A 144,179-nucleotide genomic window follows, 5' to 3' on the forward strand; every position below is an offset into this window, starting at 1 on the left:
CGGCCCAATAGTCAAAGGGGAATGACCTGTGTGGGAGAACATCGATATGGGAGGAAAAGTAGTTTGTAACCATAGTTGACAACTGCTGTCTCCTGTCACTTTCCATCGATGCAGTATTACCAGTTGTGTGAGCGGTATTTGAAAAATCAGTCCACAACATTGTCATGAAACCCCTGTCTCCAACGCCACTTCTGCTGTGAGCACCACGAACACCTCTGCCAAGCTGCCCCCGGCCCGTACGGCTCGTGTGAGAACCATCACCGCTGCTGTGTGCTGGGAATGCCTCAAGCAACCGATTTACCAGAGTTGCTTGTTTAATAGCCAATATTAGGTCAAGGTTCTCCTGTGGCATGATGTTTTGTAATTTGCCTTTATAACGTGGATCCAGGATGCTGGCCAACCAGTAGTCGTCATCGTTCATCATTTTGGCAATGCGTGGGTCCCTTTTTAGGATCTGCAAGGCATAATCTGACATGTGGGCCAATGTTACCTGTGTCACTGATGCACTGCGAGTGCTGGGTGGAGGAGCACTTTCTGGCAAATCCACATCCCTCCAGTCACGCACAAACCCTGTACCAGACCTTGCCACGCCAACATTTTCACTTGCCCCACGAGATGCATCCTCCTCCCCTAAGTAATCATCCCCATCATCCTCCTTCTCCTCCTCTTCTTCCTCCACCTCGTCCAGGAGAGGTCCCTGAGCAGACAATGGCTGAATGTCATCAAGGATTCCCTCCTCCTCTTCCTCCTCATCAACATTGGCTGCAGACGCCTGCTCCTTAAGGTGCGTCAAAGTTTGCATGAGCAGACGCATAAGTGGGATGCTCATGCTTAGGATGGCGTCGACTGCGCTTACCAGCCGTGTGCATTCCTCAAAACACTGAAGGACTTTACAGAGGTCTTTCAGCTTCGACCACTGCACACCTGTCAACTCCATGTCTGCTCTCAAAGTGCCTGGCCGTGTATCCTCCCACAAATGCATTATGGCCTGCCTCTGCTCGCACAGCCGCTCCACCATGTGCAGGGTGGAGTTCCACCTTGTTGCAATGTCGATAATGAGGCGGTGGTTGGGAAAGGTGGAGCAATCGCTGCAGCTTCTGCATACGAACGGAGTGTACAGGCGACCGGCGGATGTGCGCGCACAGTCTTCGCACCTTCTGGAGCAGGGCTGTTAACTCCGGATAATTTTTGAGGAAGCACTGCACCACCAGGTTCAAGGTGTGAGCCAAGCAAGGTATATGGCTGAGTTTTGAAAGGGATATGGCTGCCACAAAATTACGGCCGTTATCACTAACTACCTTGCCTGCCTCAAGATGTACACTGCCCAGCCATGACTCAGTTTGTCGCTTCAAGTACTCGGCCAGCACCTCGGCGGTGTGTCTGTTGCCCAAACACATCATCTGCAACACAGCCTGCTGACGCTTTCCACTAGCTGCTCGATAGGGGGACACATCGTGTGCAACAGTGGCAGCTGCAGATGGAGTGCTCGTACGACTGCGCTCTGTGGACGAGCTTTCGCTTCTGGAGGAGGAGGAGGAGGAGGGTCGAACGCCTACAGCCAACTGTTTCCTATACCGTGGGCTAGGCAGCACTGTCCCACCACCGCTGTCCCCTGTGGACCCTGCATCCACCACATTAACCCAGTGCGCAGTGATGGACACGTAACGGCCCTGGCCATGCCGACTGGACCATGCATTAGTTGTGAGGTGCACCTTTCCGCTCACTGACTGCTTGAGTGCATGGACAATGCGGTCTTTCACATGATGGTGGAGGGCTGGGATGGCTTTGCGAAAGAAGAAGTGGTGACTGGGTAGGTCATAGCGTGGTACTGCATAGGCCATGAGTTCGCGGAAAGCTGTGCTTTCCACCAACCGAAAGGGCATCATCTCAAACGAGATTAGTTTGGCAATGTGGGCGTTCAAACCCAGTGTACGCGGATGAGAGACTGAGTACTTTCTTGACCTACTTATAGTGTCTGAGAGGGTGAGCTGGACTTGAGAGCTGCATACGGTGGAAGTAGCGGTGGACAGGGCGGACTGAGAGAGGGTTGATGATGGTGATGGAGTTGGTGTTCTTTCTGATGGCCTAGAATCAGTCTTTCGTTGATATAACAGTGGGATTCCCTGACTGCTGTGGCCTTGCAACGACACCTCAACATTTGCTGCTGTGCTAACCGGTGGGCTTACAGTGGGGGAAACAATGTAGCGTTGCTGACTACCTTTGTTGTGATCAGTTGCACATGTGGCACTTGAGGTTTGGTGTTGTGTCCACGCTTGCAAGTGCATGCTGGTTAAATGTCTAAGCATGCAACTGGTATTCAAATTTTTCAGATTTTTCCCTCGGCTAAAGGTCTTTGCGCACTTCTTACAGATAACCTTGGCCTGATCATGAGGATTTTGGTCAAAAAAGTGCCACACTGCACTCTTCCTACTTTGGCAGACATTTTGCGGTCTAGCACGCTGTGATCTTTTGACCCTCTGGACAAGCTGTCCAGCAACTCTTTTGATGTTTGGAACCTGTCTTTGGAGTTCTCCGGGCCTGCCAGATAACAGCTGTTGCGATGTCGATGTCTGCTGTGGATGCTCCTCATCTGAGCTATTGGAAGCAGCACCCTCTTCCCCCAATGGATGCCAATCTGGGTCAACAACTGGGTCATCCATCACCTCCTCTTCTATGTCATGTGCACCTTCCTCTGTGTCACCGTGTATGGTGGTATAGTGTGCGGGAAGAGGCACCTGAGTCTCATCAGGGTCAGAATCTGGCTCTGTACACTGCGAGGACAATGTAGTGCTCTGAGTGAATGTACCAGCAGAATCATCCATCAGCGGCTGTGCATCAGTGCACTCCATGTCAGATTCATCTTGGCCTGGGTAATTCACCATTTGATTTGATAATCCAGGCATGGTATGTGAAAACAGCTCCATGGAGTAATCAGTAGTATGGCCTGCATCATCCTTCAATCTTGGTTGGGGTGAAGGACACAAGGAAAGGTGTGGTTCATGAACATGAGCCTCCAATGACGACTCAGTGCTTTTACTTTTTACAACTTAAGAAGAGGAGGTGATAGAGCTGGAGGCTGAGTCAGCAATGTAAGATAAAACTTTTTCCTGATGCTCTGGCTTTAAAAGCGGTTTGCCAACTCCTAGAAAACTAAGCGTTCGAGGCCTTATGTAGCCAGATGATGACGCAGGCTCAACACCTCCTGCATTCGGTCCTATTTTGCTCTTGCCACTACCATCAGATCCACCACCAACACCATCATTACCAGCTGCCAAACCCCGCCCAATTCCACGGCCTCTTCCACCAGCCTTCCTCATTTTTGGTAGAAATGTAGACAAAATCCAACAAACTATATAGTAATGTAAAACAAGGTACAAGGTGTCTATAGGACAGGGGAGATTTTGAACTTCTGCAGACACTTGTGGACACTGGACACTTTTGGATTGTGTGAGGCCCACTGATATCTGAGCGCTATGTGACAGGCTCGATGGCACAGCTGTGACAAAAGTGACGAGAGGATAAGGGAGATTTTGAATTTCTGCAGACACTTGTGGACACTGGACACTTTTGGATTGTGTGAGGCCCACTGATATCTGAGCGCTATGTGACAGGCTCGATGGCACAGCTGTGACAAAAGTGACTAGAGGATAAGGGAGATTTTGAATTTCTGCACACACTTGTGGACACTGGACACTTTTGGATTGTGTGAGGCCCACTGATATCTGAGCGCTATGTGACAGGCTCGATGGCACAGCTGTGACCTAAGTGACTAGAGGATAAGGGAGATTTTGAATTTCTGCACACACTTGTGGACATTGGACACTTTTGGATTGTGTGAGGCCAACTGATATCTGAGAGCTATGTCACAGGCTCGATGGCACAGCTGTGACAAAAGTGACGAGAGGATAAGGGAGATTTTGAATTTCTGCACACACTTGTGGACACTGGACACTTTTGGATTGTGTGAGGCCCAATGAATATCTGAGCGCTATGTGACAGGCTCGATGGCACAGCTGTGACCAAAGTGACTAGAGGATAAGGGAGATTTTGAATTTCTGCAGACACTTGTGGTCACTGGACACTTTTGGATTGTGTGAGGCCCACTGATATCTGAGCGCTATGTGACAGGCTCGATGGCACAGCTGTGACCAAAGTGACTAGAGGATAAGGGAGATTTTGAATTTCTGCACACACTTGTGGACACTGGACACTTTTGGATTGTGTGAGGCCCACAGATATCTGAGCGCTATGTCACAGGCTCGATGGCACAGCTGTGACCAAAGTGACTAGAGGATAAGGGAGATTTTGAATTTCTGCACACACTTGTGGACACTGGACACTTTTGGATTGTGTGAGGCCCAATGAATATCTGAGCGCTATGTGACAGGCTCAATGGCACAGCTGTGACCAAAGTGACTAGAGGATAAGGGAGATTTTGAATTTCTGCACACACTTGTGGACACTGGACACTTTTGGATTGTGTGAGGCCCAATGAATATCTGAGCGCTATGTGACAGGCTCAATGGCACAGCTGTGACCAAAGTGACTAGAGGATAAGGGAGATTTTGAATTTCTGCACACACTTGTGGACACTGGACACTTTTGGATTGTGTGAGGCCCAATGAATATCTGAGCGCTATGTGACAGGCTCAATGGCACAGCTGTGACCAAAGTGACTAGAGGATAAGGGAGATTTTGAATTTCTGCACACACTTGTGGACACTGGACACTTTTGGATTGTGTGAGGCCCAATGAATATCTGAGCGCTATGTGACAGGCTCGATGGCACAGCTGTGACCAAAGTGACTAGAGGATAAAGGAGATTTTGAATTTCTGCACACACTTGTGGACACTGGACACTTTTGGATTGTGTGAGGCCCACTGATATCTGAGCGCTGTGTCACAGGCTCGATGGCACAGCTGTGACAAAAGTGACGAGAGGATAAGGGAGATTTTGAATTTCTGCACACACTTGTGGACACTGGACACTTTTGGATTGTGTGAGGCCCACTGATATCTGAGCGCTATGTGACAGGCTCGATGGCACAGCTGTGACAAAAGTGACGAGAGGATAAGGGAGATTTTGAATTTCTGCACACACTTGTGGAAACTGGACACTTTTGGATTGTGTGAGGCCCAATGAATATCTGAGCACTATGTGACAGGCTCGATGGCACAGCTGTGACCAAAGTGACTAGAGGATAAGGGAGATTTTGAATTTCTGCACACACTTGTGGACACTGGACACTTTTGGATTGTGTGAGGCCCAATGAATATCTGAGCGCTATGTGACAGGCTCGATGGCACAGCTGTGACCAAAGTGACTAGAGGATAAAGGAGATTTTGAATTTCTGCACACACTTGTGGACACTGGACACTTTTGGATTGTGTGAGGCCCACTGATATCTGAGCGCTATGTCACAGGCTCGATGGCACAGCTGTGACAAAAGTGACGAGAGGATAAGGGAGATTTTGAATTTCTGCACAAACTTGTGGACACTGGACACTTCTGGATTGTGTGAGGCCCAATGAATATCTGAGCGCTATGTGACAGGCTCGATGGCACAGCTGTGACCAAAGTGACTAGAGGATAAGGGAGATTTTGAATTTCTGCACACACTTGTGGACACTGGACACTTTTGGATTGTGTGAGGCCCACTGATATCTGAGCGCTATGTCACAGGCTCGATGGCACAGCTGTGACAAAAGTGACGAGAGGATAAGGGAGATTTTGAATTTCTGCACACACTTGTGGACACTGGACACTTTTGGATTGTGTGAGGCCCACTGATATCTGAGCGCTATGTGACAGGCTCGATGGCACAGCTGTGACAAAAGTGACGAGAGGATAAGGGAGATTTTGAATTTCTGCACACACTTGTGGACACTGGACACTTTTGGATTGTGTGAGGCCCAATGAATATCTGAGCGCTATGTGACTGGCTTGATGGCACAGCTGTGACAAAAGTGACTAGAGGATAAGGGAGATTTTGAATTTCTGCACACACTTGTGGACACTGGACACTTTTGGATTGTGTGAGGCCCACTGATATCTGAGCGCTATGTCACAGGCTCGATGGCACAGCTGTGACAAAAGTGACGAGAGGATAAGGGAGATTTTGAATTTCTGCACACACTTGTGGACACTGGACACTTTTGGATTGTGTGAGGCCCAATGAATATCTGAGCGCTATGTGACAGGCTCGATGGCACAGCTGTGACCAAAGTGACTAGAGGATAAAGGAGATTTTGAATTTCTGCACACACTTGTGGACACTAGACACTTTTGGATTGTGTGAGGCCCACTGATATCTGAGCGCTATGTCACAGGTTTGATGGCACAGCTGTGACAAAAGTGACTAGAGGATAAGGGAGATTGGATTGCTTTTAAAAAAGCAGTTTGCAGCGCAGTGGGTAAACAGCAATGCCAGCCTGTCAGGAAGCCTTAAAAGGCAGCCCAACAACCAACACCACTGATACACCACAATATAGCCTCCCCTTGCACTGCACACACAGTGACTTGTTAGTTGTACAGGCCAAATCGCTAGCAGCAGAAGCAGTTTTTTTTTCCTTCTCAGCAGGACAAAAAAAAAAATTGGGATTGCTTTTAAAAAAGCAGTTTGCGGAGCAGTGGGTAAACAGCAATGCAGGAATGTCAGGAAGCCTTAGAAGGCAGCCCAACAACCAACACCACTGATACACCACTATATAGCCTCCCCTTGCACTGCACACACAGTGACTGGTGTGTTGTACAGGCCAAATCGCTAGCAGCAGAAGCAGTTTTTTTTTCTTCTCAGCAGGACAAAAAAAAAAAATTGGGATTGCTTTTAAAAAAGCAGTTTGCGGAGCAGTGGGTAAACAGCAATGCAGGAATCTCAGGAAGCCTTAGAAGGCAGCCCAACAACCAACACCACTGATACACCACTATATAGCCTCCCCTTGCACTGCACACACAGTGATTGGTGTGTTGTACAGGCCAAATCGCTAGCAGCAGAAGCAGTTTTTTTTTCTTCTCAGCAGGACAAGAAAAAAAATTGGGATTGCTTTTAAAAAAGCAGTTTGCAGAGCAGTGGGTAAACAGCAATGCAGGAATGTCAGGAAGCCTTAGAAGGCAGCCCAACAACCAACACCACTGATACACCACTATATAGCCTCCCCTTGCACTGCACACACAGTGACTGGTGTGTTGTGCAGGCCAAATCGCTAGCAGCAGAAGCAGTTTTTTTTTCTTCTTCCCTGCCTAACGCTCTCCCTACAGAATCAGCAGCAACCTCTCCCTATACTGAGATCGGCAGAAGTAAGATGGCGGTCGGTGTGCACGCCCTTTTATACCCCCTGTGACGCCCACCAAAGCAAGCCAATCACTTGCATGCCCTTCTGAAAGATGGTGGTGACCCCTGCCTATGTCATCACGTTGCCCACAGTGTCCATGGATCCTGATTGGCTGAAAAAGAGCGCAAAACAAACTTTTGAAACGTGACTTTGGCGCGTAAGTCGCCGACCTCGTGGTCGACCTCATCCTAGTTTTGGGTTTTGTTTCATGAAACCCGACTTTACCAAAAGTCGGCAACTTTTGAAATTTTTCGACCCGTTTCGCTCTACTCTAATAATAAATCATTATTTTTTGCTTCATTTTTTATTTTTATTTTTTAAGGGGTTCACTAAAGGGGTTAACTAATGGGACAGTTTTATAGGGCAGGTCGTAACGGACACGGCGATACCTAATATGTGTACTTTTATTGTTTTTTTTATTTCCAAAAAATGAATTTATTGGGGAATATTTTTTTTTTTTCTAATTTATTTGGCGATTTTTTAAAAATTATTTTAACACTTTTTTTTTCTTTTACTTTATTACATAGTCCCAGGTGGGACATCACTGTCGTGTGACAGATCGCTGATCTGTCACATCACAGATCACTGTGACAGATCAGCAATCTGTCACAGGCAGTGTGCAGGTTTCCTCCTTGCCTGCGCTTTGCAGGCAGTGAGGAAGTCAGCTCCCTACAGGCCCCCAAGGCCCCCGTCACCATCTTGGATTCGGGGGCCTGTAGGGAAAGAGACTCCCGCAGCAGTGCTGCACATTGCGCTGCCGTGGGGGGCTCAGGGAAGCACGGAGGGAGCCCCCTCCCTGCCGATGCTTCCCTTTAACCCCCGGTACACCGCGATCATGTTTGATCACTGTGTGCAAGGGGTTAACGTGTCGGGGGCGGTCCGTGACCACCCCTGACACATTGTGCCGGGTGTCAGCTATGATAATTAGCTGACACCCGGCCATGATTAGCGGCGCTCACCATGTGGGCGCCGCTGATCGCGGTAGACGTACTATCCCGTCCATGGGCATAGGGGCCCGGGTCCCATGGACGGTATAGTACGTCTCATGTCAGAAAGGGGTTAAAAACTACAAAAAATATTCTAGAAGTTGATTTCCCATGACTGGCACAATGGATCTCTAAAAAAAGATATCATTATTGGGGGTTAGGCTCCTCTCCTGCCGTACCACTATCTACATATGTACCAACCTGCTGACAGGCTCCCTATACGGCTGTGTGACCTGGCCATTATGGGTCTCCCACAACCTACAATAGTGGGGTCAGATATGTATGGAATCCCCCCAGCTCTCTCTGCCCATCACTCACACGCCCAGGAGGTGATGGGTTCCCCCTTCATGTGATGATTGGGGGATTCCTCCATCACTTACATCACACTCATCCGTCTATGGAGACGCCGCACGTTCTCACATTCTCAGTCCCCATATAACGAGTATTAATCCCAGTTACAGACGTCTCATCGTTCTCTCCTTATATTGCTCTGTTATATATTTAGGATAGAAAGTTCAGTAAAAACAGGAACAATTCTCATGTTTCCTGATGTTTGTAGTTGGACGCTGTTCACATGCTGCACAATAAAGCGTCATCTTCATTCTGTGGATCAGCGCGATTACAGCAACAGCAAATGTAGAGATTCTGAATTGTGATTATTACTTTTATACCATAAATTCAATGAGCGTAACGTAGGAGAAGCTGTTTCTCATCAGCTCGCTCCGCTGTCCGGCCACATTCAGAGTTTCTCCTCCGGTGCAGATGTTCCTATAGTCTGTAATCATTATGTCAGCGCTGGTTTATACCTGACTGGTTTATACAATGATCTGTACAGAAAGAATCTATTCCCAGAGGAAGAAGAGAAGACAGAAATCATCACTGAGCGCTCTGCTAATTCTCTGCACCTTCCTCTACACAACATTGTAATACAGCGACATCATGGGGGATGAGGAGGAGGTTTTTGTACGGCTCTGTATCACTGTGTGAGAGGGAAGCTCTGATACTGCTGACAGTAATAATCTGCTGCATCGTCCTCTGTGGCTCCTCGGATTGTAAGAGTGAAAGCAGTTCCAGATCCAGATCCAGTGAACCGGTCTGGGACTCCTGTATATCGGGTGGTTGCATCATAGATAAGAAGCTTTGGTCGTTCTCCTGACTTCTGTTGGTACCAGGCTAACCAGCTACTTATACCAGCACTGGCCGTACATGAGATGGTGACTGTATCTCCGGGGGACACAGAGACATAATCTGGAGTCTGGGTCATCACAATCTCTCCACAGGATCCTGAGGATTAGAAGAGACAGATTCATTACTGATAAATGTCGGGATCTTCCTAGGAATCCTGATCTGATGAGGGATCCACTGTAGAGATTTCTCTACACACAATCATGGAAGGATCCGAATCTCTCACCCTGAATAGAGATGAAGATCACAGCCAGCAGATAACTGCGAGACACCATCCTGATGTGTCTGGAGCGTCAGAGAGAAACTATAAGATGAGACAATCTGTACAATGAGATCTTTATAGAGAGTGACGGGGGACACAGGAGACCCCAGAGACTGTGTATGGAAATACTGGGGACATGTAAATTCTGTGGTTATAATGTGACGGTTACTGGTGTGTAATAGAGACCGGAGCTCGGCGGCGTCTCCTCCTAGAGGAGAATTAATGTCACTTGTATTATGTGTAAAGACTCATTTCTTGTACATTGTGGTCTCAGGTTATTATCGTTATTCTTCGCTTTGCATATAAACATTACAGAAATTTTTTCTCCATTTTAGCCTTTTTCGTAAGTTATATTTTTGCTTCTATTTAAAGAAAACTTAAAATATATTCCTAGAGTGATAACGGAGGGATTATCAGTCGCTATTTATAGGATTTTCTATATAACGACTACTAGCACTCCGCAGCCATCAGGGTCGCGGTATTGTGGGGAGTCATAACCTGCAACCTCGTAATGGATTTCTTTACAAGTCAGAAATTTAAATTGTCTCCTGTGATGTAACTGTATGAGGGGCTTCACTTCTCTGGGAAATGCTGTGTTTTTTAATCGCACTATTTTGGGGTAATTATAACTTATTAATCAGTTTTAATCCCTTAATGACCAAGTCAACTTTTACAATTCTGACCACTGTCACTTTATGAAGTTATAGCTCTGGAACGCTTCAACGGATCCCACTGATTCTGAGAATTATTTTTGTGACGTATAGTACTTCATATAAGGGGTTAAGGGCTGATCACTGGAAATGTTGTTGGTGCTTTGAAGAAAAAAGTATAAAAAAAAGCAGAAAACTTCTGTACTCAGACAGAAAATGTATTATTCATAAGAAAGTTAGAGGCAAAAAAACAAAATACATAAAGGGACTCTGGTGGATAAACATATACTTCCGCAACATTTCGGCATAAATATGCCTTTTTCAAGCAAAATCTGTAAAGCGAGGGGTCTCCGGGGAGCAGGACACCATGTTTGCTCGTGCATTACTACTTCATGTTAGTGGTAAAATTTCTTTGATATGACTTGCGTTTATTTATGAAAAAAAAATGGAAATTTGACAATAATTTTGAAAATTTTGCAATTTTCCAAATTTGAATTTTTGTACCCTTAAATCAGAGAGTGGTGTCACACAAAATAGCTAATAAATAACATTTCCCACATGTCATCTTTACATCAGCACAATTTTGGAAACATGATTTTTTTTTGTTAGAACGTTATAAGGGTTAAAAGTTGACCAGTGATTTCTCATTTTCCCAACAAAATTTACAAAACCATTTCTTTAAAGACCACCTCACATTTGAAGTGAGTTTGGGGGAGTCAATATAACAGAAAATACCCCAAAGTTACACCATTCTGAAAACTTCACCCCTCAAGGTGCGCAAAACCACATTCAAGAAGTTTATTAACCCTTCAGGTGCTTCACGAGAACTAAAGCAATGTGGCAAGAAAAAAATGAACATTTTACTTTTTTCACAAAAAAATTTAATTTGGAACCAAATTTTTTATTTTCTCAAGAGTATCGGAAGAAAATGGACCACAAAGTTTATTGTGCAATTTCTCCTGAGTATGTCAATACTCCATATGTGGGGAAAAGCCACTGTTTGGGTGCATGGAAGGGCTCAGAAGGGAGGGAGCACCGTTTGATTGTTTGAGCACAAAATTTGCTTAAATCAATGGGTGCGCCGTGTCGCTTTTGGAGACCCTCTAACGTACTTAAACAGTGGAACTTCCCAATTCTAAGTCCAACCTTAACCCCAACACACCCCTATCCATAATCCCATCCCTAACCATAACCTTAACCACAACCCTAACCCTAGACCAATCCTAACCCTAGCTCTAGCCCCAACCCAAACCTTAAAGGAAATAAATATTTTTTTTTTTGTTATACTGTATTATTTTTACCTAACTAAGCGAATGATAAAGGGGGGTTTGATTTACTATTTTTTTATTTTGATCACTGCGATAGAGTCTATCACAGTGATCAAAATTTACCAATAGGAAAAATTTCCTATGGTTGCAGAGTGCCGGCCGGCAGATCTTGGCGGGCACACTGTTAATGCGCCCGCCATTTTCTTCCTGGAAGAAGATGCCACAAGCCTGGGGGACTTCACTGGAGGATACAGGAGGGTACAGGAGGGTACAGGGACAAAGGAGGTACCTGGGAGGAGGAATGGGGAACCCCAAGTCTTAATTAAATTGGAAATCAGACTTTTTTTGCGGTCGCTGTTATTCCCCCAGTAGCCAGTAGCTGAGACCCCGGAGAATTTCCGACTCTGGGGGCGCTATACACTTATTTCTCAGTGCCATTAAACAGCGTTCAATTGAACAGAAAATAGATTTTCTGGATATATAGACTAAATACCCTCAAACCGAATGGATTAAACGAAATCTCTGAAGTTTTTCTTTAAAACGCAATTAAATCAATATTTTTCGTTTACAACAATTTTTTTTTAACATACTCCAATATTGTGTTTTAAAAGTTTTTTTTATCATATTTTTACTTTTACTGTAATTTTTCAGGTGCGACATTTTTATTTTACATAATGTACTTTCTTTTTACATTTTTATTAACAAAATGTTGTGTATTGATTTCATTGTGTGTATTTGTCAAGATGTGTGATCAGTCTTCATTGTTGTCAAATCCTTCTTAAAAGTGTCAACATTGCGGTTGAGAATATCAATTGCTCCATTTCTTTTTTTCCTGCTGAATGCGGGAAGCGATCTTGGTCTCTCATGTGAATGCTGAATCAGTTCTCTGCGGGTCCTGTTCCTTCACCAAGCGCTATTTGTTATTTCCGATGTCCGAGGAAATAAATGAATTGACAGACACATACATTTCTTATAAAAAGATTAATTCATTTATTTACAAAGAATTTTATAAATATATTTACCATTTGTATTTTATTCATGTTTTATATACATATCTTCAATCCCCCTTTTTTTCCTTTCCTCCTCCAAGACATCTTCTTGTCTGGTGTGATGGTATGGGCGTTGGACTGTGGCTCCTTCTCCTTGCTTTTTCTGCGGCGTGAGTTCGCTTTTCATATTTTTACCATTTTTTTCCTTTTTTCTGCTTTTTAATATCTTTTTCTGTGAAATAAATAAAGGAACAATTGATTTTATCAACTAAAGATAAATCATTATGATATTCTCACGATATTTGATCTGTTTGAACTTTGACTTTTGCGCTGTATCACATGTTACCATTGGCGCCAATTTTCAAACTGTGGATGTATAAAACTAGCGACAGCTCTATCTACTCATATATGTCATCCCCTGAGGAAGAAGTGTTATGGACTTCGAAACGCGTTGGGAAATAAAAGGTTAATCTATCTACGTAACCTGGATTTGATATTCTGTCTAGCAGCGCACATAAGTCCAAGAATTTTATTCTATAAAGGAATCTGTCAGCACATTTTACATATGGACGTAGTGGTGCGGCTCTACAGGCTCTCTTACCCCAATAACAATGAAACTTTTATGCAGAGATCCGATGTGCCAGTCAGGAGAGATCTAGTGCAGAGGCCATATGCAAATCAGGGGGGAAGAGCATTGGGAGCGTTAATGCACTCAGAATTCTTTTTCCACGCCCCAATTAACTTCCTCCCTGATTTGCATATTGCTTCCATGCTTGAATTCCCATGACTAGAGGAAAAACACCGTATGCATTACTTCAGAAGGTGCACAAGTAGGTCACCTAGTGGACACCGCGTCACTGATGACTGCACGCTGACACCCCTACCCACATTGGTATAAGTGCAATAATATATGATCCATGCCCAGTGCCACATGCACAGCTACTTCCATTTAAAATCACCAAGCTTTTACGTCAAATCATCACTCTGGACGTGATCATCATTTTACTTGCAGTAGCTACTGATGAAGGCCGTTTAAGGCTGAAATGTCTAATATTTTGGCTGCATTAAAAACTACAAAAAATATTCTAGAAGTTGATTTTCCATGACTGGCACAATGGATCTCTAAAAAAAGATATCATTATTGGGGGTTAGACTCCTCTCCTGCTGTACCACTATCTACATATGTACCAACCTGCTGACAGGCTCCCTACACGGCCGTGTGGCCTGGCCATTATGAGCCTCCCATAACCTACAATAGTGGGGTCACATATGTATGGAATCCCCCCAGCTCTCTCTGCCCATCACTCACACGCCCAGGAGGTGATGGGTTCCCCTTCATGTGATGATTGGGGGATTCCTCCATCACTTACATCACACTCATCCGTCTATGGAGACGCCGCACGTTCTCACATTCTCAGTCCCCATATAGAGAGTATTAATCCCAGTTACAGACGTCTCATCGTTCTCTCCTTATATTGCTCAGTTATATATTTAGGATAGAAAGTTCAGTAAAAACAGGAACAATTCTCATGTTTCCTGATGTTTGTAGTTGGACGCTGTTCACATGCTGCACAATAAAGCGTCATCTTCATTCTGTGGATCAGCGCGATTACAGCAACAGCAAATGTAGAGATTCTGATTTGTGATTATTACTTTTATACCATAAATTCACTGAGCGTAAAGTAGGAGAAGCTGTTTCTCATCAGCTCGCTCCGCTGTCCGGCCACATTCAGAGTTTCTCCTCCGGTGCAGATGTTCCTATAGTCTGTAATCATTATGTCAGCGCTGGTTTATACCTGACTGGTTTATACAATGATCTGTACAGAAAGAATCTATTCCCAGAGGAGGAAGAGAAGAAAGAGATCATCACTGAGCGCTCTGCTAATTCTCTGCACCTTCCTCTACACAACATTGTAATACAGCGACATCATGGGGGATGAGGAGGAGGTTTTTGTACGGCTCTGTATCACTGTGTGAGAGGGAAGCTATAACGCTGCTGACAGTAATAATCTGCTGCATCGTCCTCTGTGGCTCCTCGGATTGTAAGAGTGAAAGCAGTTCCAGATCCAGATCCAGAGAACCGGTCTGGGACTCCTGTATATCGGGTGGTTGCTCTATAGATAAGAAGCTTTGGTCGTTCTCCTGATTTCTGTTGGTACCAGTTTAAATAGTTGCTTATACCAGCACTGGCCGTACATGAGATGGTGACTGTATCTCCGGGGGACACAGAGACATAATCTGGAGTCTGGGTCATCACAATCTCTCCACAGGATCCTGAGGATTAGAAGAGACAGATTCATTACTGATAAATGTCAGGATCTTCCTAGAAATCCTGATCTGATGATGGATCCACTGTAGAGATTTCTCTACACACAATCATGGAAGGATCCGAATCTCTCACCCTGAATAGAGATGAAGATCACAGCCAGCAGATAACTGCGAGACACCATCCTGATGTGTCTGGAGCGTCAGAGAGAAACTATAAGATGAGACAATCTGTACAATGAGATCTATATAGAGAGTGACGGGGGACACAGGAGACCCCAGAGACTGTGTATGGAAATACTGGGGACATGTAAATTCTGTGGTTATAATGTGACGGTTACCGGTGTGTAATAGAGACCGGAGCTCGGCGGCGTCTCCTCCTAGAGGAGAATTAATGTCACTTGTATTATGTGTAAAGACTCATTTCTTGTACATTGCGGTCTCAGGTTATTATCGTTATTCTTCACTTTGCATATAAACATTACAGAAATTTTTCCTCCATTTTAGCCTTTTTTGTAAGTTATATTTTTGCTTGCATTTAAAGAAAACTTAAAATATATTCCTAGAATGATAACGGAGGGATTATCAGTCGCTGTTTACAGGATTTTCTATATAACGACTACTAGCACTCCGCAGCCATCAGGGTCGCGGTATTGTGGGGCGTCATGACCTGCAACCTCGTAAATGTTTTCCTTACAAGTCAGAAATTTAAATTTTCTCCTGTGATGTAACTGTATGAGGGGCTTCACTTCTCTGGGAAATGCTGTGTTTTTTAATCGCACTATTTTGGGGTAATTATATCTTATTAATCAGTTTTAACCACTTAATGACCAAGTCAACTTTTACAATTCTGATCACTGTCACTTTATGAAGTTATAACTCTGGAAGGCTTCAACGGATCCCACTGATTCTCAGAATTTTTTTTGTGACATATAGTACTTCATATAAGAGGTTAAGTGCTGCTCACTGGAAATTTTGTTGGTGTTTGAAGAAAAAAGTATAAAAAAATAGCAGAAAACTTCTGTACTCAGACAGAAAATGTATTATTCATAAGAAAGTTAGAGGCAAAAATCCAAAATACATAAAGGGACCTTGTGGATACAGATATACTTCCGCAACATTTCGGCATAAATATGCCTTTTTCAAGCAAAATCTGTAAAGCAAGGGGTCTCCAGGGAGCAGGACACCGTGTTTGCTTGTGCCTTATTACTTCATGTTAGTGGTAAAATTTATTCGATATGACTTGCGTTTATTTATGAAAAAATGGAAATTTGACAATAATTTTGAAAATTTTGCAATTTTCAAACTTAATTTTTGTACCCTCAAATCAGAGAGTGGTGTCACACAAAATAATTAATAAATAAATTTCCCACATGTCATCTTTACATCAGCACAATTTTTTAAACATGATTTTTTTTTTGTTAGAACGTTATAAATGTTAAATTTGACCAGCGATTTCTCATTTTTCCAACAAAATTTACAAAATCATTTCTTTAAGGACCACCTCACATTTGAAGTGAGTTTGTGGGGGTCAATATAACAGAAAATACCCCAAAGTTACACCATTCTGAAAACTTCACCCCTCAAGGTGCGCAAAACCACATTCAAGAAGTTTATTAACCCTTCAGGTGCTTCACGAGAACTAAAGCAATGTGGCAAGAAAAAAATGAACATTTTACTTTTTTCACAAAGAAATTTACTTTGGAACCAATTTTTTATTTTCTCAAGGGTATCAGGAGAAAATGGACCACAAAGTTTGTTGTGCAATTTCTCCTGAGTATGTCAATACCCCATATGTGGGGAAAAGCCACTGTTTGGGTGCATGGCAGGGCTCAGAAGGGAGGGAGCACCGTTTGATTGTTTGAACACAAAATTTGCTGAAATCAATGGGTGCGCCATGTCGCTTTTGGAGACCCTCTAACGTACTTAAACAGTGGAACTCCCCAATTCTAAGTCAAACCTTAACCCCAACACACCCCTATCCATAATCTCATCCCTAACCATAACCTTAACCACAACCCTAACCCTAGACCAATCCTAACCCTAGCTCTAGCCCCAACTCAAACCTTAAAGGAAATAAATACATTTTTTTGTTATATTATTTTTACCTAACTAAGGGGATGATAAAGGGGGGTTTGATTTACTATTTTTTTATTTTGATCACTGTGATAGAGTCTATCACAGTGATCAAAATTTACCAATAGGAAAAATTTCTTATGGTTGCAGAGTGCCGGCCGGCAGATCTCGGCCACTTTCTTCCTGGAAGAAGGTGCCACAGGCCTGGGGGACTTCACTGGAGGATACAGGAGGGTACAGGTACAATGGAGGTACCTGGGGGGAGGAATGGGGAAACCCAAGTCTTAATTAAATGGGAAATCAGACTTTTTTTTGCGGTCGCCGTTATTCCCCCGGTAGCCGGTAGCTGAGACCCCAGAGAATTTCTGACTCTGGGGGCGCTATACACTTATTTCTCAGTGCCATTAAACAGCGGTGCTGAGAAATAAGTACCCTTAACTGCCACTGTTAAAAGGCGTATCCGTGGTCTTTAAGGGGTTAAAGAGAACCTGTCATCTGACCAAACCTTGGGCCACATGTATCAGCCGCTGGCTGTATTATCCCAGGAATGTATGTTTGTCTCTAATTGCTGCAGCATTTCAGAGAAAAACATGCTTTTATTTGCCACGCTACTGACTAGTCCCACAGGCGGGTCCCCGGTGGCTTCTCCCCGCCCATTGACAGTGATTGGCTAGCCTTTACCTTTACACGAACACAAGCAGAGGCTACCCAGTCACTGTCAGCGTGTGGGGAGAAGCCGCTGAGGACCCGCCTGTCTGACTAGTCACCCGTGGGCAGCTCGGTACCTGCCAGCTACTACAGTAATAGCATGTTTTTCTATGAATCACTGCATTATTTTGGAGACAAACATAGATGTTTGTGATTATAGCCGGTGGCTGATAATTGCTGCCCACGGTTTGGTTCCCTTTAAAGTCACGACAAACACAGGAAGCATCAATGGTAAGAAACAAAAACTGTTAAAAAGTGGCCAGAGAAAGAAAATTGGGCTGCCCAAGGAGAATAACAAATAACTAAATACATTTGGGACACGTGATAAATATGTGTAATACATATGTTATTATATGCATAACTAACAAATACATATATAGAGAAATCATTTATACAACATTCCAAGTCAGTAATCTTGTCAAGTAAAACTTCCAGGATGTCCCTGGAAGACTTAAAGGGGTTGCCCCGTCTAAAACAACAAGTCTGCAGTCATTAGGTCCCGGAAGTATTTTGCTGTGTTCCGGGACATAGTGTACTGGCGCATGCACAGTAATGATTTTTGGCTTTGCCCACAGTTGGGCAAAGCTTACTGGGTGTGTGCGACGCTAGATTGCTTTGTGCACGTGCAAACTATGGAGTTGAACTTCTCTAATACCGGAAAAGATCACAGATGGAGGCCACGGATGGGGTGGAGAAAGAAGAAGAAACACCGCCCATCGGACCGGACACAGGCCATTTACATAGGCCTCCAACTTCCTGTGACAGATTCCCTTTAAATATAAATATATTTTTAAATATTTTTCTTTAAGGGAATGAGTCACATACATTTTTTTTAAATGACCATTAATACAACATACAAGGGACAAATACGTGACATCATGACCAGACCACATATTGCCACCACATAGTGACTGAATACTACAATACTGATCATTAATAAAAAAAACACACAATACTAAGCTACATTATACACAGAAGCTCTGTATTTACTGTCAGTGTACAGGTAATACAGGGATCACCAGTGACATTATACACAGGAGCTCTGTATATAGTGTCAGTGTACAGGTAATATAGTGATCACTGGTGACATTATACATAGGAGCTCTTTACAGAATATAGCGTCAGTGTACAGGTAACACACTGACTCACCAGTGACGTCTCTAGCTGAAGCCCTTCATCTTTTCTTTTTCATGCAGCGCAGACTGCCATAACTTTTTCAGCCAGGACTCGTCTCTGCATAAAATAACACATAGTTACCTAGAGCACGGCATCCAGAGCACATTCCCCACTTTTCCCCTTTCTTCTACACTACACATCTGAATACAGATATGCACCCACCATTAATACATAATTGGTTATTATGCAACCCACCTTTCCAAATATAAATTATAATCTGCCACTGAGCCCCTTCTAGCTATACATAGCCACTTTCCCCACCTAATATATAAGTTAATTAGCACCTGTACTCTTTCCCCATTTCATTATCAGTCACTGCATACTCAATGACCCCCACTATGTACCTCCCGCTTCCCCGACTTATTATATTTACATGCCCCTTCCGCCCCAATTCATTGTCATGTCTTCTCTCTCCCATTCTCCATTCATTATAAACAGCTCTACCCCCTCATTCAATATATCATTTACTCCCCCACCCACAACATTTATTATTTGCTCTCTCTCCAGAACTTCATTTGCTCTCCCCACCCCCACCTTCAGTTCAATTGCTGTCCACCGTCCCTTACTCTCAATTCATCATTTGCAGTCTCCCATCCCCTCCCCCGACTTCACTTCATTGTGTGCAGTCCCCTTCCCCCCACTTCATGTGCAGTCCTCTTCCCCCACTATTTCATATGCATTCCCCTTCACCCCACTTCATCATTTGCAGTCCACCTTACCCCCCCTCTTCATCATTTGCAGTCCCCCTACCCCCACACTCCATCATGTGCAGTCCCTTTACCCCCTGCTTCATGTGCAGTCCCCTTTAACCCCCCACTTCATCATGTGCAGTCCGCTTTACTCCATGTTATCATGTGCAGTCCCCTTTACCTTATGTCATCATGTGCAGCTCCTTTTAATGCCCCTCCCCACATCATCATGTGCAGTCCCCCTTACTCCTTCCCAATCATCATGGGCAGTCCTCCTTTAACCCCCTCACCACATCATCATGTGCAGTCCCCTTTACTCCTTCCCCATGTCATTATGTGCAATTCCTCCTCCACCCATTTAATTCATTTTGTACAGAAAACAAAAACATTTTGTATACTAATCCCACAGTCGCTCACGAGCAGCACAGCTCTGCCTCCAGCGTCCTGTACATGTCGAATGGCGCGTACGCAATGACGTCATCGCGTATGCGCCATCACCTGACAGGAAGACACAAATAAAATGGCAGTGAACAGTAGCACATTAGTGGGTCCCCGGGCCTGCGGGCCCCTCTATGTACTGCTGCTCACCGAGCCCCATACAGCAGTAAGGGCATTAATGACCTGATGGCGGCCCTGGTCAGGAGCACAGAAGAGTTAAAAGGAACAGGTGTGTGCCGTGTGCTAGGAGCTGGCCAGATAACTGAGGAAAGGTGCAACTGTCCCTGTGATTCCTGTCAGAGAAACAAGAGGGGATTATAGGGAGAAAAATGGGAAGCGCAAGCTTCTAAGTGTAGTAGTTAATTATCCAAGGTATATACTAAGTGTGAATACACTCACCTATTTGGTGTCTTGAGATATTGCATGTAGATCCAATCCCTGGATCACTCCATTCCTCTTTCCATTCAGTTTGCTGCAAAGATCTGGGAACTAGTGAGAGCACTGGACAGCGCTTTCATAGGTAGTAACACTTGGTGAATGTTTTTCCCAGCAATATGCGCTCCTGAAGGATGATGATGGAACTTGATATTTAGATTCAAAGATGATTTTTATTTTTAATTTAAAATAGAATACAACCGGTTTCGACTGCTAAGAGTCTTCCTCAGGTATAATGTCAAGACATGTTCTTGACATTATACCTGAGGAAGACTCTTAGCAGTCGAAACCGGTTGTATTCTATTTTGAATTAAAAATAAAAATCATCTTTCAATCTAAATATCAAGTTCCATCATCATCCTTCAGGAGCGCATATTGCTGGGAAAAACATTCACCAAGTATTCCTGTCAGAGAAGTAGAATCACGTTGGGGTGATGACTACGGTTTGATGCAGAGTTAGATTCCACCCAAAGCATCTGCTGTGACGTGAATGACCTTCTGCTAGCCTGTGAGGTGAAAACTGCACTCCTGGTGAAAAGCCCAGCAACTACTCCATAGTCTCCCAGCTAAACGGCCGTTCAAATGATTAGACAGCCACTTCTGTGTTCAGTTAACAGCCTGTAAGTCCTGAGCTCTGGCCCTACGCCAGGGATCCCGGTGGGAGCGTGCACTCAGACTTTAGAGAGTTTGGCCCCAAACCTAAGTTCACAAATAGAGACATTGTTTGCTAAGAGGGCTGTGTGAACCTTACCTAGATACGCCCCTCAGTGGGTGAGCTTGAGTATAGACAGGATAACAGATTTGGAGTTTTAGGGAATTGTTAAGTTTGTGAATCTCTGCGCTGCACCGCTGCAGGGGCCTCCTCTTGCACTCATCTAATTACACCCTTGTTCTGGGTAACTCCCGGTTACTGCATTAGGCAGAACCACAGGTCAGGCAAATTATAGTGTACCCGATATAACATACTGGGCCTATCGGTTGTGCAGCACAGGGGTCCTAGCTGATATGGTCCAGGTGTGTGTGTGATAGTCAACTGTGTTTCTTTCTTGCTATATCTGGGGTAACAAAGTTTTTTTTGTTAGTAAAAACTAGTTCCTTAACAAACTGCCTGGTTGTGTTCTTTGTCCTCAGTCCGCTGTATTCTGGGAGAGACCACCAGCAGTCTACACGTGAACGATATTCCCAACACTGACTCTAGAGAGTCCTCACAGCACACAAAGCTCGCACTGTGAGAAATGACTACAAAAAGTGCGCTGGAATAATATAAGGTTTTAAAAACTACAGGAAAGTACAATAACCAAATTTATGAGGTAAAGGTGGCTCATCTTAATAGGATGAATTTTTTGTAGTCTAAGATTAAAGGTCTGAAGATCTATTCACTTGGCTAACTGGGCTGTAAAGGAATGAAGATGCTCTAAACCCATAACCTCCGTGAAACTTGCACTTTATCAGTACATTCCCCAGACCATATCAACATTGTGGTGGGTTATTGTGCACTATGGCCGGGATCACACACAGCGAGATATGGCCGAGTCTCGCAGGTTAAAACCAAGTTCTGGCGCCGACACTCTGGAGCGGAGCGTGCAGCCGCACAGCAATACATGGAGCTGCACGCTCTGCTCCGGAGTGCCGGTGCCAGAGCTTGGTTTTAACCTGCGAGACTCGGCCATATCTCACTTTGTGTGATCCTGGCCTAATCCTTACATACTTACCCCTACGCGAGTCATACCCTGTCAGTTGTCCATGCTACCTTTAGGTTACCATCTAGGTGTACATTGAGTTTCTTTTGTCTTTAACTATGTACTTGTCTATATATAGTACGAGTCCACATGGCTGATTCCACCAACGAAACTCACTATCTGAAAACAGGCTCCAGCGACCATGCTGTTCTACACATGCTACAGCTGACAACCTAGAAGCATTATCTCTGATAACAGGGGTTAGGATCAGGGTTAAGCCTTTGCCCTTCTGTCACCATTTCCACGAGTTGAAAAACTGAACTCAGCTACTGCTCAACTGCTGCTAAAGACTGAAAAACCAAACAAGCCTTACATAATCTTCAAGGACTCTGGTTGAAAATTTGGAACCACACAAGTCCTTTTATTCCAACAGCCAAGCTCCTTCCTCTTCCTGTTTCTCAAAAAAAATATTCCAGAAACTCACATCTGCTAAAGACTGGGAACACCACCTGCTTCTCCTGGAACCACTGAATGGTGTCAGGACTGGTGACATTCATACTTAGCGGCTCTATGACAACTACAGCTGACAGAGTTCTGGAGGATGGACAGGATCTACCATGGCCACAAGGAGCGGTAACAATTATACTCAGCGGCTCTATTATGACTATGTCAGATATAGCGCCTAGAGAAGTTCCCTGAGGATCTACCATACAGAATCTCCCATATGATAAACACAGGGTGTGCCACCTGCTTCTCCTGGCACTGCTGAATGGTGTTACCAGTGGTGAAGTCTCAGCGGCTGTAAAATTACATCTATCCTTATAGTCTTGATCGGAGGTTCCTGCCTTCTGTTAAGAGGCCAGAGATGCTGCATACTGCGGTGGAGAAAAGAGGCACAGAGGACTGGATGGTGGGTAGCGGGCATTAGTCAACCAGCAAAGGTGAAAATGAAAGGTGAGTGTTAGATTTATTTTTACATTTTGCCAGGCCATTATAATTAGTGAAAACTGTGGTGTGTTGCCCATCAATTTGCTAAGTTCACCCAGAGCAAGTTACAAACAAATCTGTATTCTCCAGAATCCTTTTTTGTAAAATTCATTTACACTTGAATATACTCGCCTATCTCTATTGATATCATCAGTGAAATACGGCAAAAAAAAAACGGTGTTAGGTTTTTTTTGTGTTACGTTCATTATGCTCTGAGGTCAGAAGAGACCAAAGAAGATAAGAAATATTACATTCACAGAGAATAACTTTGCTGCACATTGAATCTGCTTAATTTTTAGATTCAAATCTTTCCAGATTTACTTACACACGTGGTCAACATTTTTTAGTACCCCAGATTCTTCCGGGGGCGTGTGACTACTTCCTTGCCCTGACGCGCGTTTTGCCCAGCTTCTTCTCGGGGCGAAAGAAGCTGGGTGAAACGCCCGTTGGGGCAAGGATATAGTAAGTCTCCTGACAGCGGCACCTCATTTTTTCACCTAGACGCAAAGGTAAAAGTGTCTATATGACACATTATGGTCCCTCAAAATAATTGTACATAATTTGTGATTGATATTTGAATTTATTGGTGGAACAATATTGCTATCTTGTGGCCGATTAGCAAAGTGTTGATATGTAGGAATTTCTCTATGAGACATATAACATAGCACTAAGCACTAGATATATAGGAATTTCTCTCTCATATTATGAGAAATATAACATAGCACTAAGCACTTTATTTGTCAATTTTTGAGATGCATGATTATAGCTCATTACACTTTGAGATTTTCAACCGGCCACTTTGCAATGTAAATGTACATTTTTGAGACACATATATAATATGGGATGTAAAAATGCCTTTTGCTGAGTTGCCTTGATAGTAGATTTTTTACCTTTTTGTGATACTTGAATTTATTTGCTGAGTTGATTGCTGGTAGATTTTTTTTACTTTTTTTGATACTTGAGTTTATTTGTGTAGTAATATTCCCATCTTGTGGCTGAATAACAAAGTGTTGATATATAGAAATTTCTCTCTCATATGAGACATATAATATAGCACTATGCACCTTTTTGTCTTTTTGAGATGAATGATTATTATAGCACATTTGCAATCTGAGGTTTTCCACTAGCCACTTTGCAATATAAATGTATATCAAACTGAATTATTGTGATTTAAATTGTCATTAGAGAACTCCTAGAAAACTTCTATTTTTCAGTACCTTTTCCTGCAAAAAATCTTTTAGTAAAAAGTTGTTTTAACAGAATAATAAATAAACTCATTATTTTATGAATTTGTTTTTGTGTCACTTCAAAATTATTTTTTTGTTTCTCAGTTAATGAGATTTTTACAAAAAAATAGGTGGTAAAATTGTTATGAGTAGTAAGTGCAGCCTGTGAGTTATAGGCATTTGCTATGTAAAGAACCTTGTGTCATGCAGGGCGCAGAGTATTCACCATGTGGCAGATCTTAAATAGGGCTGAAGCCTGTAAGTCTGAGGCAAAGCGGATGAGCGGGATCCCCTATATCTTGAGGTCCTACAGTAGTGAAGCTGCGGTACCGCCAAGGGCGCTACTACCCCGGAAAGTACATGAGGATGCAGAAAGTAAGCAAGGGAAAGTGCAGGAGGAATGCTGTGTGGACTGTAATGTAACGGATGTGGCGTATCCAGGGGGGGCAGCCAGGGCAGTTGCCCCGGGCGCAGGCAGCAGGGGGGCGCAGTCGGGCCGCCCGGCCGCCTAATGCAGCGGTCGGCAGTGTCTCTCCCCTGGCGGCTGCGTTCTGCCGCTACCAGTCCTGGGAGTCGGCGGTTCTCTGTGTCAGCTGTCAAGCTGACAGCCGACGCAGAGAAGGAGGCCGCGCCGACTCCCAGGCAGCAATTGTACTGGCGTCTATACAGACGCCAGTACAATTCGTCAGCAGCGTGATCAGGTCATGTGATCACGCTGCTGACTTCACTCCTGGTGCCCAGAGCGAACGCTGGTGGTAAGTGTGCTCCACTGTGGAGCTGAAGAACCACCGAAGATGGGAGATGGGGGGTTTAATGAGTGGGGGTTAATGTGGGGATGGGAGTTAATGAGTGGGGGGTTAATGAGTAGAGATGGGGGTTAATGTGTGGGGGTTAATGAGTGGAGATGGGATTAATGTGGGGATGGGGGTTAATGAGTGGAGATGGTGGTTAATGTGTGGAGATGGGGGTTAATGTGTGGGGGTTAATGAGTGGAGATGGGATTAATGTGGGGATGGGGGTTAATGAGTGGAGATGGGGGTTAATGAGTGGGGATGGGGGTTAATGAGTGGGGGGTTAATGTGTGGAGATGGGATTATTGTGGGGATGGGATTAATGTGGAGATGGGATTAATGTGGGCATGGGGGTTAATGAGTGGAGATGGGGGTTAATGAGTGTGGGGGTTAATGAGTGGAGATGGGGGTTAATGAGTGGAAATGGGGGTTAATGAGTGGGGATGGGGGTTAATGAGTGTGGATGGGGGTTAGTGTGTGGGGGGATTTGGAGTGGGGGGGTACATAATGTGTGGGGAGATTTGGAGTGGGGGTACATAATGTGTGGGGGGATTTGGGAGTAGGGACGAGGGGTTATTGAGTGGGGATGGGGGTACTTAATGTGTGTGGGGGATTGGGGATGGGGGGATTTGGAGTGGGGGTACATAATGTGTGGGAGGATTTGGAGTGGGGGTACATAAAGTGTGGGGGGATTTGGGAGTAGGGACGAGGGGTTATTGAGTGGGATGGGGGGTACTTAATGTGTGTGGGGGATTGGGGATGGGGGGATTTGGAGTGGGGATGGTATTTAATGTGTGTGGGGAGATTTGAGGACACAAAATGAAGAGTATGTATGAGGAAACAGTATGGGGGATGGGTGCAGACAGTAAGGGGTGCGAATGGGTGAATGTATGTCATGTGGACACAGTATGGGGAGTCAGGGATATGTGTGAGCAGACAGTATAGAGAGTGAAGGGGTAAATATATGAGGAGACAGTATGGTGAACAGAGGGATGTGAGAGGAGACAGTATGAGGAGGGAGGGGAATAGTGTGAGGCCACAGTATATTGCAGATATTTTTATTTGGGAGCATTATAATGACACTTCGTGTGGGGATTTGCTGCAGAAGACCGGAGAAGATGGAAGTCTGCAGAGACGGCTGTGGATGAGAAAACTCATCATGGGGTCTGGACAAGAAGAAGGAAAGGAGAACGACTCCAGAGACGACGTCATCTATAAGGTACCTGGATGTAAATGTTATTTGTGATACTGACTAATTCTCATGTTTTTATTTGTTAGGAACATTAAAGGGGTTGTCCAGGTTTGTACGGAGTCTGCAGTCATTCTATGTGACTGCAGACTTCGGAATTCTCACAGTGCTCACTGAACGCTGTCAGGATTCTCTCGTGCCGGTAATTTACATACATACGGTCACATGCTGACTAGACGTGTATAGCCTCACTCAATGAAAGTGAACGGAGCGAGGCCGGGCACGTCTAGTCGGAATGTGGCCAGAAGTATATAAATCACATACTTGTGCTGACATGACTGTACATCGGCAAGGGAGAATCCTAAATGTGTGCAGTGCATTCATTGTGAGAATTCAGAAGATGCAATGTCAGGATTCAGCTCAGCAGGTTCCAGTACTCATCACATGGACACTTCACTCATATGCGATTTTCATAGTTATGGTCTTGTGACAACGAGCTTCTCTTCCTGCTTTCAGTTTTTTACTGAACATTGAGAGCATTAGGGAGAGCAGCTCGTTGGTACGTGACAAACTGTGCAAGTCGCATATGTACTTGGGGGGGGGGGGGGCGCCAAACCGAATTCTTGCCCCGGGTGCCAGAAAGCCTAGATACGCCTCTGTGTCCGGGACCATTGAAGAAGAAAGTGAAATCGTTGATTTGGCATCAGAACTGGTATCTGTGTCCGATATTTCAATCCTGAACACTGGAGCCAAGAGTGCAGGAGCTGGGTCGCACCGCAGTGGAATCCCTGACCGTGGACCAGCACCCCGAACAGGTACGCTGGTAGAAGCTGATGGTTTTTCCTGTGGGAGGAGGTCAGGACACCAGTGCCCCGGGGCTGTCCTGACCCCCTCTTACAACAGCAAGCAGAGATCTTGATAACCGGGAGAATTGGATACAGAAAATATAAAGGAAAATTATAGAACATTTTAACACACAAAATTACAACCTGTAAATGTTGGAACAAACACAATATACTGTATGTTATATATATATATATATATATTAAAAAAAAAAGGAAAAAAAGTAGGCAGAAAAATCCTCAGATGGCAACGTTTCAACGGTGACCCGTCTTTGTCAAGCTTGACAAAGACGAGTCACCGTTGAAACGTTGCCATCTGAGGATCAGAAAAGTATCCACTGTTTTCACATTTAATTTGGAGTGCTGCCTATTTTTTTTCCTTTTGTTAATTTGGCTGTTTGGACACTGCTGAATAGGTTTTGCACCTACTATATTATTTTGGTAGTGCTGCCTTTTTTTCTTGATTTATATATATATATATATATATATATATATAAATATATAAAACAAAGGGCAGGAATGTAAGGTATTCCCCTTCTTCTTTCTTCTTCCTTCTGTACAGATTCCTCCATGAAATGAATCCTGGTAACAATTTGAAGCTTTTATTAGATGTGCACAATAATGGATAAGACCAGCAGGAGTTGTGTTTCTCCATTACCGGGTGTGTGTGGTCTGTACTAGAGATGGATGAACCTTTCAAAGTTCTGTTCGGATCGGCGATCATCACGATGTTCACCGAACATATTTGACGAACAGTTTGACAACATATTTGAACCTCATGGAATTCAATGGACGGCAAAACCAAAAGCATAGACAACACATTCAGGTGGGCCAAAAGCTGCCATAACAGCTCAAATTAGGGGCAGAGGCCAGGAAAAGTGGCATCAATTGACCCATCAATTGTGCTATAAATAAATAACTAAAAAAAGTGACTTGTGGTTATTTTTGATGACCAGCCAGGCAAACCTAACAGCGTGTACACACATAGTGACAGTTCAGCTCTGAGCGCTGTCACAGACAGTTGAGCGGCACGGGAACAGGTGCAGGGACCCATACCATCAGTCCCAGCACCCAGATCGCTGTGATCGGTCAGTCAATGTGATTGACCAATCACAGCATGATCACACAGGAGATGCTGATATATCAGCACCTTAGGCCCGATCAGTGCAGCAGTTCAGCGCTGCCAGAGGCCGAAGCTTCTGCTCTAACTGCTAGGAGAGAAGTCAGTGCTGCCTGTGGCTGTTAACCCCCTAAATGCTTTGATTGAGCGTGATCGCAACATTCAAGAGGCAGGCATGACCCAGGGTTGTCACCAAGCTACGGAAAGCTTCTAAGTCCATGCTCAGAGCTTGGTGTCAGAAGCTTTCAGTATGGCTATAATGCACTGCAATTATACTGCAATCACTGCAAAGTAAAAAAAGTGAAAGTCCAATATAGGATCTAAGTAAAAAAGTTAAAAAAGTTTTAAAAAATATTAAAAAATAATAACAATAATAATAACATATTACACTAGTAAACACAAACTTTTATGTAAAAAAAAATTTAAATTAGCAAAAAAGGTACATCTATTTGATATTGCTGCGTTCGGAACAACCCAGTCTATAAAAGTGTTTCACTAGTTACCCCCTTCTGTAAACACTGTAAAAAAAAAAGTAGCACACTATGCTTTATCATCATACCTCTGGAAAAAAGTGGAATAAAACTCAATCAAAAAGACAAGTCTAAATAAAAATGGTATCGCTGAAAATTGTAGGACAAATTTTGTTGTTGTTTTTACCCATTTCCTCTTCTGAAAATATAAAATCTGGGGCTAAAATTACATTTTTATGGTAAAAATCCAATTCTTTTTTCTTCACTGCCCAATGGTATAAAATTCTGTCACTCGCCAGTGGTGTCAATATGATCACTACACCCCTAGATGAATTCATTGAGAGGTCTTGCTTGTAAAATGGAGTCACATATGGGGGATTCTGCTGTTCTGGCACCTCAGGGGCTCTCCCAGTGGGTCATTGCACCTGCAATCCATAACAGTAAAGTCTGCACTATGGAGCTCTGCTAATGTGACATGACACCTTCAAACCATTCCAGAAAAATGTAATCTCCAATTTTTCCTTCTGAGCTTTGCTCTGTGCCTCAAAAGTAGTTTTCCCCCACACATGGGGGTTCAAGGTGCTCTCTACACATCTAGATAAGTTCCTTGAGGGGTCTACAGTAGTTTCCAAAATGGGGTCAATTGTGGGGGGGTTTCCATTGTTTAGGCACCTCAGGGGCCCTACAAACACTACATGATGTCCACTCTCGATTCCTGCCAATTTTGTGCTCAAAAATTCAAACTGTGCTCTTTCCTTTTCGAGCCCTGCCATGCGCCCAAACAGTCGTTTTCATCCACATATTGGATATTGCCGTACTCAGGAAAAATTGAAGAATAAATATTGGTGTCCAATTTCTACTGATAAGAGTTGAGCGAAACGGGTTGGCCAAATTCAGAATCCCCCAACTTTTGCTAAAGTCGGGTTTCGCCGATCAAAACCCGACCATAGCGTGAGGTCGGCCATGGGGTCGCCGACTTGAGCACCAAAGTCGCGTTTCCCACAATCCTTCCAGTGCCTATTCTCAGCCAATCATAAAGGACGCACACTGTGGGCAACGCGATTATGTCAGCAGCGTCCCCCACCATGTTAGAGAAGGGCATGCAAGTGATTGGCTGGCTTTGTGTGGTGTCACAGTGCCTATAAAAGGCCGTGACCGCCGACCACCATCTTACTTCAGCCGATCTTAGCATACGGAGAGGTTGCTGCTGATCGTTCTCAATAGGGAGAATGTTTAGGCAGGGAAAAAGTATAAAAAATTGCTTGTGCTGATAGCGAATGTCACTGCAAAACACAACTGTATAGTGTGCAGTGAGAGGAGAGGATATATTTGGGTGCAGCAGCTCTGTTGGTTATTAGGCTGCCTTATAAGGCTCCCTGATAGCTGCATTGCTGTTTTCACACTGCTGTGCAGACTGCTTTTTTTAAAAAAAAAAACAAAAAACAAAAAACAAATCTGAACTGAGAAAAGTAAGTTAATGTGTATGCACAATGTAAGTGCATATTAACACATGACCATTAACCAGAGAAAACAAAAAGCAAAAAACACAAATATCCTGAACTAAAAGTAAAAAATATACTGCAAATAATGCATAAAGGTAATAATAATAAGGGTATTTAGTAAACATAATTTTGATCAAAATAATGTACAAGCCATCCCGCCACGTCACGGCAACCCTTGTGGGACAGTCCCTACTCTAGTATTTAAAACCTCATCACTTGCCAAGTGGCGTGAATGTGAATAAGGGTCGAGCGGCTGAACCACTTGTAACAGCTTAGGCCAGACTGGATGGCTGGATGGTTTTAAATACTAGAGTAGGGACTGTCCCACAAGGGTTGCCGTGACGTGGCGGGATGGCTTGTACATTATTTTGATCAAAATTATGTTTATTAAATACCCTTATTATTATTATCACCTTTATGCATTATTTGCAGTATATTTTTTACTTTTAGTTCAGGAGATTTGTGTTTTTTGCTTTTTGTTTTCTTTGCTTTTTATAAAAGCAAAATCCTTTTATTCCTTTTTTTCTGCACAGTAGATAGTGAGCGTAAAATTTTTCACACACCGTCTAGAGGTGTACGATCCTCACACACTACCTTGTACCGGCTGGTATCATGGACAAATACATGCTATATGTGTGTGACTCCGTAAAAAAATACACGGAGATTAACATTTTTCCATACATACACCGCATAGAGGTGTCCGATTCTCAAACAGTATCGGATATCTGGTGTTTTTATTACGGTCACATCTCCACAGAGTCAACGTGTGTGTGTGACACTCCATAAATACATATATTGACCTTTCCATTTCTCCATACACCGTATTGACTGCTGTCCGATTCTCAAACAGTATCGGATATCTGGTGTTCTTATTACGGTCGGTGCACATCTACACAGAGTCAGCGTGTGTGTGTGACACTGCGTAAAGACATACAGAGATTGACATTTTCACCAACAACGTATACAGCTATACACTTCTGATACAGTACCGTATATCTGCTTGTTGGATTACGGTCAAATACATGCTGGGTGAGCGTCTGTGACTCCCAAAATATATACGGAGATTTCACTTTTTACATACACCTTACACAGCTGTACGCTCCTCATACAGTACCATTTCTCTGCTGGTATTTTTTGGTACATTTTCCCAAACATGAGGAAGTCTGGTGGAAGAGGTCGCGGACGTGGGTGGGGGGACACAGGATACTGATGGTGGTGGTGGTGCATTGGCTGGTTCTGGCAAAAGCACAATAGCAGCTAAGGCAGGAAGTGATGAGCCTGCATCATCATCTGGCACACGAAGGCCATTAAGGTTCCCTTTTCTGGGAAGAGGTAAACCACTTTTAAAGCCGGAGCATCAGGAACAGGTTTTGTCTTACATTGCTGAAACAGCCTCCAGCTCTTTTGCCTCCTCTTCTGAAGTTACAAAAACTGCAAGCACAGAGTCGTCAGTGCAGGCTTCTGGTCAGGAACCACCCCTCTCCTTGTCTCCTTCACCCCCACTAAAAATGAAGGATGCGGCAGCCCACACTTCAGATTACTCCATGGAGCTCTATTCACAGGCCATGCCTGTGTTATCAAGTGAAATTCTGAATTCCCCAGTTCAAGATGAATCAGAGATGGAGTGCACTGATGCACAGCCACTGCTAGATGATTCTGCTGGTACATTCACCCACAGCACTACATTCCTCTCGCACTCTATAGAGCCAGAATGCGACACTGATGAAACTCAGGTGCCCCTTCCCACATACTATACCACCTTACACGGTGACACAGAGGAAGGTGCAGATGAAAGTGCCGGTTCCCTGAGCAGGTGGGGGGGTCCTACTCATGGGTGACGCAGTGGCACAGGGCCCCTCATAGTACACAAAAGTGTCTCTGCCGGTGGGATGGCCCACTCGCCATCAGACAAACCGCCGTACTATGAGGGGCCCTGTGCCAGTGCCGTCGCCCACGAGTGGGCCCCCCATGCTTGCTCAGGGCCATAGCACTTGCAATGCTTACCTCTCCCTGCTCCACCGCCGTGACGTCTTCTGCCTTTCCTGACAGTGACATTCAGGTTACAGAGCGTGATGACATCACGTCTGTATGCACTCTACCGAAACAGTACAAGTGCAGAGAACTTTAAAATGGCAATGCATTTTTATATACATACACCGCATAGAGGTGTCCGATTCTCAAACAGTATCGGATATCTGGTGTTTTTATTACGGTCACATCTCCACAGAGTCAACGTGTGTGTGTGACACTCCATAAATACATATATTGACCTTTCCATTTCTCCATACACCGTATTGACTGCTGTCCGATTCTCAAACAGTATCGGATATCTGGTGTTCTTATTACGGTCGGTGCACATCTACACAGAGTCAGCGTGTGTGTGTGACACTGCGTAAAGACATACAGAGATTGACATTTTCACCAACAACGTATACAGCTATACACTTCTGATACAGTACCGTATATCTGCTTGTTGGATTACGGTCAAATACATGCTGGGTGAGCGTCTGTGACTCCCAAAATATATACGGAGATTTCACTTTTTACATACACCTTACACAGCTGTACGCTCCTCATACAGTACCATTTCTCTGCTGGTATTTTTTGGTACATTTTCCCAAACATGAGGAAGTCTGGTGGAAGAGGTCGCGGACGTGGGTGGGGGGACACAGGATACTGATGGTGGTGGTGGTGCATTGGCTGGTTCTGGCAAAAGCACAATAGCAGCTAAGGCAGGAAGTGATGAGCCTGCATCATCATCTGGCACACGAAGGCCATTAAGGTTCCCTTTTCTGGGAAGAGGTAAACCACTTTTAAAGCCGGAGCATCAGGAACAGGTTTTGTCTTACATTGCTGAAACAGCCTCCAGCTCTTTTGCCTCCTCTTCTGAAGTTACAAAAACTGCAAGCACAGAGTCGTCAGTGCAGGCTTCTGGTCAGGAACCACCCCTCTCCTTGTCTCCTTCACCCCCACTAAAAATGAAGGATGCGGCAGCCCACACTTCAGATTACTCCATGGAGCTCTATTCACAGGCCATGCCTGTGTTATCAAGTGAAATTCTGAATTCCCCAGTTCAAGATGAATCAGAGATGGAGTGCACTGATGCACAGCCACTGCTAGATGATTCTGCTGGTACATTCACCCACAGCACTACATTCCTCTCGCACTCTATAGAGCCAGAATGTGACACTGATGAAATTCAGGTGCCCCTTCCCACATACTATACCACCTTACACGGTGACACAGAGGAAGGTGCAGATGAAAGTGCCGGTTCCCTGAGCAGGTGGGGGGGTCCTACTCATGGGTGACGCAGTGGCACAGGGCCCCTCATAGTACACAAAAGTGTCTCTGCCGGTGGGATGGCCCACTCGCCATCAGACAAACCGCCGTACTATGAGGGGCCCTGCGCCAGTGCCGTCGCCCACGAGTGGGCCCCCCATGCTTGCTCAGGGCCATAGCACTTGCAATGCTTACCTCTCCCTGCTCCACCGCCGTGACGTCTTCTGCCTTTCCTGACAGTGACATTCAGGTTACAGAGCGTGATGACATCACGTCTGTATGCACTCTACCGAAACAGTACAAGTGCAGAGAACTTTAAAATGGCAATGCTGAGGAGTCCAGAGTAGAGCAGTGCCCAGCGAGGAGAGGTATTTCATTTTTTAAAATGTTGGGAGCATTTTTTGGGGAGCAATATACACTGGAGAATGATATATGGGGCCCATCATACACTGGAGCATCATCCATTTGGCCCATCATATACTGGAGCATTCCAAATGGGGGACATCAGACACTGGAGCAGCATTTATGGGGCCCATTATACACTCGGGCATTAGAAATGGGGCACATTATATATGGACCTTATGGAGCATTATTTGGGCCCATAAGACAGTGGAGCATCATCCATGGGGACCAACATATTCAGTAGCATTATATGGAGCTCATCATATACTGTATGGAACATTATATGGGACCAATTATTCTGTATGGAGAAATATATGGGGCTCATTATTCTGTATGGTGCACTAGGTGGTGGCCATAATACTGTATGGAGTAATATACTGTCCGTTTTTTGAGCTATTGTAGAGTTTAAAATAGATATCAGTCATGTCATGTAAGCAGTGAAGTATTTTTCATTGTACTATACCTATATTTCTGTGCCGTATCGGAGCATCATCAGTTGTGGTATGTGTTAAAAGGGCGCACTGACACTCTTTGGCCCAGGGCACACGAAAACTTGGCACCAGCCCTACCCCCCCCCCCCACAACTTTAGCCAAATAACCCCCCAGTTTTCAATGCGTAGACTATTATTATAAAGTAAATTAAGTTTGCCAAGCTTAAGTAATAAGAATTGATTTCGTTGGCATTGAAATGGGCACTGTAGGTGTGTTTACTGTCCTCCACTCCCTGACGACTTTGCTTCCCCATTGACTTGCATTGGGTTTCATGTTTCAGTCGGACCCCGACTTTTCCCTAAAGTCGGCCAATTTCGTTCGACCCGACTTTTTAGAAAGTCAGGTTTTATGAAACCCGACTCGACCCGAAAAAAGTCGCTCATCTCTACTACTGATGCCTTTGTTAAATAAAAAATGGGTCTTCAGTAAAATTTTTGTGGCAAAAAGTTAAACATTTATTTTTTCCTTCCAGATTGCTTTGGTTCCTGGGAAGCACATGAAGGGTAAATGAACTTTTTGAATGTGGTTATTAGCACTTTGAGGGGTGCAGTTTTTAGAATGCTGTCGCTTTTTGATGCTTTCTGTCATATAAAGTCAAAGTCACTTCAAATGTGAAGTTTTTGTAAATTTTGTTGGAAAAATTAGAAAATCGCTTTTAACACTTATAATTTCCTAACAAAGAAAAAATATGTTTCAAAATTTGTGCTGCTGTAAAGTAGACATGTGAAAAATGTTAATTATTAACTATTTAGGGCGACATATCTCTATGATTTAATGGCAAAAAAATTAAGTTTAAAAATTGTGAAATTTTCAATATTTTTGCCAAATTTACTGTTTTTTCACAAGTCATATCAAAGAAATTTTACATCTACCTTATAGTTCAATATGAAGCACAGAAAAACTTATCTGATATGGGTATACCTTGATGTTTTTGCAAAAAATGTATCAACCAAATACCCTGTTTTGCTATCATCTTTTTGCTAGCACTTGCTGTTTACTGTTACTTTTTACACCACAGTATTTTTTCACGTTTTACTGTGTTTCTCTGTGTTTCAGTCTTTTGGTGGTGTGAACACTGTCCTACAGACTCGTTCACTGTGTGCATGGTCCATGTGTTTATATTCATTTGGTTTCTTGCTTTTGCAAGATTTGGGAGGTCTCCACCCCTCCCTTGTGGGCCATGCACATATAAGCCTTCTTCCACAGCGTGTCCACATCGGACATTACCTTTCTGAATCCTGCTCATATAGGTACTATACAAATGGTCAGGTTTTTAAATACATCGGTTAAGGACTGCTTTGATATGGGTATACCTTGACGTTTGGTAGAGCGGCTTAGCATACATTTTTTGCAAAAAACGTAGCAAACAAATACCCTGTTTTGCTATCATCTTTTTACTAGCACTTGCTGTTTACTGTTACTTTTTTTTACAGCAGAGTATTTTTATACGTTTGTTATACTGTTTTTCTGTGTTTCAGTCTTTTGGTGGTGTGAACACTGTCCTACAGACTTGTTCACTGTGTGCATGGCCCATGTGTATATATTCTTGAAGTACAATATGTAGTGAAAAACTACATCGGAATCAATGGGATTTATTGAAGTGATTTAGGGTTATTACTTATTACCTCATAAAATGACAGTGGACAGATTTTAAAAATGAGGCCTGTCAATACCCTACAAAGTGTCTCGGTCTTCAAGGGTTTAAAAAAATGACATAAAAGATGAACGCAGCTTTGGGCCTCATTCAAACGTCCGTGTCATGTACATGTCCTGTCCACAGATACAGCATGTACTTGTTATAGACTATGGCGCAGCTTCCATTACTGTGTTTTGTAGAAGATTGGTCCACAAAGAATCAAGGCGTCTTTGAACCGAGTCATAGATTAAAGTTACCCGTACAGGTCTATAGGTCCATGAGAATCACTGGTAGCACACGGAAGGCACAAGAGTGTAATCCATGTGTCATCCATGAGTAAAGCACCACTCCAGAGGGATTCTTACTTTACCAGTGGAGTGGTGCCACTAATCTGATTTCCTCATCCTTTGTCTTGTACTGATCAGCCGTCATCTTCATCTATTCTCAGTGTCGCTCCGATTTGTCTCCAGCAGTTTGTGAACTGCCGGTTCGCTCCAGTGTTTGCTGTGTGAGCCGGAAGTCACGACTCATTATAAGTCTATAAGAGCCTCATTCTGGTGATAGGTGAAGGCGGCAGCGAGTAAGGAGAATTCTAGGTCAGGGACCTCAGATTAGCTGCACCACTCCAGCGCTGAAAGAAAAACCCGCTGGAGTGGTGCTTCTGAAACCATATGACAAGAATCACCAAAAACCTGCATAATGAACAGTGTTTCTGCTACCAACACACAGCATTATTAGTTCAAGAAAAAAAGCAGAAAAATAGCAATGTCTGAACATACCCTTAACATACTTTTAAATTGACTCAAGGTGGGACGGGGCTCAATTTACATAATCTGCCTTGGGCACCAAAATACATTGTCTTTGCGCTGTGTGGATATGGCATGGGGAATACTCCTTTAAGGGTGAGTACATTTGTGGTGGATTTGATGTGGATTTGAGGTGCAGATTCCACTCCACATATTCCCAGCAGTTTATAGCACAGTACTTGTGGGGGGGGTCATTTCATGTCAGGATGAAAAGACAATGACCCCAATTCATGAAGGTATTTTCTCCAGTTTTCTGCCACAAAGCACCTTAAAATGTCAGGAAAGGTCTATATCTTTGTACCGTATTAGCCAGTAGATAGAAAATATTTAGATTTGAGAGTCAATTCTAAATATTTTTCTTAAAATGTCAGAATTTTTTACTCAACTTGTAGGTCACACAAGAATTGTGAAAATGTTGGCATTTTTAAGTTGGGGCGAGATGGGATGTGACTAAGCCGGCCCATCTAATTTATCAAAATTTATGTCACTTTTGTAAAGTAAATATCACCAGAAATATATTCCAGCCCATAATTGGAGTAACATTTCTGACGGAGGAGCTCGGCACTTGTAAGAGACTCCTAAATCACTAAATTAGGTGGGAGCATGAAAGGTCAGTTCTGTACAGGGCACCATCCAGGCAACGACCGGCCCTCGTCCTGACTCCTCCTGATGACATACAGAATTTGGTGAATACAAGAACAGACATGGTGAACTCAACGTGTTCAATCTATTAATTGTTAAGGAATTTAAACTGCCCCAAAGATGTCAGACACCAGCTTAACCTCCTCCCCCTATACAGAGCACATGCACGCTCAGCTACATCTAATGTGCATGTGTGTGGTGGGATAACGTGTTTATTCCTCAGCTCGCTCTGCTGTCCGGCTACATTCAGAGTTTCTCCTCCGGTGCAGATGTTCCTATAGTCTGTAATCATTATGTCAGCGCTGGTTTATACCTGACTGGTTTATACAATGATCTGTACAGAAAGAATCTATTCCCAGAGGAAGAAGAGAAGACAGAGATCATCACTGAGTGCTCTGCTAATTCTCTGCACCTTCATCTACACAACATTGTAATACAGCGACATCATGGGGGATGAGGAGGAGGTTTTTGTACGGCTCTGTATCACTGTGTGAGAGGAGCGCTATAACCCTGCTGACAGGAATAATCTGCTGCATCGTCCTCTGTCGCTCCTCGGATTGTAAGAGTGAGATCAGTTCCAGTTCCAGATCCAGTGAATCTGTCTGGGATTCCAGATTGTCTTGTATTTGCCAAATAGATGAGAAGTTTTGGAGGCTGCCCGGATTTCTGTTGGTACCAGTGTAAATAGTCTTTGGAGTTGCCGCTATAGTAGAGACTTTGACTGGATTTACATGAGACGGTGACTGTGTCTCCCGGTGACACCGACAGATAATCCGGAGTCTGAGTCATCACAATCTCCACAGGAAACTGGGAGCAGAAGAGAAGAGATAATGGTGACAATCATTGATATAATGACTGTGCTCCTTCTCCTCTTACTACATGTATACAGCCATGTCCTGTATACTCTCATCTATCCCACATAGTATAACCCTCACCGGACGTTACCTTGTATGTACAGGTACAGCACACAGAGCAGAGATCTCAGGGAAACCATCGTCATTGTTCTGGACGCTCACAGACACAGATCATTGGTCTCATGTCTTATTTATATCACAAGAAATCTACAGGGAAATCGTCTGAGATTATGTCACAGGAAACAGGCAAATCACCGTATTACACGAGATTACCTCATCTGCTGCTTTCATGGGCTAAGTGGCAAATTTTAAAAGAGTATGACATTACATTCTTCTGTGTAGATTTTATAGGAAATAATCCAGGTCACTTAATAGGAAAAATTGTAAGTGTAGAAGTTTCCTGATCTGTGTGTTTTGCTCGGTGTTGGATCAGCACCAGCTCCATGGATAATGCTAAAGGAAGATCAGAATTACCGAAAGTGCAGATTTATTAAAAGTAATCGTGAATTATGACATTTACAGTGAAAGAGTGATGAAACCCTTTGTGATGACAATCAGCGATGTCCGGGGGGAATTCTCATACATGAATCCTCCTTAATGTCTCTATCACACGGCACAATTGTGCTCAGTATTTGTAGCCAAAACCAGAACTGAGCCCAAACCACAGAAGAGGCGCAGATCTTTTTGGGATCATTTCCTTTTCTTTTTACAAATCCTGACACATAATCCGGAGACTGTGAATGTGACCTTATTCCGGATACACACACACAACGCTGCAGTATTCTTCATGGCGACTTCATTGGCTTTGACAACTTTTTAAGGCCATCATGTCTTTAAAGTTTCGAGTGAAATTTGCCCGTTCTCCGGTCACTGATGTCTGATCTTTGGCTTCTCCTTTGATGGAAATAATCATCAATGCGCAGTTTGCTCTGGTTATGGCATTTATTTCTCATATTTTTTTCTCATTTTCTCAAACTTCTCCCAAGAACTTGAGAAAAACAAAAATAGATCTTTAAAATGTTCCAGGACCACAATAAAAGGAAAAGACAGCAAAAATGTTTGTGAAAAATGTGTTGAAAACCTTTGAACTTCCCGGCCTTCTATACAGTAATTTAAATATAGTCTCCGGCAAATTTATTGAGGAAAATGCACTAAAATCAATTGATGACTTGCGCCACATTTATTATGTTTTTAGACCATTTCTGAAAAGGGGTTTGGCCTCATAGAAAATGGGCGCAGTTTGCCAAAAAGGTGCCGAGCTACACAAAGCTCTGAAGAATGTACCCAGATTTACAGTAAATGTAGACTGGACGGTCCTAAAAAACAACAGATGTGTCAAACGTAGATCTGGGGCATTTTAAGACATTTGCATTGTCCAAGAATTACAGAATAGAGACGATTGGGTGTTTTTACTTTCAGCTTCGTCAGGTTCAGGGACTTTTTTTCTGATTAACTAAAAGCCTCAATAAAGTCACTTGTGACAAGAAGGCGCACCAACACTGACCAACAGCGAATTCAGACTTATTCTCTGTAAAGACTATTGCGCTTTCTTGCTTTATCTTGATGTGAATTTGTATAAAAAATTGTTTAAATTTGTCAGAACCTGAAAATGTCATAAAAAATCACTGACATTAGATCATTATTAATCTCATGTCCTTTGCCTCTATCTCCACTTTCTCTGTATAACTTCTACATCCAGGATTAGAATCTATGAAGCTTTTTATCCCCGATGATGATTTAGTTTTGCACTTAACCCTTCCCACCGCGGCCAATTTTCACTTTTGCATTTTTGTTTTCCCTCCGCTTCTTTCTAGAACCATAATGCTTGGATTTTCTTTCCTCATAAACATGTTAAGGCTTGTGTTTCTGTAACATGTTGTTGATTTGAGTGACACCATTCATTTTACCATACAATGTCCTGGAAAATATAAAAATATTTCCAAGTGTTGTGAAATTGCAACAAAACAAAAAAGCTAAAAGCCATTGTGTCATAATTTTTTGTTTTTATGTGGTTCATTGTGTTGTAAAAGGACTGAATGTATATTACTGGGTGGTTTGTGGTGGTGGTAAAACGGGCCAGGTCATTTCTTCAGGAAGCCAGCGGCGGCAGAAGAAGTGCGATTGTGTGGGCCCAGTGTCGGCGGTCAGGCAAACCGAATGCACAAGGCTGGGTGTAAGTGGTGAGTCAGAGTAGAGTCCATTTTCTTTTCCGGTGGCAATTATCCTAACGCCGTGGGCCACCGGATTCGAGTCTGCACAGACTGGGAACTCAGACCGGCCGAAATCTCAATCTGTGCAAGCGCCACCTCCGGTGGCCATTTCCATGAAGCCCATGGCTCCCTCTGCCTCACCGCTGACCAGGGCCAGCAGCATCGCTGGATCACCCACTTCTCCCACCCAGAGCCTACAGCATTGTCTCACTTCTGCAGCAGTCATCTCCCTGAGTTAGGAACCATGCTTCCTGTGACCCCCCTCCAAGGCAACTGCCATCAGCCCCCCAGGCAAGATGCCTGGAATAAGAACTATAAGATGGATCTCTATCTTGTATGAAAAATTTTTTTATCGTCCCCAAAATTTGGAGTACGTCTTATGGTCCGGTGGGTCTTATATACCAAAAAATACGGTGTTCTGTATTTTTTGCTTGTGTCACCATTTTCTGACACCTGTAACTTTGTCATTTTTCTGTTGATTGAGGCATTGGGAGCTTCTTTGTTGTGGGGCAGCTCTCATTATTTTTGATATTCAGTGGTAATTGGAAGGTTTTGATCACTTTTTACTGCATTTTCTTAGAGAGATGTGATGATCGAATAACAGCAATTTTTGCTTTTCTATAAATAAACAATTGTATAATTTAATTGATCAAACTTTGACGGATGCATTCCATATAGTACAGTCTTTCTTAAATGTCCTTTTTTCTTACATCTGAAACATTCTCTTGTCTCTTTATTATAGGGTCTTTTTGATTCTACAGCTTTAAGAGCATTTACATTATCTTTTTCAGTTGAAGAATCATGTGTTTGTTTTTTCCTTCTTTGATATTCATCTATGAGTCTGGTCTTCACAAATTCTAATATTATATCTGTTTCAGGTCTTGTCTCTAGTGTATTTATTAAAGCAGTATATGAATCCGGTAAACTACACAATAATATTGCTGCAACGTGGCTTTCCTTAATATCTTCTCCAATTGATCTCAGCTGTGATATCACTTCCATAATAGAGAATATGTGCTTTTGCATGTCATTGTCTGCACTTAGTCTCATACTATAAAGTTTTCTTAACAGAAATAACTTGTGATTTAAGCTGGGCCTTTCATGTAGCTTTTTCAGTGCCTCCTACACTCCCTTTGTTGTATCCTCATTCCTTATGTGGATTAATTAAGCATCATCCACTAATAGGCTGATAGCAGCTCTTGCTTGCCTATTCTTTCTATCCCATGTCGGATTATTTTCATCAGGTCTATATCTATAGCAATTACTTCCCATAAACCATCTTTAAGGTGTGTGCACACGTTGTGGATTCTGCTGTGGATTTTTCCGTGCAGATTTATCTAAATTCGCAGGTAAATCTGCATGTTAAAAGACCTGTGGTTTATCTGTGGATTAGCCAGTGGCTTTTCCCTGCGGTTTGACACCTGTCATGGAGCAGGTGCCAAACCGCTGGGGAATCTGCACAAAGAAGTGACATGCTGCGGATTTAAAACTGCAGCAAATTCGCGGGGAGAATTCCGCACCGTGGGCACTGTGTTTTTCATTTTACATTGACTTAAATGGTACTGTACTTTCTGATGCGGATCCGCAGGGCCAAATCCGCTGCGGATCTGCAGCAGAATCCGCAATGTGTGCCCATACCCTTAGACAATAACATCTCTACTTTGATCTTCCATAACTGATAGTTCTCATTATTCAGCTTAGCTACTATGAGTTTTAGCTCTGTGCTACTCATTATGTTTAATTTGTCTTACTTGTTTGTAGAGAATTGTACTGAGGAATTCTTCTGCATTCACCAGGGTCTTTGCTGAGAGTTCTGGTGTCCTGGGTGTCTGAGGTCCTTGGTAAGTCACTGAGATACTCTGTGTCTGGGATTCTCTGTGCCTGGGCACCTAACCTGTTGCACAGCTTGTTGTATAGCTCCTTGAATACTCACAGTTGCAGTAGATAACTTCACAGAGAAGATTACATAGGATAACAAGCTTTTACTTTTCAGAGCATGAGGTAAAGGAAAAATGCACAGTCTTACAATGCTGCATCATCAGGAAGAAGTAGGAAAACAAAACTGAAACCAACAAAAGAGACCTTTTCTCTTTCAATTCATTAAGCAAGGAAACTTTACACAACATTGCCATCTATTGTCAGATCAGCATAAAGTCCTCCTTTACACAAACGAAGAAGTAGTCCACAACTGTTGCATATACCAACACAATATATGTCTGGGCGCTGTAACTTTAAATGATGGTTACACTATGTGGGCCGTTATCCTACACTGAACTATTCCAGTACATTAAACTCCATTGTACAGATGCTGTGGCCATTTTGAAAAAGCTCAAAGTATAAGACCAGCACCATCTTTTTGAAGATTTTTACCATCTTTCCACATTGCATAGGAGTCGTGGTCATTTTGAAGTAGTCCAAAGTATAAGACCAGCACCATTTTCTTAAAGATTTTGTTTGAATGACATTTACTGTGTGAGCGTCGCTGTTGTCTTTTTAATGCCCATAGTATGGAGAGAACACCTTTTTCTTGGAGACCATTATGACTTTATCTTTCCCATATACTGATGATGTGATCAAATGGCGACGTGCGCTGTATTGGCTGCATACAATAGACCATGCTGATAGGTTAGTAAACATACATATGACATGGATGTGGACCTCTGACCCTGCACTGATAAATGCACATTGGCTCAGCATTATAGACGCTCCAATGATGATGTCGGCCTGATGTCAGATGGGAAGGTTAGAAATAGCTTGTTTGGCCATTTTGTTTTGCATTTGCTTTGATCTCCTGATGAAGCCTGTGAGGGTGAAACATGGTGAAGAGACTCTTTCTCTATTTTAATAGCTGCTTGTTCTTTGGTCATTAGACGGTACATAATAGGATGCAATCCCTGATGGCAGATAATGGACGGCCGTCAGCTATGTGGTTACTGATATGGAGATCTATCCACATGTAGATTACACTTGTATGACACAACCAGAGCAGCAATCTCACCGCGGGGGACATTATACAGTGATAGGACCAATAAGAAGCAGAGGGTAATTGTAATCTGCACCTAACACGTGAATCCACCAGTAACAACTAAACAACAATTTTTATAGTTGTTTGGTAAAAATAGGATTTCCGGCCTTTGGCTTTTGGATGCAAAGTATCAGTCCATCCCTACTGATACCATTGAGTAATTGTGGTGTCACCTATAACATTAAGGCTGCAGTCACAGTGTTCTGCCCATTCTGGGCAGCTAGATATTTTTAGTGCTGTTACAGCTATGCCATTAGGTGTCATAAGTTGCCCTTCTCTTTTATTCATGTGTTTGGAATTTTCTGTTCCCCAAATGGTTAATTGTTCTGAACCGCCCCTTCTTTCTACCCTGGTCAACAACATGTAACTATTCTCCAGGTCTCCTGAGTAGCTCACACCTGCTCAGCTCAGCTCTTTGCAAGGCATTGCTTATTACAAGCGGATGTCGGTAAGGATAATGCAATTATTAGTTATGCATCTCTGTTAGCAGCCATAATGCAGCCCCCCATGATGTTTGCATTGCATGCTCAGCTCCTGTGATGTTATTTCACTGCATGTTTGTTATAAGCATTCTCTAATTATGCATCCTCCCTTCAGTGAGTGTAAAGCTGACAGCCATTTGTATGTTAGTTATTTTTCTCCTGCTGCTGTGTATGTTATATTGCTCAGCTCTTATGTAATGCATGATAACAGCATCCTGTATCATTGCTACTGTTGTGATAATACGTTGCATTGCTATTACCTGCCAGTATTCATATATTGTATACTGTCTTTCAGTACTGGCATGCTGTATTATCTGTCTCTTGTAGTTTTTGCCTGAATCGTCCACATTTTGTACAACAATCTACTGAATCATTCATAATTGTGTTCTACTATACCATCTGTTATCATCTCCCATCGTTGTCCATATCATCCTAATAAATAATAGACTTAAGCACCCATGCAGTCTTGTTTCTGGGAGTGGATGAAAGGTTAAGCTGTATGCTAGAATCCACACAGCATCATACATGGAGGAAGACAGAACACACAGCCTTGTGAAATGTCCGAGTGACATCTGATTGTTTCCCCTGATGACACAAGGACACAGAGAGACTAATGGATCTGTTCACACATCTGTGATGTCCATGAGCCTCAGATCTGGTCCTGATCTTAGAGTCGGTCATAGAAGTCAGTGGGGATCTGTGAGATGCGGATACAAATCGGAGGCTTTACTTTTATTTCCGCGTCTCACAGATCTGTTCCTAGAGATTGATGTGAACATGTGACCTCCTGGGGACTTGTTATAGGCTTGTGAATACGCACATTTCTCCAATGAGAAAATATTGAAAGTAACGAGATAACACCTGAGGAAACATCGGCCGTTTCTCCCTCAGATGGACGTTTGGATGTAGCTTAGGGGATCGTTCAGACGTCAGCTTCTCACACACGCGTTTTCTCCTTGTTTTCTCATTTAGCCATGGATCAAACTCACCAATGCAAGTCTATAGGGTCCTTGATAAAATCAGGCAGCACTCGGATGCCATCCATGTATTGTCTATTTTTCATTGACAGTTTGATAGGAGAAGCTCATGAGACTTCCATCTTTTCTTCTTCCAAGAAAAACTGATGACAATCGGTACGTTCTTTGTATATGAGAAACATTACTGATGTCTGAATGATCCCTATTACTAATGAGCCATCTCCCCTTGGACGGTCGGTGTGTGAGAGGTCGTTCATTAGTATGTTGTGCTCCTATGCTGCCTCCATCTTATATCACTGAGGACTGCGGCATCCTTCCAAACATTAGTAACATGACCGGGTATTGGGACATAGGGATGATTTATTTCTATGTGATATTCTTTATGAGGGGAGGAGAAAATATGAGTCCTCTTCATTTGTCCCCCTTATTAGTCTTTCTCATTTGTCCCCCTTATTAGTCTTCTTATTTGTCCCCCTTATTAGTCTTTCTTATTTGTCCTCCTTTCTTTTTCTCCTTTCTTGTCTTCTTTATTTGTCCTCCTTCCTTTTGGGCTTCCCTTTAATGACCGTCCCTAACAGTTATAAATGATGTGATCACTTTTCTCTGTGGTCGTTATGATTATGACAATACTAAATTTTCCATTTTTATAAAATGTGTTTTTGTGTCGCTGCTTTCAATCACCCGGAACATTTTTCTCCCTCAGACCCCGGAGCTGTATGCTCCTCGCTGTTGGGAAGACTTGCAGTTTTATTAGCGCTATGTTGGGAGACATGAATAAGCAGTGACTGTGAAGGGAGAAGCGCACAATAGGGCAGAACCCTAATATAGGAGACAGTAGACACAATAGGTTAGCTCACCTTGGGAGGTTCTGTGAAGACGCGACCACTAAAGGCTCAGATAGCCGGCTCCTGTGTCCAGAGGGAAAACTAGCAAAACAATATAAAAACATGTTTAAAAATTGTCTGCGCTGTTGGAAAGAAGTCTCCTATTGCGATATTCATTAAATGGTTCTTTATTGTCCACTACGCATTTCAATGTCGCGCTGGCATCTTTATCAAGTAAGAACATTGTCCTGTTTGGTAATGTCGGGATACATGCAATGTTCCAATCGCTTTTTGATTTTGATTTTTCCAGGGCGAATAAATAAAACATTAATTCTAACATTGTTATTAGAGAGTTTTCTACATTCTTCATTTTGTGTGATAAATAATGTCTTCTGTATGATTCTTTATTTTGGTTTTTTTACGCTTTGCTAAATATATTTCTAAAGAAAATATTTAGATTTTGTTTTTAAATTCTATCCTTGTAAGGACTTGAACGTATTTCTGTATTGGAGTGTTACATCTTATATAGTGCTGACATATACCGCAGCGCGGTACAGAGATAGTCCCCGTCCTCTATGGAGCTCACCATCGTCTCCTTTATTCCTCCTCTATGTGTCGTCCTATACACAGGGTTTATGTGGAGCTCAGCGCTGTGTCACTTCTCTATAAATCCCATTTTCAGGGCTCATCCTGTCTGGTCGTCAGATATTTCTCATTCTCTGCAGTTTTATTCTGTAAATCGAATGTCAGTTGTAGGAAATCAGTGATTAATATCCAGTAATGCTGCAAAGACCGAGATAAAGGAGGGGGAATCGGATTCTCGCCATCCTGGAGCGCCTCCTGGTGGTCACTAAACTCCTCGCGCGGTAAATGTTTCCTCTATGGAAGCAGAAATCTTATACAATATTAGGATTTGTCCACTTCTTATAAATTTATTTTAATTTTCTCTATTCTGTTTCATTATGATACTGTTTATTAACAAAGGAAGCAAAAGTGCTGAATCATCACCATAAGTTTGTGTATGCAGCTCCTGTGCAGAATAATGTGGCTCCATATTATCAGAACACAAATCATCCTGTACAATTTAATCCTGTGATCAGGTATTACTCTGTTATTATCCTACAGATATTAAATGGTGGGAGAGGGAAGAACTCAGGACAGCCAGAACATACACTTAGGGTGTAATAATGGACTGTAACCAGGGAAACATATAGATCTGCAGAGGAGCTGTAACCATGGAAACACACCGGGGAAATTGATGCCACTTTAGTGGTGCGTGACTATAATTTTTTAAAATGTGAAGACTCCAAGTTGGGTCTCCATCTGGCGGGTTGCCTGTAGTGGAAGGGGCCTGTTACTGATTAATGTTTAAGCTAGAAATACTGGGCCAGGTCCTGTCCCATCCATCCATGCTGCACAGTTATACTATTTGTACTCTAGGTCAATTGATGCCACTTTTCCTGGTGTCCGCCGCTAATTTAAGCTTCTTTGGTAGCTTTTGGCCCACCCTGAAGGTTTTGTCTATACGGTTGGTTTTTCCTCCCATTGAACTGTTCGGCAAAGCATTCAGCAAACATCTGGAAGTTCATCGATTCTAACTGAACCTTATAAGGTTCTAAGTGAGGTTAAGTATTAGATTTGGCGGATCTTATGGATGCACCTTTTTTTGTGGTGGCTGGAAGCAGATATTTTTCTTTTAGGAGGGGGGGCAATATCCATGGCCCCTTCCTAGGCAATTAATATCAACTGGTACCTGTCTGCCCAACCTTTTCTGGCTATTAATTTATGGGTGCCTTACATCATTATTTTGTGGGATCCCCCGTTTTAATGACCAGCAAAGGCTAAGTATACAGCTGTGAGCTCATATTAATAGCCTGGGAAGCTCCATGGGTATTATCCCCTTCCTTGGCTGTAAACCTCTTCCTCCAGCTGTCCACGTTCCCTCAGCTGATTACTAAAATTTATTTAGATCACACAAATTTTTAAGACATTAATTTATTCATTACTAAAATACATCTACAGTAAGCTACACAAACAAAGCACTGATTATGTCATTCACATATTTTTATCTATCTATCTACAGTATTATTGATCAATCTACCTATATGTGGTGCACTTGAGGGTTCAGTCGCCACAGAGTTACTGCACCTCCTCCTGAGGTGTAGTATGTCACCCCCCAGGTAAGGTGGTAACACCTGACCAGACTCCAGCACCTACATACAGCACAGACACCTTAGAAAAGCAGAGCACCCTTTATGGCAACTGCTTTGGTTCATGAAGGGTGCTGGGAGGTGGGCGGAGCTTAGATTACACTAGAAGGGAAAGCTGACTGGAAGTTAAGTCAGTTCCCCACAGGGGGAAGCAGAGAGAGGACCTCTCTGCAGCCAGAATCCCCATAGAAGGGGAGAAAGACAGTTCCCCCACTGGGGGAAGGAGGGAAAGGTCGTAGATGCAGCAGCCTCCTGTGAGCTGGAGCTGCTGGCAAGGAAAGAGGAAGAAACAAAGGTCAGTTGTTCAGAAGGAAGATAGATAAGAACAGAACGTGAGGAGGAGAGAGACTGGGGACTAGAGCTAGAGCACAGCCCTTCTCTAAGTTTAATGCGCCAAGGCCAGGCGCTGGTATCTGAGGCTGTGTGTGATACTAATGATCCTACAGCAGAAACCAGAGGAATAGAAGTTATGACCACTCTATTCCCACCTAAGACTCGAAGACACAGCAGCAACATGTGTTAGCCGGGACATGATGGTATGGAGTCCCCGAAGCAGGCTACAGCTGCCCGTCATATGAGTGGAGTTATAAGTAACAGCAAGAAAGAGTAACTTGAGTGTAATTCATAACTACAAGTACTTCAGATTATCGCTAGAAAGGAGACGTTCAGAAAAGGCACATTTGGAAAGGAGTGCTGGAAGGGTGTACTCCATCTGCCTGGGAGTTAGCTGAGCCCCTGACCTGGAGGACATGGCACTGACGCGGGCACCTGTCTGTGTCAGAAATGTGAGTAAAGTATTGGAACTGCATTCAGCTGTGTCTTTGCCTTCTTCCTGCACCAACTTACTTAGCACTGCTACATCTGTGTGCCCAACACTATGCCATCTACCTCAACATCCACTACCGCTGCCCTGGGACTACAGCTCTGCCTGTGGAAACCTACTACATCTTTGCTGCACCACACCATCTGTCCCAGATGATCTGCACTGCAGCGCTGGTCCCCCTTCTGACCAGATGCCACAGGTGACGTCACGAACTACCTACTCATAAACTTTATTCAATTCCACTTATTTTACATGGATTCCCAGGGCCACGGACCGGGTCACTGCCACCGCAACACTTCCCCTTTAAGACACCGGCCTGGTACCGAGTGAAATCCCCACACTTGCCCTGGTGGTGATCCATATACATTATCCAACTAAGCTTCTTGGTGAGTTTTTGATGCTGTAGATCAGTGTTCCCCAACTCTAGTTCTCAAGAGCCACCAACAGGTCATGTTTTCAGGATTTCCTTAGTATGGCCCAGGTGATAATTGCAGTACCTACACAGGCAATAATTCCATCACCTGGATAATACTAATAAAATTCTGAAAGCATGACCTTTTGGTGGCTCTTGAGGACTGGAGTTGGGGAACACTGCTGTAGGTTATCTGCACCAAATACTCATTGCAGGAACTTAGCCTTAGGCCACATTCACATCCAAGTGTTGTCCCATTTATTTTTCCCCATGGCCAGCACTTATGCAAATTGTCTCTTCAGAGAGGAAAAGGACTAGACCTCTGGCGCCACCAACTGGAGGCAGAGATTCTAAAAGTCAATATAGACTAATAAGCCTATGATATATGATCGTTGCTTCCAGTAAGTGGTGCTAGAGTTCTAGTCATCTTCGAAAAGACAATTTGCATATTTAATTTCTCAGAGGAGCATGCATGGCTTATAAGTCTCCTCACTCTGATATGCCAGGCTTGGCTTGTCACTCTCCAATAATGAGAAATGTAACCCCTGAGATCCCTGTCCTATAGACTAGAATGGATGTAGTCAGTTTTTTTGTCAGGTACAGTTGTCTCTTGTGCACGCTGATAAAGTTTACAAACAAAAAAAATCTGATTCTACTTCATATGGTTTTGGCATAAAAAAATGCAGTAAATCAGTGGGTACGGAAAGTATTCAGACCTCTTTAAATTTTTCATTCTTTATATTATTGTAGCCATTTGGTAAATTAAAAAAGTTCATTTTTTTCTCATTAATGTACACTCTGCACCCCAACTTGACCGAAAAAAAACAGAAATGTAAACATTTTTGCAAATGTATTAAAAAAGAAAAACTGAAAAATCACATGGTCATAAATATTCAGACCCTATGCTCAGTATTGAGTAGCAGCACCCATTTGAGCTGGTACAGCCATGAGTCTTCTTGGGTATGATGTAACAAGTTTTTCACATCTGGATTTGGGGATTCTCTGCCATTCCTCCTTGCAGATCCTCTCCAGCTCCGTCAGGCTGGATGGTGAACGTTGGCAGACAGCCATTTTCAGGTCTCTCCAGAGATGCTCAATTGGGTTTAGGTCATGGCTCTCTCTGGGCCAGTCAAGAATGCTCACAGAGTTGTTCTGAAGCCACTCCTTTGTAATTATAGCTGTGTGCATAGGGTCTTTGTCTTGTTGAAAGTTGAACCTTCGGCCATGTCTAAGGTCTAGAGCACTCTGGAAGAGGTTTTCATCCAAGATATCTCTGTACTTGGCCGCATTCATGTTTCCTTCAATTGCAACCAGTCGTTCTGTCCCTGGAGCTGAAAAACACCCCATAGCATGATGCTGCCTCCACCATGCTTCACTGTTGTGATTGTATTGGGCAGGTGATGAGCAGTGACTAGTTTTCTCCACGCATACCACTTAGAATTATCACCAAAAAGTTCTATCTTCATCTCATCAGACCAGAGAATCCTATTTCTCATAGTCTAGGGGTCCTTCATGTGTTTTTTAACAAACTCTATGCAGGCTTTCATATGTCTGGCACTGAGGAGAGGCTTCCATTGGGCCACTCTGACATAAAGGCCCGACTGGTGGAGGGCTATAGTGACAGTTGATTTTGTGGAACTTTCTCCCATCTCCCTACTGCATCTGTGGAGCTCAGCCACAGTGATCTTGGGGTTATTCTTTACATCTCTCACCAGGGCTCATCTCCCACGATTGCTCAGTTTGGCTTGACGGTCAGGTCTAGGAAGACTTCTGGTGGTCCCAAACTTCTTTCATTTAAGGATTATGGAGGCCACTGTGCTCTTAGGAACCTTGAGTACTGCAGACATTCTTTTGTAACCTTGGCCAGATCTGTGCCTTGCCACAATTCTGTCTTTGAGCTCCTTGGCCAGTTCCTTTGACCTCATGATTGTACTTTGGTCTGAGATGCACTGTGAGCTGTGAGGTCTTATATAGACAGGTGTGCGCCTTTACAGATCAAGTCCTATCAGTTTAATTAAACACAGCTGGACTCCAATGAAGGAGCAGAACCATCTCAAGGAGGATCACAAGGAAATGGACAGCATGTGACTTAAATATGAGTGTCTGAGCAAAGGGTCTGAACACTTATGACCATGTGATATTTCAGTTTTTCTTTTTTAATAAATTTGCAAAAAATTCTACGTTTCTGTTTTTTTTTCAGTCAAAATGGGGTAGAGTGAACATTAATGAGAGAAAAATGAACTTTTTTGAATTTACCAAATGGCTGCAATGAAACAAAGAGTGAAAAATTTAAAGGGGTCTGAATACTTTCTGTACCCATTATAAACAAGACTGGCGCCCCTGCACCTTGGCGGCTCTCCCTCCATTAGCTAGGTTACCATGACTGGTCTTAGGTTGTAGTCAGGGATAATAAGGGAGCGTCATTGAGCAGCGGGAGTGCCCCGTCATCATCAAATAGGGTGCCAACCTCCGCAAGACAGTCAGGTGTGAGGGCTACGCTGTCCATTAGTGATTTAGCGCTTGGTCATTGCCAGAGGTTATCTGAGTACCAAAACGATTCTGTTGTTTCTTTCGGCACACAGTCATTTTTCTATCTTACACATTGTGACTTTATTTCTGATACTGACATTTTGTTGGCCTTGGTATATTTTTTATGCCAGAACTATACTGTGCATTATCTTCAATACCCTACTATTACCATAGGGATCAGGGTGACCGCAGACTTATTGATTTGGACAGGACATCCCCTTTAATATGCCTAGTTCTCTTCTGGACAATCTTTGAGTAGAAGCACTATGGGGGATTCTTACCACCATCGCCCTGACATTTTGTTTCTACCACCCGAAGGCGTCCTCTTCGTCACTCCCGGCTGGTGCTGGAGCTAGTACAGGACAGCGTGACCTAATACCAAGAAGGTCATCTCACGTCAGAGTATCTGACGGATTTACCTCAGAGCATCAAGACATTACTACAGCAGGTAAATGGTAGACACTCCACATAAAACATCTTATAGTAATGGAGGATAATGATGAAGAGAAGCTTCTTCTTTCCTCCAACATAAAACACGGCAAGTTCCCAGATACAGTGGGGCAAAAAAGTATTTAGTCAGTCAGCAATAGTGCAAGTTCCACCACTTAAAAAGATGAGAGGCGTCTGTAATTTACATCATAGGTAGACCTCAACTATGGGAGACAAACTAGAGAAAAAAAAATCCAGAAAATCACATTGTCTGTTTTTGTTTCATTTTATTTGCATATTATGGTGGAAAATAAGTATTTGGTCAGAAACAAAATTTCATCTCAATACTTTGTGATATATCCTTTGTTGGCAATGACAGAGGTCAAACGTTTTCTGTAAAGGCCCCGTCACACTAAGCGACTTACCAGCGATCCCGACACCGATATGAATGTGTCAGGATCGCTAGTAAGTCGCTATGTGATCGCTGGTGAGCTGTCACACAGACAGCTTCACCAGCGATCAGCACAGCGATGCCGAGCGCCCACATCGGAAGGTGAGAATAACTATATTTTTAATTTTTTTTTATTATTTTTTACACCTGATCGCTGGTCTCCCGCTGTCACACACAGCGATGCGAGCTGGTCAGCGGGAGACCAGCGACCAAAGAAATGTCCAGAGGTTACTTGCAGCGATCAGCGATACCGGCAGGGGGGCCACTCGCTGATCGCTGTCACACACAGCGATCTCGCTGGTGAGATCGCTGTTACGTCACAAAAGTTGTGACTCAGCAGCGATCTCGCTACCGAGATCGCTTAGTGAGACGGGGCCTTAAGTCTTCACAAGGTTGCCACACACTGTTGTTGGTATGTTGGCCCATTCCTCCATGCAGATCTCCTCTAGATCAGTGATGTTTTTGGCTTTTCGCTTGGCAACACGGACTTTCAACTCCCTCCAAAGGTTTTCTATAGGGTTGAGATCTGGAGACTGGCTAGGCCACTCCAGGACCTTGAAATGCTTCTTACGAAGCCACTCCTTCGTTGCCCTGGCGGTGTGCTTTGGATCATTGTCATGTTGAAAGACCCAGCCACGTTTCATCTTCAATGCCCTTGCTGATGGAAGGAGGTTTGCACTCAAAATCTCTTGATACATGGCCCCATTCATTCTTTCATGTACCCGGATCAGTCGTCCTGGCCCCTTTGCAGAGAAACAGCCCCAAAGCATGATGTTTCCACCACCATACTTTACAGTAGGTATGGTGTTTGATGGATGCAACTCAGTATTCTTTTTCCTCCAAACACGACAAGTTGTGTTTCTACCAAACAGTTCCAGTTTGGTTTCATCAGACCATAGGACATTCTCCCAAAACTCCTCTGGATCATCCAAATGCTCTCTAGCAAACTTCAGACGGGCCCGGACATGTACAGGCTTAAGCAGTGGGACACGTCTGGCACTGCAGGATCTGAGTCCATGGTGGCGTAGTGTGTTACTTATGGTAGGCCTTGTTACATTGGTCCCAGCTCTCTGCAGTTCATTCACTAGGTCCCCCCGCGTGGTTCTGGGATTTTTGCTCACCGTTCTTGTGATCATTCTGACCCCACGGGGTGGGATTTTGCGTGGAGCACCAGATCGAGGGAGATTATCAGTGGTCTTGTATGTCTTCCATTTTCTAATTATTGCTCCCACAGTTGATTTCTTCACTCCAAGCTGGTTGGCTATTGCAGATTCAGTCTTCCCAGCCTGGTGCAGGGCTACAATTTTGTTTCTGGTGTCCTTTGACAGCTCTTTGGTCTTCACCATAGTGGAGTTTGGAGTCAGACTGTTTGAGGGTGTGCACAGGTGTCTTTTTATACTGATAACAAGTTTAAATAGGTGCCATTACTACAGGTAATGAGTGGAGGAAAGAGGAGACTCTTAAAGAAGAAGTTACAGGTCTGTGAGAGCCAGAAATCTTGATTGCTTGTTTCTGACCAAATACTTATTTTCCACCATAATATGCAAATAAAATGAAACAAAAACAGACAATGTGATTTTCCGTATTTTTTTTTCTCAGTTTGTCTCCCATAGTTGAGGTCTACCTATGATGTAAATTACAGACGCCTCTCATCTTTTTAAGTGGTGGAACTTGCACTATTGCTGACTGACTAAATACTTTTTTGCCCCACTGTATCTGGGAACTTGCCGTGTTTTATGTTGGAGGAAAGAAGAAGCTTCTCTTCATCATTATCCTCCATTACTATAAGATGTTTTATGTGGAGTGTCTACCATTTACCTGCTGTAGTAATGTCTTGATGCTCTGAGGTAAATCCGTCAGATACTCTGACGTGAGATGACCTTCTTGGTATTAGGTCACGCTGTCATCACATCTGCAGAGAGAGGAGCAGATGTCACATACAATGGCTGCCTCCATTGTGACCATTCTCATTTCAGGATTTTCATTTCTGCTTATTTTCATCTTTAGGCTGAAAAAAGATCTTAATATGGAGATTTGGCTTTAATTAAAGAACTGTTCCAAAAAGTCCTGCGTGTACTGGAACATCCGGCCGCTCATTCGACACCTGGTATCACATGTCCTTGTTTTCTCCAGATTACCACTCAGACATCAGAAGATCTGGTTTTAGATCTTACAGACCTCACTGTCAGTCCCTGCCAGGAACCAGACATAATATGGCCATCTGTATCTTCTGCTCCATCGTGTGTGATGACAGTCTGTTTTCTTCTGATGTAGTCACACCTCAGTGTTGGGAGGTCTGTATTCAGCTGATGTAGTTGTGGGGAGGAGGACTCCCAGACAGTGAAGGGGCAAGTGCCCAGGGGACCGCCATCAGGGTTCCTGAGGGAACGATGCTGGGAGGACAGTAAAAGAAAAGACTTGACTGAAGTTGTCAGGGAAACGGGGCGGGGCAAGCTTAACAGCAGCAGGGGGAGCGCTGAAGTGGCAGTTGAGAGCCAGACAACAGACAAGTAGTCGGGTGAGACAGAGAGGACTGAGGGAGCGAACGGTGTGTTGTGGAGAGACCGACAGGGCCCTGTGAAAGGAAAGCTGTGGACTTACTGACTAGTGACACGTGAGAGCCTTGCACCGGCAGCCGCTCCCCGCATACAGCCGCCCCCGCTTTTTCCCTCCCTGCTGTGACAAGTCCACGACCTCCACTGACCGCTACGACTAGAGACCATTCCTTTACAGCGGTCAGGACACTGCCCCCCTGCCTTCTCCCACAGCTGCGGCCCTGTCATCACCGGCCCTAGGGGGCGCCATCTCACTACAGGTGGCAGTAGGGGCCCCGTCCGGTTTGCTAAGGGAACCTGAGCAGAGGTTGGTGAACGGTTATATTTAGAGACTGTGTCATGACTCTGCTGTGAGACGAGAGTCGCAAGGGGACGCCTGTTGTGCCCATCGGCACAGTTTCTTCAGGGCCTGTTGCTCCCCACCATCATCATTTCTTCAGGGTCTGTTGCACCCCACCGTCATCGTTTTCTTCAGGGCCTGCTGCACCCCACCATCATCGTTTTTTTCAGGGCCTGTTGTGCCCCACTGTCATCGTTTCTTCAGGGCCTGTTGCGCCCCACCGTCATCGTTTCTTCAGGGCCTGTTGCGCCCCACCATCATCGTTTTCTTCAGGGCCTCTTGTGCCCCACCGTCATCGTTTTCTTCAGGGTCTGCTGCGCCCCACCATCATTGTTTTCTTCAGGGCCTGTTGCGCCCCACCATCATCGTTTCTTCAGGGCCTGGCCCCACCGTCATCGTTTTCTTCAGGGTCTGCTGCACCCCAATGTCATCGTTTTCTTCAGGGCCTGTTGCGCCCCACCGGCATCATTTCTTCAGGGCCTGGCCCCACCGTCATTGTTTTCTTCAGGGCCTGCTGCGCCCCACTGTCATTGTTTTCTTCAGGGCCCGTTGCGCCCCACCATCATCGTTTTCTTCAGGGCCTGTTGCGCCCCACCGGCATCACTTTTTCAAAGGTCTGTTGAGCCCAGTTTCACCCCAGAATATCGAGGTGTCAAGGCAGCCGCATCAGCGATCTCTACGTGGCCACGCCTGTGATCCGGACAGACCCCTGGAAAGATAAGTGTACTATATGAGATACTGACCCCCCAGTTTGGTCATATGTGGCCTATAGCAACCGGGCAAACTGGGTTAGTCACATGCACTATAAGAAAAGTGTTGTTAGGGTTGTTGAGTCCCTGCGTGGACTGATTGTTGTTTACATTTGTTGTTAGCTCAATATAGTCCCGCGGCTGCAGTTTTATAAAAGTTTATTCCACAAACCACGCTCAGTCTTGTGTCTCATCACTGCATCCTGCGAACCTGCTAGGACCCTACATAGTCACAGCTCAGTGGTGGGAGGTCTATATTTCTGCCTATGTTTCACTCTATTATCAGAATCTTCCTGTTGTAAATGCTGTAGCTGAGATACTAGGAGATATTACAGAAATGTGTACAAGTCCCTTATCCTGATACAGCCAGGGTTACCCTAACGCAGATACCACAGCTGATACCCAAACCTGACATTGGGCGATGGCTTGTGCAATGTTACATTATCTTACCATATTACATAAGATATACTTCTGTGACAAGTTATCAAGATGGTTCGTTATGTGTTTCGATAAACTTGCCTAAATCTGTATAAGAATCTGGATTTGCTGGAGCAGCGCTGCAGTCAGTGGCGTAGCGTGGGGGGGGCGGGGGGGCGGTCCGCCCCAGGCGGCACGTGTGTGGGGGCGGCGCGGCAGGAGCACATGTGTAAATATGTATAGCACTGACCCCCAGCAGCCGGTAACGTTGCTCCAGCACAGAGCTGCTGTGATCTACTAAGCGTCCTGTCTCTTCATCACGATGCGAGAGCTGCTTTATCGATTGCTCTGCCTTCGTTTACACGTGCCTGCTTGATTCAGCTCAATTGCTCACGTCTGGATCTGTGTACAGCGTGGGACAGGGAATAACAAGAGCACCGATAGCTGCTTTTTCCGGTAAGTGGGTCCGGGGCTCCCTGGTTTGGGGTATATTCCCAGCAAGTGATGTATTAGGGAGGTTTGCAGCCGTCAGTGGGAAGCTGAAGATGCAGTTTGGGCTCTTGTTGTAGTAGCTGGGCCTGTGCCCGGTACTTAGAGTCAGGGTGCCCGTATGCCCCAGGCTTGTGCCCTGTCTTGCTAGCAGTTTTGCCATGTACTTACATTGCACTGGCAGATGTGCATTCTGGGCAGCAGTGTGTGTGGTATTAGGGGGGCTGGTGTGCTGGCTGAGTGGTCTTCAGTCTGGGGGCGAGTGGCATAATGTAAGGGTTTCACCCAGTGGGGCTTACTCTGCCTTTTCCTTTGGACCTTAGTAGATATGATGTTCACACCATTCCCTGTATATATTCATGTTGTGTGATTCCATCATTCTGCAAATGTACATTTTCCCGCTTGTGCCACTGCAGCGTCATCTAATGAAAGTAAATGGTAAGTGCCCCGTGCGTGGCTCGGCGTTGCCCATGAATGTGCACGTGGGGTGAATCATTGTGCACCGCTAACCTAATTTGTCTGTGTGGTACAGGCACAACACTGGATCCACAATGCAGCTCCAACCACTACGACCACTAGTTCCAAGGCTCGTAAGTGTTGGAGCTGAAGGTATACTGCTAAGTGAAGAAGACAGCCTTGCTGCATAGACTTGCACTGTCAGTGGGTGTAATGTGTCCAGAGACTGGTTAAAAAATTAATTTTATTGAAACGACACGTTTTGGAGTTGATCTAACTCCTTTATCAGGTTACATTAAACAGAATGTCAGCTCTGATTTAGAAATAAGTATTTATATAACATGTATTGATAAAGGGCAGAGGTGTCATCCTGTTTAAATGTACATGATGAAGGAGTTGGATCAGCTCCAAAAGGCATTGCTTCAATAAAACTTTTAATCCTTTCTCTGAACATCTCACATCCACTGGCAGTCGTCAATCGATGCCGAAATATTTTTTTTTCTTCACTTCAAGGTTAACTGCAGCATCATTATCAGAGAAATCTATGTCTCAGCTGCCCTGACATTCACACTGGTGATTTTGGGACTCTTATTCTTGAGATTAGTGGGGATCCTTAAAGTTAGACCCCCCCCCCTGCAATCATATTATAATTTATCCTGTAGGAAGGTCATAAATGTGTATTGGAAAACGCTTTAGGGAAAAATGTGTTTCCTTCATGCACCTGCTAGTGTCCGCATATTGAGGCAAATAAGGTGTCATTGTTGACTTGTGATGGTTCAAACTTCACTATAAATTTCTGAATTCATTCAGTCATGAAGAATATTTTTAAGTACAACAAGTACATCACATGGATAAGACAGAATATTTCAGTGCTTCTGGTGACAACAAAAGGACGTTTGATACTCTGATTCTCTCAAGTCTTTATCGAAATGCTGCAGAACCAGTCTAAGGGATCTTCCACACATCCTCACAGTTCAGGTACCAGAAATAACAGTACCAGAGATATCAGTGTACGTGTGTGTGTGTAATACATGCACCACCCGTGTGCTACATCAGTGTTACACGTACCAGTGCCTGGGAAGCAGCAGTACTGTTTTCGCTGTTCCCTGGTGCCAGGTGCTGACGACAGCTCTCATCAGTCTCCCCTGCTCTGCTGCCGATCAGCACTAGCAAGGGAGAATGCTGATAGTTGCTTTGAACTGATAATAGCGAGAGCAGGTGTGACTGACGGGACTACTCCTCCCATAAGTCTACATCTACCGCTAATAACAGTGAGATCAGGTAGCAGCTGATGGTGTTAGGGGCTGGCGGAACACACCAAATAATAAAGATGGTATAAGGTGCGTTCGCAGCCCGGGTTCCACCGTGCAGAGTAATGCTGCTCAGTAATGGTGGAAACTATATGGTGTTGTACTAACTAGACACCGGCGGGTTAACCGCTGACCCGGTGTGTACAAAAGCGGGCTCTGTTACCTCACAGAGCCACACTACCGGTAAACATAAATGCTGAAGCCTGTTCAAGCTCACAGAGCTCGGCAATGAGGAGCGCTCTGCAAATGGTCACAGAACTCAGCCCCAAGGACATGGGCTTAGAGTCCCTCTAGACCTGCAAAGCGAGCGGCGCCTCAACTGCAAGGCCAGCAGTAGATGCACTACAGATATAGCGTGCAAGTGTGCGCAGCACCGCTCTGGCGGACACCAGTAATCGACCTGGGTTGAGCTAAGATAATAAAACAACTTTACCCAAGTTTCGAAAATAATTTGTACTTTCTGTTTTTTTTCTGTCACATTATTAAAAATTATTATTAAAAAAGCCACTAGGTCTTCATCCAGCATCATCAAGCTAATACATATATATATATATATATATATATATATAGAGAGAGAGAGAGAGAGAGAGAGAGAGAGAACTGCAAGAAGATGAAAGTCTTGAAATTTAGAAATAATAACAGCAGAGTTAGTAGCAGACTAAAAATTAGATCTCTGAGTGTAGTGTGGGCTCTTCGGATGCTTCCGGATTATCAACGACCAAAGGGGCGGCAAATTTTTCGACCGCCCCGGGCGCCACAAACAGTTGCTACGCCACTGGCTGCAGTGTAAAGTCACTCCACCCAATACTGAAATTAATCAGGTAACTCCTGGTTTAGTTCTTCCTGATTTATGTATTTGGTGATTTACTGAAATGTTCCACATATTAATTCTAAATATTATAGATATCAGGAAACACCAGAAGGGGGCGCTAGAGATGGGTAAAATCTGAATAATGCCTGATCCTGATACGAGTTATTCAGGGATAAACAGCGATCTGTTTACAAGTGAGGCGATCATCAATCTGCAGGAAATATCTAGATATTATACAGACAGGAAATCATTTATAGATTTAATTCTCTGTGTAACAGGAATCTGTCAGCACATTTCACATATGGACATAGTGGTGCGGCTCTACAGGCTCTCTTACCCCCATAACAATGATACTTTTATGCAGAGATCTGATGTGCCAGTCAGGAGAGATGTAGTGCGGAGGCCATATGCAAATCAGGGGGGAAGAGCATTGGGGGCGTGTTACTGCACTCAGAATTCTTTTTCCACGCCCCAATGAACTTCTTCCCTGATTTGAATATTGCTTCCATGCTTGAATTCCCATGACTAGAGGAAAAACACCGTATGCATTACTTCAGAAGGTGCACAAGTAGGTCACCTAGTGGACACCGCGTCACTGATGACTGCACACTGGCACCCCTACCCACATAGGTACAGTTGTGGCCAAAAATATTGCCACCCCTGCAATTTTGTCAGATAATACTCAGTTTCTTCCTGAAAATGATTGCAAACACAAATTCCTTGGTATTATTATCTTCATTTAATTTGTCTTAAATGAAAAAAGAATTGTCCTAAAGCCAAATTGGATATAATTCCACACCAAACATAAAAAAGAGGGTGGACAAAAGTATTGGCACTGTTCGAAAAATCATGTGATGCTTCTCTAATTTGTGTAATTAACAGCACCTGTAACTTACCTGTGGCACCTAACAGGTGTTGGCAATAACTAAATCACACTTGTGACATGGATTAAAGTTGACTCAACCTCTGTCCTGTGCCCTTGTGTGTACCACATTGAGCATGGAGAAAAGAAAGAAGACCAAAGAACTGTCTGAGGACTTGAGAAACCAAATTGTGAGGAAGCATGAGCAATCTCAAGGCTATAAGTCCATCTCCAAAGACCTGAATGTTCCTGTGTCTACCGTGCACAGTGTCATCAAGAAGTTTAAAGCCCATGGCACTGTGGCTAACCTCCCTAGATGTGGACGGAAAAGAAAAATTGACAAGAGATTTCAACGCAAGATTGTGCGGATGTTGGATAAAGAACTTGGACTAACATCCAAACAAGTTCTAGCTGCCCGCAGTCTGAGGGTACAACAGTGTCAACCCGTACTATCCATCGGCGTCAGAATGAAAAGGGACTGTATGGTAGGAGACCCAGGAAGACCCCACTTCTTACCCCGAGAAATGAAAAAACACAAAAGAGAATGCAGCAAAAAGCAAAACATTGATCATTTCACACAAAGCTCCAAAAATGGGCCAGACAAAAGTATTGGCACCCTCAGCCTAATACTTGGTTGCACAACCTTTACCCAAAATAACTGCGACCAACTGCTTCCGGTAACCATCATAGTAACATACAGTCATGGCCAAAAGTATTGACACCCCTGCAATTCTGTCAGATAATATTCAGTTTTTTCCTGAAAATGATTGCAAACACAAATTCTTTGGTATTATTATCTTCATTTAATTTGTCTTAAATGAAAAAACAGAAAATAGATTGAAGCAAAAAGCAAAACATTGATCATTTCACACAAAACTCCAAAAATGGGCCGGACAAAAGTATTGGCACCCTCAGCCTAATACTTGATTGCACAACCTTTAGCCAAAATAACTGCGACCAACCGCTTCCGGTAACCATCAATGAGTTTCTTACAATGCTCTGCTGGAATTTTAGACCATTCTTCTTTGGCAAACTACTCCAGGTCCCTGATATTTGAAGGGTGCCTTCTCCAAACTGCCATTTTTAGATCTCTCCCCAGGTGTTCTATGGGATTCAGGTCTGGACTCATTGCTGGCCACCTTAGAAGTCTCCAGTGCTTCCTCTCAAACCATTTTCTAGTGCTTTTTGAAGTGTGTTTTGGGTTATTGTCCTGCTGGAAGACCCATCACCTCTGAGGTAGACCCAGCTTTCTCACACTGGGCTCTAAATTATGCTGCAAAATTTGTTGGTAGTCTTCTGACTTCATAATGCCATGCACACGGTCAAGCAGTCCAGTGCCAGAGGCAGCAAAGCAACCCCAAAACATCAGGGAACCTCCGCCATGTTTGACTGTAGGGACCGTGTACTTTTCTTTGAATGCCTCTTTTTTCTCCTGTAAACTATATGTTGATGCTTTTGCCCTAAAAGCTCTACTTTTGTCTCATCTGACCAGAGAACATTCTTCCAAAATGTTTTAGGCTTTTTCAGGTAAGTTTTGGCAAACTCCAGCCTGGCTTTTTTATGTCTCGGGGTAAGAAGTGGAGTCTTCCTGGGTCTCCTACCATACAGTCCCTTTTCATTCAGATGCCGACGGATAGTACGGGTTGACACCGTTGTACCCTCGGACTGCAGGGCAGCTTGAACTTGTTTGGATGTTAGTGGAGGTTCTTTATCCAACATCCGCACAATCTTGCGTTGAAATCTCTTGTCAATTTTTCTTTTCCGGCCAAATCTAGGGAGGTTAGCCACAGTGCCATGGGCTTTAAACTTCTTGATGACACTGCGCACGGTAGACACAGGAACATTCAGGTCTTTGGAGATGGACTTGTAGCCTTGAGATTGCTCATGCTTCCTCACAATTTGGATTCTCAAGTCCTCAGACAGTTCTTTGGTCTTCTTTCTTTTCTCCATGCTCAATGTGGTACACACAAGGACACAGGACAGAGGTTGAGTCAACTTTAATCCATGTTAACTGGCTGCAAGTGTGATTTAGTTATTGCCAACACCTGTTAGGTGCCACAGGTAAGTTACAGGTGCTGTTAATTACACAAATTAGAGAAGCATCACATGATTTTTCGAACAGTGCCAATACTTTTGTCCACCCTCTTTTTTAAGTTTGGTGTGGAATTATATCCAATTTGGCTTTACGACAATTCTTTTTGTGTTTTTTCATTTAAGACAAATTAAATGAAGATAATAATACCAAAGAATTTGTGTTTGCAATCATTTTCAGGAAGAAACTGAGTATTATCTGACAGAATTGCAGGGGTGTCAATACTTTTGGCCATGACTGTAGATTTGAAGGCTGAAGGAAGACCTTATGTCCATCTAGTTCAGCCTATTTTTAGTGCAGCTGTTCTGCATTGTTGATCCCGGGGAAGGCAAAAAACCCACAGAGTAGAAGCCAATTTTCTCCATAGGGAAAAAAATTCCTTCCCCTAAGCTGGGTCAACCATCTACCTATAATATTATGTTATTCGTAACCTTCTATACTGTTACATCAATGAGTTTCTTTCAATGCTCTGCTGGAATTTTAGACCATTCTTCTTTGGCAAACTGCTCCAGGTCCCTGATATTTGAAGGGTGCCTTCTCCAAACTGCCATTTTCAGATTTCTCCACAGGTGTTCTATGGGATTCAGGTCTGGACTCATTGCTGGCCACCTTAGAAGTCTCCAGTGATTTCTCTCAAACCATTTTCTAGTGCTTTTTGAAGTGTGTTTTGGGTCATTGTCCTGCTGGAAAACCCATGACCTCTGAGGGAGACCCAGCTTTCTCACACTGGGCCCTACATTATGTTGCAAAATTTGTTGGTAGTCTTCAGACTTCATAATACCATGCACACGGTCAAGCAGTCCAGTGCCAGAGGCAGCAAAGCAGCCCCAAAACATCAGGGAACCTCCGCCATGTTTGACTGTAGGGACCGTGTTTTTTTCTTTGAATGCCTCTTTTTTTCTCCTGTAAACTCTATGTTGATGCCATTGCCCAAAAAGCTCTACTTTTGTCTCATCTGACCATAGAACATTCTTCCAAAATGTTTTAGACTTTTTCAGGTAAGTTTTGGCAAACTCCAACCAGGCTTTTTTATGTCTCGGGGTAAGAAGTGGGGTCTTCCTGGGTCTCCTACCATACAGTCCCTTTTCATTCTGACGCCGATGGATAGTATGGGTTGACACTGTTATACCCTCGGACTGCAGGGCAGCTTGAACTTGTTTGGATGTTAGTCCAAGTTCTTTATCCAACATCCGCACAATCTTGCGTTGAAATCTCTTGTCAATTTTTCTTTTCCGTCCACATATAGGGAGGTTAGCCACAGTGCCATGGGCTTTAAACTTCTTGATGACACTGTGCACGGTAGACACAGGAACATTCAGGTCTTTGGAGATGGATTTGTAGCCTTGAGATTGCTCATGCTTCCTCACAATTTGGTTTCTCAAGTCCTCAGACAGTTCTTTGGTCTTCTTTCTTTTCTCCATGCTCAATGTGGTACACACAAGGACACAGGACAGAGGTTGAGTCAACTTTAATCCATGTCACAAGTGTGATTTAGTTATTGCCAACATCTGTTAGGTGCCACAAGTAAGTTACAGGTGCTGTTAATTACACAAATTAGAGAAGCATCACATGATTTTTCGAACAGTGCCAATACTTTTGTCCACCCTCTTTTTTATGTTTGGTGTGGAATTATATCCAATTTGGCTTTAGGACAATTCTTTTTGAGTTTTTTCAATTAAGACAAATTAAATGAATATAATAATACCAAAGAATTTGTGCTTGCAATAATTTTCAGGAAGAAACTGAGTATTATCTGACAGAATTGCAGAGGTGTCAATACTTTTGGCCACAACTCTATAAGTGCAATATATGCTCCATGCCCAGCGCCACATGCACAGCTACTTCCATTTAAAATGACCAAGATTTTATGTCAAATCATCACTCTGGATGTGATCATCCTTATACTTGCAGTAGCCACTGATGAAGGCCGTTTCTAAAAAAAGATATCATTATTGGGGGTTAGGCTCCTCTCCTGCCGTACTACTATCTGTAGATGTATATGTATATGCACCAACCTGCTGACAGGCTCCCTATACGGCCGTGTGACCTGGCCATTATGAGCCTCCCATAACCTACAATAGTGGGGTCACAAATGTATGGAATCCCCCCAGCTCTCTCTGCCCATCACTCACACGCCCAGGAGGTGATGGGTTCTCCTTCATGTGATGATTGGGGGATTCCTCCATCACTTACATCTCACTCATCCGTCTATGGAGACGCCGCACGTTCTCACATTCTCAGTCCCCATATAACGAGTATTAATCCCAGTTACAGACGTCTCATCGTTCTCTCCTTATATTGCTCTGTTATATATTTAGGATAGAAAGTTCAGTAAAAACAGGAACAATTCTCATGTTTCCTGATGTTTGTAGTTGGACGCTGTTCACATGCTGCACAATAAAGCGTCATCTTCATTCTGTGGATCAGCGCGATTACAGCAACAGCAAATGTAGAGATTCTGATTTGTAATTATTACTTTTATACAATAAATTCACTGAGTGTAAAGTAGGAGAAGCTGTTTCTCATCAGCTCGCTCCGCTGTCCGGCCACATTCAGAGTTTCTCCTCCGGTGCAGATGTTCCTATAGTCTGTAATCATTATGTCAGCGCTGGTTTATACCTGACTGGTTTATACAATGATCTGTACAGAAAGAATCTATTCCCAGAGGAAGAAGAGAAGACAGAGATCATCACTGAGCGCTCTGCTAATTCTCTGCACCTTCCTCTACACAACATTGTAATACAGCGACATCATGGGGGATGAGGAGGAGGTTTTTGTACGGCTCTGTATCACTGTGTGAGAGGATAGCTCTGACGCTGCTGACAGTAATAATCTGCTGCATCGTCCTCTGTTGCTCCTCGGACTGTAAGAGTGAAAGCAGTTCCAGATCCAGATCCAGAGAACCGGTCTGGGACTCCTGTATATCGGGTGGTTGCATCATAGATAAGAAGCTTTGGTCGTTCTCCTGATTTCTGTTGGTACCAGGCTAAATAGTTGCTTATTCCAGAACTGGCCGTACATGAGATGGTGACTGTATCTCCGGAGGACACAGAGACATAATCTGGAGTCTGGGTCATCACAATCTCTCCACAGGATCCTGAGGATTAGAAGAGACAGATTCATTACTGATAAATGTCAGGATCTTCCTAGAAATCCTGATCTGATGAGGGATCCACTGTAGAGATTTCTCTACACACAATCCTGGAAGGATCCGAATCTCTCACCCTGAATAGAGATGAAGATCACAGCCAGCAGATAACTGCGAGAAACCATCCTGATGTGTCTGGAGCGTCAGAGAGAAACTATAAGATGAGACAATCTGTACAATGAGATCTATATAGAGAGTGACGGGGACACAGGAGACCCCCAGAGACTGTGTATGGAAATACTGGGGACATGTAAATTCTGTGGTTATAATGTGACGGTTACTGGTGTGTAATAGAGACCGGAGCTCGGCGGCGTCTCCTCCTAGAGGAGAATTAATGTCGCTTGTATTATGTGTAAAGACTCATTTCTTGTACATTGCGGTCTCAGGTTATTATCATTAGTCTTCGCTTTGCATATAAACATTACAGACATTTTTTCGCCTTTTTCATAAGTTATATTTTTGCTTCTATTTAAAGAAAACTTAAAATATATTCCTAGAACGATAACGGAGGGATTATCAGTCACTATTTACAGGATTTTCTATAAAACGACTACTAGCAGTCCGCAGCCATCAGGGTCGCGGTATTGTGGGGGCGTCATAACCTGCAACCTCGTAATGGATTTCCTTACAAGTCAGAAATTTAAATTTTCTCCTGTGATGTAACTGTATGAGGGGCTTCACTTCTCTGGGAAATGCTGTGTTTTTTAATCGCACTATTTTGGGGTAATTAGAACTTATTAATCAGTTTTAATCCCTTAATGACCAAGTCAACTTTTGCAACTCTGACCACTGTCACTTTATGAAGTTATAACTCTGGAACGCTTCAACGGATCCCACTGATTCTGAGAATTATTTTTCGTGACGTATAGCACTTCATATAGAATCATAGAATTGTAGAGTTGGAAGGGACCTCCTGGGCCATCTGGTCCAACCCCCTGCTCAAAGCAGGATTCGCTAAATCATTCCAGTCAGATGTCTGTCCAGCCTCTGTTTGAATATAAGGGGTTAAGGGCTGATCACTGGAAATGTTGTTGGTGCTTTGAAGAAAAAAGAATAAAAAAAAAGCAGAAAACTTCTGTACTCAGACAGTAAATGTATTATTCATAAGAAAGTTAGAGGCAAAAATCCAAAATACATAAAGGGACCTTGTGGATACAGATATACTTCCGCAACATGCGGCATAAATATGCCTTTTTCAAGCAAAATCTGTAAAGCGAGGGGTTTCCAGGGAGCAGAACACCATGTTTGCTCGAGACTTACTACTTCATGTTAGTGGTAAAATTTCTTTGATTTGATTTGCGTTTATTTATGAAAAAAAAATGGAAATTTGACAATAATTTTGAAAATTTTGCAATTTTCCAACTTTGATCTTTTGTACCCTTAAATCAGAGAGTGGTGTCACACAAAATAGCTAATAAATAACATTTCCCACATGTCATCTCTACATCAGCACAATTTTGGAAACATGATTTTTTTTTGTTAGAACGTTATAAGGGTTAAAAGTTGACCAGCGATTTCTCATTTTTCCAACAAAATTTACAAAACCATTTCTTTAAGGACCACCTCACATTTGAAGTGAGTTTGGGGGGAGTCAATATAACAGAAAATACCCCAAAGTGATACCATTCTGAAAACTTCACCCCTCAAGGTGCGCAAAACCACATTCAAGAAGTTTATTAACCCTTCAGGTGCTTCACGAGAACTAAAGCAATGTGGCAAGAAAAAAATGAACATTTTACTTTTTTCACAAAAAAATTTAATTTGGAACCAAATTTTTTATTTTCTCAAGGGTATCAGGAGAAAAGGAACACAATGTTTATTGTGCAATTTCTCCTGAGTATGTCAATACCCCATATGTGGGAAAAAGCCACTGTTTGGGTGCATGGCAGGGCTCAGAAGGGAGGGAGCACCGTTTGATTGTTTGAGCAGAAAATTTGCTGAAATCAATCGGTGCGCCATGTCGCTTTTGGAGACCCTCTAATGTACTTAAACAGTGGAACTTCCCAATTCTAAGTCCAACCTTAACCGCAACACACCCCTATCCATAATCCCATCCCTAACCATAACCTTAACCACAACCCTAACCCTAGCCCAATCCTAACCCTAGCTCTAGCCCCAACCCAAACCTTAAAGGAAATAAATATTTTTTTTTTTGTTATACTGTATTATTTTTACCTAACTAAGCGGATGATAAAGGGGGTTTGATTACTATTTTTTTATTTTGATCACTGTGATAGAGTCTATCACAGTGATCAAAATTTACCAATAGGAAAAATTTCCTATGGTTGCAGAGTGCCGGCCGGCAGATCTTGGCGGGCGCACTGTTAATGCGCCCGCCATTTTCTTCCTGGAAGAAGATGCCACAGGCCTGGGGGACTTCACTGCAGGATACAGGAGGATACAGGAGGGTACAGGGACAATGGAGCTACCTGGGGGGAGGAATGGGGAACCCCAAGTCTTAATTAAATGGGAAATCAGACTTTTTTTGCAGTCGCTGTTATTCCCCCAGTAGCCAGTAGCTGAGACCCCGGAGAATTTCCGACTCTGGGGGCGCTATACACTTATTTCTCAGTGCCATTAAACAGCGTTCAATTGAACAGAAAATAGATTTTCTGGATATATAGACTAAATACCCTCAAACCGAATGGATTAAACGAAATCTCGGAAGTTTTTCTTTAAAACGCAATTAAATCAATATTTTTCGTTTACAACAATTTTTTTTTAACATATTCCAATTTTGTGTTTTAAAAGATTTTTTTATCATATTTTTACTTTTACTGTAATTTTTCAGGTGCGACTTTTTTATTATACATAATGTACTTTCTTTTTAAATTTTTATTAACAAAATGTTGTGTATTGATTTCATTGTGTGTATTTGTCAAGTTGTGTGATCAGTCTTCATTGTTGTCAAATCTTTCTTAAAAGTGTCAACATTGCGGTTGAGAATATCAATTGCTCCATTTCTTTATTTCTTCTTTTCCTGCTGAATGCGGGAAGTGATCTTGGTCTCTCATGTGAATGCTGAATCAGTTCTCTGTGGGTCCTGTTCCTTCACCAAGCGCTATTTGTTATTTCCGATGTCTGAGGAAATAAATGAATTGACAGACACATACATTTCTTATAAAAAGATTAATTCATTTATTTACAAAGAATTTTATAAGTATTTTATAAATATATTTGCCATTTGTATTTTATTCATGTTTTATATACATATCTTCAATCCCCCTTTTTTCCTTTCCTCCTCCAAGACATCTTCTTGTCTGGTGTGATGGTATGGGCGTTGGACTGTGGCTCCTTCTCCTTGCTTTTTCTGCGGCGTAAGTTCGCTTTTTATACTTTTACCATTTTTTTCCTTTTTTCTGCTTTTTAATATCTTTTTCTGTGAAATAAATAAAGGAACAATTGATTTTAGCAACTAAAGATAAATCATTATGATATTCTCACGATATTTGATCTGTTTGAACTTTGACTTTTGCGCTGTATCACATGTTACCATTGGCGCCAATTTTCAAACTGTGGATGTATAAAACTAGCGACAGCTCTATCTACTCATATATGTCATCCCCTGAGGAAGAAGTGTTATGGACTTTGAAACGCGTTGGGAAATAAAAGGTTAATCTATCTACGTAACCTGGATTTGATATTCTCTCTAGCAGCGCACATAAGTCCAAGAATTTTATTCTATAAAGGAATCTGTCAGCACATTTCATATATGGACGTAGTGGTGCGGCTCTACAGGCTCTCTTACCCCAATAGCAATGAAACTTTTATACAGAGATCCGATGTGCCAGTCAGGAGAGATCTAGTGCAGAGGCCATATGCAAATCAGGAGGGAAGAGCATTGGGGGCGTGTTACTGTACTCGGAATTCTTTTTCCACGCCCCAATTAACATCCTCCCTGATTTGCATATTGCTTCCATGCTTGAATTCCCATGACTAGAGGAAAAACACCGTATGCATTACTTCAGAAGGTGCACAAGTAGGTCACCTAGTGGACACCGCGTCACTGATGACTGCACGCTGGCACCCCTACCCACATAGGTATAAGTGCAATAATATATGCTCCATGCCCAGCGCCACATGCACAGCTACTTCCATTTAAAATCACCAAGCTTTTACGTCAAATCATCACTCTGGACGTGATCATCCTTTTACTTGCAGTAGCTACTGATGAAGGCCGTTTAAGGCCGAAACGTCTAATATTTTGGCTGCATTAAAAACTACAAAAAATATTCTAGAAGTTGATTTCCCATGACTGGCACAATGGATCTCTAAAAAAAGATATCATTATTGGGGGTTAGACTCCTCTACTGCCGTACCACTATCTACATATGTACCAACCTGCTGACAGGCTCCCTATACAGCTGTGTGACCTGGCCATTATGGGTCTCCCATAACCTACAATAGTGGGGTCACATATGTATGGAATCCCCCCAGCTCTCTCTGCCCATCACTCACACGCCCAGGAGGTGATGGGTTCCCCCTTCATGTGATGATTGGGGGATTCCTCCATCACTTACATCTCACTCATCCGTCTATGGAGACGCCGCACGTTCTCACATTCTCAGTCCCCATATAACGAGTATAAATCCCAGTTACAGACGTCTCATCGTTCTCTCCATATATTGCTCTGTTATATATTTAGGATAGAAAGTTCAGTAAAAACAGGAACAATTCTCATGTTTCCTGATGTTTGTAGTTGGACGCTGTTCACATGCTGCACAATAAAGCGTCATATTCATTCTGTGGATCAGCGCGATTACAGCAACAGCAAATGTAGAGATTCTGATTTGTGATTATTACTTTTATATGATAAAATCACTGAGCGAAAAGTAGGAGAAGCTGTTTCTCATCAGCTCGCTCCGCTGTCCGGCCACATTCAGAGTTTTTCCTCCGGTGCAGATGTTCCTATAGTCTGTAATCATTATGTCAGCGCTGGTTTATACCGGACTGGTTTATACAATGATCTGTACAGAAAGAATCTATTCCCAGAGGAAGAAGAGAAGACAGAAATCATCACTGAGCGCTCTGCTAATTCTCTGCCCCTTCCTCTACACAACATTGTAATACAGCGACATCATGGGGGATGAGGAGGAGGTTTTTGTGCGGCTCTGTATCACTGTGTGAGAGGAGTGTTATAACCCTGCTGACAGTAATAATCTGCTGCATCGTCCTCTGTCGCTCCTCGGATTGTAAGAGTGAAAGCAGTTCCAGATCCAGATCCAGAGAACCGGTCTGGGACTCCTGTATATCGGGTGGTTGCTCCATAGATAAGAAGCTTTGGTTGTTCTCCTGATTTCTGTTGGTACCAGTTTAAATAGTTGCTTATACCAGCACTGGCCGTACATGAGATGGTGACTGTATCTCCGGGGGACACAGAGATATAATCTGGAGTCTGGGTCATCACAATCTCTCCACAGGATCCTGAGGATTAGAAGAGACAGATTCATTACTGATAAATGTCGGGATCTTCCTAGAAATCCTGATCTGATGATGGATCCACTGTAGAGATTTCTCTACACACAATCATGGAAGGATCCGAATCTCTCACCCTGAATAGAGATGAAGATCACAGCCAGCAGATAACTGCGAGAAACCATCCTGATGTGTCTGGAGAGAGAAACTATAAGATGAGACAATCTGTACAATGAGATCTATATAGAGAGTGACGGGGGACACAGGAGACCCCAGAGACTGTGTATGGAAATACTGGGGACATGTAAATTCTGTGGTTATAATGTGACGGTTACCGGTGTGTAATAGAGACCGGAGCTCGGCGGCGTCTCCTCTTAGAGGAGAATTAATGTCACTTGTATTATGTGTAAAGACTCATTTCTTGTACATTGTGGTCTCAGGTTATTATCATTATTCTTCGCTTTGCATATAAACATTACAGAAATTTTTTCTCCATTTTAGCCTTTATCGTAAGTTATATTTTTGCTTCTATTTAAAGAAAACTTAAAATATATTCCTAGAATGATAACGGAGGGATTATCAGTCACTGTTTACAGGATTTTCTATATAACGACTACTAGCACTCCGCAGCCATCAGGGTCGCGGTATTGTGGGGGCGTCATAACCTGCAACCTCGTAAATGTTTTCCTTACAAGTCAGAAATTTAAATTTTCTCCTGTGATGTAACTGTATGAGGGGCTTCACTTCTCTGGGAAATGCTGTGTTTTTTAATCGCATTATTTTGGGGTAATTATAACTTATTAATCAGTTTTAATCCCTTAATGACCAAGTCAACTTTTACAATTCTGACCACTGTCTTTTTATGAAGTTATAGCTCTGGACGCTTCAACGGATCCCACTGATTCTCAGAATTATTTTTCGTGACGTATAGTACTTCATATAAGAGGTTAAGGGCTGCTCACGGGAAATCTTGGTGCTTTGAAGAAAAAAGTATAAAAAAAAGCAGAAAACTTCTGTACTCAGACAGAAAATGTATTATTCATAAGAAAGTTAGAGGCAAAAAAACAAAAATACCTAAAGGGACCTTGTGGATACAGATATACTTCCACAACATTGCGGCATAAATATGCCTTTTTCAAGCAAAATCTGTAAAGCGAGGGGTTTCTGGGGAGCAGGACACCTTGTTTGCTCGTGACTTACAACTTCATGTTCGTGGTAAAATTTCTTTGATATGACTTGCGTTTATTTATGAAAAAAAATGGAAATTTGACAATAATTTTGAAAATTTTGCAATTTTCAAACTTTTAATTTTTGTATCCTTAAATCAGAGAGTGGTGTCACACAAAATAGCTAATAAATAACATTTCTCACACGTCTTCTTTACATCAGCACAATTTTGGAAACATGATTTTTTTTTGTTAGAACGTTATAAGGGTTAAAAGTTGACCAGCGATTTCTCATTTTTCCAACAAAATTCACAAAACCATTTCTTTAAGGACCACCTCACATTTGAAGTGAGTTTGGGGGAGTCAATATAACAGAAAATACCCCAAAGTTACACCATTCTGAAAACTTCACCCCTCAAGGTGCGCAAAACCACATTCAAGAAGTTTATTAACCCTTCAGGTGCTTCACGAAAACTAAAGCAATGTGGCAAGAAAAAAATGAACATTTTACTTTTTTCACAAAAAAATTTAATTTGGAACCAAATTTTTTATTTTCTCAAGGGTATCAGGAGAAAATGGACCACAAAGTTTGTTGTGCAATTTCTCCTGAGTATGTCAATACCCCATATGTGGGGAAAAGCCACTGTTTGGGTGCATGGCAGGGCTCAGAAGGGAGGGAGCACCGTTTGATTGTTTGACCACAAAATTTGCTGAAATCAATGGGTGTGCCATGTCGCTTTTGGAGACCCTCTAACGTACTTAAACAGTGGAACTTCCCAATTCTAAGTCCAACCTTAACCCCAACACACCCCTATCCATAATCCCATCCCTAACCATAACCTTAACCGCAACCCTAACCCTAGCCCAATCCTAACCCTTGCTCTAGCCCCAACCCAAACCTTAAAGGAAATAAATACATTTATTTTTGTTATACTGTATTATTTTTACCTAACTAAGCGGATGATAAAGGGGGGATTGATTTACTATTTTTTTATTTTGATCACTGTGATAGAGTCTATCACAGTGATCAAAATTTACCAATAGGAAAAATTTCCTATGGTTGCAGAGTGCCGGCCGGCAGATCTTGGCGGGCGCACTGTTAATGCGCCCGCCATTTTCTTTCTGGAAGAAGATGCCACAAGCCTGGGGGACTTCACTGGAGGATACAGGAGGGTACAGGAGGGTACAGGAGGGTACAGGGACAAAGGAGGTACCTGGGGGGAGGAATGGGGAACCCCAAGTCTTAATTAAATGGGAAATCAGACTTTTTTTAAGGTCGCCGTTATTCCCCCAGTAGCCAGTAGCTGAGACCCCGGAGAATTTCCGACTCTGGGGGCACTATACACTTATTTCTCAGTGCCATTAACCCCTTAATGTCTATGGACGTGCACAATCCGTCATGGCAGGAGGAAACCTTCAGCACCATGACGGACTCTGCACGTTCTGCCTTTGAACTGTTGCTGCGTGTAAACACGGAGTTTCAGTTCAGTGCCGATAGCTGTCTATGACAGCTGAGAAGCACAGGAAGGGGGGCAGGGATCCTTGCACTCCGTCCCTGCACCCACAGCGCTGTGATTGGTTGGTCAATCTGTCAGACCAAACACAGCAGTGATCAGCAAGAGAAGCTGAAATTTGAGCTTCTCCTTGTCTGATCAGTGTAGGAGCCCAGCACTGCAGTGGCTGAGCGTCCTGCATTGACAGCTATGAGCGGGGGGCCCCCACTGCCCCTGGCTGTTAACCCCCTCACTGCTGCGATCGAGCATGATCGCAGTGTTCAGAGGAGGAGGCAGAGGGTAAGGGGCTCCCTCTGCCTCAGGTCGGCGTCCCTGCGATGTAATCGCGGGGCCTGACCTGTGCCATGATGACCCGGAGGTGTCATGACAACCTCAGGGTCATTTACCTACAGAGAGCTGGTGAGATCATGCTCACAGCATGGTGTCAGCAGCTCTCAGCATTGGTATAATGCATTACAATGCTGGAGCATTGTAATGTATTATACCGAAAGTGAAAGTCCCATAAAGGGACAAGGTAAAAAAACAAACATTTTTTAAAAAAATATGTAAAAAAATTATTAAAAAATAATATAAAAAATTCCCTAAAAAATCCCCTAAAAATTACACATTTTTATGTAAAAAAATAAAACCAACAAAAAAAATACACGTTTGGTATCACCACGTCCGTAAAAATCCCATGTATAAAAGTATCACCCTAGTTAACCCGTTCAGTGAACGCCGTTAAAAAAAAAACACAAAAAAGGAGCAAATTATACTTTTTCCAAGCAGTATCATCATACCGCTTGGAAAAAGTGCAATAACACGCGATCAAAAAGACGCATATAAATAAACATGGTACCGCTGAAAACGTCATCTTGTCCCGCAAAAAACAAGCCACAATACAGCATCATCAGCAATAAAATAAAAAAGTTATAGCTCGCAGAATAAAGCGATGCAAAAATATTTTTTCTATAAAAGTTTTTATCGTGTAAAAAACACCAAAACATAAAAAAAGATATAAATGTGGTATCGCTGTAATCGTAGTGACCCAAAGAATAAAGCTGCCATACTAATTTTACCACATGCAGAAAGGAGGGGGGGGGAGCCTTCCTAAATTGCTGGTTTTTGTTCATTCAAAAAATGAACAGAAAAATCAGAATAGAAAGCGATCAAAAAACGTTATGTGCCCGAAAATGGTACCAATAAAAATGTCAGCTCTTCCCGCAAACATCAAGCCCGCACGTGACCCTGTTGGCCGAAATATGGAAATATTATAGCTCATTGAAGATCATGTGGAAAAAATATGATTTTTTAATTTTACGGCTCTACGTTATAACCTTCTGTGTAGCCCTTGGGGGTTCAAAGTGCTCAACACACATTTAGATAAGTTCCTTGGGGGGTCTAGTTTCCAAAATGGGGTCACTTATGAGGGGTTTCCACTGTTTAGGCACATCAGGGGCTCTCCAAACGCGACATGGCGTCCGCTCTCGATTCCAGCCAATTTGACATTCAAAATCTCAAATGATGCTCCTTCCCTTCTGAGCACTGCCGTGCGCCTAAAGAGTGCTCTTCCTCCACACATGGGGTATCGGTGTACTCAGGAGAAATTGCACAACAAATATTGTGGATCATTTTCTCCTGATACCCTTGACAAAATAAAAAATTTTGGGAAAAAAGTTAAATGTTCCTTTTTTCCTTCCACATTGCTTCAATTCTTTTGAAGTACCTAAACGGTTAATAAACTTCTTGAATGTGGTTTTGAACACCTTGAGGGGTGCAGTTTTTAGAATGGTGTCACTTTTGGGTATTTTCTGTTATATTGACCCCCCAAACTCACTTCAAATGTGAGGTGGTCCCTAAAAAAAATGGGTTTGTAAATTTTGTTGGAAAAATGAGAAATCGCTGGTCAACTTCTAACCCTTATAACTTCCTAAGAAAAAAAAATTTTGGTTCCAAATTTGTGCTGATGTAAAGTAGACATGAGGGAAATGTTATTTATTAACTATTTTTTGTGACATATGACTCTGATTTAAGGGCATAAAAATTAAAAGTTTGAAAATTGCAAAATTTAAAAAATTTTCGCCATATTTCCATTTTTTTCATAAATAAACGCAAGTCATAGCGAAGAAATTTTACCACTAACATGAAGTGCAATATGTCACGAAAAAACATTCTCAGAATCATCAGGATACGTTGAAGCGTTCCAGAGTTATAACCACATAAAGTGACAGTGGTCCGATTTCAAAATTAAGGCCTGGTCTTTAACCTACAAAATGGCTTGGTCGTTAAGGGGTTAAACAGCGTTCAATTGAACAGAAAAGAGATTTTCTGGATATATAGACTAAATACCCTCAAACCGAATGGAATAAACGAAATCTCGGAAGTTTTTCTTTAAAACGCAATTAAATCAATATTTTTCGTTTACATCAATTTTGTTTTAACATACTCCAATATTGTGCTTTAAAAGTTTTTTTTTATCATATTTTTACTTTTAGGCTGGAGTCACACACAACCATTAAAAAATCGGTCCCATTTTAACGGTACGAAATCACACAAAGGTATCTTAACCAGTGATCCGTTTTTGATGCGATTTTTCTACATTGATGCGATTTTAATCGCATGTAAGGATCCGTTTCACATCCGTCTGCCGATTTTTTTTATCTGATCATACCAAAATTGACAAATAACGGTTTTGAGGCCTGAAACCCATTGAAAAAATCTTCCTGCCCTATATTTATGGCCTCTCCAACAGGTGTGAGGCTGCTACCTTTGACATACAGTCACTGCTTGAATTTGGTTAGCTCTGCTTTGTGCTAAACATGACAGACAGGCTGACTTTTAACACCACTGAGCGTGTTCTTTTCTATTGGGTTTTATCCCGACGTTTTGGTGAGCAATACCCTGTGATTGTGGATCCGAGGAGGCGTAGGCGAATGTGGGTCCATCCCCTTTTGCTCCGAAGGATATCTAAAGGCCATTTCCACCGTCTCTATACATCTCTGCGTAGTCATCCGGAGAAGTTCTATCAATATTGTCAGATGAGCCTTGCTACCTTTGATATTTTGCTGGAGATTGTGCGCCCTGGGATCACGTTTCAGAACACGAGGATGCGCAAAGCTATTTCTGCAGAGGAGCGTCTACTCCTCACCTTACGGTATGTCTCAAACCAATATGTTGATGATGTGTGAAGCTGCATATTTATGTAACACACCTTGATTCTTATTTTGTATTGCCCTGTAATCTTAAATGATGTTGAAAACATTTAACAAAACAAATTTTATGCTTGTGGCTTACGGAACCAAGCCATGGCATGTAATGTAATGTTCATCATGCCTACTATAGACTTCCTCAACTTTAAATGTTTTATAAACTGTATCTGTTGTTTGTTGGGCTGTGTACTCAATGTTGTTTTTTGTCCTTTTTTTTAGGTTCCTTTCAACTGGCCTCTCATATGCTGGTCTGCATTTAGAATTTTTAATTGGGAAATCCACAATCTCTGGCATTGTATGGTCTACATGCTCCGAAATCTGGACCAGACTCCATCATGTGGTAATGCCGGAGCCCAAAATGCCTGACTGGTTGTGTATCTCCCGTGGATTTGAGGACACGTGCCAGTTTCCACAATGTATTGGAGCCCTAGATGGGAAGCACATCCGTTTGCGTAAGACGCTGAACTCAGGGTCCCAATTCTATAATTATAAACAATATTTTTCTGTGGTATTGTTGACTTTGGTTGACACTCACTACAGGTTTATAATTGTAGATATTGGGGCCAATGGAAGAACTGGAGACTCCAGAGTCTTCAATTCCTCCATTATGGGTCGGCGGCTGCGTAATAATGAGCTTGACCTACCAACACCACGTCAGCTTCCCAACTCAAATCTGGAACCCGTGCCTTATGTTATTGTAGCAGATGAGGCTTTCCCATTGAGCAGACATGTCATGAGGCCATATCCACGACGAACCCTTGACCACCGGCGTAGAATATTTAACTATCGCCTATCACGTGCTCGGCGACTGGTGGAGTGTGCCTTTGGCATTCTTACGGCCAAATGGAGGGTCCTACAGTCCGCAATTCAGTTGAGTGAAGCTAATGTCAATGAAGTTATTAAAGCCTGTGTTGTCCTACATAACTTCACAAGAATACATGACTGCCCCTCATATGATGATGCTGAAGTGGACTCTGCTAATGTGTCTAGGCCTACCCACCCCGTCGTCCAATTTCCGGACTCAAAGTACGTGATGTGTTAACAAATTATTTCCTAACACCTCAGGGTGCAACTCCATGGCAAGATGATGCCTTATCTATGTAGTGGTTTGGTAGTGTTGTGTTCTTATAAAGATTGTTTGCTTCACCTTTTTGTGTAAATTTTTTAACCAGTACTTGTTACTATATCTATCTAACACATTACCAAACATGTACGTGCATGAACAGACACACATAGTGAATGTTAACAAGTTTATTACTTGGTTTTTTTGGCTTATTGCCGTACCAAATAACCATAGTACTGGCCTATGGCCTAATGTTATCAGCACATTAGTATTAAACATTACAAGCAAAAAATAAAACATGATGTAGAATACACAAAAACTATCAACAAGGTAAAAAGGAAAACCTACAAGTGATGGTAGGTTGGGGGTGGTGAAGGTGGGGGCCTATTTGTACATTTGGCCTTGGTTGCTGGCCCACATCTCTGTCCCCCTGTGCACTGGCAGCTGGCTGTGGCATCTGTTGCATCCTACCAGGATCAATTTGTTGGTTTTGGTAGGGGTAATTGGCATATTGTTGTGGGTAGTCCTGGTAGGGCTGCCCAAATTGCCCATATCCCCCAATATGTCCATGTCTAACGTATCCATGTTGTGGCCAACCACCAACATTGGGTAAGTTAAAGTGGCCATATTGGGCATGTGCGCCCTGGCCCATATATTGGACCTGTGGAGCCACATTCGGGATGTGTGCAGGCTGAGGCGGAGGTGTTGGGACCCGTGGAGGAGGAGGAGCAGGTTCCAAGGGTGGTTGACTTGTCACATCAAGTCCAACCAGCCTATCAATCTGATTCTCATCTGACAGCTGCCACCTTTCAAGAAACTGAAAGACACTGCGGGGATTATTGGGTTGTGTGCTGGCATCCAAAACAATTTGGAGAGCCTCTCTCGTAAGCAGCCTGTACCCACGGGGAATTGCCCTCAAATACTGTGCCAGACAGCGCCCATAAGCCTCCTCTCCATCATCATGAGCAGCTGTCGACAAGTAGTCCAATACCCCTCGGCCAACCTGCATCCTTGTTCCCAAAGCTGCTCCTTCTCTCCTGCGCCTGCCTCGTCAGGGTAGGGCAGAAGGCTGTGGCGAGGTCTCCAGTGGCATGGTGGGGCTGCTATTGTTGCCCCGGTCACCAGGCTGTGATGGCTGGCAAACTGCTTCTGGTGGTGGTGTTGCTCTCGGTAGTCCTGCAGATGGGCCGGAGCCTGCAGCAACATCCGACTCAGGATCATTCATCACCTCAGAGTCGGAACCCATCTCCCTCTCTGTGAGGTTTGACTCGGTGCTACAATGGGAAAAATAACATCAAGTAAATTGTGCATACAGAATATACAAAGTACTACATTAAACCATGTACTTACGGTCTTAGCTCCATCACAGGAGCCAGGAAATGTAGGTGGTCGTAATAGAGGTATTTCCTCTTGGTGGTTCCGGCCGCTCCATTACGGGACCTCAGCTGTCTCTCCCTCCTATATGTGTCCCTGCAGCTGCGCCAACGCCTTGTCACATCAGTCACTACAATGTGAACAAAAACACAGGATTTTGTTTCAACACACATTTGGCTATGGTATCAAGGGTTAATCTATGCTTAGGCACACATTTTACAAATGATATGATTTATCTTCCTGATGAGTCCACACCAATACCAAAAAAAAAAAAAGGTTGAGGCCTACTACAAAGGACCTTTGAAACAACATAATTGCTACCAAAATTTAAATAATCCTTGTGTAATAATGCGAACATTTATGAGGTTTTTATTACTAAAACACTAGTTATATAGTGGCTAAGATACGGGCCCAAAAAAAAACAAGATTGCTGCATTTGGAGGCAGAACAATTATCTAAATAATTCAAATTTTGTAACAACAAAATCTTCATGGTGCCACCAGTCAGGGAGTTGGAATGTAGATGTTGTTAATATGGGGGAAAAAAAAGGCGAAGTAATTAATTACTGATATCTGAGCCATGACGACACTTATTGGGCCTTACATTGAGCAGATTAGATTTGGGGATTTGATTATGGGTACACATTTTTTCACTTACTAATTTGGTCCTGCTCCACACGTGGTCTTGCCGCACATCCAGGAAACATCTGGCCACAGATTCTTGTCCACGCTGCCTCCCTACGTCTGCGGTCAGCATAGTGGGGATCTCTCTGGTCCCATAGTTCTGGCCTCTCCTGGACCAGAACTATCAGCATTTCCACATTCACTGGCGTGGACATGATGGTGGACTCCGTGGAGGCGTTCTTCCTGGTTTTTTTTATGCTGCAAGAGAAATTTGCATACCCAAGCTTCCTGGCCATGCCTCCTGTTCTTTCCTGTTGTCCAGGAGAAGTCTTGCGATTTAATCGCAAGTCACACGTGTGGTGCGTTTTCCATGCGATTTTTTCTCGCCCCCATAGACTTGCATTGTCGAATCCGATCCGAAAATTGGTGACAATCGCAGCATGCTGCGGTCAGAGGATCGGATGCGATAAAAAATCACATGATGTAAGCAGCCCCATAGAATAACATTGGGATGAATGCAATGCGATTTTTTATCGCATTGCATTCGTCTGTTTTAATCGCTAGTGTGACCCCGGCCTTACTGTAATTTTTCAGGTGCGACATTTTTATTATACATAATGTACTTTCTTTTTACATTTTTATTAACAAAATGTTGTGTATTGATTTCATTGTGTGTATTTGTCAAGATGTGTGATCAGTCTTCATTGTTGTCAAATCCTTCTTAAAAGTGTCAACATTGGGGTTGAGAATATCAATTGCTCCATTTCTTTTTTTCTTCTTTTCCTGCTGAATGCGGGAAGCGATCTTGGTCTCTCATGTGAATGCTGAATCAGTTCTCTGTGGGTCCTGTTCCTTCACCAAGCGCTATTTGTTATTTCCGATGTCTGAGGAAATAAATGAATTGACAGACACATACATTTCTTATAAAAAGATTAATTCATTTATTTACAAAGAATTTTATAAGTATTTTATAAATATATTTGCCATTTGTATTTTATTCATGTTTTATATACATATCTTCAATCCCCCTTTTTTTCCTTTCCTCCTCCAAGACATCTTCTTGTCTGGTGTGACGGTATGGGCGTTGGACTGTGGCTCCTTCTCCTTGCTTTTTCTGCGGCGTGAGTTCGCTTTTCATATTTTTACCATTTTTTCCTTTTTTCTGCTTTTTAATATCTTTTTCTGTGAAATAAATAAAGGAACAATTGATTTTATCAACTAAAGATAAATCATTATGATATTCTCACGATATTTGATCTGTTTGAACTTTGACTTTTGCGCTGTATCACATGTTACCATTGGCGCCAATTTTCAAACTGTGGATGTATAAAACTAGCGACAGCTCTATCTACTCATATATGTCATCCCCTGAGGAAGAAGTGTTATGGACTTCGAAACGCGTTGGGAAATAAAAGGTTAATCTATCTACGTAACCTGGATTTGATATTCTGTCTAGCAGCGCACATAAGTCCAAGAATTTTATTCTATAAAGGAATCTGTCAGCACATTTTACATATGGACGTAGTGGTGCGGCTCTACAGGCTCTCTTACCCCAATAACAATGAAACTTTTATGCAGAGATCCGATGTGCCAGTCAGGAGAGATCTAGTGCAGAGGCCATATGCAAATCAGGGGGGAAGAGCATTGGGGGCGTGTTACTGCACTCAGAATTCTTTTTCCACGCCCCAATTAACTTCCTCCCTGATTTGCATATTGCTTCCATGCTTGAATTCCCATGACTAGAGGAAAAACACCGTATGCATTACTTCAGAAGGTGCACAAGTAGGTCACCTAGTGGACACCGCGTCACTGATGACTGCACGCTGGCACCCCTACCCACATAGGTATAAGTGCAATATATGCTCCATGCCCAGCGCCACATGCACAGCTACTTCCATTTAAAATGACCAAGCATTTACGTCAAATCATCACTCTGGACGTGATCATCCTTTTACTTGCAGTAGCTACTGATGAAGGCCGTTTAAGGCCGAAACGTCTAATATTTTGGCTGCATTAAAAACTGCAAAAAATATTCTAGAAGTTGATTTCCCATGACTGGCACAATGGATCTCTAAAAAAAGATATCATTATTGGGGGTTAGACTCCTCTCCTGCTGTACCACTATCTACATATGTACCAACCTGCTGACAGGCAGGAATGTCAGGCAGCCCAATAACCAACACCACTGATACACTACTATATAGCCTCCCCTTGCACTGCACACACAGTGACTGGTGTGTTGTACAGGCCAAATCGCTAGCAGCAGAAGCAATTTTTTTTTCTTCTCAGCAGGCCAAAAAAAAAAATTGGGATTGCTTTTAAAAAAGCAGTTTGCGGAGCAGTGGGCAAACAGCAATGCAGGAATGTCAGGAAGCCTTAGAAGGCAGCCCAACAACCAACACCACTGATACACCACTATATAGCCTCCCCTTGCACTGCACACACAGTGACTGGTGTGTTGTACAGGCCAAATCGCTAGCAGCAGAAGCAGTTTTTTTTTCTTCTCAGCAGGACAAAAAAAAAAATTGGGATTGCTTTTAAAAAAGCAGTTTGCGGAGCAGTGGGTAAACAGCAATGCAGGAATGTCAGGAAGCCTTAGAAGGCAGCCCATCAACCAACACCACTGATACACCACTATATAGCCTCCCCTTGCACTGCACACACAGTGACTGGTGTGTTGTACAGGCCAAATCGCTAGCAGCAGAAGCAGTTTTTTTTTCTTCTCAGCAGGACAAAAAAAAAAAATTGGGATTGCTTTTAAAAAAGCAGTTTGCGGAGCAGTGGGTAAACAGCAATGCAGGAATGTCAGGAAGCCTTAGAAGGCAGCCCAACAACCAACACCACTGATACACCTCTATATAGCCTCCCCTTGCACTTCACACACAGTGACTGGTGTGTTGTGCAGGCCAAATCGCTAGCAGCAGAAGCAGTTTTTTTTTCTTCTCAGCAGGACAAAAAAAAAAATTGGGATTGCTTTTAAAAAAGCAGTTTGCGGAGCAGTGGGTAAACAGCAATGCAGGAATGTCAGGAAGCCTTAGAAGGCAGCCCATCAACCAACACCACTGATACACCACTATATAGCCTCCCCTTGCACTGCACACACAGTGACTGGTGTGTTGTACAGGCCAAATCGCTAGCAGCAGAAGCAGTTTTTTTTTCTTCTCAGCAGGACAAAAAAAAAAAATTGGGATTGCTTTTAAAAAAGCAGTTTGCGGAGCAGTGGGTAAACAGCAATGCAGGAATGTCAGGAAGCCTTAGAAGGCAGCCCAACAACCAACACCACTGATACACCACTATATAGCCTCCCCTTGCACTTCACACACAGTGACTGGTGTGTTGTGCAGGCCAAATCGCTAGCAGCAGAAGCAGTTTTTTTGTCTTCTTCCCTGCCTAAGGCTCTCCCTACAGAATCAGCAGCAACCTCTCCCTATACTGAGATCGGCAGAAGTAAGATGGCGGTCGGCGTGCACGCCCTTTTATACCCCCTGTGACGCCCACCAAAGCAAGCCAATCACTTGCATGCCCTTCTGAAAGATGGTGGTGACCCCTGCCTATGTCATCACGTTGCCCACAGTGTCCGTGGATCCTGATTGGCTGAAAAAGAGCGCAAAACAAACTTTTGAAACGCGACTTTGGCGCGTAAGTCGCCGACCTCGTGGCCGACCTCATCCTAGGGTCGGGTTTCGTTTCATGAAACCCGACTTTGCCAAAAGTCGGCGACTTTTGAAATTTTTCGACCCGTTTCGCTCAACTCTAATAATAAATCATTATTTTTTGCTTTGTTTTTTATTTTTATTTTTTAAGGGGTTCACTAAAGGGGTTAACTAATGGGACAGTTTTATAGGGCAGGTCGTAACGGACACGGCGATACCTAATATGTGTACTTTTATTGTTTTTTTTATTTCCAAAATATGAATTTATTGGGGGATATTTTTTTTTTTTCTAATTTATTTGGCGATTTTTTAAAAATTATTTTAACACTTTTTTTTTTTTTTTACTTTATTACATAGTCCCAGGTGGGACATCACTGTCCTGTGACAGATTGCTGATCTGTCACATCACAGGTCACTGTGACAGATCAGCGATCTGTCACAGGCAGTGTGCAGGTTTCCTCCTTGCCTGCGCTTTGCAGGCAGTGAGGAAGTCAGCTCCCTACAGGCCCCTGAAGGCCCCCGTCGCCATCTTGGATTCGGGGGCCTGTAGGGAAAGAGACCCCCGCAGCAGCGCTGCACATTGCGCTGCCGTGGGGGGCTCAGGGAAGCACGGAGGGAGCCCCCTCCCTGCCGATGCTTCCCTTTAACCCCCGGTACACCGCGATCATGTTTGATCACTGTGTGCAAGGGGTTAACATGTCGGGGGCGGTCCGTGACCGCCCCTGACACATTGTGCCGGGTGTCAGCTATGATAATTAGCTGACACCCGGCCACGATTAGCGGCGCTCACCACGTGGGCGCCGCTGATCACGGTAGACGTACTATCCCGTCCATGGGCATAGGGGCCCGGGTCCCATGGACGGTATAGTACGTCTGATGTCAGAAAGGGGTTAAAAACTACAAAAAATATTCTAGAAGTTGATTTCCCATGACTGGCACAATGGATCTCTAAAAAAAGATATCATTATTGGGGGTTAGGCTCCTCTACTGCCGTACCACTATCTACATATGTACCAACCTGCTGACAGGCTCCCTATACGGCTGTGTGACCTGGCCATTATGGGTCTCCCATAACCTACAATAGTGGGGTCACATATGTATGGAATCCCCCCAGCTCTCTCTGCCCATCACTCACACGCCCAGGAGGTGATGGGTTCCCCCTTCATGTGATGATTGGGGGATTCCTCCATCACTTACATCTCACTCATCCGTCTATGGAGACGCCGCACGTTCTCACATTCTCAGTCCCCATATAACGAGTATTAATCCCAGTTACAGACGTCTCATCGTTCTCTCCTTATATTGCTCTGTTATATATTTAGGATAGGAAGTTCAGTAAAAACAGGAACAATTCTCATGTTTCCTGATGTTTGCAGTTGGACGCTGTTCACATGCTGCACAATAAAGCGTCATCTTCATTCTGTGGATCAGCGCGATTACAGCAACAGCAAATGTAGAGATTCTGATTTGTGATTATTACTTTTATATCATAAAATCACTGAGCGAAAAGTAGGAGAAGCTGTTTCTCATCAGCTCACTCCGCTGTCCGGCCACATTCAGAGTTTCTCCTCCGGTGCAGATGTTCCTATAGTCTGTAATCATTATGTCAGCGCTGGTTTATACCGGACTGGTTTATACAATGATCTGTACAGAAAGAATCTATTCCCAGAGGAAGAAGAGAAGACAGAAATCATCACTGAGCGCTCTGCTAATTCTCTGCCCCTTCCTCTACACAACATTGTAATACAGCGACATCATGGGGGATGAGGAGGAGGTTTTTGTACGGCTCTGTATCACTGTGTGAGAGGAAACTCATCATACTGCTGACAGTAATAATCTGCTGCATCGTCCTCTGTGGCTCCTCGGACTGTAAGAGTGAAAGCAGTTCCAGATCCAGATCCAGAGAACCGGTCTGGGACTCCTGTATATCGGGTGGTTGCAGCATAAATAAGAAGCTTTGGTCGTTCTCCTGATTTCTGTTGGTACCAGGCTTAATAGTTGTATATACCAGCACTGGCCGTACATGAGATGGTGACTGTATCTCCGGGGGACACAGAGACATAATCTGGAGTCTGGGTCATCACAATCTCTCCACAGGATCCTGAGGATTAGAAGAGACAGATTCATTACTGATAAATGTCAGGATCTTCCTAGAAATCCTGATCTGATGAGGGATCCACTGTAGAGATTTCTCTACACACAATCATGGAAGGATCCGAATCTCTCACCCTGAATAGAGATGAAGATCACAGCCAGCAGATAACTGCGAGAAACCATCCTGATGTGTCTGGAGAGAGAAACTATAAGATGAGACAAGCTGTACAGTGAGATCTATATAGAGAGTGACGGGGGACACAGGAGACCCCAGAGACTGTGTATGGAAATACTGGGGACATGTAAATTCTGTGGTTATAATGTGACGGTTACTGGTGTGTAATAGAGACCGGAGCTCGGCGGCGTCTCCTCCTAGAGGAGAATTAATGTCACTTGTATTATGTGTAAAGACTCATTTCTTGTACATTGTGGTCTCAGGTTATTATCATTATTCTTCGCTTTGCATATAAACATTACAGAAATTTTTTCTCCATTTTAGCCTTTTTCGTAAGTTATATTTTTGCTTTTATTTAAAGAAAACTTAAAATATATTCCTAGAATGATAACGGAGGGATTATCAGTCACTATTTACAGGATTTTCTATATAACGACTACTAGCAGTCCGCAGCCATCAGTGTCGCGGTATTGTGGGGGAGTCATAACCTGCAACATCGTAAATGTTTTCCTTACAAGTCAGAAATTTAAATTTTCTCCTGTGATGTAACTGTATGAGGGGCTTCACTTCTCTGGGAAATGCTGTGTTTTTTAATTGCACTATTTTGGGGTAATTAGAACTTATTAATCAGTTTTAATCCTTTAATGACCAAGTCAACTTTTACAACTCTGACCACTGTCACTTTATGAAGTTATAGCTCTGGACGCTTCAACGGATCCCACTGATTCGGAGAATTTTTTTTCGTGACATATAGTACTTCATATAAGAGGTTAAGGGCTGATCACTGAAAATGTTGTTGGTGCTTTGAAGAAAAAAGTATAAAAAAAAGCAGAAAACTTCTGTACTCAGACAGTAAATGTATTATTCATAAGAAAGTTAGAGGCAAAAAAACAAAAATACATAAAGGGACTCTGGTGGATAAAGATATACTTCCGCAGCATTGCGGCATAAATATGCCTTTTTCAAGCAAAATCTGTAAAGCGAGGGGTTTCCGGGGAGCAGGACTCCATGCTTGCTCGTGCATTACTACTTCATGTTAGTGGTAAAATTTATTCGATATGACTTGCGTTTATTTATGAAAAAATGGAAATTTGACAATAATTTTGAAAATTTTGCAATTTTCAAACTTAATTTTTGTACCCTTAAATCAGAGAGTGGTGTCACACAAAATAGCTAATAAATATCATTTCCCACATGTCATCTTTACATCATCACAATTTTGGAAACATGATTTTTTCTGTTAGAACTTTATAAAGGTTAAAAGTTGACCAGTGATTTCTCATTTTTCCAACAAAATTTAGAAAATCATTTATTTAAGGACCACCTCACATTTGAAGTGAGTTTGTGGGGGTCAATATAACAGAAAATACCCCAAAGTTACACCATTCTGAAAACTTCACCCCTCAAGGTGTGCAAAACCACATTCAAGAAGTTTATTAACCCTTCAGGTGCTTCACGAGAACTAAAGCAATGTGGCAAGAAAAAAATGAACATTTTACTTTTTTCACAAAGAATTTTACTTTGGAACCAATTTTTTATTTTCTCAAGGGTATCAGGAGAAAATGGACCACAAATTTTGTTGTGCAATTTCTCCTGAGTATGTCAATACCCCATATGTGGGGAAAAGCCACTGTTTGGGTGCATGGCAGGGCTCAGAAGGGAGGGAGCACCGTTTGATTGTTTGAACACAAAATTTGCTGAAATCAATGGGTGCGCCATGTCACTTTTGGAGACCCTCTAACGTACTTAAACAGTGGAACTCTCCAATTCTAAGTCAAACCTTACCCCAACACACCCCTATCCATAATCTCATCCCTAACCATAACCTTAACCACAACCCTAACCCTAGACCAATCCTAACCCTAGCTCTAGCCCCAACTCAAACCTTAAAGGAAATAAATACATTTTTTTGTTATATTATTTTTACCTAACTAAGGGGATGATAAAGGGGGGTTTGATTTACTATTTTTTTATTTTGATCACTGTGATAGAGTCTATCACAGTGATCAAAATTTACCAATAGGAAAAATTTCTTATGGTTGCAGAGTGCCGGCCGGCATATCTCGGCCATTTTCTTCCTGGAAGAAGGTGCCACAGGCCTGGGGGACTTCACTGGAGGATACAGGAGGGTACAGGTACAATGGAGGTACCTGGGGGGAGGAATGGGGAAACCCAAGTCTTAATTAAATGGGAAATCAGACTTTTTTTTGCGGTCGCCGTTATTCCCCCGGTAGCCGGTAGCTGAGACCCCAGAGAATTTCTGACTCTGGGGGCGCTATACACTTATTTCTCAGTGCCATTAAACAGCGGTGCTGAGAAATAAGTACCCTTAACTGCCACTGTTAAAAGGCGTATCGGTGGTCTTTAAGGGGTTAAAGAGAACCTGTCATCTGACCAAACCGTGGGCCACATGTATCAGCCGCTGGCTGTATTATCCCAGGAATGTATGTTTGTCTCTAGTTGCTGCAGCATTTCAGAGAAAAACATGCTTTTATTTGCCACGCTACTGACTAGTCCCACAGGCGGGTCCCCGGTGGCTTCTCCCCACCCATTGACAGTGATTGGCTAGCCTTTACCTTTACATGAACACAAGCAGAGGCTACCCAGTCACTGTCAGCGTGTGGGGAGAAGCCGCTGAGGACCCACCTGTCTGACTAGTCACCCGTGGGCAGCTCGGTACCTGCCGGCTACTACAGTAATAGCATGTTTTTCTATGAATCACTGCATTATTTTGGAGACAAACATAGATGTTGGTGATTATAGCCGGTGGCTGATAATTGCTGCCCACGGTTTGGTTCCCTTTAAAGTCACGACAAACACAGGAGGCATCAATGGTAAGAAACAAAAACTGTTAAAAAGTGGCCAGAGAAAGAAAATTGGGCTGCCCAAGGAGAATAACAAATAACTAAATACATTTGGGACACGTGATAAATATGTGTAATACATATGTTATTATATGCATAACTAACAAATACATATATAGAGAAATCATTTATACAACATTCCAAGTCAGTAATCTTGTCATGTAAAACTTCCAGGATGTCCCTGGAAGACTTAAAGGGGTTGCCCCGTCTAAAACAACAAGTCTGCAGTCATTAGGTCCAGGAAGTATTTCGCTGTGTTCCGGGACATGGTGCACTGGCGCATGCGCAGTAATGATTTTTGGCTTTGCCCACAGTTGGGCAAAGCTTACTGGGTGTGTGCGACGCTAGATTGCTTTGTGCACGTGCAAACTATGGAGTTGAACTTCTCTAATACCGGAAAAGATCACAGATGGAGGCCACGGATGGGGTGGAGAAAGAAGAAGAAACACCGCCCATCGGACCGGACACAGGCCATTTACATAGGCCTCCAACTTCCTGTGACAGATTCCCTTTAAGTATAAATATATTTTTAAGTATTTTTCTTTAAGGGAATGAGTCACATACATTTTTTTTAAATGACCATTAATACAACATTCAAGGGACAAATACCGTGACATCATGACCAGACCACATATTGCCACCACATAGTGACTGAATACTACAATACTGATCATTAATAAAAAAAACACACAATACTAATCTACATTATACACAGAAGCTCTGTATTTACTGTCAGTGTACAGGTAATACAGGGATCACCAGTGACATTATACACAGGAGCTCTGTATATAGTGTCAGTGTACAAGTAATATAGTGATCACTGGTGACATTATACATAGGAGCTCTTTACAGAATATAGCGCCAGTGTACAGGTAACACACTGACTCACCAGTGACGTCTCTAGCTGAAGCCCTTCATCTTTTCTTTTTCATGCAGCGCAGACCGCCATAACTTTTTCAGCCAGGACTCGTCTCTGCATAAAATAACACATAGTTACCTAGAGCACGGCATCCAGAGCACATTCCCCACTTTTCCCCTTTCTTCTACACTACACATCTGAATACAGATATGCACCCACCATTAATACATAATTGGTTATTATGCAACCCACCTTTCCAAATATAAATTATAATCTGCCACTGAGCCCCTTCTAGCTATACATAGCCACTTTCCCCACCTAATATATAAGTTAATTAGCACCTGTACTCTTTCCCCATTTCATTATCAGTCACTGCATACTCAATGACCCCCACTATGTACCTCCCACTTCCCCGACTTATTATATTTACATGCCCCTTCTGCCCCAATTCATTGTCATGTCTTCTCTCTCCCATTCTCCATTCATTATAAACAGCTCTACTCTCTCATTCAATATATCATTTACTCCCCCACCCACAAAATTTATTATTTGCTCTCTCTCCAGAACTTCATTTGCTCTCCCCACCCCCACCTTCAGTTCAATTGCTGTCCACCGTCCCTTACTCTCAATTCATCATTTGCAGTCTCCCATCCCCTCCCCCCACTTCACTTCATTGTGTGCAGTCCCCTTCCCCCCACTTCATGTGCAGTCCTCTTCCCCCACTATTTCATATGCATTCCCCTTCACCCCACTTCATCATTTTCAGTCCACCTTACCCCCCTCTTCATCATTTGCAGTCCCCCTACCCCCACACTCCATCATGTGCAGTCCCTTTACCCCCCGCTTCATGTGCAGTCCCCTTTAACCCCCCACTTCATCATGTGCAGTCCGCTTTACTCCATGTTATCATGTGCAGTCCCCTTTACCCCATGTCATCATGTGCAGCTCCTTTTAATGCCCCTCCCCACATCATCATGTGCAGTCCCCCTTACTCCTTCCCAATCATGTGCAGTCCTCCTTTAACCCCCTCACCACATCATCATGTGCAGTCCCCTTTACTCCTTCCCCATGTCATTATGTGCAATTCCTCCTCCACCCATTTAATTCATTTTGTACAGAAAACAAAAACATTTTGTATACTATTTCCACAATCGCTCATGAGCAGCACGGCTCTGCCTCCAGCGTCCTGTACATGTCGAATGGCGCGTACGCAATGACGTCATCGCGTATGCGCCATCACCTGACAGGAAGACACAAATAAAATGGCAGTGAACAGTAGCACATTAGTGGGTCCCCGGGCCTGCGGGCCCCTCTACGTACTGCTGCTCACCGAGCCCCATACAGCAGTAAGGGCATTAATGACCTGATGGCGGCCCTGGTCAGGAGCACAGAAGAGTTAAAAAGAACAGGTGTGTGCAGTGTGCTAGGAGCTGGCCAGATAACTGAGGAAAGGTGCAACTGTCCCTATGATTCCTGTCAGAGAAGTAGAATCACGTTGGGGTGATGACTACGGTTTGATGCAGAGTTAGATTCCACCCAAAGCATCTGCTGTGACGTGAATGACCTTCTGCTAGCCTGTGAGGTGAAAACTGCACTCCAGGTGAAAAGCCCAGCAACTACTCCATAGTCTCCCAGCTAAACGGCCGTTCAAATGATTAGACAGCCACTTCTGTGTTCAGTTAACAGCCTGTAAGTCCTGAGCTCTGGCCCTACGCCAGGGATCCCGGTGGGAGCGTGCACTCAGACTTTAGAGAGAGTTTGGCCCCAAACCTAAGTTCACAGATAGAGACATTGTTTGCTAAGAGCGCTGTGTGAACCTTACCTAGATACGCCCCTCAGTGGGTGAGCTTGAGTACAGACAGGATAACAGATTTGGAGTTTTAGGGAATTGTTAAGTTTGTGAATCTCTGCGCTGCACCGCTGCAGGGGCCTCCTCTTGCACTCATCTAATTACACCCTTGTTCTGGGTAACTCCCGGTTACTGCATTAGGCAGAACCACAGGTCAGGCAAATTATAGTGTACCTGATATAACATACTGGGCCTATCGGTTGTGCAGCACAGGGGTCCTAGCTGATATGGTCCAGGTGTGTGTGTGATAGTCAACTGTGTTTCTTTCTTGCTATATCTGGGGTAACACAGTTTTCTTTGTTAGTAAAAACTAGTTCCTTAACAAACTGCCTGGTTGTGTTCTTTGTCCTCAGTCCGCTGTATTCTGGGAGAGACCACCAGTGGTCTACACGTGAACGACATTCCCAACACTGACTCTAGAGAGTCCTCACAGCACACAAAGCTCGCACTGTGAGAAATGACTACAAAAAGTGAGCTGGAATAATATAAGGTTTTAAAAACTACAGGAAAGTACAATAACCAAATTTATGAGGTAAAGGTGGCTCATCTTAATAGGATGTATTTTCTGTAGTCTAAGATTAAAGGTCTGAAGATCTATTCACTTGGCTAACTGGGCTGTAAAGGAATGGAGATGCTCTAAACCCATAATCTCCATGACACTTGCACTTTATCAGTACATTCCCCAGACCATAGCAACATTGTGGTGGGTTATTGTGCACTATGGCCGGGATCACACACAGCGAGATACGGCAGAGTCTCGCAGCTTAAAACCAAGTTCTGGCGCTGGCACTCAGGAGCGGAGCGTGCAGCCGCACAGCAATACATGGAGCTGCACGCTCTGCTCCGGAGTGCCGGTGCCAGAGCTTGGTTTTAACCTGCGAGACTCGGCCATATCTCGCTGTGTGTGATCCTGGCCTAATCCTTACATACTTACCCCTATGCGAGTCATACCCTGTCAGTTGTCCATGCTACCTTTAGGTTACCATATAGGTGTATATTGAGTTTCTTTTGCCTTAGATTATGTACTTGCCTATATATAGTACGAGTCCACATGGCTGATTCCACCAATGAAACTCACTATCTGAAAACAGGCTCCAGCGACCATGCTGTTCTACACATGCTACAGCTGACAACCTAGAAGCATTATCTCTGATAACAGGGGTTAGGATCAGGGTTAAGCCTTTGCCCTTCTGTCACCATGTCCACGAGTTGAAAAACTGAACTCAGCTGCTGCTCAACTGCTGCTAAAGACTGAAAAGCCAAACAAGCCTTACATAATCTTCAAGGACTCTGGTTGAAAATTTGGAACCACACAAGTCCTTTTGTTCCAACAGCCAAGCTCCTTCCTCTTCCTGTTTCTCAAAAAAAAATACTCCAGAAACTCACATCTGCTAAAGACTGGGAACACCACCTGCTTCTCCTGGAACCACTGAATGGTGTCAGGAATGGTGACATTCATACTTAGCGGCTCTATGACAACTACAGCTGACAGAGTTCTGGAGGATGGACAGGATCTACCATGGCCACAAGGAGCGGTAACAATTATACTCAGCGGCTCAATTATGACTATGTCAGATATAGCGCCTAGAGAAGTTCCCTGAGGATCTACCATACAGAATCTCCCATATGATAAACACAGGGTGTGCCACCTTCTTCTCCTGGCACTGCTGAATGGTGTTACCAGTGGTGAAGTCTCAGCGGCTGTAAAATTACATCTATCCTTATAGTCTTGATCGGAGGTTCCTGCCTTCTGTTAAGAGGCCAGAGATGCTGCATACTGCGGTGGAGAAAAGAGGCACAGAGGACTGGATAGTGGGTAGCGGGCATTAGTCAACCAGCAAAGGTGAAAATGAAAGGTGAGTGTTAGATTTATTTTTACATTTTGCCAGGCCATTATAATTAGTGAAAACTGTGGTGTGTTGCCCATCAATTTGCTAAGTTCACCAGAGCAAGTTACAAACAAATCTGTATTCTCCAGAATCCTTTTTTGTAGAATTCATTTACACTTGAATATATTTGCCTATCTCTATTGATATCATCAGTGAAATACGGCAAAAAAAAAACGGTGTTAGGTTTTTTTTGTGTTACGTTCATTATGCTCTGAGGTCAGAAGAGACCAAAGAAGATAATAAATATTACATTCACAGAGAATAACTTTGCTGCACATTGAATCTGCTTAATTTTTAGATTCAAATCTTTCCAGATTTACTTACACACGTGGTCAACATTTTTTAGTACCCTAGCTTCTTCCGGGGGCGTGTGACTACTTCCTTGCCCTGACGCGCGTTTTGCCCAGCTTCTTCTGGGGGCGAAAGAAGCTGGGTGAAACGCCCGTTGGGGCAAGGATATAGTAAGTCTCCTGACAGCGGCACCTCATTTTTTCACCTAGACGCAAAGGTAAAAGTGTTTATATGACACATTATGGTCCCTCAAAATAATTGTACATAATTTGTGATTGATATTTGAATTTATTGGTGGAACAATATTGCTATCTTGTGGCCGATTAGCAAAGTGTTGATATGCAGGAATTTCTCTATGAGACATATAACATAGCACTAAGCACTAGATATATAGGAATTTCTCTCTCATATTATGAGAAATAAAACATAGCACTAAGCACTTTATTTGTCAATTTTTGAGATGCATGATTATAGCTCATTACACTTTGAGATTTTCAACCGGCCACTTTGCAATGTAAATGTACATTTTTGAGACACATATATAATATGGGATGTAAAAATGCCTTTTGCTGAGTTGCCTTGATAGTAGATTTTTTACCTTTTTGTGATACTTGAATTTATTTGCTGAGTTGATTGCTAGTAGATTTTTTTTACTTTTTTTGATACTTGAGTTTATTTGTGTAGTAATATTCTCATCTTGTGGCTGAATAACAAAGTGTTGCTATATAGAAATTTCTCATATGAGACATATAATATAGCACTATGCACCTTTTTGTCTTTTTGAGATGAATGATTATTATAGCACATTTGCACTCTGAGGTTTTCCACTAGCCACTCTGCAATATAAATGTATATCAAACTGAATTATTGTGATTTAAATTGTCATTAGAGAACTCCTAGAAAACTTCTATTTTTCAGTACCTTTTCCTGCAAAAAATCTTTTAGTAAAAAGTTGTTTTAACAGAATAATAAATAAACTCATTATTTTATGAATTTGTTTTTGTGTCACTTCAAAATTATTTTTTTGTTTCTCAGTTAATGAGATTTTTACAAAAAAATAGATGGTAAAATTGTTATGAGAAGTAAGTGCAGCCTGTGAGTTATAGGCATTTGCTATGTAAAGAACCTTGTGTCATGCAGGGCGCAGAGTATTCACCATGTGGCAGATCTTAAATAGGGCTGAAGCCTGTAAGTCTGAGGCAAAGCGGATGAGCGGGATCCCCTATATCTTGAGGTCCTACAGTAGTGAAGCTGCGGTACCGCCAAGGCCGCTACTACCCCGGAAAGTACATGAGGATGCAGAAAGTAAGCAAGGGAAAGTGCAGGAGGAATGCTGTGTGGACTGTAATGTAATGGATGTGGCGTATCCAGGGGGGGCAGCCAGGGCAGTTGCCCTGGGCGCAGGCAGCTGGGGGGCGCAGTCGGGCCGCCCGGCCGCCTAATGCAGCGGTCGGCAGTGTCTCTCCCCTGGCGGCTGCGTTCTGCCGCTACCAGTCCTGGGAGTCGGCGGTTCTCTGTGTCAGCTGTCAAGCTGACAGCCGACGCAGAGAAGGAGGCCGCGCCGACTCCCAGGCAGCAATTGTACTGGCGTCTATACAGACGCCAGTACAATTCGTCAGCAGCGTGATCAGGTCATGTGATCACGCTGCTGACTTCACTCCTGGTGCCCAGAGCGAACGCTGGTGGTAAGTGTGCTCCACTGTGGAGCTGAAGAACCACCGAAGATGGGAGATGGGGGGGTTAATGTGTGGGGGTTAATGTGGGGATGGGAGTTAATGAGTGGGGGGTTAATGAGTAGAGATGGGGGTTAATGTGTGGGGGTTAATGAGTGGAGATGGGATTAATGTGGGGATGGGGGTTAATGAGTGGAGATGGGGGTTAATGTGTGGAGATGGGGGTTAATGTGTGGGGGTTAATGAGTGGAGATGTGATTAATGTGGGGATGGGGTTAATGAGTGGAGATGGGGGTTAATGAGTGGGGATGGGGGTTAATGAGTGGGGGGTTAATGTGTGGAGATGGGATTATTGTGGGGATGGGATTAATGTGGAGATGGGATTAATGTGGGCATGGGGGTTAATGAGTGGAGATGGGGGTTAATGAGTGTGGGGGTTAATGAGTGGAGATGGGGGTTAATGAGTGGAAATGGGGGTTAATGAGTGGGGATGGGGGTTAATGAGTGTGTATGGGGGTTAGTGTGTGGGGGGATTTGGAGTGGGGGGGTACATAATGTATGGGGAGATTTGGAGTGGGGGTACATAATGTGTGTGGGGATTTGGGAGTAGGGACGAGGGGTTATTGAGTGGGGATGGGGGTACTTAATGTGTGTGGGGGATTGGGGATGGGGGGATTTGGAGTGGGGGTACATAATGTGTGGGAGGATTTGGAGTGGGGGTACATAAAGTGTGGGGGGATTTGGGGGTAGGGACGAGGGGTTATTGAGTGGGATGGGGGGTACTTAATGTGTGTGGGGGATTGGGGATGGGGGGATTTGGAGTGGGGATGGTATTTAATGTGTGTGGGGAGATTTTAGGACACAAAATGAAGAGTATGTACGAGGAAACAGTATGGGGGATGGGTGCAGACAGTAAGGGGTGCGAATGGGTGAATGTATGTCATGTGGACACAGTATGGGGAGTAAGGGATATGTGTGAGCAGACAGTATAGAGAGTGAAGGGGTAAATATATGAGGAGACAGTATGGTGAACAGAGGGATGTGAGAGGAGACAGTATGAGGAGGGAGGGGAATAGTGTGAGGCCACAGTATATTGCAGATATTTTTATTTGGGAGCATTATAATGACACTTCTATCTTTAAGGGCATCGTGTGGGGATTTGCTGCAGAAGACCGGAGAAGATGGAAGTCTGCAGAGATGGCTGTGGATGAGAAAACTCATCATGGGGTCTGGACAAGAAGAAGGAAAGGAGAACGACTCCAGAGACGACGTCATCTATAAGGTACCTGGATGTAAATGTTATTTGTGATACTGACTAATTCTCATGTTTTTATTTGTTAGGAACATTAAAGGGGTTGTCCAGGTTTGTACGGAGTCTGCAGTCATTCTATGTGACTGCAGACTTCGGAATTCTCACAGTGCTCACTGAATGCTGTCAGGATTCTCTCGTGCCGGTAATTTACATACATACGGTCACATGCTGACTAGACGTGTATAGCCTCACTCAATGAAAGTGAACGGAGCGAGGCCGGGCACGTCTAGTCGGAATGTGGCCAGAAGTATATAAATCACATACTTGTGCTGACATGACTGTACATCGGCAAGGGAGAATCCTAAATGTGTGCAGTTGATTCATTGTGAGAATTCAGAAGCTGCAATGTCAGGATTCAGCTCAGCAGGTTCGAGTATTCATCACATGGACACTTCACTCATATGCGATTTTCATAGTTATGGTCTTGTGACAACGAGCTTCTCTTCCTGCTTTCAGTTTTTTACTGAACATTGAGAGCATTAGGGAGAGCAGCTCGTGGGTACGTGACAAACTGTGCAAGTCGCATATGTACTTGGGGGGGGGGCGCCAAACCGAATTCTTGCCCCGGGTGCCAGAAAGCCTAGATACGCCTCTGTGTCTGGCACCATTGAAGAAGAAAGTGAAATCGTTGATTTGGCATCAGAACTGGTATCTGTGTCCGATATTTCAATCCTGAACACTGGAGCCAAGAGTGCAGGAGCTGGGTCGCACCGCAGTGGAATCCCTGACCGTGGACCAGCACCCCGAACAGGTACGCTGGTAGAAGCTGATGGTTTTTCCTGTGGGAGGAGGTCAGGACACCAGAGCCCCGGGGCTGTCCTGACCCCCTCTTACAACAGCAAGCAGAGATCTTGATAACCGGGAGAATTGGATACAGAAAATATAAAGGAAAATTATAGAACATTTTAACACACAAAATTACAACCTGTAAATGTTGGAACAAACACAATATACTGTATGTTATATATATATATATATATATATATTAAAAAAAAAAGGAAAAAAAGTAGGCAGAAAAATCCTCAGATGGCAACGTTTCAACGGTGACCCGTCTTTGTCAAGCTTGACAAAGACGAGTCACCGTTGAAACGTTGCCATCTGAGGATCAGAAAAGTATCCACTGTTTTCACATTTAATTTGGAGTGCTGCCTATTTTTTTTCCTTTTGTTAATTTGGCTGTTTGGACACTGCTGAATAGGTTTTGCACCTACTATATTATTTTGGTAGTGCTGCCTTTTTTTCTTGATTTATATATATATATATATATATATATAAATATATAAAACAAAGGGCAGGAATGTAAGGTATTCCCCTTCTTCTTTCTTCTTCCTTCTGTACAGATTCCTCCATGAAATGAATCCTGGTAACAATTTGAAGCTTTTATTAGATGTGCACAATAATGGATAAGACCAGCAGGAGTTGTGTTTCTCCATCACCGGATGTGTGTGGTCTGTACTAGAGATGGATGAACCTTTCAAAGTTCTGTTCGGAACGGCGATCATCACGATGTTCACCGAACATATTTGACGAACAGTTTGACAACATATTTGAACCTCATGGAATTCAATGGACGGCAAAACCAAAAGCATAGACAACACATTCAGGTGGGCCAAAAGCTGCCATAACAGCTCAAATTAGGGGCAGACACCAGAAAAAGTGGCATCAATTGACCCTTCAATTGTGCTATAAATAAATAACTAAAAAAAGTGACTTAGGGTTATTTTTGATGACCAGCCAGGCAAACCTAACAGCGTGTACACACATAGTGACAGTTCAGCTCTGAGCGCTGTCACAGACAGTTGAGCGGCACGGGAACAGGTGCAGGGACCCATACCATCAGTCCCAGCACCCAGATCGCTGTGATCGGTCAGTCAATGTGATTGACCAATCACAGCATGATCACACAGGAGATGCTGATATATCAGCACCTTAGGCCCGATCAGTGCAGCAGTTCAGTGCTGCCAGAGGCCGAAGCTTCTGCTCTAACAGCTAGGAGAGAAGTCAGTGCTGCCTGTGGCTGTTAACCCCCTAAATGCTTCGATTGAGCGTGATCGCAACATTCAAGAGGCAGGCATGACCCAGGGTTGTCACCAAGCTACGGAAAGCTTCTAAGTCCATGCTCAGAGCTTGGTGTCAGAAGCTTTCAGTATGGCTATAATGCACTGCAATTATACTGCAATCACTTCAAAGTAAAAAAAAAGTGAAAGTCCCATATAGGATCTAAGTAAAAAAGTTAAAAAAGTTTTAAAAAATATTAAAAAATAATAACAATAATAATAACATATTACACTAGTAAACACAAACTTTTATGTAAAAAAAAATTTAAATTAGCAAAAAAGGTACATCTATTTGATATTGCTGCGTTCGGAACAACCCAGTCTATAAAAGTGTTTCACTAGTTATCCCCTTCTGTAAACACTGTAAAAAAAAAAGTAGCACACTATGCTTTATCATCATACCTCTGGAAAAAAGTGGAATAAAACTCAATCAAAAAGACAAGTCTAAATAAAAATGGTATCGCTGAAAATTGTAGGACAAATTTTGTTGTTGTTTTTACCCATTTCCTCTTCTGAAAATATAAAATCTGGGGCTAAAATTACATTTTTATGGTAAAAATCCAATTCTTTTTTCTTCACTGCCCAATGGTATAAAATTCTGTCACTCGCCAGTGGTGTCAATATGATCACTACACCCCTAGATGAATTCATTGAGAGGTCTTGCTTGTAAAATGGAGTCACATATGGGGGATTCTGCTGTTCTGGCACCTCAGGGGCTCTCCCAGTGGGTCATTGCACCTGCAATCCATAACAGTAAAGTCTGCACTATGGAGTTCTGCTAATGTGACAAGGCACCTTCAAACCATTCCAGAAAAATGTAATCTCCAATTTTTCCTTCTGAGCTTTGCTCTGTGCCTCAAAAGTAGTTTTCCCCCACACATGGGGGTTCAAGGTGCTCTCTACACATCTAGATAAGTTCCTTGAGGGGTCTACAGTAGTTTCCAAAATGGGGTCAATTGTGGGGGGGTTTCCATTGTTTAGGCACCTCAGGGGCCCTACAAACACTACATGATGTCCACTCTCGATTCCTGCCAATTTTGTGCTCAAAAATTCAAACTGTGCTCTTTCCTTTTCGAGCCCTGCCATGCGCCCAAACAGTCGTTTTCATCCACATATGGGATATTGCCGTACTCAGGAAAAATTGAAGAATAAATATTGGTGTCCAATTTCTACTGATAAGAGTTGAGCGAAACGGGTTGGCCAAATTCAGAATCCCCCAACTTTTGCTAAAGTCGGGTTTCGCCGATCAAAACCCGACCATAGCGTGAGGTCGGCCATGAGGTCGCCGACTTGAGCACCAAAGTTGCGTTTCCCACAATCCTTCCAGTGCCTATTCTCAGCCAATCATGAAGGACGCACACTGTGGGCAACGCGATTACGTCAGCAGCGTCCCCCACCATGTTAGAGAAGGGCATGCAAGTGATTGGCTGGCTTTGTGTGGTGTCACAGTGCCTATAAAAGGCCGTGACCGCCGACCACCATCTTACTTCAGCCGATCTTAGCATACGGAGAGGTTGCTGCTGATCGTTCTCAATAGGGAGAATGTTTAGGCAGGGAAAAAGTATAAAAAATTGCTTGTGCTGATAGCGAATGTCACTGCAAAACACAACTGTATAGTGTGCAGTGACAGGGGAGGATATATTTGGGTGCAGCAGCTCTGTTGGTTATTAGGCTGCCTTATAAGGCTCCCTGATAGCTGCATTGCTGTTTGCACACTGCTTGTGCAGAGTGCTTTTTTAAAAGCAAAAATATTTTTTTTCTTTTTCTCTGCACAATTACCAATCGTTCATTTTTTCACACTTTTTTGTGCAGCAGCTCTGTTGGTTGTTAGGCTGCCTTATAAGGCTCCCTGATAGCTGCATTGCTGTTTTCACACTGCTGTGCAGACTGCTTTTTTTTAAAAAATAAAAAAAAAAATAAAAAACAAATCTGAACTGAGAAAAGTAAGTTAATGTGTATGCACAATGTAAGTGCATATTAACACATGACCATTAACCAGAGAAAACAAAAAGCAAAAAACACAAATATCCTGAACTAAAAGTAAAAAATATACTGCAAATAATGCATAAAGGTAATAATAATAATAATAAGGGTATTTAGTAAACATAATTTTGATCAAAATAATGTACAAGCCATCCCGCCACGTCACGGCAACCCTTGTGGGACAGTCCCTACTCTAGTATTTAAAACCTTATCACTTGCCAAGTGGCGTGAATGTGAATAAGGGTCGAGCGGCTGAACCACTTGTAACAGCTTAGGCCAGACTGGATGGCTGGATGGTTTTAAATACTAGAGTAGGGACTGTCCCACAAGGGTTGCCGTGACGTGGCGGGATGGCTTGTACATTATTTTGATCAAAATTATGTTTACTAAATACCCTTATTATTATTATCACCTTTATGCATTATTTGCAGTATATTTTTTACTTTTAGTTCAGGATATTTGTGTTTTTTGCTTTTTGTTTTCTTTGCTTTTTTTAAAAGCAAAATCCTTTTATTCCTTTTTTTCTGCACATTAGATAGTGAGCGTAAAATTTTTCACACACCGTCTAGAGGTGTACGCTCCTCACACACTACCTTGTACCGGCTGGTATCATGGACAAATACATGCTATATGTGTGTGACTCCGTAAAAAAATACACGGAGATTAACATTTTTCCATACATACACCGCATAGAGGTGTCCGATTCTCAAACAGTATCGGATATCTGGTGTTTTTATTACGGTCACATCTCCACAGAGTCAGCGTGTGTGTGTGACACTCCATAAATACATATATTGACCTTTCCATTTCTCCATACACCGTATTGACTGCTGTCCCATTCTCAAACAGTATCGGATATCTGGTGTTCTTATTACGGTCGGTGCACATCTACACAGAGTCAGCGTGTGTGTGTGACACTGCGTAAAGACATACAGAGATTGACATTTTCACCAACAACGTATACAGCTGTACACTTCTGATATAGTACCGTATATTTGCTTGTTGGATTACGGTCAAATACATGCTGGGTGAGCGTCTGTGACTCACAAAATATATACGGAGATTTCACTTTTTACATACACCTTACACAGCTGTACGCTCCTCATACAGTACCATTTCTCTGCTGGTATTTTTTGGTACATTTTCCCAAACATGAGGAAGTCTGGTGGAAGAGGTCGCGGACATGGGTGGGGGGACACAGGATACTGATGGTGGTGGTGGTGCATTGGCTGGCTCTGGCAAAAGCACAATAGCAGCTAAGGCAGGAAGTGTTGAGCCTGCATCATCATCTGGCACAAGAAGGCCATTAAGGTTCCCTTTTCTGGGAAGAGGTAAACCGCTTTTAAAGCCGGAGCATCAGGAACAGGTTTTGTCTTACATTGCTGAAACAGCCTCCAGCTCTTTTGCCTCCTCTTCTGAAGTTACAAAAACTGCAAGCACAGAGTCGTCAGTGCAGGCTTCTGGTCAGGAACCACCCCTCTCCTTGTCTCCTTCACCCCCACTAAAAATGAAGGATGCGGCAGCCCACACTTCAGATTACTCCATGGAGCTCTATTCACAGGCCATGCCTGTGTTATCAAGTGAAATTCTGAATTCCCCAGTTCAAGATGAATCAGAGATGGAGTGCACTGATGCACAGCCACTGCTAGATGATTCTGCTGGTACATTAACCCACAGCACTACATTCCTCTTGCACTCTATAGAGCCAGAATGTGACACTGATGAAACTCAGGTGCCCCTTCCCACATACTATACCACCTTACACGGTGACACAGAGGAAGGTGCAGATGAAAGTGCCGGTTCCCTGAGCAGGTGGGGGGGTCCTACTCATGGGTGACGCAGTGGCACAGGGCCCCTTATAGTACACAAAAGTGTCTCTGCCGGTGGGATGGCCCACTCGCCATCAGACAAACCGCCGTACTATGAGGGGCCCTGTGCCAGTGCCGTCGCCCACAAGTGGGCCCCCCATGCTTGCTCAGGGCCATAGCACTTGCAATGCTTACCTCTCCCTGCTCCACCGCCGTGACGTCTTCTGCCTTTCCTGACAGTGACATTCAGGTTACAGAGCGTGATGACATCACGTCTGTATGCACTCTACCGAAAGAGTACAAGTGCCGAGAACTTTAAAATGGCAATGCTGAGGAGTCCAGAGTAGAGCAGTGCCCAGCGAGGAGAGGTATTTAATTTTTTAAAATGTTGGGAGCATTTTTTGGGGAGCAATATACACTGGAAAATGATATATGGGGCCCATCATACACTGGAGCATCATCCATTTGGCCCATCATATACTGGAGCATTCCAAATGGGGGACATCAGACACTGGAGCAGCATTTATGGGGCCCATTATACACTCGGGCATTAGAAATGGGGCCCATTATATATGGACCTTATGGAGCATTATTTGGGCCCATAAGACAGTGGAGCATCATCCATGGGGACCAACATATTCTGTAGCATTATATGGAGCTCATCATATACTGTATGGAACATTATATGGGACCAATTATTCTGTATGGAGAAATATATGGGGCTCATTATTCTGTATGGCGCACTAGGTGGTGGCCATAATACTGTATGGTGTAATATACTGTCCGTTTTTTGAGCTATTGTAGAATTTAAAATAGATATCAGTCATGTCATGTAAGCAGTGAAGTATTTTTCATTGTACTATACCTATATTTCTGTGCCGTATCGGAGCATCATGAGTTGTGGTATGTGTTAAAAGGGCGCACTGACACTCTTTGGCCCAGGGCACACGAAAACTTGGCGCCAGCCCTACCCCCCCCACAACTTTAGCCAAATAACCCCCAGTTTTTAATGCGTAGACTATTATTATAAAGTAAATTAAGTTTGCCAAGCTTAAGTAATAATTGATTTCGTTGGCATTGAAATGGGCACTGTAGGTGTGTTTACTGTCCTCCACTCCCTGCCGACTTTGCTTCCCCATTGACTTGCATTGGGTTTCGTGTTTCAGTCGGACCCCGACTTTTCCCTAAAGTCGGCCAATTTCGTTCGACCCGACTTTTTAGAAAGTCAGGTTTTATGAAACCCGACTCGACCCGAAAAAAGTCGCTCATCTCTACAACTGATGCCTTTGTTAAATAAAAAATGGGTCTTCAGTAAAATTTTTGTGGCAAAAAGTTAAACATTTATTTTTTCCTTCCAGATTGCTTTGGTTCCTGGGAAGCACATGAAGGGTAAATGAACTTTTTGAATGTGGTTATTAGCACTTTGAGGGGTGCAGTTTTTAGAATGCTGTCGCTTTTTGATGCTTTCTGTCATATAAAGTCAAAGTCACTTCAAATGTGAAGTTTTTGTAAATTTTGTTGGAAAAATTAGAAAATCGCTTTTAACACTTATAATTTCCTAACAATGAAAAATTATGTTTCAAAAATTGTGCTGCTGTAAAGTAGACATGTGAAAAATGTTAATTATTAACTATTTAGTGTGACATATCTCTGTGATTTAATGGCAAAAAAATTAAAACTTTAAAAATTGTGAAATTTTCAACATTTTTGCCAAATTTACTGTTTTTTCACAAGTCGTATCGAAGAAATTTTACATCTACCTTAGAGTTCAATATGAAGCACAGAAAAACTTATCTGATATGGGTATACCTTGACGTTTGGTAGAGCGGCTTAGTATACATTTTTTGCAAAAAATGTATCAACCAAATGCCCTGTTTTGCTATCATCTTTTTACTAGCACTTGCTGTTTACTGTTACTTTTTTACACCACAGTATTTTTTCACGTTTTACTGTATTTCTCTGTGTTTCAGTCTTTTGGTGGTGTGAACACTGTGCTACAGACTCGTTCACTGTGTGCATGGTCCATGTGTTTATATTCAATGGGCCATGCACATATAAGCCTTCTTCCACAGCGTGTCCACATCGGACATTACCTTTCTGAATCCTGCTCATATAGGTACTATACAAATGGTCAGGTTTTTAAATACATCGGTTAGGGACTGCTTTGATATGGGTATACCTTGACGTTTGGTAGAGCGGCTTAGCATACATTTTTTGCAAAAAACATAGCAAACAAATACCCTGTTTTGCTATCATCTTTTTACTAGCACTTGCTGTTTACTGTTACTTTTTTACAGCAGAGTATTTTTATACGTTTGTTATACTGTTTTTCTGTGTTTCAGTCTTTTGGTGGTGTGAACACTGTCCTACAGACTTGTTCACTGTGTGCATGGCCCATGTGTTTATATTCTTGAAGTACAATATGTAGTGAAAAACTACATCGGAATCAATGGGATTTATTGAAGTGTTTTAGGGTTATTACTTATTACCTCATAAAATTACAGTTGACAGATTTTAAAAATGAGGCCTGTCAATACCCTACAAAGTGTCTCGGTCTTCAAGGGTTTAAAAAAATGACATAAAAGATGAACGCAGCTTTGGGACTCATTCAAACGTCCGTGTCATGTACATGTCCTGTCCACAGATACAGCATGTACTTGTTATAGACTATGGCGCAGCTTCCATTACTGTGTTTTGTAGAAGATTGGTCCACAAAGAATCAAGGTGTCTTTGAACCGAGTCACAGATTAAAGTTACCCGTACAGGTCTTTGAGTCCATGAGAATCACTGGTAGCACACGGAAGGCACAAGAGTGTAATCCAAGTGCCATCCATGAGTAAAGCACCACTCCAGAGGGATTCTTACTTTACCACTGGAATGGTGCCACTAATCTGATTTCCTCATCCTTTGTCTTGTACTGATCAGCCGTCATCTTCATCTATTCTCAGTGTCGCTCCGATTGGTCTCCAGCAGTTTGTGAACTGCCGGTTCGCTCCAGTGTTTGCTGGGTGAGCCGGAAGTCATGACTCATTATAAGTCTATAAGAGCCTCATTCTGGTGATAGAAGGTGAAGACAGCAGCGAGTAAGGAGAATTCTAGGTCAGGGACCTCAGATTAGCTGCACCACTCCAGCGCTGAAAGAAAAACCCGCTGGAGTGGTGCTTCTGAAACCATATGACAAGAATCACCAAAATCCCGCATTATGTACAGTGTTTCTGCTGTGCTGCCAACACACTGCATTATTAGTTCAAGAAAAAAAGCAGAAAAATAGCAATGTCTGAACATACCCTGAAGATAGTTTTAAATTGACTCAAGGTGGGACGGGGCTCAATTTACATAATCTGCCTTGGGCACCAAAATACATTGTCTTTGCGCTGTGTGGATATGGCATGGGGAATACTCCTTTAAGGATGAGTACATTTGTGGTGGATTTGATGTGGATTTGAGGTACAGATTCCACTCCACATATTCCAGGCAGTTTATAGCACAGTACTTGTGGGGGGTCATTTCATGTCAGGATGAAAAAACAATGTCCCCAATTCATGAAGGTATTTTCTCCAGTTTTCTGCCACAAAACACCTTAAAATGTCAGGAAAGGTCTACATCTTTGTACCGTATTAGCTAGTAGATAGAAAATATTTAGATTTGAGAGTCAATTCTAAATATTTTTCTTAAATTGTCAGAATTTTTTACTCAACTTGTAGGTCACACAAGAATTTAGAAAATGTTGGGGAGAGATGGGATGTGACTAAGCCGGCCCATCTAATTTATCAAAATTTATGCAACTTTTGTCAAGTCAATATCACCAGAAATATATTGGAGTAACATTTCTGACGGAGGAGCTCGGCACTTGTAAGAGACTCCTAATTCATTAAATTAGGTGGGAGCATGAAAGGTCAGTTCTGTACAGGGCACCATCCAGGCCATGACCGGCCCTCGTCCTGACTCCTCCTGACGACATACAGAATTTGGTGAATACAAGAACGGACATGGTGAATTCAACGTGTTCAATCTATTAATTGTTAAGGAATATAAACTGCCCCAAAGATGTCAGACACCAGCTTAACCTCCTCCCCCTATACAGAGCACATGCGCGCTCAGCTACATCTAATGTGCATGTGTGTGGTGGGATAACGTGTTTATTCCTCAGTTCGCTCCGCTGTCCGGCCACATTCAGAGTTTCTCCTCCGGTGCAGATGTTCCTATAGTCTGTAATCATTATGTCAGCGCTGGTTTATACCTGACTGGTTTATACAATGATCTGTTCAGAAAGAATCTATTCCCAGAGGAAGAAGAGAAGACAGAAATCATCACTGAGTGCTCTGCTAATTCTCTGCACCTTCATCTACACAACATTGTAATACAGCGACACCATGGGGGATGAGGAGGAGGTTTTTGTACGGCTCTGTATCACTGTGTGTATGGAGAGCTCTGACTCTGCATACAGTAATAATCTGCTGCATCGTCCTCTGTCGCTCCTCGGATTGTAAGAGTGAGATCAGTTCCAGATCCAGATCCAGTGAATCTGTCTGGGATTCCAGATTGTCTTGTGTTTGCCAAATAGATGAGAAGTTTTGGAGGCTGCCCGGATTTCTGTTGGTACCAGTGTAAATAGTCTTTGGAGTTTCTGCTATTGTAGAGACTTTGACTGGATTTACATGAGACGGTGACTGTGTCTCCCGGTGACACCGACAGATAATCCGGAGTCTGAGTCATCACAATCTCTCCACAGGAAACTGGGAGCAGAAGAGAAGAGATAATGGTGACAATCATTGATATAATGACGTGTGTTCCTTCTCCTCTTACTACATGTATACAGCCATGTCCTGTACACTCTCATCTATCCCACATAGTATAACCCTCACCGGACATTACCTTGTATGTACAGGTACAGCACACAGAGCAGAGATCTCAGGGAAACCATCGTCATTGTTCTGGACGCTCACAGACACAGATCATTGGTCTCATGTCTTATTTATATCACAAGAAATCTACAGGGAAATCGTCTGAGATTATGTCACAGGAAACAGGCAAATCACCGGATTATACGAGATTACCTCATCTGCTGCTTTCATGGGCTGTTAAGTGGCAAATTTTTAAAGAGGATGACATTACATTCTACTGTGTAGATATTATAGGAAATAATCCAGGTCACTTAATAGGAAAAATTGTAAGTGTAGAAGTTTCCTGATCTGTGTGTTTTGCTCGGTGTTGGATCAGCACCAGCTCCATGTATAATGCCAAAGGAAGATCAGATTTACCGAAAGTGCAGATTTATGAAAAGTAATCGTGAAGTATGACATTTACAGTAAATGAGTGATGAAACCCTTTGTGATGGCAATCAGTGATGGCCGGGGGGAATTCTCATACATGAATCCTCCTTAATGTCTCTATCACACGGCACAATTGTGCTCAGTATTTGTAGCCAAAGCCAGGACTGGGTCCAAAGCACAGAAGAGGCGCAAAGCTTTCCGGGATCGTTTCCTCTTCTTTTTACAAATCCTGACACATAATCCGGAGACTGTGAATGTGACCTTATTCCGGATACACACACAACGCTGCTGTATTCTTCATGGCGACTTCATTGGCTTTGACAACTTTTTAAGGCCAACATGTCTTTAAAGTTTCGAGTGAAATTTGCCCGTTCTCCGGTCACTGATGTCTGATCTTTGGCTTCTCCTTTGATGGAAATAAGCATCAATGCGCAGTTTGCTCTGGTTATGGCATTTATTTCTCATATTTTTTTTCTCATTTTCTCAGACTTCTCCCGAGAACTTGAGAAAAACAAAAATAGATCTTTAAAATGTGTTCCAGGACCACAATAAAAGGAAAAGACAGCAAAAATGTTTGTGAAAAATGTGTTGAAAACCTTTGAACTTCCCGGCCTTCTATACAATAATTTGAAAATAGTCTCCGGCAAATTTATTGTGGAAAATGCACTAAAATCAATTGATGACTTGCGCCATATTTATTATGCTTTTAGACCATTTCTGAAAAGGGGTTTGGCCTCATAGAAAATGGGCGCAGTTTGCCAAAAAGGTGCCGAACTACACAAAGCTCTGAAGAATGTACCCAGATTTACAGTAAATGTAGACTGGACGATACTAAAAAACAACAGATGTGTCAGTCGCTCGTAGATCTGGGGCATTTTAAGACATTTGCATTGTCCAAGAATTAGAGAATAGAGACGATTGGGTGTTTTTACATTCAGCTTCATCAGGTTCAGGGACTTTTTTCTGAAAATTTGATTAACTAAAAATCTCAATAAAGTCACTTGTGACAAGAAGGAGCACCAACACTGACCAACAGCGACTTCAGACTTTTTCTATGTAAAGACTATTGCACTTTCTTGCTTTATTTAATGTGAATTTGTATCAAAAATTGTTTAAATTTGTCAGAACCTGAAAATGCCATAAAAATTCACTGACATTAGATCATTATTAATCTAATGTCCTTTGCCTCCATCTCCACTTTCTCTGTATAATTTCTACATCCAGGATTAGAATCTATGAAGCTTTTCATCCCCGATGATGATTTAGTTTTGCACTTAATCCCTTCCCACCGCGGCCAATTTTCACTTTTGCATTTTTGTTTTCCCTCCGCTTCTTTCTAGAACCATAATGCTTGGATTTATCTTTCCTCATAGACATGTTAAGGCTTGTGTTTCTGTAACATGTTGTTGATTTGAGTGACACCATTCATTTTACCATACAATGTCCTGGAAAAGATAAAAATATTTCCAAGTGTTGTGAAATTGCAACACAACAAAAAAGCGAAAATCCGTTTTGTCATAATTTTTTGTTTTTATGTGGTTCATTTCATGGTAAAAGGACCTGGCAGGAAGATTCTCCGGGTCAGTACGAATTTGGTGATAACGAACTTGCCTGATTATTTCTTCACTATTATCTTATTGATGAAAAAAAAGTGTGAAACTTGTAAGACAATATATTAGATTTTTCGGAGTATATGACACACTTTTTTGGGCGTGCATCTTATAGCCCGAATATAGATTACTGGGGGGTTTGTGGTGGTGGTGAAATGGACCAGGTCATTTCTTCAGGAAGCCAGCGGCGGCAGAACGGGTGCGATAGCGCGGGCCCAGTATCGGCGGTGAGGCAGACCATTCGAATGCTCAAGGTCGGATGTAAGTGGTGAGTCAGAGTGGAGTCCATTGCTTTTCCGGTGGCAATTATCCCAAAGCCGTGGGCCACTTGAGGTGGAGTTTGCACAGACTGGGAACTCAGATCGGCCGAGATCTCAATCTGCGCAAGCGCCACCTCCGGTGGCCATTTCCATGAAGCCCATGGCTCCCTCTGCCTCACCGCTGACCAGGGCCAGCAGCATCGCTGGATCACCCACTTCTCCCAACCAGAGCCTACAGCATTGTCTCACTTCTGCAGCAGCCGGCTCCATGAGTTAGGGACCATGCTTCATGTGATGCCGCTCCAAGGCAACCGCAGCCGCCACTCCCCAGACAAGATGCCTGAAATTTGGACTATAAGGAGGATCTCTATCTTGTAAGAACTTTTTTTTTTTGTCCTCCCCAAAATTTGGAGGGCATCTTATGGTCCGGTGTGTCTTATAGACCAAAAAATACGGTGTTCAGTATTTTTTGCTTGTGTCGCCATTTTCTGACACCTGTAACTTTGTCATTTTTCAGTTGACTGAGCGGTTGGGAGCTTCTTTGTTGCAGGCAGCTCTCATTATTTTTGATATTAATCAGTGGTAATTGGAAGGTTTTGATCACTTTTAACTGCATTTTCTTTGAGAGATGTGATGATCGAATAACAGCAATTCTGGTTTTTTTATTGTTACGGCATTTATAAATAAATAATTGTATAATTTAATTGGTCAATTATTATTTTTTATTATTATTTATTATTTTCAATAAAGGAAAAGGTGTCTACTATGTGACGTACATAGTTCTTATCAAGTTTGTATCCAGTAAAAACAAGTTTTAATGTTGGACTTTGGTCTCCCTCAATTTGTTCTTTAACATCTAGTCTTGGCCTGCACAATATAGCGGCACCAAGCAGTCTACAGATGTGTTTTGCCTAGGTTACAAGAGCACACACCCACTCCAGCAAAGAGGACACAAAAGGGTACAAAGAATTGTGTCACCCTTAGCGGGTTCTACCTCAAGATGGGAGTGTCCTGTAGGGAGAAGACAACCTTCTATGGAAGGTGCCAGCCAAAGAAGGTGAGATGGAAGGAAAGGGCCTGCCTACCAGGTGATGAAGAGAGAAAAGAGAGGAAACATAAGAGATTGTCAACGATTATTTGATACCAGCAGTAAAACATGATGGGAGCGATCAGACATCATAACAGGAAATTCTGTGTGATCATCACCTGCAGTGTTATATTTATATCTATATCATGTCTCACTGCTTCTTCTATGGAGGATATGAGGACTGAGTTTTTTGTACGGCTCTGTATCACTGTGTGTAAGGACGACTATAATTCTGCTGGCAGTAATAATCTGCTGCATCGTCCTCTGTCACTCCACTGATTGTGACTATATAACGAATAGATGATCTGGATCCAAAATAAAATTTTGATGCTTTATATAAAAGAAGTGCTGGACGTTGTCCTGGTTTCTGTTTGTACCAGTGTAAGTTGCTGCCATATACATCACTGCTGGCTTTACATGAGATGGTGACTGTTTCTCCCGGGGACACAGTGATGAGATCTGGAGATTGGGTCAGTAGAATCTGTGCACAGGAGTCTAAGGAATGATAAAGAAAATATAAGTGTTAGTGTTAATGTCGTCTCATTGTGCTATTCTCTACTGCTGTCCTGTCCATCATCTCATGGACCTCTCACCATGGATGAGAAGAAGAATTACACCCAGCACAACTCCCTGTAAACCCATCGTCATCTCCCTGGACTGATGGCCGCAGGCTATAGAGATGTCACCTGCACAATGTCTCCTATATACCAGCTGTAATCACGGGAGGAGACGTCCCCTGAGAGCAGAGATGCAAAGCAGGAGACATGTAAATTGTGCCGTGTGTCAGCGATCAGTGATCTGGATCTTACTGCAGTCAGGGATCCTCTACAGAAGAGATCTAATCCCCGATCATTATCCTGAGATCATTGACCATCAGTGATGTCCTGATTGTTTTCAAAAACATATTTAGAACTAATAATGTATTTAAGGTTATGTTTGTTAAGTCTTTCAATACAGACAATAAAATAAAGCCACTTCTTATTTTGACTTTTAAAAAATAGATGAAAAAAAAATGGATCGGCTACACAATGGTGAATTGGACGCAAATTGTATGTATTGTGGTGTGAGAATAGAGACAATGATGGTGATAGTACAATTCACATGGTGTATTTTTGCTACTTTTCAAATTTTGCATACAGTGCAATTATACATTCTGTAGATGTAAATCTATCATTGATATAATTATTGTACTAACATGATCATTTGGCCTGTGTCATGTTCCATTACTTGGGAATTACAGTGGGTGTGGAAAGTATTCAGACCCCTTCAAATTTTTCATTCTTTGTTTAATTGCAGCCTTTTGGTAAATTAAAAAAAGTTCATTTTTTTCTCATTAATGTACACTCTGCACCCCAACTTGACTGAAAAAAAAAAAACAGAAATGTAGAAATTTTTGCAAATTTGTTAAAAAGAAAAACTGAAATATCACATTGTCATAAGTATTCAGACCCTTTGCTCAGTATTGAGTAGACGCAGCCTTTTGAGCTAGTACAGCCACGAGTCTTCTTGGGAATGATGTATCAAGTTTTTCACTCCTGGATTTGGGTATCCTCTGACATTCTTCCCTGCAGATCCTCTCCTGTTCTGTCAGGTTGGATGGTGAATGTTGGTGGACAGCCGTTTTCAGCTCTCTCCAGAGATGCTAAATTGGGTTCAGGTCAGGGCTCTGGCTGGGCCAGTGAAGAATGGTCACAGAGTTGTTCTGAAGTGACTCCTTTGCTATTTTAGCTGTGTGCTTAGGGTCATTGTCTTGTTGAAAGGTGAACCTTCAGACAAGTCAGAGGTCCAGAGCACTCTGGAAAAGGTTTTCATCCAGGATTTCTCTGTATTTGGCCACATTCATGTTTCCTTCAATTGAAACCAGTCGTTCTGTCCCTGCAGCTGAAAAACACCCCCACAGCATGATGCTGCCACCACCATGTTTCTCTGTTGGGATTGTATTGGAAAGGTGATGAGCAGTGCCTTGTTTTCTCCACACACACCACTTAGAATTATCACCAAAAAGTTCTATCTTCATCTCATCAGACCAGAGAATCTTATTTCTCATAGTCTGGGAGTCCTTCATGTGTTTTTAGCAAACTCTATGCGGGCTTTCATATGTCTGACACTGAGGAGAGGCTTCCGTCGGGCCACTCTGCCATAAAGGCCCGACTGGTGGAGGGCTGCAGTGGTAGTTGACTTTGTGAAACTTTCTCTCATCTCCTGACTGCATCTGTGGAGCTCTGCCACAGTGATCTTGGGGTTCTTCTTTATATCTCTAACTAAGGCTCTTCTCCCATGATTGCTCAGATTGGCTGGATAGCCAGGTCTAGGTAGACTTCTGGTGGTCCCAAAGTTCTATTTAAGGATTATGGAGGCCACTGCTCCTTGGCCAGTTCTTTTGACCTCATGATTCTCATTTGGTTTGACATGCACTGTGAGCTGTGAGGTCTTATATAGACAGGTGTGTGCCTTTACAAATAAAGTCCTATAAGTTTAGTTAAACACAGCTGGACTCTAATGAAGGAGTAGAACCATCTCAAGGAGGATCACAAGGAAATGGACAGTGTGTGACTTAAATATGAGTGTCTGAGCAAAGGATCTGAATACTTATAACCATGTGATATTTCAGGTTTTTTTTTTAATAAATTTGCAAAAAATTCTACATTTCTGTTTTTTTCAGTATAGATGGGATGCAGAGTGTACATTAATGAGAAAATTATGACTTCTTTTAATTAACAAAATGGCTGAATTGAAAAAAGAGTGAAAAATTTTAAGGGGTCTGAATACTTTCCGTACCCACTGTATGCTGTATCTGTATTATGATTATTTCTTTTATTCTACTATGCAGACAGGTTTGCCTTTTGAAGTTTGTCCTGTCTGTCTCCCAGTAATCCAGCTCTAATTTCAGCCCTTCCCTCTTTTTCTTGTTCAGATTTCTCAAGTCTCCATTGCCTCATGTTACTCTGTGTTGATCTCTGGCTAAGAATCATCTTTTCACCTGCTGTATATGTTGTGCAAAGTGCAAAAAAGTACAAGAATTCAGCCTGAGAATAGTCCTCTGCTGGACTCTTCATGCATGTCTCTGCAGACAATTTGACCCTGTCTGAAAAAGCTCTTGGTGTGAGTACTGGCTCAATACAGACATACATAAAACGCTGTCGAAGGAGCATGACACTTGCAGCCCAGTTATGGCATCTGAATAACTGATGAAGAGACGGGTGGATAACACCTGGATACAGGCACAAGGTTTAGGCTGAGTGGAGATATGGCAATGTGTAGACGAGTTGACAAAATAATGAGGCTTTTTCCCATTTTAGAGTAGGGTGAGATATTGTCTTTGGTTAGACGGCGTAGAGCAAGACTGGGGTCAGCGAGAATTCTCTGCTGGTGAATCTAGAGATCGCATTGTACACATCATCCCGTGCGCATAGTCCATGGACGGATCCATCACATGTGGATACAGGCGACTGTTACCCACATTTCCTCCATCAGAGGTCAGAGCAGTTTTACTCTATCTTTACAATGTGTGAGGGGGCGAGGTGCCAACATAGTAAGATTTTTTTTCTGACATTCTCCAAAAAAATAACACCTATAGAATTACATTTTGTCGCTATAATCACTGTATACAGTATACCAATCTGTAATGGTAAATGTGCAGCTAAAGTGTAGTTCTCACTTACTACAAATGGAAAATCCCAATACGTTTGTAGATACCAGGGAGGCTCAAAAAGATGTTGTAAAGAAATAAATGAGAACTCTGAAGACACAAACCCATGAGACGACCAATGGCTGGACGGTCACTCGACAGACATCTATGTCTCCTGACTCCCGCACCATCACCATCATGTGATAGACTGTCAGGAAGCCTCCACTACCCATGGCCTCCACACACTATTATACTGAGGTTAAGATGCTCACTGTGAGGTGTAAAAGGCCTGATTTCTTTCTTCTTTGGTTCATTATTATTATTCCAATATCAGATTTACATTGATTCTTTATGTTTTTCCCACTTTTACACAATATAAATACTTTTTCCCTTTTTTTCCCCTTGTTTTTGCCATTTTGTGTTGTACTTTATGTGATGTGCATTGCCTTTGATCTCCTCCCTGGAAAAGTTGCATGAAGATGATTGTGTAAATAATTAAACACCCGCCATGCTGTGCGTTGCCACAGAAATTAGGGCTTTATAGTGGGGTCATCTTTTTTTATCACATTTGTGGATGAGGACAAATATTACACGGCCTCCGTTTCACTGATTCATTGCTGTTGGTGCAGATGTTTATGGTTTATATGAACTTTGTGCCCCTTTTTGTACAATTAATTACACACTTCTGTGCAGGATTGGGACAAGGTATTTTGGTGCCCTAGGCAGATAGAGCTGATGGCGCCCCCCACCCCGATGAACCCTCAGCACACAAGTAAAGAAATGGATCAGAGACTATGGTATAGGGATCCATAAAGAACCCCCCTTTTTCATAAAAAAAAAAATACCAGCAAAAGTAAAAAAAAAGTGATGTACTTTAGGAGTGAGGCTCCAGAGGGAGTAGGACCGTTTCATTTCAATGAATGTGTCCATCATTTAGCAGATGCCCTAGTGGAAGCAAAACCGATAAAGGGATACTGATATGTATGATTGTTTTTAATGAAGCTCTCCTCCTCTTTCTCCTCCCATCAAAATATTTATTTTCTCCATATATTACAGTCATATTATATAGCACTTGTGTACTTACAATTGCTTATTTTGCTGTTCTACCCCGTTTATTCTTCCTTTTTCATTAGGTCTATGACATCTTGTAATAATAACTGACGAGCTGAATCCTTCTAAGGCCGGTTTCACATTAGCGCTTTTTCAGCGCGCGCACGGCCGGGGGTAGCTCCGCCCCCGAGCCGGCTCTCTGCCCGGCGTGCCCGCCCCTTGCTTGTAGCGCCGCCTACTAGCGGACAGCGGCGCCTGCAATCGGCGCACCCTATCTTTAGCATAGGGTGCGCAGATCGTGCGCAGGCCGTGCGCTAGTTGCGCTTTGACCTGTGCTGCGCACTTTTGACGGTGCGCCGTGCGCGCCAAAATCAAACTTTTCGGATTTTGGCGCGCACGGCGCACCGTCAAAAGTGCGCAGCACAGGTCAAAGCGCAACTAGCGCACGGCCTGCGCACGATCTGCGCACCCTATGCTAAAGATAGGGTGCGCCGATCGCAGGCGCCGCTGTCCGCTAGTAGGCGGCGCTACAAGCAAGGGGCGGGCACGCCGGGCAGAGAGCCGGATCGGGGGCGGAGCTACCCCCGGCCGTGCGCGCGCTGAAAATGCGCTAATGTGAAACCGGCCTAAGTCAGGCCAATATACATTTGTATCTCATGAACCTACAACCTCCAGTACGTGCTTAACAATGGCAAAGAGATGCTGGGAGTTGTTGTAATCAGTCATTATTGGACTGTGGACCACATAGGAGCCACAGTACTGATGAGATGTAGTCAGTATCAACAATAAACATTTACATCCAGACAATGCTGCCACTAGGAATTTCTGGGCCACATGCTGGCAAAATTTTCAGGGCCCACTTGAGACTCTGTCCAGGCTCCACTAGAGCCCCGCGCCTCCACACCTCAAACTTTCCACAGTACGACTGCCCCCTCTTGGAAAAACTCCACTTCTACACCACATCCACACAAATCACACATTAACAGTTCCCATCACCAGATCACATACATACATAATAATATCCACCATCCTGGCCCCCTTGTGTCTCAGTCCTGGCTCCAGCCATATGTTCTCTCATCCTGCCCTCATGAGTATCTGTTCTCCCCCCATGTGCTGCCCCATCCTGCCTTATTTGATATCCCCATCCTGGCCCATTAGTCTCCATCCAGCCCCATCTGTCTCCATCCTGCTTCATCTGTCTCCATTATTCCCCATCTGTCCCATGGTACTGGCCCATCTGTCCAATGATCCTGTCCCATCTGTTCCATGATCCTGCACCATCTGTCTCCATTGTATCCATCCTGCCTCATGATCCTGCACCATGTGTCTCCATCCTGCCCCATGATCCTGCACCATCTATCTCCATCCTGCCCCATGATCCTGTATCATCTGTCTCCATCATTCACCATGATCCTGCACCATGTGTCTCCATCCTGCCTCATTTGTCTCCATTATTCCCCATGACACATGGTACTGCCCCATCTGTCCCATGATCCTGCCCTGATGGTGGCCCTGTGTTACTAAACAAGCTAAGAACGTTTGTGGTGAAATCTGTAATACAGTACAAGCTGCTTCTCCTGTAGAAATCATATTATACTGATACCATCACAGTCTATATTCTTCACAAAGGGTTAATGGGACATTTCATATTATATCGGTATTATATCCAGTGTCAGCTATGGTCTGGTATCAGCCAGGGGCAGAAAATCATGATGGGAGTGATCAGACATCATAACAGGAAATTTTGTGTGATCATCACCTGCAGTGTTATATTTATATCTATATCATGTTTCACTTCTTCTATGGAGGAAATGAGGATGGAGGTTTTTGTACGGCTCTGCATCACTGTGTGAGAGGGAAGCCATTATTCTGCTGACAGTAATAATCTGCTGCATCGTCCTCTGTTGCTCCTCTGATTGTAAGAGTGAAATCAGTTCCATATCCAGATCCAGTGAACCGGTCTGGGACTCCAGTTTCTCGGCTGCTTGTAAACTGGATGAGAAGTCTTGGACCTTGGCCTGGTTTATGTTGGTACCAGTGTAAGGAGCTATATACAGTACTACTGGCCTTACATGAGATGGTGACTGTGTCTCCCGGGGACACAGTGATGAGATCTGGAGATTGGGTCAGAATAATCTGTGCACAGGAGTCTAAGGAATGATGAAGAAAACATAAGTGTTAGTGGTAATGTCGCCTCATTGTGCTGTTCTCTACTGCTGTCCTGTCCATCATCTCATGGACCTCTCACCATGGAAGAGAAGAAGAATTACACCCAGCACAACTCCCTGTAAACCCATCGCTATCTCCCTGGACTGATGGCCACAGACTATAGAGGTGTCACCTGCACAATGTCTCCTATATACCAGCTGTAATCACTGGAGGAGACGTCCCCTGAGAGCAGAGATGTAAAACAGGAGACATTTAAATTGTGAAGTGTGTCAGCGTGTCAGGGTGTGACAGGAGCGGTCATGCGACTCTGCCCTAATGACAACGTGTTCACAGTTAATGTAAATGTTGCTTATGTGTACCTTGTTTATAATAATGTGATAATTATATTGTGATAAGATTAGGGAAAGGTGTTAGGGTAAGGAATTAGGAAATAAGTATAGGGTTCATAGATTAGGATATCATTGGCTTAATACAGTGGCAGGCACTGTAGTACAGGAGGTTAGGTATGATCAGTTTAGAAGTAGCTAAGGGTTAAGCATTGAAGAGAACAACCCCAGTGTAGGAAGTTTCCCAGTTGGGAACGGTAGGAGCAGTAAAGAGAATAGGACACTTCTTGGTATTTAATTAGTTGGAGAGATAGTGAGATGAGAAGGGAAGCAGATTAAGCCAAAGGGCTGGATAGCACTGAAGAGTACAGGACTCCAAAGGATGCAGCATGGAGGCGGTTGCTATTAACTTCAGTGGGGTCTTCCAAAGATAACTGGGGCCTACGGTCCAAATCAGGCAGGAAAGTGGATGCCTTTTTCACCTTCCATAAGGGAAAGCCAGTGGGGAAACCATGTAAGAAGAGTGGGCCTGAAAGCATGGGAGCTACAGGGGAGCAAAGAACGTCTCCGGGGCCAGTGATGCCAGAAAGTGAAGGGAGAGCTCAGGGTGAACAAATGGACACATACTGTGCTGTATATGCAATTAATCATCTGATGTTAAGTAAATTGAGTTTTGAAAAAAGAATCAGAGTCTGTCATTGAATTTGTGGTGGGATCTGGGTCTGGGATCGCAGGACTAGAGCAATCTCCAACCCAACACATGAGTGTTATGCAATATACACAAACCACACGACAGACAGGACATTATCTTATATTTGTGTGGTGCCAGGGCATGGAAGAACAGCAGCTCCTCCCCATGACATAAAGTTTATAAAGTTTGTAATGAAGTGTTCATGATGCCACCTGTAGTTTCTGGTCAGACATGACCAGCGCTGCAGAGCAGATCTTCTGGGACTGATGGTGATGCAGCAGAGTTGGTATTGCTCTACACAGGCAGAGCTTTGTCCCAGGGCAATTGTAATAGAAGAGATGTAGTACTTGGTAAGGGATGTAACAAGGCTGAGTAGGTGTTCAGTGATGATAGATGTAGCAGAGTTCGGTAGGTGATGCAGGAATAATTAGAGGACACAGCTGGGTGCAGTTCCAAAGCTTTACTCACAGTTCTGGCTGCAGCACAGACCCCCGCTTGGTGCCGTGTCCTTCAGGTAAGGGGTCCAGCAAACTCCCAGGTAGATCAGGATACACCTTCCCAGGACTCCCTTCAGTATGTGCTTTTCCTGGCCGTCTTACTGTGTTGATTTCTCGCATCTCCTGCACAACACCTCACAGTCAGTGTCCCAGGCCAGCAGCCGCGGACCTTGTCGGGTAACATTTTCTCTGTGTTCCCTTGCTCCTCTATGGCTGCCTTTCTGGCAAAGATAACTGTGGCTTGTGCCGAAACACCTAGAGGTGCCTCTGCCTCCGGCTTGCCAGCTGAGTCTGACTGGACTAGGGGACCGGTACCCCACTGCGACGTGGTCTCTCCACTACTGGATCGGGCCCCATGGGTGGCATCTGTGGCGCTCCCAGGAGTATGGTCGCCACAGTGGCATTACCTTCTTCCTAGGGAGTGTGATGTCATGCTTGGAAGCAATAAAGGGTCTCTCTGTCAGTTAATCACAACACACAACACAGTTCTCATTCCAGGCCAGCAGAGGGAGCTCTGAACCAAAATTAGGGGAAGAGCTACTCTCTGGGGGCCAGGAAGGGGAAATTAGGAGTTTGTGTGAGGAGGGCAAAGTGTGTGGACATGGAGGAGAGGAGCTGGAAGATTGAGCAGAGTTGAGTGCTCACTTCTAGCTATAGCGCATGATCTGGAGCCCGGTCTCCAAGGTTGTATGGATACTGATGTTCCTGCAGCAGAAACCAGAGGAATAGGAAGCTGTAAATGCTCTGTTCCCATATAAGACTCGGAGGCACAACAGCAATGGGTGAGCCAGAAGAAGAAGAAGGCTACAGCTGTCTGACATACGAGGGAGTTCTAAATGAGAACAAGCAAGTGGAACTTCAGTGTAACACCGTACTGCAAGTACCTAAGATAAGCGCTAGAAAGAAGACTACACAACCAATCTGATAGAGAGATTCCTAAGTTGCTTCCAGGCCAGCCAGCCTCTGTTCCATCTGTAACTGGAATTCTGGACTGCATTTACCAACAAAGTAAAGATAAAAGAAACTGCACCCTATTGTGTCCTTGCCTTCTTCCTGCAAACTCTCCAGCACTGCTACATCTCTGTGCCAGACACTACACCCTCTTCCTCAACACATATCCTCTTCATCTACTCTTCCCTGGGACTGCAGCCCTGCCTGTGGAGGGCTACAACATCATTGCTGCACCACACCATCTGTCCCAGAGGTTCTGTTTGCAGCGTCGGCTTAACCCCTTTATTGCCGAACACCAAAGGTGGCATCACGTATCATCCACTTATAAACTTTAATCAGCCACGCTTTAACCCCCTTTTTACATGGACGTCAAGGGCCACGGACCGGGTCACCGCTACTGTGACACTTCCCGCTGAGATACCGGCTCGATACCGAGTACCCCACTGCCCTGAAGGGCGATCTACATCTGCACTTCCCGTGCTCTTGAGACCCCTTCTACTCCCCTCTAGGAGCATCTTTCTGTCTGTTTCCTTCAACTTTCCAGGGAGCTGCTTGTCAGCACGTCTGCTCCCTTTCACTTCATCCTGACGTTCTGCTTCTCTCTGCACTGTTCTTCCCGCTCTCCTTCTGTTACACCCCACCCACCTCCCAACACCTTTTCCTACCCAGCAGGGCTGCCAGTGAGAAGGAATGGAACCCTGCTGTGTGATATGTACTGGGATGTAGGTGTTGGAGTTCTGTGGGGTGCTCCTTCCTTACCTGAGAGTGGGGTACCACACCTCTGGGTGAGGTGCAGTACCTCTGTGGCGACTGAACCCTCAAGGGTGCCAAAAAGCATTATAGAAGAATGACCTATGTTCTCAGCAATCATCTGTCTTTTATGGACAGTGGCTAGTCCCTTCAATTCCCAGAAATTGTCAAGGACATATTGTTTCTAAATTTACAGCAATATAGTCTAATCAGCCAAAAATTCTGTGGATTCAACCTAAACTCGCTTGAAAACTTCAACTATTGAACCAGGACACATAAGGAAAATCCCCCCCCATTTTCTCAAGTATTCTATATTGTATCCCAGGATGTGTTTGACAATCCATTGTATAACCCATATCTTTGCCAAATTATCATGTAGCGTCTTGTTTCCCTTTGATCTCGTTTGATAAAAGATCATCTTTTTGATGCAATAAACAGAGATTATTTTGAAAATACAAACACTCTGTGCCTCTCTGAATCATTTCTCCCATCTCTAGGTGCCTGAGCTATAACCATACCTGAGGAGGAACCGAGAGAGAAAAATCCTGACTCTAACAATTTGGAGGACTACAGTGGGATCATATTCCCCTTCGACTTTCATTCCAGACTGAACGAGAGAGAAAAATAAGACCTGGGTAAGAGAGCAATTGCTCGCATTTTTGTTCTGTCTCTCTGGACAAGGTGGTTGGTAGGTCAGTCTGCAGGGATTTTCTAATGGGAATTTCCTCAGGTAGAAAATATTTGTTGTCAAAAGGCCCCGTCACGCATTGTGTCCGGTCCGGCACATAGGTGTGTTTCGTGACCTCCACTCCCTGCCGACTTTGCTTCTCCATTGGTTGCATTGGGTTTCGTGTTTCAGTTGGACCTTCAACTTTTCCCGATAGTCGGCCGATTTCGTTCGACTCGACTTTTGAGAGAGTCGGGTTTCATGACACCCAACTCGACCCTAAAAAAGGCAAAGTTGCTCAGCTCTAATTATTACATTATATTGGTGCCTTGCCAGTTGTTAAAATAAGCTGCCTTGATCTAGTTATATAAATAGTGAGTCTTCACTGAGTCTGTGTGCCGCTGCCCTACAGAAGCCAATATGTATGGAATGTGTATGGACTAAATGTCTTGCACTCGGTAAACATATACAGAGCCTCTAATGTATTTATAAATATTTTTAACATTAATATCATCTCATAGGCTTATCCTAGCATTTGACCCCTTTTCGATTATGTTTTTTCGGTTATTTTTAGTATTTCAGTATAAAACCAATAACATAAAGTCACCTCCACTTCTCATTTTTTTTTTTTTAAGTGGACTACAAAATACTGATGAGATAGACAAGTGTGAATGAGACCTAATATGTCTGTATTGTGGTATGAGAATAGAGACAGCGATGATCTTTGGAGCGATTCACATCGTGTATTGTCATTATTTATAAAATCCAGCATACATTATACAGTTATATGTTTATGGATGTAAATTCCCCACTGATATTACTACTGTACTGACACTATGTGGCCTGTACTGTATGGCAGTGAGGGTGGGGTATCTGTAGGATAACACCTTTATCTCAGCACTTGTAGACCCTAATGTGGATGAATGGCTCAGTACAGTTAAAGGGAACCTGTCACCTCCCAGGATGTTTTTAACTAAAAGAGCCACCTTCAGCAGTACTAAGGCTGCATTCTGTTAAGGTGGCTCTTCTGTTTCTTACCCCCATTAATGCCAAAATATAGATTTTTATAAATCGGTCCTCATACCTGCATTCTGTCTCAGAGGTATGGAGTGTCGCCGCCTCCCAGCTGTCCATCAACCCTCCTCTACAGCGTCCCTGCACTACCTCCTTCTTTTGTATTTGCCGTTACATGTTGTCGGGCGCCTGCGCTATGACAATAATCTCGGGCATGCGCAGTGCGCGCTGCACGGGAACTGCCATCAAGCTATTGCGCCGGTGTGTTTCTGCATCCCAAGATTCCCAGCCCCGCAGTATGAATACTTCATACTGATTGATGACACTACTGATTGCTCCACGTAAATACGTGCAGAGAATCTGTCTGAGGACAAGGACCGTTACCATGTGTTTCCCATCTGGCCCAGATCTTCCAGAAGACTTCCAGATACTGAATGAGTATATTCAGGAGAATTAGTTTAATTTTTTATGTTTATTAAAAAAGGACCTGGAATAGTGGCTGCAGAGCTGAATAAGACACAATTTTTAATTTCTCCTTTTTAATTCAAAACAATTGGATGGTAAAGTAAATTGAAAAAAGAACACGTTCTCCTCTCCATAATGATCTTGGCAACTACTGTGTAGACATACGGCAGAGTTGAGTTATGTATCATAGCAAACACTTCCAGATCTCATTTCATGGCGGTCAGTGTGGGGGAAGGATCAGAGCTATCTGTACAGTTAGAGGAGATATGCAAGCATTTCTAATGAGGCATAGCTCTGCAGCTATTGTGCAGAGATACAGTTGAGCTAAGGAATGCATCATTACAAACACTTCCAGATCTCTCACAGCTCTGAGCCTCCTACCACACTGACTGCTGTGAGATGAGATTCGTAACAAGGTAGCTAGAAGCAATATAGAGCGCACATAGGGTCTTATCCAAGATAAAGGGAATATTCGTGAGGGATAATCAAATTCACACACCTATTATGGTTGTGTGAAACACAACCACTGCACTTAGCATTGGTGGCCGCTGCAAGCCCCGATGTGACGATCCTTTGCTAGGTGAAGAGAATGGGGCATCAGACTACGCTGCTCGCCTGTCAGAATGATGTACCAGAGAAGTCCAAGTAGATGTAATAGAGAATAGACTTTATTTCTACGCATTTCGTGGTGATCACACCACTTCCTCAGGACAGCCTATACACATACACATACAGGGTCTGCTATTTATAGCAAATGAAGGCAGATGGAGACGCCTCCTTTAAAAAAAAAAGCCACACCCAATGGGCGGGGAATCAGACTTAAGCACTGATATAAAGAGTGGTTATTAATTGGGCATTCTCCGATTGGGCCAGGGTTACTAGTGGGGTACCACAGGGTTCTGTATTGGGCCTCCTACTATTTAATATATTTATTAATGATCTAGTGGATGGCTTACACAGTAAAATATCAGTATTTGCAGATGATACAAAACTATGTAAGGTAGTTAACACAAAGGAGGACAGTTTGCAACTACAGACAGATTTGAGAAAACTGGAGAATTGGACTGAAAAATGGCAAATGAGGTTTAACACAGATAAGTGTAAGGTTATGCACATGGGAAGGAGAAACAGATGCTACAATTACTTACTAAATGTGAAACTGCTGGGGAAATCAGACATGGAAAAAGACTTAGGCATCTTAGTCAATAAGAAGCTAAATTGGAGTGCCCAGTGTCAGGCAGCTGCCATCAAAGCAAATAGGGTCATGGGATGCATTAGAAGAGGTCTGGGGACACGAGATGAAAACATAATTCTCCCTCTGTACAAATCACTCGTCAGACCACACTTGGAGTATTGTGTGCAATTTTGGACGCCGGTGCTCAAGAAAGACATTACTGAACTTGAAAGGGTTCAAAGGCGGGCTACTAAAATGATAAATGGAGTTGGTTCACTACAATAACCAGAAAGGTTATCAAAATTAGGTCTATTTACTCTAGAAAAGAGACGACTTAGGGGAGACTTAATATATATGTACAAGTATATCAGAGGGCAATACAGAGATCTCTCCAATGAACTGTTTGTACCAAGGACTGTGACAAGAACAAGGGGGCAAGAAATGGATGCTTTTCTTGTGAGTAACAGTATAGAAGGTTACGAATAATAGAATATTATAGGTAAATGGTTGACCCAGCTTAGGGGAAGGAATTTTTTTCCCTATGGAGAAAATTGACTTCTACTCTGTGGGTTTTTTGCCTTCCCCAGGATCAACAATGCAGAACAGCTGCACTAAAAATAGGCTGAACTAGATGGACATAAGGTCTTCCTTCAGCCTTCAAAACTATGTTGCTATGTTACTATGTTATATACATGGTAAACACCACAAACAATCATAAAATATAATGGAGTATATCAATTAAAGCCATTGTTCATACATAAAAATCTACATACTGTGACGTCCATCTGCGAGTCTTGGCTGCAGTAAGACAGCACCCCAAGCAACCCCGATACCCTTTACCCCTATACAGGGATCTGGATTTACAGCAGAGCCCAGGAGGTAGCTGTCTGAATAAGAGCAGCGGACAAGAGCAGGACGGTCACCAGAAAGGGGTTAAAAAACGGGACCAAAAGCGTAGTCAGGAATCCAAGTCTAAACCAGGCGGGCAGCAGAGGTAAAAAAACAGCAGACAGAAGCAGAATGAAATCCAGGCCAAGGTCAGAGTCATAAACCGGGAGGGAGGCAGAGGTAGCAAATAACAAACTAGCACACTGGGGAAACCAAGACTATATCTGGCGGTCTGCAAGACCAGCCCCAAGGTATTTGAGGGATCAGATCATCCATCACAGGTGCACGGTCTGATGACGTCATTAGGACCGCCCCCAGGACCAGGCCAGATGGTGACGCACCAACCCCTTCATGACCGACAGAGGAGCGCAGCCTGCGGCCGCCAGATGCCTACGGAGGAGCCTCCTCCCTGTTAGCAGTACCCACGGGCGGACCACGGCGCCTCCCAGTGGCCGAGGCAGGGACAGCTATCCCCGAGTTTGACCGTGACATGACAGTCCGGCGCCTCCCAGAGGCCGAGACCGGAATAGCAGAGCTCGGGTCAGATGGCGATGTGCCAGTCTGGTGCCTCCTAGTGACCGAAGCAGGAACAGCAGTCCCTGTATCCGATGGCGACGTGACACATACAGAGAAACACAATAAAACACAATAAAAAAAGTGTTTCAATAAATAAATAAAATTTTGCCATCTGGGGGAGTACTTGAACCTATGGTGTTAATGTGGCGCCCCTGAGGGTTCAGCCACCACAGAAGTACGGCACCTCCTCCTGAGGTGGGGTACCCCACTATCCAGGTAAGGTGGAGACGCCTGACCACACTCCAACTCCTGCACCCAGCACAGACACCTTAGTGTAGCAGAGTACCCTTTGTGGCTCCCTGCTTGGAACGCGAAGAGTGCTGGGAGGTGGGTAGAGCTTAGATTGCACAAGAGAGCGGGAGAATATCAGGAAAGGGTCAGTTAGTGAAAGGAGATCCCCGGAGAGGGATGGAGTGAAAGCAAGTGCTGCAGCAGGCTTCGCTGAGCTGGAGCTGCTGGCACGGGAAAGAGCAAGAGAAAGCCTGATTCTTCAGAAGGAAGAGAAATTAGTACGGACCGTGAGGAGAAGAGAACTAAGGACTAGGTTCAGAGCAGAGCCCTTCCTCAAGTTTGAAGCGCATGGCCGGTGTCCGGTCCCCGAGGTTGTATGGATACTGATGTTCCTGCAGCAGAAACCGGAGGAATAGAAGTCGTCACCACTTTATTCCTATCTAAGCCTTGGGGGCACAACAGCAACGTGTTTGAGCCGGGACATGATAGCAAGGAGTCCCAGAAGCAGGCTACAGCTGTCTGCCATACAAGTAGAGTTCTAAGTAACCTCAAGAAGGAGGAACTTGAGTTTAATACACAGCTACAAGTACTTCAGTTTAAGCGCTAGTGAGGAGACGTTCAGGAAAGGCACATGTTGGAGGGGTGCTGGAAAGGTGTACTTCACTCTACCTGGGAGTTGGCTGAGCCCCTGACATGGAGGATATGGCACTGAAGTGGGCATCTGTGAGCATCAGAGAAGTGAGTAAAGCTTGGAACTGCATTTGCCTGTGTCTGCTGCCTTCTTCCTGCGTCAACCCACTTGGCACTGCTACATCTCTGTGCCAAACACTACACCATCTTCCCTCAACACCTATTACTACTGCCCTGGGACTACAGCTCTACCTGTGGGGAGCTATTACATCTTGCTGCCTTATACCATCTGTCCCAGAGGATCTGCACTGCAGCGTCGGCTTGACCACTTCATTGCCGAGCACCGCAGGTGGCGTTACAAATCATCACAAGAACTTTATCCCCATCACTCTACCCCTTTTACATTGACCGCCTGAGGCCACGGACCGGGTCACTCCCACTGTGACATCTCCCATTGAAATCAACGGGCCCGGCACCAAGTACCCCACGGCCTTCGGGGCGAGTCATTAACCCATTCATTCTTTAGCAGGACCCTGCTAATTGTGTTTTAAACCATTGAGCCATGGAAGGATTTCATTGGATCTCTTTATTTAGTGGTAGTTGAAATCACAGAGATGATAGTGGATTAAAAAACTCTGGAAGAAGAAAAAAAGAAAAAAATTAAATGGGGCAACAGCCCGAGGTCTTTTTTTATCACTTTAGGATCATCTCATCTTTATCTGAGGTTATGAGTAAGGACTATCACTCTGAAACGAGTCAACCATAACTGTTCTCTTGCGTTATAATCCTCCAATGTTCTTTATCAACTAGCAACATAAAATCTAGAACGATAACCTCCTCCTTATGGTAAAACAATGTAAAAAATAGATTATAGAGGTTCTGATAAAATAATACATGGTACGTCAGATACATCAGACGACTCCTCTGCCGGTGACATATCCCCTCTGGAGTCAGTGATATCTCCAGGAGACAGTTATCAGGAGACAGTGGTGGTGTCGGCGCCATCACCTTCATGTGATTGACAGTCAGGGAGCCTGACTGGTTTATACAATGATCTGTACAGAAAGAATCTATTCCCAGAGGAAGAAGAGAAGACAGAAATCATCACTGAGCGCTCTGCTAATTCTCTGCACCTTCCTCTACACAACATTGTAATACAGCGACATCATGGGGGATGAGGAGGAGGTTTTTGTACGGCTCTGTATCACTGTGTGAGAGGAGTCCTATAACTCAGCTGTCAGTAATAATCTGCTGCATCTTCCATCTTCAGATCTGTAATTGTCAGAGTAAAATCTAACCCTGATCCTGACCCAGTGAATCTCTCCGGGATCCCGGACTGTCGCGCCGTCGCCCAGTAGATGAGAAGTTTCGGGGCTTTTCCTGACTTCTGCTGGTTCCAGTTTATATAACTGGCATTAGAACTGGTTTTACATTGTATCTTATCTTGATGGTTTCACCTGGAGAAGCGGCCATATATCCTGGGATCTGAGTCACTACAATCTCTCCATAGGAAACTGCAAGTAGCAGAGAAAAGATATTAGTCACTTAGTGATATCTGTACATCTCTACAGCAAACCCAGATCCCAGTAAGGGGTTAATGTGTAAAATCTCATCTGTGGGGTCACTAGTGCTCCACCTTGTGTGTAGAGACACAGGACACAGAGGAGAGGACTCAGAGACGCCATCTTCATGGTTCAGGATTGTGTCACCGAGGACACCGACATTTATACTGAGCGACGTCTACAGGGAATTCACCGCAGCTTCATTATGCAAAGAAGGAACAGAAAATCTATATTAATACCAATATACCAGGTAAACTCCAGCAGTGCGCGGTTTGTACATTATATTATATTACAGTAAGATGAATAATCTCCCGGAGGGGGAAGAGGCTCTGAACATTTTTAGCCATCAATAAATTAGTTTTGCCAGAAGCCATGCATAAATTACTAGACCAGTGTCACGCCGCTCCGACATACTCACCCGGTCTCCGCTCCCACGCCGCAGCCCCTCGTCGCCCGATGGCCACGGCGGTCACCTCTGACAGGCTCGCGGCCGACGCCATCTCTGCATGCAATGTGCATGCGCCATAGGCCGCGGCCGCGCCTCCCTTCGGCTTCTTGTGCTCCGGCTGTGCCCTGACCCGGAAGCACCTTCGGACCAATGGCAGACCAGATGGGGCCATATCAGGCCACTTCCCCCTGAGGGAGGCGCCTGATCGTTGCGCTTCCTTGCACACTGTGCCCTGCTTCCTCCTGTGCTCTCTTCAGCCTCTCGGTTCCATCCTCGGTGCTTCCTGCAGCAGTCTTGCAGCCCTGTCATCCGTGTTCCCTGTAGTGTTCCGTCCTACTCCAGTCCTGTTCCTGTGTTCCTGTTCCATCCTACTCCAGTCCTGCCTCCGGTGCTCCTGCTCCATCCAGCTATCCACACTTCTACTGTCCTTCTCCAGTCCTGCCTCTGGTGTTCCTGCTCCATTGAGCTATCCACACTCCTACAGTCCTACTCCCGTCCTGTTTCCTGTGTTCCGCTCCAGCCATCTCTCCACGTTCCAGCCTTACAGTCTACACTTGAGTCCCGCACTCCTACTCCAGTCCATCCTGAGCCGCCCCTCTCGTTACCGGCTACCGTGGTACTTTAACCCCTGGGCCTACTCCTAACGGTCCCTGTGTAGGGGTCGGTTCCACCTGGCAGCGCGCCCGGGGCCCTTCGGTGCCACGGTCCAGAGGGTCCACTCCTGGAGATTCCGGCTCCTGACCACCCACGCTAACAACCAGTTACACAAAATTTCTGTATCTTCTTCTTCTCGCCACAGATGTTCCTGAGAATACTCCATTGGGTTCCCAATGTGCAGCCTCCGGTGCCATAAATGTGGTTCTCACAGGCGTCCTCCGAGCCCTCACTCATCTCTACATAGAGCCCAATAAATTGATGGACAGGACAATAGTGCAATATTTTGTGCTATAGGTTTTTCTCCCTTTTTTTTTCTTAATGCCATAAATAATGTGCAGCGTGTGAAAAAGTGTTGGCCCCCTTCCTGATTTCCCATTCGTTTGCATGTTTTTCACACTTTAATGTTTCAGATCACTAAACAAATGTAAATATTAGACAAAGATAACACAAGAAAACACAAAATGCAGCTTATAAAGGAAGGTCTTTATTATTAAGGGAAAAAGAAATCCAAACCTACAGGGCCCTGTGTGAGAAAGTGATTGCTCCCTAAACCCCTAATAACTGGTTGGGCCACCCTTAACAGCAACAACTGCAATCAAGCGTTTGCGATAACTGGCAATGAAGCTTTTACAACGCTCTGGAGAAATTTTGGCAGAATTGTTGTAATTCAGCCACATTGGAGGTTTCTGGGCATGAACCGCCTTGTTATAGGGGATATCCGGAACTTTTCAAAACGCAAAAAATGTACCTAAAAACTAACAGGCACATAATTGCAACTTACCTGCCCATTGTGCACAGTGCCGTTCTTCCCCTGGAAGAGCAGCCACACAGTGCTTCTGCCGGGAATTCAGAAGCCTCTGCTGACATCATGTCTACAGAGTGGAGGCATCTTTTCCAGTCCACTCCATAGACAGGCTGGGACTTCCAAGGTCATTCTGATTGACAGCTGTATCCCCATATCCTAACTGGTACAGCCGGCTGTCAATCAGAATGACCTAGGATGTCCCGACCCATCACGTCAGCAGAAGCAGCTGAATCCCTGACAGGAGAGATCTGTGACTGCTCTGTGCTGGCGAAGAATGGCGCTGTGCGCAACAGGCAGGTAAGTTGCAATTACCTGCCTGTTAGTTGTTTGATACATTTTTTGTTTTTTGAAAAGTCCTGGATATACCCTGTAAGGTCACACCACAGCATTTCAATCTGATTAAGGTCAGGACTTGGACTAGGCCACTCCAAAGTCTTAATTTGTTTTTCTTAAGCCATTCAGAGGTGGACTTGCTGGTGTGTTTGGATCATTGTCCTGCTGCATAACCAAGTGCGCTTCACCTTGAGGTCATGAACAGATTGTACTGTGCTGCATAAATTTATCATTGTCTGAGAGTCTATCCCTTTTATTGAAATATATATGTAATTGTATTTTATATGGGAAGGTTTGGCCTTTATGGTGATTGGTATGTTTTCAAACCACACTATATAAGCCTGTCCTGTGCTTCATTACTTGCACTTGATAAAAACCTATAACAAGTCAAAACTCCTGATGGTGGAATAAACTTTACCTTTTGGAATTAATCACCCTGGACTAGACGCTGTCTATCTACTTACATGAAGTTTGCACTGTCTAAGAATTAGAGAGTAGAGATGATCAAATCTTTTAAAATACAACTTTGGCAATTTCAGCTAATTTTGCCCCCAAAATTTTATTCATATCAAATAAATTCACCATGTATCTCATGTACTCCATTGTTATTCGCAAGAAAATGAGGACTCCTAACGCTGGTGCGTGCTTTAGTATTTTGGCAAAAAAACAATTAAAACCTCATGTAATTTTAAGTTTGCATGATTTTGCTGAGCCCTGTAGTGTTCATGTGGGGAATTTGGTGTATTATCTGCATATACATAGTACTAAGTAGCCGACACAGAGCCCGGACCTGGGTGGAACAGATGTGTAAAAGTTTTAATTGGGTATACCTGTGCAGCAGAGCTGACAGCACTGAGAGAAGAAGTTCAGATGTGTTTGTAATTAGATAAAGCTCATCTCTGCTGTGCTGTGTTAGCTCTGATCTTATTGCAGAACTGTTTGCGATTGTTAGAAAAAAGTATCAGTCATTACTTGTCTCACACTGGTAATGCCCTCTTTCATTTAAAATAAGCTCTGGAGGGAGTTTCTCCAGAAGATCTGTGATTGGCCCATAGATCTTAACAGCTCATTTACATATTTAAAAAAACCTTGGATTTCTAGAGTAATACCGTTACGGATCTGCAGCACAGGACTAGGGAAGAAGGGGGAAAACTGACCTTACACTACGACTAGGCTGATACCCTACAATAGAGTGGGTGACCCATTCCTTGCGAATAGACCAACCGATGACATTCCTAAGTTATTCTCAAGCAAAGACCTATAGATAGGGGGAAAGGGGGTCCCTGAAAGATCTAAGGACTGGGTACAAAAATGGGTAACCTCCTAATAGAAAACAAAGAGAAGGCTGCAGAACCAAACAGAAAACAGAAACTAAGACTAGCAGAACCAGAGGTCCCAGTACTGAACCACTCACCGAAGGCAAAGTAAGGCTCCAAGCCAGAGCTCAAGTGGATTAACATGTGTCGTTCAGCAAGTACTGGGAGACAGGTGCAGGTTAATAAAGGGGAAATACAATCACCTTGCCCAAGACAAACCCAGCACCAGAAGAAAAAACCAGCAGCCAGAACACTACAAGAAAATGGCAGATAGTCACAAACTAAACAGATTCTAACAAATCTAGGAGGGATAACAAACAAAGCTAGGAGGGATAGCTAATACTAGAGAAGAGAGAGAGAGGATTCAAAAAGATATAAATAAACTGGAGCAGTGGGCAGCAACTAACAGAATGTTTTTTAATGAAAAAATGCAAAGTACTACATCTGGGCAATAAAAATGAAAAAAGCATATACAGAATGGCAGGAATAGGGCTAAGTGACAGCACATGTGAAAAAGACTTGGGTATACTAATAGATCACAGACTGAATATGAGTCAACAGTGTGATGCAGCAGCAAAAAAGGCAAATGCAATTCTAGGATGTATTAACAGAAGCATACAGTCTAGATCACGTGAAGTCACTATTTCCCTCTACTCCTCTTTGGTCAGACCTCATCTGGAATATTGTGTCCAGTTTTGGGCACCACATTTTAAAAAAGACATCAACAAACTGGAGCAAGTTCAGAAAAGAGTGACCAGAATGGTGACCGGTCTGCAAACCCTGTCTTATGAGGAAAGGTTGCAGGATTTGGGAATGTTTAGTTTGCAAAAGAGAAGACTGAGAGGAGACTTAATAGCTGTCTACAAATATCTAAAGGGCTGTCACATTGTAGAAGGATCAACTTTATTCTCATTTGCACAAGGAAAGACTAGAAGCAATGGTATGAAACTGAATGGGAGGAGACACAGATTAGATATTAGAAAAAACTTTTTGACAGTTAGAGTGATCAATGAGTGGAACAAGCTGCCACGAGAAGTGGTGAGTTCTCCTTCAATGGAAGTCTTCAAACAGAGGCTGGACAGACATCTGACTGGGATGATTTAGCGAATCCTGCTTTGAGCAGGGGGTTGGACCAAATGGCCCAGGAGGTCCCTTCCAACTCTACGATTCTATGATTCTAAATACATCAGATCGCTGATATCAAGGTATGATTTTATTCAACGTTCAGTCTATTTTTCTCAAACTGTTTCTAAGATAAACTGGAGTAACCTCCATTTTGTTCTCACTAGAAAAGCTGATGAAACTGTGAAGGTAAAAACTGACACTGAACAAACTCTGATGAAAGCCTGATAAAAAATATTTATGACAATCGGTTTATTTTTAGGTACAAGAGAAGCCACTGATGTCTGAATGATCCCTAATGCTAATGAGCCGTGGACCATGGATGGCCGGTGGGGGAGTGGTTGTCCATCATTATTGTGCTCCTGTGCTGCCTCCAACTAATATCACTTGGGGCTGCTACATCCTGCAGTTAATTAATAAATGTACCAGCATGAATGATTTATTTCTCTACTGTTTTTTGTAAGCGGTGAAAAACCAACAGTCTCCTTATTTGTCTTCTTTATTTGTCCTCCTTAGTTGTCCTCCTTATGTACCCTCCTGTATTTTGGGGGTTTTGCTTCTAATACACACCCTGACAGGTATAAATGATGTGATCACTTTTGTCTCCGGTCGCTGTGATTATGGCAATACTACTTTTATAAATTTTTATGTTTTCGTTATTTTGCCCAATAAAAAACTTGTATTTTTTGCAATTTGATATTGTCTCACTGTATACAAAGACCCTAAACATTTTTATCTTTCATAACCTGTAGATGTCTATGTCTCACTGTTCAGCAGGACGACTTGCAGTTTTTTTTTATTAGCACCATGTTGGAAAATACACAATGCTGTAATCACCTTCTACTGCGATATTTGGTGAATAGTGTTGAGCATTCCGATACCGCAAGTATCGGGTATCGGCCGATACTTGCTGTATCGGAATTCCGATACCGACTTCCGATATTTTTTCAATATCGAAATTCGGCATCGGAATCGGAAGTTCAACGTTGATTGACAGCCTGACGTCATCATGATGCGCGGTGTGTGCGCATCATGATGCGCCGTCATTTCGGGCCTTCCGGGGGTCTCTGCCGGCCTGCCGGGGGGCTGTGTGGACTGCCCGGGGTCTGTACCGGCCTGCCGGGGGGCTGTGCCGGCCTGCCGGTGGTCTGTGCACCCTGTGGGAGTCTGTACCGGCCTGCCGGGGGGCTGTGCCGGCCTGCCGGTGGTCTGTGCACCCTGTGGGGGTCTGTACCGGCCTGCCGGGGGGGCTGTGCCGGCCTGCCGGGGGGCTGTGCTGATGTCCGGGGGTCTGTGCAAGCATCGTCCGATGGGACTACAAGTCCCATCTGGCGATGCCTGCTACCATGACAGTGATTGACACATTAGCCAATGATGGGACAGTAGTAGTCCCATCATCCGGCTAATGTGTTAAATGTTAAAAAAAAAAAAAAAAAATACTACATACATACTACATACATACTACATGCATGCTACATACATACTACATGCTACATACATACTACATATATACTACATGCATGCTACATACATACTACATGCTACATACATACTACATATATACTACATGCATGCTACATACATACTACATGCTACATACATACTACATATATACTACATACATACTACATACATGCTACATACATGCTACATACATACTGCATGCTACATACATACTACATACATACTACATACATACTACATACATACTACATGCTACATACATACTACATATATACTACATGCATGCTACATACATACTACATGCTACATACATATTACATATATACTACATGCATGCTACATACATACTACATGCTACATACATACTACATATATACTACATGCATGCTACATACATACTACATGCTACATACATACTACATATATACTACATGCATACTACATACATACTACATGCATGCTACATACATACTACATATATACTACATGCATGCTACATACATACTACATGCTACATACATACTACATATATACTACATGCATGCTACATACTACATGCTACATACATACTACATATATACTACATGCATGCTACATACATACTGCATGCTACATGCATGCTACATACATACTACATACATACTACATGCTACATACATACCACATATATACTACATACATACAATACATTCATACAATACATACATAGACATACAGTACATATAACATAGAGTAACATACTTACCAATACTTGTCACATTGTTCCCCGAAGCCATTGTCTTTTCCGGAATAAATATTAACATAACAAACCACAAAAATACTCACCCACGATCCGAAGCAGTCCACGAGTGTGTCCCACGACGATCTTGGGTAGAGAACTGCAGCATCAGCTGTTGCTGCCGTTCTCTACGGGCTGCAGGAATCCAATGACGGAAGGTAGGTATCCTTCCGCACTGTATTCCTCCGCCACTTAAAAAAAAAGTCCCTAGTCTCACTTTATGCCATTGCTGCGTGGGAAATGGCATAAAGTGAGACTAGGGACTTTTTTTTTTTTTAAGTGGCGGAGGAATACAGTGCGGAAGGATACCTACCTTCCGTCATTGGATTCCTGCAGCCCGTAGAGAACAGCAGCAACAGCTGATGCTGCAGTTCTCTACCCAAGATCGTCGTGGGACACACTCGTGGACTGCTTCGGATCGTGGGTGAGTATTTTTGTGGTTTGTTATGTTAATATTTATTCCGGAAAAGACAATGGCTTCGGGGAACAATGTGACAAGTATTGGTAAGTATGTTACTCTATGTTATATGTACTGTATGTCTATGTATGTATTGTATGAATGTATTGTATGTATGTAGTATATATGTGGTATGTATGTAGCATGTAGTATGTATGTAGTATGTATGTAGCATGCATGTAGCATGCAGTATGTATGTAGCATGCATGTAGTATATATGTAGTATGTATGTGGTATGTATGTAGCATGTAGTATGTATGTAGCATGCATGTAGTATGTATGTAGTATGTATGTAGCATGCATGTAGTATATATGTAGTATGTATGTAGCATGTAGTATGTAGCATGCATGTAGTATATATGTAGTATGTATGTAGCATGTAGTATGTATGTAGCATGCATGTAGTATATATGTAGTATGTATGTAGCATGCATGTAGTATGTATGTAGTATGCATGTAGTATATATGTAGTATGTATGTAGCATGTAGTATGTATGTAGCATGCATGTAGTATATATGTAGTATGTATGTAGCATGTAGTATGTATGTAGCATGCATGTAGTATATATGTAGTATGTATGTAGCATGTAGTATGTATGTAGCATGCATGTAGTATGTATGTAGTATGTATGTAGTATATATGTAGTATGTATGTAGCATGTAGTATGTATGTAGCATGCATGTAGTATATATGTGTTATGTATGTGGTATGTATGTGGTATGTATGTAGTATGTATGTAGCATGTAGTATGTATGTAGCATGCATGTAGTATGTATGTAGTATGTATGTAGTATTTTTTTTTTTTTTTTTTTTTTTAACATTTAACACATTAGCCGGATGATGGGACTACTACTGTCCCATCATTGGCTAATGTGTCAATCACTGTCATGGTAGCAGGCATCGCCCGATGGGACTTGTAGTCCCATCAGACGATGCCTGCACAGACCCCCGAAGCCTGCACAGACCACCGGCAGGCCGGCACAGCCCCCCGAAGCCTGCACAGACCACCGGCAGGCCGGCACAGCCCCCCGGCAGGCCGGCACAGCCCCCCGGAGCCTGCACAGCCCCCCGGCAGGCCGGCACAGCCCCCCGGCAGGCCGGCACAGCCCACCGGAGCCTGCACAGACCACCGGCAGGCCGGCACAGCCCCCCGGCAGGCCGGCACAGACCACCGGAGCCTGCACAGACCCCCTGGCAGGCCGGCACAGCCCCCCGAAAGGCCCGTACAGACCCCAGAGAGGCTGTACAAGGCAAAAACAGGGTTTTTCTTATTCCGATACCGGAAGTCCCATAGACTTGAATGGGACTTCCGGTATCGGAATCGGCGATACCGATACTTTTTTTAAAGATCGGCCGATACCATCCGATCCGATACTTTGAAGTATCGGACGGTATCGCTCAACTCTATTGGTGAATTAACAAAAACATCAATTTCCAGTACGCTTTCTTCCACAGTTTATCTGTGTCCCCTAAATACTGTGGAAGAAGCTGCTCTGGTCAGATGAGACCAAAGTAGAACATTTTGGGGCTAAATGCAAAACTGTTATGTGTGTGGCAAAAAACTAATACAGCACATCACCATGAAAACATCATCCCCACCGTCACACATGGTGGTGACAGCATGATACTCTAGGGATGGGTTTCTTCAACAGGGAAAGTGAAGCTGTTCAGAGTTGATGGATATAGCTAAAAACAGAGCAATCCTTGAAAAAAACCTGTTAGAGGCGGCAAAATACCTGGGGCATAGATTCATCTTCCAGAAGGACAATAACTCTAAACATACTGCCACGGCTACAGTGAATGATTTAGATAAAAGCATATTCATGTGTGTGAATGACCAAGTCACAGTCCAGACCTAAATTCCATTGAGAATCTGTAGCAAGACTTAAAAATTTCTCTTCACAGACGTCTCCATCCAATCTCACAGAGCGAGAGCTAGAGTGCAAGGAATAAGGGACAAAAATGTCACCTCTAGATGTGCAAAGTTGGTAGAAACAGACTCCAAAAGACTTGCAGCAGTAACTGCAGTGAAAGGTCATCCTACAAAGTATTGACTCAGGAGGGCTGAATGCAAATGTACGTTACAATTTTCATGTATCATTTCCTTTACACTTCTCAAATATTTGCTACTTTGTGTTGGTATTTCACATAAAATCCTAATAAAATACATTTACATTTGTGGGTGCAGCATCAAAAGATGGAGAAAAATGTATGGGTATTAATACTTTGTTTAAGCACTGTATCAGCCAGGAGCATAAAATCATGGTGGGAGCAATCAAACATCATAACAGGAAATTCTGTGTGATTATCACCTTCTGTGTTATATTTTTAACTTTGTTATGTCTCAATGCTTCTTCTATGGATAGAAATAAGGAAGGAGGTTTTTGTACAGGTCTGTATCACTGTGATACCAGCTAGCACTCTGCTGACAGTAATAATCTGCTGCATCGTCCTCTGTTGTTCCACTGATTGTAAGTCTGAAAGCAGTACCATAACTTGGTCCAGATCCATATCCATAAAACCGGTCTGGGACTCCTGTTTGTCGGTTGCTTGAACCATGGAAAAGAAGTGTTGGACGGTGTCCTGATTTCTGTTGGTACCAGTGTAAGTAGCCATTAGCTACATTACTAAAGGCATTACATGAGATGGTGACTGCTTCTCCGGGGAACACAGTGATGAGATCTGGAGACTGGGTCACTGCAATCTGTCCACAAGTTTCTAACAAATGATAAAGAAAACATAAGTGTTAGTGGTAATGTCGCCTCATTGTGCTGTTCTCTAATACTGTACTGTCCATCATCTCATGGACCTCTTACCATGGAAGAGAAGAAGAATTACACCCAACACAACTCCCTGTAAACCCATTGTGATCTCCCTGGACTGATGGCCACAGACTATAGAGATGTCACCTGCACAATGTCTCCTATATACCAGCTGTAATCACTGGAGGAGACGTCCCCTGAGAGCAGAGATGCAAAACAGGAGACATGTAAATTGTGCCGTGTGTCAGCGATCAGAGATCTGGATCTTACTGCAATCAGGGATCTCCTACAGAAGAGATCTAATCCCCAATCATTATCCTGAGATGTACATTGATCACCAGTAGTGTTGAGCATTCCGATACTGCAAATATCGGGTATTGGCCGATATTCGCTGTATCGGAATTCCGATACCGAGTACCGATATTTTTACAATATCGGATACCGGATTCGGAAGTTCCCATAATGCAATGAGCCAGTGTTGTGGCTGTGATTGGCTGCTGAAATGATGTCATCATGATGTGCGGTCTGTGCGCATCATGATGCGCGGTCTGTGCGGGCCTGCCAGGGGTCTGTGCGGGCCTGCCGGGGGTCTGTGTGGGCTGCCGGGGGTCTGTGCGGGCCTGCTGGGGGTCTGTGCGGGCTGCCGGGGGTCTGCGTGGGCCTACCTGGGGTCTGTGCGGGCCTACCGGGGGTCTGTGTGGGCTTCCGGGGGGTCTGTGCAGGCTGTCGGGGGTCTGGGCGGGCCTGCCGGGGGTTGTGTGTGTGTGCAGGCATCGTCCGATGGGACTACAAGGGCTATGCCTGCTACAATGACAGTGATTGACACATTAGCCAATGATGGGACAGTAGTAGTCCCATCATCCGGCTAATGTGATGAATGTAAAAAAAAAAAACATACATACTACATACCTACTACATATATACAACATTCATACAACATACATACATACTACATATATACTATATTCATACAACATGCATACATACATACTACATACTACATATATACTACATTCATACGACATACATACAAACTACATACATACTACATATATACTACATTCATACAACATACATACATACATACTACATATATACTACATTCATACAACATACATACATACATACTATATACATACTACATATATACTACATTCATACAACATACATACTACATACATACTACATACAATACATTCATACATTCATACAATACATACATATAGACATACAGTACATATAACATAGAGTAGATACTCACCATCACTTGTCACTTTGATCCCCGAAGCCAGTGTCATCTCACTGTAAAAAATATTAAAATAACAAACAAGCAATATACTCCCTGATCCGCAGAAATCCACGAGTGTCCCACGACGATCTCCTGCAGTGCCTGACTGAGAGGTTACTATAGTTCACTGGTCTCACTTTATAGCAAAAGCTGCGTGGGAACTTTCTCACACAACAATGCCAAAAGTGAGACTAGGGACTATTTTTTTACAGTGGCGGAGGAATCCAGTGCGGAAGGATACCTACCTCCCGTCATTGTATTCCTGGGGCCCCTAGAGAGCGGTGGCATCATCTGATGCTGCTGTTCTCCATGTGAGATCGTCGTGGGACACTCATGGATTTCTGCAGATCAGGGAGTATATTGGTTGTTTGTTATTTAATATTTTTTAAAGATGACACTGGCTTCGGGGATCAAAGTGACAAGTGATGGTGAGTATGTACTCTATGTTGTATGTACTGTATGTCTATATGTATGTATTGTATGAATGCATGAATGTATTGTATGTAGTATGTATGTTGTATATCTGTAGCATGTTTTATGTATGTTGTATGTATGCAGTATGTATGTAGTATGTACTATGTATGTATGTTTTATGAATGTAGTATATATGTAGTATGTAAGTTGTATGTATGTTGTATGAATGTAGTATATATGTAGTATGTATATAGCATGTAGTATGTATGTATGTGGTATGAATGTAGTATATATGTAGTATGTATGTAGTATGTATGTTGTATGAATGCAGTATATATGTAGTATGTATGTTGTATGTATGTATGTTGCATGAATGTAGTATATATGAAGTATGTATGTAGTATGTAGTATGTATGTATGTTGTATGAATGTAGTATATATGTAGTATGTATGTAGTATGTATGTATGTTGTATGAATGTAGCATATATGTAGTATGTATGTTGTATTAATGTAGTATATGTGAGGTATGTATGTAGTATGTATGTTGTATGAATGCAGTATACATGAAGTATGTATGTAGTATGTATGTATGATGTATGAATGTAGTATATATGAAGTATGTATGTAGTATGTATGTTGTATGAATGTAGTATATATGAAGTATGTATGTTGTATGTAGTATGTATGTATGTTGTATGAATGTAGTATATATGAAGTATGTATGTAGTATATATGTATGTTGTATGAATGTAGTATATATGTAGTATGTATGTTGTATTAATGTAGTATATGTGAGGTATGTATGTAGTATGTATGTATGTTGTAAGAATGCAGTATACATGAAGTATGTATGTAGTATGTATGTATGATGTATGAATGTAGTATATATGAAGTATGTATGTAGTATGTATTTTTTTTTTTTTTACATTCAACACATTAGTCGGATGATGGGACTACTACTGTCCCATCATTGGCTAATGTGTCAATCACTGTCATTGTAGCAGGCATAGCCCGATGTGACTTGTAGTCCCATCGGACAATGCCTGCACACACACACAACCCCCAGCAGGCCCGCACAGACCCCTGGCAGCCCGCACAGACCCCCGACAGCCCGCACAGACCCCTGACAGGCCCGCACAGACCCCCGGCATGCCCGTAACGACCCCCGGCGGCCCGTACAAACCCCCGGCAGGCCCGCACAGACCCCCGGCAGCCCGCACATACCCCCGGCAGGCCCGCACAGACCCCCGGCAGCCCACACAGACCCCCGACAGCCTGCACAGACCCCCGGCAGCCCGCACAGACCTCCGAGAGGCCTGTACAGACCCCGCACACACAGACATGCACAGTGTCCGCCCACGCACCGCCCACACTCTTCCCCCCTCCCGAACTGGATGTACAAGTAAAGAAAGCGTTTTTTTTAATTCTGATATTTCTGTCCCATTCACTTGAATGGGGTTTCCGGTATCAGAATCGGCGATACCCGATACTTTTTGGGTATCGATCCGATCCAATCTGATCCGATACTTCACGATATCGGATGGTATCACTCAACACTAATCACCAGTGATTTGTCCTTATTGTTATCATAAATACTGTATATTCAGGGTCAAATAAATATTACCACCATTAGATATTTCAGCCTTTACAAATACACACTAGTACTAACTAGTGATGAGTGAGTATACTCGTTGTTCGTGATTTCCCAAGCATGCTCGGTGTCCTCCATGTATTCTGGTGTGCTCGGAGATTTAGTTTCTGACGACGCAGCTGCATGATTTGTGGCTGCTGGATGGCCTGAATACATGTGGGGATTCCCTAACAAACAGGTATTCCTCGCATGTGTTCAGGCTTTCCAGCTGCCACAAATCATGCAGCTGCATCGACAGAAACTAAATCTCCTAGCACCCCAGAATACTCGGACACCCGAGCATACTCGTGAAAACCAGAGCAATGAGTATACTCGCTGATCACTAGTACTAACATGTACTTGGCTCTGGTGCAAAACAATTTTTGGTTTATTTTATGTCATAAACCTCCAAATATAAACACAAGGTGTTTATTCAGCCAAAAGAATACATCCAATAACAAAAAGCAAACAATCCTTTCTGGGTAGGCACAGTACAATATAACTAGTTTTACTTTTATGGTAAGTTAATCACTGCAATGGCTTCTGGCACAGTCTGTCCAACAATAGAGCTCACACTGCAGCTCCACTACCTCAGATATACAGTGGGTACGGAAAGTATTGTGACCCCTGTGAGGAACGAAGTAAAAGTCTCTCCCCTGCTGAAATGTGCTCTCACCCATGGGATTCCACAGGATCATTGTTTTCTTTTAATTAAAAACGCCAGGAAGAAGCTATTTGAAGCTCTTAACACAAGGGTGCAAACACTTATGCAGCTACAGCAAACTGAAAACTCTTTTGTCTGACTCAAGCACATGGAGACAGCGTGGCACTGTAAGTCACAGCAAAGCTATGAGGTATTGAATCTGGAAAATAACCTATAATAACAGAATGCAATATCTCTGAGCCTTGCCGAGCACATTATCGGAATCGACATTCCTTTCCCCACACCCCATATAATTTAGCCACCTCCAGAACCCAGCAATATGGACTTATGAAGCACAGCTACCAGGAATTACATGCAGTAGGCATATTTAGTCTCTATGCGCAGGTACAATCCAGCGGAACCAATTGACGGCACCACCAACCCATTCAGAGCTTCAGGCGGAAAGCTATGGGCCATCCACGGTTCTGCCTGGAAAATCACACTCTCAGAATATGGGAGGAGGAAGGCAGCCCAGCCCAGGGGTGGGAGCAGAGTGTGGGAGGGAGAAGCCTAGGAGATAAGATGCAGCTCCTCATTTGGAGCTCAATTTTCTACTGGCCAGAGGACCTGTTAGCTGACACAGTCAAGGGAACCACGTAACTAAGATTTGGACCTATGATCTATCAGCGCCTCCCTGTGGTCACATGCTACATAACACATTAATTGCAACCTATCTATACCTTATCCTTGTACTATACTTGTGACTGTCTACCTGTATATTGTTCTTGTAAATATATACCTGTATATTTCTAGTGCACCTCTTCGGCGATTAAACATCAAATTAATTTTGGACTGCTCTTTTATCTCGATTCACGAATCCCCACATCCGCACGCTTGGTTGGTTATATTATATGCTTCCCCCAGGCTTGGTGTCTGACCAGATATAAGCCTGCTGTCAGACCGGGCTTATTTTAAATGAGGAACTGGTGGCAGAACACCGTACTGTTTTAGTGAGGAACTCTGGCAGTGAAGGACAGGAGGATAATTTTTGCAATTTTATTAAAAAAGAAAAACCGAAATATCACATGGTCATAAGTATTCAGAACCTTTGCTCAGTATTGAGTAGAAGCACCCTTTTGAGCTAGTACAGCCATGAGTCTTCTTGGGAATGATGCAACAAGTTTATCACACATGGATTTGGGGATCATCTGCCATTCTTCCTTGCAAATTCTCTCCAGTTTCATCAGGTTGGATGGTGAACATTGGTGGACAGCCATTTTCAGGTTTCTTCTGACATGTTCAATTGGGTTTAGGTCAGGGCTCTGTTTGGGCCAGTCAAGAATGATCACAAAGTTGTTCTGAAGCCACTCCTTTGTTATTTTAGCTGTGTGCTTAAGGTCATTGTCTTGTTGGAAGGTGAACCTTCGGCCAAGCATGAGGTCCAGAGCACTCTGGAAGAGGTTTTCATCCAGAATATCTTTGTACTTGGCCGCATTCATGTTACCTTCAATTGCAACCAGTCATCCGGTAGCTGCAGCTGAAAAACACTCCCAAAGCATGATGCTGCCACCACCACATTTTACTGTTGGGATTGTACTGGGTAGGTGATGAGCAGTGCCTGGTTTTCTCCACACATACTGCTTAGAATTATCACCAAAAAGGACTATTCTTCTCATCAGACCAGAGAATCTTATTTCTCATAGTCTGAGAGTCCTTCATGTGTTTTTAGCAAAC

This window comes from Dendrobates tinctorius, unplaced genomic scaffold (assembly GCF_039654945.1).
Source record: "Dendrobates tinctorius isolate UK_male_01 unplaced genomic scaffold, ASM3965494v1 ptg000095l, whole genome shotgun sequence".
Lineage (NCBI taxonomy): Eukaryota > Metazoa > Chordata > Amphibia > Anura > Dendrobatidae > Dendrobates > Dendrobates tinctorius.